Below are 101172 nucleotides of genomic sequence, written 5' to 3' on the forward strand. Positions count from 1 at the left end.
TATGTCAACTTTTTTTCCCCACATAAAAGTTGCATCATGCACCTTTAAAGTTTCTCTTTAAAGACCTTTTGACAAATATTATGTCACATAATCTATATACACTGTTAAATTGTGAATAGTTTTCTATTGGAACTACCCATCACAGCATTCACACAGCCGTTTCCTGTGTTTAGAAATGGTTTGTTGTTTTACTGCAATTTGTTCCTGAACAGGGGACCAATTACGACCAGTGAAAACAGAGGCCTCCCAAGAACACAGCAGGGGTTTTACTACAGAGAGATGAATCCACTAAGGGCCGCAGATAAACGGGCTAATTTGCCTAAACCTGTTCTTATTGTTCTCTTTATGCTCTATAAGCAGGGTACTTGAAGGGATAGATTAAAGGCAAACACAGCATAGTCCAGGAATAACACTGGCCGTGTCAGTTGTGCATTGATGTGACGATCAACAGTATTCACAGGCAGTAATAACTTGGACCAAACTTACATTGTTTATAAGTGATAAAAAGTAAAGTAGAGGTTATGAAAATATGAAATAACTGACATAAGCAATGTCGTGTAGCTTCAGTCTTTGCTTCGTGTCATCCTGGCCACTATTTTTTTTGCACGGACAGGTGCTCCTGGAATGCTATGTTCCTGACAGATAAAATATCTCACATAATTTAGTGAGAAAACCATTTGTTTCACTATACAGCCTTGCAATGCATCACCTGACAGAGTGTATCAGTTCTGAGGTTAACCTGATGATCAGTGACCATAGATCTGAGCGGATTAGGTAAACCAATATCCACATGTTTACCTTGTAAACTTATGCAACAGTTGTGCAGTTTATGCTCCCTGTCTGTATGAAACACGGCCCGTGTTTAATAAGTAGCCAGTATGTTGTTGCCCTGAACTCAAAACATTAACAGATTATTATCCCTGAGTAATTTCACACTTATGTTTATCTTTTAAGAAATGTCTGCTGACTTTTTTTTTTTTTTTACTGTTGAAAGAAGCCCATGTGACAAATAATTTGATTTAACGTCCTAGAGTTTTCTGTCTTCCTTCCATGTTTATTATATTGCACAAATAGGTGCTCAATTGGCTAAACCTTGACCTTCCTGGTTCAATCAAGCAAATCCTAATGATGCCACAGAGTTGGATTTTATCATTAACAATTTGTATGTCCCTGTTAGTCACTCTGTAACTACCTTTATCAACATCAAGGTAAACAGGACAGTCTTATCAACGCAGTGCATTCTGATAACGGAATAGAGGTCAGACTAAAATTTATGCTCATACAACTGCAATAATAATTCTATAACCAAATAAAAAAGGCAAGGCTTGTTTGAATGATAAAACCATAATAAAAATGTAGTAGAATTTCACTTTAGGAAACAATTGAGAACATGTAGATGCATCACTGTGGAGTTAAATATCTTATTAATGAGTGATTATTATTGACAATTAAAGAAGATTTTTTCTCATTCAAGTGAAAAAAAAATGTGTGTGACACGTGTAAGTTTATTTCTATTAGTCAGTGTACAATGCTTGTTCCATTGGCAATCTTATCTTTTTATCTTAAAATCAACACTCTTTTTTTCTTCATTAAAGCAATGTTAGGCCGTTTAAGATGCTCCTTTTTCGCAGTGCTGCAATCATTGCACGTTCAAATATTTCTAAAAGTTGTCTTTCTGTCATTATCAAAGTACACGCGTGACTTGGTGTTTTGAGAGTAGCAACAGATTTACAACTTTACCCACATTTAACTACGTGACCTACAGACACAGCTCATGTCGTGCGTGGATGACTCACCACACCATTACAACCCTATTGCAATGACTGGGGTGACTAAGACTGGTTTCTTCTGGCTCTGAGCAGAGTTACAACAAAGAATCTGGGAATGGGTGTGCTGCTGAGTAATGCTATAGTACGAGGCAAAAGTAAACTGAGTGAAGAACAAGCACTAGTTTTCTATTGCGCTTGGCCCGCGTGAGCTTTGACCTGCATGCCCGAACCTGCAGCTGGCTGTTTGCTGGAATTACATTACAGTGGACTTATTGATCACTGCAAACTGAATGAACCCATTCTATCTAGCACACTGAAGAGGAGGTCAAGATGTTGCGTAATAATGCGTAATGGTATGTCAAAAAATACTGCACGGTCAAGTATTGTGACACTGTGTAACCTGTCAATCTTCAAAAGCTCACAAAATTATAAACTTATTATCATGTTATGGGCGTTGTCAGTAAGGGGGGGGAAAACAAAACAAAAAATACATAGGGAATAGTTGCATTTCCTTCAAATGAGGCGATTGTCCAGCCGGATCCTATTGAAGGCCTCACATTACACGTCCACAGTGTGTCTATTGTTTCCTAACAAGGGCTTTACACACTTCAATACTAGCACTTCTGAAAGGCAGATTCACGCTGTTCGAGCCAGGCAGAAGCAGGTTGGAAAATTCCACTTTCAAGTGAACCTACATACTGTATGATCCGAGTCTGGTCATGGTGTGTGCGTTATGGTGCTAAAGCTGTAATGTGTTGAATCCTAAAGATAATTAAATTACGAGATAACAGAGCCCCTGGTCTGACTTTGATTGAAGCCTGTCTCTAAAAGTCCGATAAGATACTATTGTGTTACAAGGAGATTGTAGCGACACTAGGGAAGGGCTACCTTTTACACATACCACCCGGCCTAAAACAATGTTGCAAACTTGGCAACACACCAGTCCACCGCCATGTGCCATAATCAGCACATCCTCCACGCCACAGGAAAATGCCTAAAAATAGAAACAAGCACATTTTTATATATATATTAAAAACAATTAGTTTGCATTCACACACAGAGACGTAGATGACACTGTTGCGGAAAGGTTTAATAGTCCTCACAAACAGTAACAAATGTCAAACTTTCTCAAACTGTTAAAAGCTACATCCATTTTTTTTTTTGCAGTTAAAAGTTAAAATAGGAAGTTCCAAATGACCGCTTTCCTCGTGGCAACCGCTGGCTTCAGCTGCGCGTTCACACCAGCCCCACGTCCAGCTGCTGCCGCGGGCCAATGGAAAGCGCGATGGGGGGAGGGGGCGGGGTCGCACCCACAGAAGCTTTATAAAATTCCCTCATACATCCGCATTTCACGTTATAAACAAAGCAACGCGTTATCCGAGAGAGACAGTTGGTGCGATCAGAAAAGCTTTTTTTTTTGCTCGAAGGCTGCAGAGGACGTGTGTTATTCAGGACAATCAAAGTTGTACAGGTAGGTTCATTTACTTCTAAACTTAACTTGATACTTTGTCGCTTACATCATGTGCGACTTGTTGAACACCATAGTGTAGCTCATCGAAGTGGGGTACTGAGGTGACAGTTGACTTTCTTGGGAGTTGCTTTCAGGCTTTAAGTGCATGCAGAGTTAGGTAAAGCCTGCTGAAGCAAATGCAGGCAATTTCCAAACAAACCATAGCTCAAAAGCATGCGTAAAAACCTCACTTATCATTCCACATGTGGCAGAGGAGCAACTTCACTCAGACTGTGTTGCTGCGTAAACGTTATTCTTGGCATATAACGCACTGTAATTTCCAGCAAGTGCCAGTGTTCAGACATGCCCCTAAATCCTTTGAGACATGTGTAAAAGAAAAAAGTCAAACCTACAATAAAAAAACCTGACCAGACTAGAAGATCCAGATTGGCGGAGGAGCAAATGCAGCGCGGATGTTGTCTGAACACGTTTCCCTCTTGTGTTTATCCCACAGACCCCCCACTGACCAGGGTTGTGTTACAGAGCACTACAGCTTTACAAACCCTTTTTTTTTTTTTCAGTTTCCAAATGTAGGACAGCTTACTGAAGCAGACCGTGGATGCTGTTACACTGATTTTTCAGAACCAGGGATTTGACAGATTAAGTGAGTTCCCAAAGATTAGGGATGCAATCATTGTTTTTACAGATGGATGCAGGGGGATTGTGGATTTAAAACTATACGGAGACTATGAGCGGGAGAGTATGCCATGGCCTTCATGCTTCCACCCCCCTCCAAATAGTTGAGTTGCTTCACATCTAATCTCACAGTATGCTCCTCGTGTTAAGTTTTTTGTTCACTGTCCTGGCTTAAAACAGCGTGTCAGGATTTAGCTTTGGCTGCAGCAAAACAGCATCTGTGTTGTTGTTGTTGTTGTTGTCGTTGTCGCTGCTTAAGTAACATTCGGATGCAGTTGAGGAATTTCTTTTTGTATTTTCTATACATTTTTGTGTGTGTGTTTGTGTCATACTTACTACTAATTAATACCACTTAATATTATTTATGTGATGGGCTAATCCATTTTCCCCCTAGTTCATTCCAGGCCATTCTTTGTCGAAGATCCCCTATCCTCCCACCATTTCCTGTTGATTGCATAACTTAGTTTCATTTCTACCCAGGCCCTAATGTTTTGACTCCTTAACTGCAACCTGATAGTTTTATTCACCTTTTCTCATTTTATGTCTCTTTTAAAACAGAAGCATCAACACTCTTGTCCACATGCAAAGAACTGGTTAGCGTTTGTGAGCTGCCAATCCAGTTTGGAGTGGTTCCAGTTTAGAGGAAACTCCCCCAAAATATCTCGTCGAGACCCTACATACTGACACAAGCCTTTAGAACATAAAATATCTCTCCACCTGTGCACATAGCCACTCATGACCCAGCATAGCCTTGCAGCAGCAGAAACAGTTCATTAGGTTTTCATTGATTAAACTTAAAACTCAGCTTCACTGAACTTTGTCCGGGTCAAACATTAGCTCGGTAACACCTCAGGCTTATCATGCGGCCTCATTGAGCTTCTTGCAGAGATGTTTTGGCATCGTGCAAATCCGTTATAAGAGGCAAATGCACTGTTGCAGCCCTGAGATACAATAGAATAGAATTTATATTGTGTCCTTATGGAGAAATTTGTCTCGGATAACCAGGTACAAACAAAAGCACAGAACAGAAATATAAGTACATTAAAAAGCACAAACCATACACATTCCTGTATGGTTTAAGAGTTGATGTAAATCTAAAACATCAAATGACCACATATTTACTAGATTGCAGATTCAGTTCAGAACATTCTAAGACACCATAGTCACTCCCAGACCAAATAGCCTTAGGCAAAAAGTGAAAAAAAAAGAAGAAGAAAAATACCAAACAAACAAAAACATCTATTACACAGTACTGCAAAGTTAGTGCAGTTGAAGGGCCCTTTACACACTATACTACTACACAAATACAAACACAACTTTTGAGATTTACATTTTCACATTCATCAGCTAAAATCAATGTATGTTATAACTACAAAATGAATTAAAATTGTAGGTAGTTGGGTTCATTTTGATTCCAGTCTGCTCATCTTTTGCATATTTTCCACATTTGTCTTTATTAAATTAGAAGTGCATTTTCCTACAATCTGAGCTTCAGTTCTTTCATGTTTCTGTGATAAAGTGGTTCCATGTCTCTGGAATTTGTATGGGGGCTGATCTCTTGTTCCCTCAAACAAAGATACTGCAGTGCTGCTGAGACAGTCATGCTTTTGGAGCCTTCTGCAGAAAAATGAACTTGTTGTGTGATACTCCTCTTCCTTGTTGCTATTGTCAGAGCCAGCTTAATCTGGTCTGTGTTGTCTACAAGCATGTGCGCACAGGGCCAGTGTGTGTATCTAGGGCGTGTACTCCGACACAGTGGCCATATGTGCACACATTTGAACAGGTTACAAATCTTTGCCCCGTGAATACCTTGCAGTCCTGTGAGGTTTGGTTTGGCCCTTTACAAAGCGTGAATTAAAAGCTTGAAAAAGGAGCAAACATAGCAACACTGAAACTAAGCAGCAACTGGGACAAGCAAGGCTATAGATACAAAGCAAGAGAGGTGGGAAATAAGGCTTGGGTGTTTGGATGGGAAAGCTCACTTCCTATTTGTACTGGTCAGTCCAGGATCCAAACGGGCTCCTTGCTCTTTGGACGGTGCAGGGGCCGGGGCACAAAGACCTCTGTTGACAAGCTGATACAATTTGCATGCACAGCCACTGGTAGCTCACTTTCTTCCAACTTAGCATCATGATCAGCACAATAAACAAATGCTTGGCATCTCCACCCAAGCCCATTTTTTTCTTCTGCTCTTAGCCTTTTCCAGTCCCTTTGTCTTTGTGTACCCTATATATTTACCAGCCCACTCTCCCAGAAACTAAGTGAAATGCTTCGTTAGAATCTCTAAGTTACATTTATAAGCTCCTTTTTGTTGTATAAGATTTTTTCATCTTTTATCTCTTTTCATCTCTAGTTCTGCACTAGAACCCTAGGCTTTTTAATAGGAATGTTTTTTTTCATCTCAACAGTCACTTCATTTAAGGGCGGGGTCTTTCATGTCACTGCAGGTAACACGACCAGTTGCTGCTTGTACTTCTCCCTTACTTTGTTAGTTTGTTAGATGCGACACAAATGCCGGCTTGTCTTTTTACTCACCTTCTAATGTCGAAATCTACAGGGACCTAACCTTTTATCCTTGTTCCCACAGACTACACTCCAAAATGGATGATATCCAGACTGTTGAGTCCAAACCTTTGCTGGTCGACAGAGAGCTACCGGTTAGTATTGTCCATAAAATAAAATAAAGCAAATAGTGTTGGTATTCTCAAATCAAAACACCAAATCTTTGTAATGAATATTTCTATTCATTTTCTATAGTTAACTGTATTTTCATACGTATATAATGTATTACACAGTCCTTCTGCAGATGCAGACAGGATGAAGCCTGTAGGTTATTGGATTAGGGCACGTTACAATGTGATTGCATTAGTTTTGTGTTTTCATCACTGTTCTTTCTTCGCAGGGCCTGAGAGAAGCTGTAATGCAGCTAGTTGTTAAGGTGGGTCTCAGTGAAAAAAAAAAATACAACAAAAAAACCCACATCTGTGGTTGTGGCTTATAACACAAAGTAACATATTATTATCCTGTCAATACGAATTTGTTTTAGCACCATCTAGTGGTTGATTAAATGAAATGTCCTGATTAATGCTGAAGCAGTGGCTCATTTATCACACTGATTACTGTCTCACTATTATAAAAGCAATGATCTAATTTGGATCTAACTAATTCACTTAGCTTTAAAAGGGATGAAACACGTTGCCACTCAAACATTCATTTCTTGCCGTGACCTGTGCTTTTTTTGATTTGGAGCATTGTTACTAACTTGAGGGAAGAATTGGGTCAGAATATGCAGAGAATTGTAACCACCAGCAATCAGTGGCCTGGTAGGGGACCATTGATCGCATTGGTGTTCAGTTAGCCTCCCCTGAACTGCTATGGCAATTTTATGGACTACAATCAAAAGTATGCAGATTTTGTTGAGAAGTAATTTCTTGCTAAAGATTAGAAGACCAGGGTGTAACACAACAACAATCCTCTATAAAATCAAGGCAGATTTCATGTTTCAAACAATGTCCTTCCAGTGTAAAGCAAACACGGTTAGATGATGTTTTTGAAAGGCATCAGAATAGGTTCCCAAAAGGGATGTCACTAAACCTTCTGGCAGTTTGGAGTGACGCACCAGTTTGCTAAAAAAAACCACAATGCTTTTAGGTTGTACTGATGAGTCGTTGAATGGGAGGAGCGATCTGTTCATTTGAATTATAGAACTAATTCACCCCACGTGGCCTTAATTTGATCTGGTGCCACACTGACCAGAAACCCACATGAACTGTGTGATGGCTCTGCTGCTGCTAGAGCAAAGTATCTTGGAAATTAGCCAAAGGTTTTTTCCTAGTGACAATACCATTCAGTTCAAACTGGTTTAGCACGCACTCGTCATCCCCTTAACAGGTCATGTCACTCTTGACCCTTGACATGTCTTTGTTTACTGATATTATGACATGGTGCCTGTAACAAGTCCTACAGCTGCAACTGAAGTTGGGTTGCCTTAAAGGCAACTAACTTGTACCAGATTTTTTTAAATTGTTTTTTTTTTTACTATTTGTGAAACTACGGAATATTGAATAAGCAGTGGTTTGTGAAAATAGACCATGTAATATGAAACTTGTTTATTGAAAGTGAGCTTGTGACAATGATCCTGGAAAGTGACCTGAAAGCTGTGAATTGTGTTGGAATGTGAGTTTTGACCACAACCAACAGTTTAAACTTTTACTCCTTCATTTATTGTTGTAGATACATAACGTCTTGTTTTTGGCCTGGAGTAAATCAACATGACACCTAATACCATTGCAATATTGAGTTAGGATGGTCTATTGACAATGTAGCAACACATGTACTTATGTAATAATTAATAAGAAATGCTAGTACAAGCGGTAATGTTTGGCCAAATGTTAAATTTTTTAGGTGCCTGGCTGATTATTGCCAGTCAATCTGCACTTGTACTTCATTTCTCATGCCCATAGTGTCCACTTGTTTAGTCAGTGCCTCTCAATCTGACATTGGCTGATCCAATTTAGGGATCTCTTCATCCAGAATTAGCTTGTTTTGACCAGCCTGCAATGCACCATGGGAGGCCATGAGCTTAGGCCACCTGGTAAGCTACTGGGGTATAAAATCCAGCTCCAGAGTCTGGAGCTCCCTGACCATCTAAAAAGGGCATTTGTTGTTGGAATTGTTAGCCGCAAACATGGTTTTGGAGGATTCTGATGTGGAGATGATTGTGGCCGAATTGGAAGTCACTGTAAGTACTTCCATCGTTGAGTTTTTATAATTTGAGGAATCAGTTACTGAGTTTGTAGATTTGCTTGACAATGTCTTTGTACTGAAAGTGAAGTCTATAAGGATGCAATGTAAAGAATTAGACATAAATTGAACATTTGTCATCCCTGATATTCAGTTAATTTATTGTATTGTTAAAAACAAGCAAACAATGATACTGAATAGTGGGATGCATAGCATTAGGAACTGGAATAGTCTCCCATTATCAATAAGAGAGAGTCCAACACTGGCCACTTTAAAATCACACCTAAAGCATTGGCTACATGAAAAACAGGCCTGCAAACACTTAGTGCTTAGTTGTTGTCACCTGTGTTTTTTGTATTTGCGTTGCTGCTGTGTGTTTTATTTGTTTGTTTATTTGAGCAGTATATATTCTGCTCAAAAGGAGTGGGCTGAAGCAATAAGCTTATGAGCGCCAACCCCCAAACCCAATGCAATAAAAAAGTAAATTTCTTAATGGAACAAAAAGAACAACACTTCATCAAGTAAACAACAAGGAAACAACTGTTTAATCTCTGTCGCCTGCCCAGGGACGTCAGACGGAAACTAGCATCTTTGCAATAGTCGGGCTTATCAAACGTTGCACATGTTCATTCAAATTCCCTTTTTATAACAACATGTTGGTTTATCATTTCAGGGAAAAATAAATAAATGCATTATATATACATATATATATAATGCATTTATACATATAACTATAATAACTATATTGTTAGATGAAGTTATATATTGCTATGCCTGCCCACATTTTGTACGTATTATGGAAAATTATAATGATGAAATAATGCAAATGTATACTCCTACAGGAGCATGATGTAGAGACTCCTTATGGAAGAGTCCACTGTACGATGAAGGGAGTTCCCAAGGGCGATAGGCCGATTATCCTCACCTACCACGACATTGGACTCAATCGTAAGACTTCCTTTCTATTTCTGTTTTATTCTTCTATTTTTAGTCTGCATTAAATCACATTTACTTAACATTCACAATTGCATGTCGTTTTTCTGCTGTACAACCATAATAATAATAATAATAATATTTTTTTAAATGATCTGATTTTCTATATCCCATTTCAGTGATCAAAGTGATTATCAATATATTGGGTTATAAAGGCACGGGCAGGTTTAATAACTGCTTCAAAGTTTACTTTGCTACTGAAGGTTTGCAGTGTTTAACGACATGGACATATAGTCATGAATAATTCACTTTTTTTTTCTAGACAAAACCTGTTGGGACACACTTTTTAGCCACGAAGACATGGCGGAGATTATGCAGCATTTCGCGGTGTGTCACGTGGATGCTCCTGGGCAACATGAAGGGGCTAACACCTTTTCCACTGGGTGAGCCAGACACACATAGACTAATGTATGTCAGACTGTCTCTGGCCTTTGACTTAGCTGATAGAAGATCATTGTGGATGTACTTAAGGCGGCCTAATTTACAAAGGCCACTGGAGGTGTTTGTCCTGCTCACAGTAATCTACCCATTGCTTCATTTCACTGAACCAGAAAATGACACTTTTATTGATTGCAATGATGTCTGTTGTCAATGACTGATCACTGCGACTTGCTCCAACAGATATGAATATCCCTCCATGGACCAGCTGTCTGAGACCCTTCCCTTGGTGCTCAAGCATTTTGGGTAACTTGACTTTTCAGTGTGCACTTGCTCTTCTGTCATTTAAAGATATTTTCTAACCCGTTTTCTAACAGTTCCCTTGTATGCGTGTGCCCTCTAGGCTCAAGAGTGTCATTGGGATGGGCACTGGAGCAGGAGCCTATATTCTGACTCAATTTGCTGTAAGTTGCCCTCGACTTGACTTTTTTTTGCCAGACCTAATAATTCTTCTTTGGGTTTAATCAATTTAGGATTAGCACAGGGAGCTAATGTGTTGCTCTTATAGCTTATTTTGGCAAAGCTACTCTTATTGCATGAACCTGCTGAGCCATAAAAGCCAGAGGAATGTCCCACTGCAAGACTAACATTATGCTCAGTAGGAAGTCTGCCTTTGTTGATTAAGCTGATAGAGATACTGTTTAGTCTGAACCAAAAAATGGGCCTTAAAACATCATAATTTATAAACATTTTTAAGTTTGATTTAACTATTTGTTCAATCACTTATAATTGTTTTTTAGCTTGACTATCCAAACATGATCGAGGGCTTAATGCTCATCAACATCAACCCATGTGCTGAGGGCTGGATGGACTGGGCCGCCCACAAGGTTTGTCAACTAATTTAATGCAGTATAATTAATATATAATATGAAAAACAAAACCATGAACTCCTATTGTTTCTATTTTAGATTAGTGGCTGGACTCATGCTGAGCCTGACACGATCATTTCCCATCTCTTTGGAAAGGTAGGTTCACCAGTGCAACAGATGTCCGCAAACATATCGCAGAATTTAGGGCAAACGGTGCTGACCCTTTGTGTCTTTGCAGGAGGAGATCCATCACAACCAGGACCTGATTGCAACATACCGCCATCACATCTTAAATGACATGAACCAGTTTAACCTGCATCTTTTTGTCAAGTCCTATGAAAGGTAAGGCACTGACAGCATTTTTAAATTCAGTACAATATGAGCCCAGCTTGATACATATTTTTCTTTACAGTCGTAGAGATCTGGAAATTGAGAGGCCTCTCCCTGGAAGCAATGTTAGAACTCTTAAGTAAGTTGTCTCTGAAGAACAGCAGCATAGAGGCATTTGCTGTTGCTTGGTTTCCTCGATTAATAATGGTGAGTGTTTTCACAGGTGCCATTCTCTTCTGGTGGTCGGTGATAACTCTCCCGCTGTTGAGGCTGTTGTAAGTAAAAATATGTGCATTTTTATGTTTTAATTGTTTGTGGGGTTTAAAGGCCACAGATGTCAAGAAACAAACATGAAACCTGAAAAAAATAGTTTAAACATTTGAATGAAAATAATAACTTGTATTGTATTATTTACCTTTCATGCATATGTGTTACCTATAGGTTGAGTGCAACACCAAGCTGGACCCGACCAAGACTACCTTGCTTAAGGTGAGCCCCATCCTCACACATACTGTAGCCCTATGGCTGATGTCCTTATTCCGATCAAAGTGGCCCTGATGGAAAGACATGGACTGATAAGTTTCCAGTGTCTCAGCATTCACCTGGTAACTAATTAACCACAGAGAGGACAGCTGAATGTACCAGAGGCAGTGTGTATGCATGCGACTGCTCAGAGCACGATCTGTTGCAAGTGACCTACTTGTGTTGCCCTATGGCAAGCCTTTTATGATCCACATCCGAGACCAAATAGCCGTTTGTACTCGATGGGTGTGCTTTATTGGGGTTAACAGTCCATGTTGTAGATGAACACTGATTGTGGAAGTAAGTGGGACATGGTGTTTGGCATGTTGAGTGAGACCTGTTGAATGGGGTAATGAAGTGTGATTATTGCATAGCTCTGTTCTAATGACCACTGTTTTCTCTCGTCTGGCCCAGATGGCTGACTGTGGAGGCATGCCCCAACTTGACCAGGTGTGTATGAATAAAGTACTAGTAGTAAATATTGTTGAGAATGAGCACCGTTTAATCAGTGCAAGGGTGGAAGAAGGTTGCATGTAAGAGCATTAGCAAGAGGCAGACGTGTGCCACAGTTGTAATCCCCTGCCCTGCACTGCACCTGTTCATAGCAGCTGTCATTTTACAGATCTGAGCAAGAGGCTTTAGATTAGACACGGAAATCATCAATGATATGTAAACACAGGCAGCAATTAAGTGATGCCAAGAGGGCTAATTATTATCTGTATTTTATTGCAGCCTGCAAAACTAACTGAAGCATTCAAGTACTTCATCCAAGGCATGGGATACAGTAAGTATTGTTGCATTTACTGTGTATGAGTAGGCTGAATAGGATAAATAATGGAGGTGGGGCCCCTGGTGGTAAAATAAAGCACTCTCTGATTCTCTTTTGTTACTGAGTAAAGTCCATAATCACTAGACCAGTGGTTCAAACACATTAAAAGTTTGATATGCTGTTTTAATGTGCATTATAAATAAAGTCGGCATTATGTAGTTAAAAGTGACTTGTTTCCTGTTTTGTGAGACCTGACTTCATATTTTTCCCTCCCCACAGTGCCCGCTGCCAGCATGACTCGTCTGGTCCGGTCCCGCACTGCCTCTGGCTCAAGTGTCCACTCCATGGAAGGAAACCGCTCCCGGTCCCACACGCACGACGGAAACCGCTCGCGCTCCCACACCAATGAGGGCAACCGCAGTCGCAGTCAGACGGCAGAGAGGGGGCGCTCTCACACAGAAAGTGCCATGGATGGCGTGGACCAGTCTGTGCCCAAGTCCACCGAAGTGTCCTGCTAAATGATATGCTCTCCAGACAAGTCTCTCCAAAACCTCTCAGAGTTCCATCAAGTTGGTGCTTCGCTGCCCTTAACTGCACATCCCTATTCACAAATGACGCACAAGAGGCTACGATTTTAGTGTATAATCTGTACAGCCATTGTCATCTAAAGTGTTATTCTGTTTTGCCATTTTTTCAAAAAAGGGACTTTGTTGGCAACATGAGGTTCAAGCTCTTTGATTTTGAGATCCTGTGCAGTTAGAGGCAACATGGCACGTGTAGACACAGAACTGAAGCAGCGAATGTCAGAGAAAGCTGTAGCTGTGAGTTCTAATTTTATTTCATTTGACAAACCTGTTAATCTCAATATTCTTGTAATGTTTAAACTGCTATCTCAGCTATACCGGATTGTAAATGTCCTTTTCTATCATTGTTTTTGATCATCTATTCGTTTACTTTATGTTTGAGGTAAAATTGTTTGTATGTAGGAGTGGATTTGCAGATGTGGAGACTGAAATGGGGGGCACCTAGACATTAAAATGTATGTAATAAAATGTAACTAATACCTTGTACATACAACAAATAAGGTCTCATCCTATCGTGTCAATGAAACCACCCTTTATTTTAATGGGTTGTGTATCTCATAACGTTCAATAATTTCTGATACCTCCAGATTTTTCATGATCGAGTTTGGATTTTACAATGCTGTCTCAATTATGGTTCAGACATCCGTCAGAATTTGTGATTTTCTATGCAATTTAGCACAAAGGAACAAAGATGTGCCATGATATGTTGAATTTCTAGACAAGTTGCTCCAATCAGGTGGATTCTGGGTGAGTGAATTTATGTTAATATGAACATAGCCGTAGAACTTACCCAACATCTTGTACTCCCACATATTTCTTGCACTACAGCAACAATTGCTTTGTAGAAAACTTAAAACAGCTTTGTAAAGATGCAATATTCATCTGCCTAATGCTGTAGAAATGCATTACAATGATGTACGTTTGTATTTATGAAAAATACAATAAAAACATGTAACATTTTTCCTGACCTTGTCATTTATTGCATCAATTTCACCACTCGGTTAGTGAGTGATCTAAATGTACAACAATCCCAACATCATTTGTGCAAAAGCAATATAAATAAATAAAATGTTTTGCATATATCAGCTATACTGCAATTTAAATATTATACAATGGTGACCATGCTTATGAAATTAATTCAGAATATATATGAATAACTTAATTTCCAATAGGAAAAATGTTATTAGTCCATGACTTCTGGGTAGCCATAGTAGTTCTCTAAGTCTTGGAAGATGTCGTTTGGATTTTTGCAACTGAGGTTGCAAAAACAAGCCTGGACCCACATCATTTTCCAAATGAATCCAGCCCCATTGGGACACACAAACTCCACATCAATGGTCTTGGATTTATAAGGAATGCAGCAGCGTTCATCCGTACATACGCCACAGTACTTTGGCCTGTAGTGCTTCTTACTGGTGCATCCCGAAATCGTGAAGTTAAAGGGCTGCTCATCTCTGTAAATGTTCAGACACCTTTTACCTGGCTGAGGGGAAGAGCATCCAATATTACTAAATAACAGCTTTCATTTTAACACATGAAGTATTGTTTTAGTATATAGTTGGTTTCTACCTTGATGTGTTTGACGATGTCCACCTCACAGGGGCGCAAGGTGCACAGACGGGACTCTTTGACAAGCTCACACTGGTCGTTGTCATTAGAAATCCTCAGGGAAACGCCGCGGCCACACGTCTTAGAGCAGGGGCTCCAGGAGGTAGTTTGTGTGATGCAGTTCTTGTGCCAGCTTTGGGATTCGGCTGGAAAAACTGACAAGAGTTCATATGAAAATACACAGAATTATTTTGTATAAATGTATAAAATGAACAAAGTAATAGACAATCTATTATTCTATTACATTTAACTGTTCAATCTGTGGGAGTGTTGAGAGTGATCTGTCATTGAATTTGTAATTACTGTGGATCTGTCATTTGCACTCTCTGAATTGAGAAAACTAAAGCTATCATTGGAACTATGCTCAATTTCCAAACTTAATTCTCCTCTGTAATTTTGCATTTGCATGTGCATTGGATTGTAGCGCATACCATCTATTGCGTGTCGAGGGGCAGTCTTGCGCCCTCTTTTGGGTTCATCGCAGATCCACTGCTCGCAGCACTGTCCCCGGACCTTGACCCGTCTGGGGCTCTGGCACCACACACGTGGAGGCTGGGACTCTGTGCACAGGGACACGCAGCCAATAGCTCCATTCACACACACACACTGGTATTTACAGCTTGGTTTGAAGCTCTGTCCATTACGATATATCACTCCATCATGCTCACAGCCTGTTCCCACCATATCTAACAGAAAGAAGGGAGCAAAGTTCAGACATCAACATATTGAGCATTTTAGCAGCAGCACACACATTATACATGACTAATAAAATTCTTCCTGGCTTTCTTTCATTTAGAGAATAAAGGGAAAAACCAGATAACTTTTAATAAAAAGCACAACAGAAAGTGATTGAAGCAAAGCTCAATAGGACCTACAGAAAATATGATGCAATCTTCTCCTCCTCACCATATTAAAAACAGACATGACGAATAGCTGACTACTTTCTAGAGGCAGGAAAAATTTCAGAAGCACCATAACCTTATTAAAGGTCTTTCTATTTCTCACCCCTTGGAAAAAGAACATTTAAAAAAGTTTGTTGTTTGACTGTGAGAGACACTTACATGCACACACTCCCTTTTCGTACCTAGGCTTGTCTCCGCTGTAATCACAGTACAGTCCCTTGTGATAGTCGCAGGTGTCGGCCTCGTTGCACACTTCTCCCACCTGCCGGGCACAGGCCTTACAGCAGTCACAGCCGTCCATCAGCAGACTGACGCCAGGTGGGCAGCGAGGGGTCTGCTGGGGGCAATCGCACGGCCACTTACAGTACTGTGTGCGGTTAAAGGACTCTCCAACTGTTGTGGAGGGCGGCATGGCTGTGGAGTTCAGGGAAAACACCTGCAGGAAACAACAGGTCATCATTTTTGTATCAGCTTTGCCAAAAACATGACATAGAGTAAACGACAAAAGACAATTAGTTTAGAATCCCATATGCATTGCGTTCAATAATAGTAATAGTAATAATAATAATAATGAATTCCTAAGTTATGTGTTGTTACAATGTATGAGATTTGTTTATTTCGGTTGATTAACTCCAAACTACAAAAACAAATTTTCTAAAAATGGTCTTTTTCAGCATTTAACCCTGAACTTGAATATCTCTGCTTGTCATCTATCCCCCATATCTTTCCCATTGCAATGCCTTTGAGAAACTTTGTAACTGTTGCTTGACTTGGCAAAACCACAATTAAGAAAATTTGATTATAAGTTGATTTATTTACTATAGGAATTACCAAAGCGCCTTTTGCTCTCCCCAATCCCGTCAGATCTCAAAAGCTGAGCAGGGAAGGGCCTGGTCGGTACTTGGAGACTGTTTTGGAAACACCAGAAGGCTGGGGTGAATGTAGTGAGTGAGTGAGCGCTGGTGGTCATCAGTCTACCCAAGGGCAGCTGTGGCTACAACAGTCACCATCACTGAGTATGGAGTGAGTGAATGAATGATGCATGTAGCAAAGCGACTTTGAGCGTCTGGATATAAGAGTCTATATAAGACTAATGCTTTATTATTATTATTATTATTAATTATGCGTATCTAAGGAGAAGGTTAATGCAGATGAGCTCTGTAACTGAACCAACAAGCTCATAGCTCTGAGTTTAAGTGCACGGATACACAAGCTGTCCTCCATTCTCACCATATACAAAGGAAACTGTCACAACTGCCATGTCTTTGTTTCATTTCCACAGTGGTATCACATGTCAGTAATAAAGAAAATCAGTTCTTTTTTGACAGAAAGTCACCCCTTCAGATGCTTTTTTGTTGTGAGACTCTGCTGGGATCACATGACATTCTGAATCTCTGTAAATGAGCTGAATCTTTTACTGGGTGGTTTTTGGGTGAGAGTGATTTTTTAATTGCGGTAAAGATTGATCGAGGCAGATCTTCTTGACTCACAACTACAAGTTATTAAAAGTGAGATTTATTGGCTCAAAACCTCTAAATTGTGCATGAGGGTGTGAATTTCTCTGCATGCGCCTTAATATAGTGTTATGTGCAGAGGAACCACGCCGCGGCAGCATTGCATCGCAACAACTCGTTCCGATTTTTTGCACAAGCCGCAGCCCGGGTAATTGTGGATGATGATGATGATGATGATGATGATGATGATGACAGCAGTGATGACACACAACCAGTCCAATGATAAAAAATAAAAAAACATTGCAGTAAACATCACAGAAGTCTCCAGAAGTGGTCAAGAGCAGGTGACACCGAAAAACAACGCAATTATTAATTAATCCTAAGAGCATTGCGCATCAGTGACAAAGCATGGAAATGATAAATTCCTTCCAGGATAAACTTAATGAAATCCCACAGCCTATAATGGCGCGCACGTTATCTCACAACTAAAGTCTACACACCTGTTGAATCGAGGCAGCTGTTATGATCCACCACAGCGGCCAACTCATCACTGGTGAGGTGCAAAGGCATTGAGTCCAGAATAAGTATCCAGCCCGTTTGTCCCAATATCCACACGTCAGGTGCGCTACATCCTCGTCCTGTCTCCGTCCCGCTGCGTGTCCCCCTCCGAGTGAACCGACGGCCCGCTTTAGCCTGTGCCTGGGGCTGACGTCAAGTCTGAAAGGGACGCGCTTCGCATATTTCTCCTGACACTCAAGGGACGGCTTTATACGTTTTTTCCCCCCCCTTCTCTCTCTCTCTTTGCTGTACTGGTAGTTTGGAGCAGGGCGTGTCGAGTCCAAAAACTGCACACAAGCCACTTGGAGTTCACGTTATTAGACCTGCTTGGGAAGCTTCTAAATGCAAGATGATGCAAGTGCTGCTCATTTAGATACAAACTGACAGGGGAAGGTTTGAACGAAAAACAGGAACACATTGACTTTGTACGTTTTGCATTGAGTGAAAAGCCATTCATCAAGCCTGCATGTAAAATTGCTCACATCTACAAGCAATATACAATTAGCCTGCCTCATGATTATAGATCACAGTTGAGCCTTTACCACACACTTAAAGAGACTAGATTCAAGTTGGTCATTTTTATGCTCATTACTGCCACCTCAGGTCTTACGCGTAACTGCAGGTTCTATATTAAGCTCGTGCGTGACGGCACTTCGGACCAAATTAACACCTTTTAGAGTGACAGTGCAGGATTTTAGAGGCAGTTCTGGTGAATAGGTCTGGGCTCATTCAACACATAAGGACACACTGCTGGAGCAAGAAGAGGGAGGAAAATACATAGTCCCTTATAGTCCCTTTAATATCTCAATTTCTGCCTCTTTCTGCTGTCTCCTAATTTTTCCAGGAAGCCCAAACGTTTCTCTTTGGAATGGGACCAGCTCATTCCAGAACGATTCCACTCAATTCGGTACCATGGAAAATGGAAAAAAAGGGCCTAGCGTTGCTCTATTCTCACAGGTCCCCTTGAGCAAATATGACTGGAAAAAAAGGCAGAAGAGAAGGTCTGTGCCGTATTATTTACACTGGCCCTCTAATCCGTGTCAAAGGGCTGTCAACTACAATAGGAGATCTGAGCTGCTCTCCACTGCAGTGACACTGGGATGACCCAAACCAGTGTGTCCCTATACCTCCTATACCTATTTCATTCTACCAACTTGAAATAATAACACACAATCATTATTTGCTGTTTTTGCCAGTTTGTAACATTTCATTCTTTTCTGTTTTAGTTTTTCCACTTGGGGTGGAGAAAAGGGCAAATTATTGTACAGACCATGTGCTTGGGATCCACAGACCAGCTTATTTATAACTACCCTGTGTGACAATCTCTCAACTACAAACAATCTCTTAATATGGATGTAATATTCAGCTAAATTTAAGAACAAAAAAGTCAAAGTATTTTGTTTGGAGAAAAATGACGACGTTTGACTTTCAAAAGCCATAATTTCTCATTCCATTGTAATCTCTTATAATCCACTTTCAATCATTTTTGCCGAAAGAAACAGACCACACATGGAAATGCTCACGTTAAAGCTGTCTAGTCTAACATCTTTCTCCTGTGTTCCACTTTGATACGATAGCAGTAGTCAATGCTTTAGGCACGCAATGCAGACTTCGGTGTTTCTCATACATTCGGACTACTTTTGATGGACATGTTTGCGAATGGAAGCCAGGTCCGGAGCTCCGCTTGTGCACAGCTCACATGGAGTGGATATAGTTTGTCAGCTGACTCGAAGCCAGGGTGTTAAATGATTCAGATTGGAGTTAAAAGGAAAAGGGATTAGTCAGTCACTGGTTTCGAAAATCCCACACGCGGAAGTGTTATTGGACTAACAATTCAAAGGCTTCAAAGACAGATAATTTCACCAGTAAAAGCCAAGTGTAGTGTGTTGCTGAAGAAGGGCTACGCTGACTATAAAAGCTAACATCTGACAAAAATGTGACATTGTGTAGCCCAAGCCCAAGGAACCGAGGCTATTTATCTGCACCATTGCACCATCATCCTCTAATCACTCTCTCACAAGCAATATTCACTGGGGGTTGAAGTGCCTTGTCCGAGGATACGGTAACAGCATGAACTGACCTGAGCAGGATTCGTAAATCAAACTTTCCAATTATATAAAGTGGCCGCAAGTTATTTATATGGAGAATGAGTTACAAACAAACAAACAGCAGCAGCAGTAGTACTGGTATAACAAAGCAATGTATAATTCTGTGCATAGTTCTTTAATGCAGTTCAATAGGAAATAAGAGGAAAAGGGGAGGGGAAAAACTTTGCGTTTTGTGAGATCTGAATGTGTGTGTCGACATAGGGCATGGCAGGTTGTGCTCAGAGCAGCAATTATGCTCTTTATATAGCTGTGGTCTGAGTCTCGAGGACTGAAGAAAACATCTGCTGCAGACTGAAAACACCAGAACCATAGACTACACCAAAGTACATTTATGGCAGTCTGTCTATTGTGAGTCGTATAAAAATGTCACCAAATGTTTTCAGACCATGCTCAAAAGTGTGTTTACGCATAAGATTGCGCCATTTTGAAGACGAACTGAACAGATATGATAATGATTGTTTTGATTTAACATACGTCACTCTTTCTCAGTGGATCAAGCGGGCATGGCCACAAGTCAAGAACTATTACAACTAACAAAGACTTTGATCACTGACATAAATCATCCTTCATCATCCTTCATATCATAGATTAATCCTATACATCTTTCAAAATCCCAAAGCCAGTCTATAATCTGGGCCCTGAACTAAATTGTCAGGGAAATATTTGTGATGATAGATATGTTTTGTCAAATGTAGAAAAGGTTTTCAAAGTTTCATGTGTTGTTTTCATTGAACACACGTCACTCTTTCTCAGTGGATCAAGCGGGCAGGGTCAGGCGGTAAATCCCAACATGCTGTACAAACATTAAGAACTAACAGCATCATGCCAAAACTAACTTTCACTTTTCTTCCAGGTCAGTGAGAGCAGGCAAATGTCCACACAAATGTGAACTAATGGAAGAACAAAACGGTCCAGTTTCCGGAGTGTGAACACTTATTTTCTCTCGAAAACCTTCCATTAAACATTCTTTCATTTAAAAAAAATAAAAAATACTTGGAATCATTAAGCATTAATATTAATGTTGTAGAAGAACTAAAACCTTTCCCACATTACTTATTTTGGTAATCTATACAACAGAGTGGAAGCCCTGCAGTGTTTAGGATACACAGAACAAGGCGAGATTATTGTGTTTATTGCTTATAACTGATGATATCTAGTTTTGATGATGGAAAACAAAACTCTGATGTAATATCGGAGTGCTGAATCTTATATCTTTGCAAAAGTGTGACGCTGAAATTCCTCACCTCATGTCAACCTGCTCATGTCCGGGCCGGGGCTTGTACGAGCTGGTACTGTGCCAGTCTGCCACACTCTGTTGTATAAGCACATGCGGCTAAGTGTGATGTGATGGCTCAGACTAGGCTCGTTTGTTCTCGGAGTCGAGACATGGGACAGCAAGAGAATAAATGAATATGACAGATCTCCAGCTGTTTTGAAAACCAAACATCTGTGTTGCAACAATGTTTTCTATTGTTTAGAGCTGCATCCATTCTGGTCGCAAAACGCGTATTCCCAAACATCATTATGGGTTTGTTTGCTCAACTAAAATAGCATTCTTTTATATTTTGTAACTTTTTTGAGTGTGAATGAGTGACTTCTTGTTTGAATGTGGCACATAATAAAAATAGGAAACTACCATTATTAGATATCTATTGTAGACTTCTATAAGCATGTTACAGGCGACAATGGCTCAGATTGTAGAGTGGATTGTCCAATAATCGAGAGGTTGACAGTTCAAATCCCGGTTCTCGGTGTGTCCTTGAGCAAGGCACTTCACCCATCGTCTGTATGAATGCAGTGTGGTAAATGGACTCAACTTATATAGCGCTTTTCTACCTTTATCAGGCCCCCGCTGTACAGCAAGGAACCATTCACACTCTCACATTCATACACCAATGTATGCAGATACTGAAGGCAAGTAGGGTGAAGTGTTTTGCACAAGGACACAACGACAGTGTGGAGTTGGGATTAGAACCCACAACCTTCAGATCACGAGACGACTCGCTCTACCAATTGTGTCACCGTCGCCCAGCGTGCGAGTGAGTGGTGGTCAGTCTTGCCCAGGGCAGCTGTGGCTACAATAGTAGCATACCATGACCGATGGAGTGACTGTAGTGACTGTAGTGACTGTAGTGACTGTAGTGACTGTAGTGACTGTAGTGAATGAATGAATAATGACGACGACAGTGTAGTGCCTTGAGGGACTTGTGATACAGGCTTGTAACGCGCAATACAAGTGTAAGCCCTTATTATTATTAGTTCATATCAAAGTCTTCTCTCCAAAATGTCCTAATCAGATTAATGAATTAGCTATATGCCAAAGTCTTAATCTCTGAAAAAACAACCTAAACCTGATAACAATTTAATATTTTCCCCCAACGTCACTCAGCTCCTAAAGCAATAGTATTAGCAGGAGAGACTGTTCCAAGGAGCAGAACAAAGTGGAGGCATAGTAGGGTTTTGCGAAGCAGTTTATAGACCTGGTGAAAGCAGCATTGGAGTAGTATAGTAGTTAGTACTAGTTGATTGTACTTCAAAATACATCAAACTAACTTAATCGGCTTGAGTATGAATGAGGCCATTTCGTGTACACATGTTTTGGAGCTTCTCTGTGGATGAATGGGGGACTTGTTGAGGTCCATGCTGTTGAAGATTGCCTCCCAGCCCAGTGTAGGAATGCTTTGTCTGCGTGTTTATCCTGGCCGACCTGCTATCTCAAAACGTCCCAACCCGAGGATACAGTGTGTGCGTCCGCGTACAGCCAAGAATCAACATGAGGTGCTGTGTGACTTGGGGATCGGGAGGGACGCTCTTTCTAGACTTTGTTGTTTTGTTCCTCATAACTTTGTTATCCAACTCCATCTGCACTGTGGTTAGAAGCACAGAGAGCTTTAAGTCGGGCCTGTCACACAAGCATTAAAAAAAAGCTCATACACGTTTCAAGAAAAACTAAAGTGACACAGAGACCTTGATCACTGAAATAAAGTATCCCTTACATTCTTCATATCATAGATTCATAGATCTTTCAAAATCCCAAAGCCATTTAGTCCCTGAACTATAACTATGCTGTCAGGGAGATATTTCTGATGTGAATATGTTTTGTCAATTATAGAAGAGGTTTTCAAAGTTTCATACGTTCAATAAAGCTGGTTTAACCAATACTGAACTGCCTAGTTTCATAACAAACCCCTATTGGCCAAACAAAACTATTCACTTGCCCAAGTCATCATCACACTAATGATAACGTGTGATTTTTTATATGGGCAGCAAGATTGATGACTTGTACATTAATATGATCCAAGTAAATATGACAGAAAGTACGTAACACAAGTGCTCCAGTACAATTATAGTGTATTGCTAAAGATATGTTTCCTGTTTAGTCAGTACAAATGTTTCCAAACTGCAGCTGACTTCCACTTTCATCAGTGTGGCCTTTTTGAGTGTCTGACCAAGAGTGAACATAGGCAGGTCATTTCAGGTAAATAAGAAAGAAAAAAAGAAAAAAGGAATTTGGCCAGAAAAGAGCCATCATAGCGAGCTCTATGATGATGAAATGTGAGCGGCTCAAATGTGGCCCCATCCCAGACGCAGATGACAAGGTAAATTCCACAGTTGCAAACATGATAGGAATCGCATGTCTGGGCTGCGGCCGCCACAGAACTGCCCCTCATAAGGCAAGGACGCAAACTATGTGACAACAGAAGCCAAATGACTGTAATATTTTTCTGCCCAGAACATTTGTGAGAGGATATGGTCCAAGAGGGGATATTGTGTTTAGATTAGGAAGCCAAAAATTCTTTAGATGTTATTGGGATCAACAGTCCATGCTGTTATTGCAATAAATTACGTAGGACTTAAATTTAAGGAATGTTAATGTTTGATATGGTGAACACAGCGCTCTTAGTTCTATCCACTATTGAATTATATTTATTAAGATCCCACTAAACCCAACTGAAAGTAACTGAGAGTATCATGGCAAGTGGTCACTTTACTTGCAAGGTTCATCTGTTTTGCTATGTTTCGACATAGCGATGATATTTAAATGTGGCACATTGAACAAATTGTCAGAGCTGGGACTCGTGTCCCATGTGCGCCCCATGTGCAGCAGCCTGGTTAATAACCTCCAGCACTGGCTTGGTTCTGTAAAAAATGTTTTTAGCACAATGCTGAATCCTCAATATGCAGGACATTTGTTTTATTCTACATCCCAGCACAAACAAGGTCAGATATGTCAGTTCAGCACTTGTTCTATTACATACAACATGCACACACTATACTTGTCAGCAGCCAGAAAACATGTGCTTGCAAACCTATGGACTGTGGTAGAGTGGGTGGAGAAAGTGGTGGGGGTGTCACAGGAGCTAATAGGTCATTGATTTGTTATGAAAAGGTAATAACTGATGACGCACAAATAGAGACTGAAGACTTATCTGGATCTGAGGAGAGCCACTGGATCCACTGTCATTATGGGCTTGGGAGGGGAGGACTGCCTGGCCACACAACTGATAGTTACCCTCCATGAAACCTGACATTATATCCGCCAAGCGTAAGGGTGTGTGTATGGGCGTGCACGTGAAGGTGGGAAGGTTAACAAGGAGGTAGAGCAGAAAACAGACTTTCACTCTTGCTTTAGGGATTCTTATTACTGCAGGTGATGTGCTGGTTTGTGTAAGTGCAGGACTGTATGTAACTTTCTTTGTGGTGCCAATTAACCTATAGTTATAGCTGCTAAGCTTTGGTGAACTATGGCTCCCACAAATGCCACATACACCTAAAGGAAGATGGAAAGCACTTCAAATTTTACACATTTCCATGAATGTAATTAATAACTGCATACTGGTTAATTATTAACACATATATATATATGTACAATGAATTGGTCTTTTAATTTTGTGTACCACAAGTACATCTCATTGGTTAATCTGATTGTTAAAAATGTACCCGCCAATTGCTCTGCACGAAGCAGAAGAGACAGTCTTTAATTTTCAGTTTTATAACAGCTGAGAGGTTTAGTGTGTGATGTTGGAATGTAATTAGCATGAGTAAAACTTTCCTATGGACACTTAAGACCCGATGTTAAGCTGTTCTTATTTATTATAACAGGCTGGAGCAATTGAAACTGAAATAGTTTTCTGGTCTAATCATTGTTTGTCCTTGATTAATCAAGTGACCTCAGCCAAATACACAATAATGGCTCTTGTCAAAATATTTGTAGATAGATTACTGAATTGCAAAAGTTACTCCACTGGTCAAGGCTTGTTGAGTGAAACAGCACAATATATTGAAGAAACTCCAGAAGGAATTTGCACACAGCGTGCTGACCTTGACATCCTTGGTGATATGTTCAGTTCTTAAGCAGAAAACATCAGCTTATGAAATGAGAATGAGCTGTCCCTAAATAATCATTCACTGTGCTGTGGCTATTGCTTCTGCATATTTTGCAAATCAGAAAGGCATAAGACATCTTAGCTTCTGGATTTAGATACTTGTCATTATGGCAAAGACAACAACACAAAAACTGCCGTGGCCACAATGTTGCAGCATGAACTCCATCAACTGGGGTGCTGCTTACGGAAAAACATTCAATTATCCAACACAAGAAGCTGAGGCTATGGGAATACTACATAAAGACAGGAAAAGTATGATGTGAATTCCTTTCAGTCGGTAATTTAGTAATTTTAGATCGTGGGCGTGGAAGCCATTCATCCTTGAAATGTTCAAACACATCCTGACTCCAGCACAGAAGCCACAGGCAACTTGTGGCTGGGGTCAACCACAGACAGAAAGCATATGTTTTATGAGCAGCAGTATAACCCAAATGCTCCAGAGAAAATGTTAATTTAGCCATATTTGTCATTCTGTGCTGAGGAGATTTGGTTGTGTGTTTAAATCAGGACGGGGCCTTTCTGTGTGGAGTTTGCATGTCCCCCCCGTGTCTGCGTAGGTTAGTGGTAAAAACATGTGCAACAGGTTAATCCTCCAGCCAGGTGTTTCTGACCACCAGCCTGGCTCCACATCATGGAGATGGGTCCCTGAGCGCCAGCCCATGCTGGCAGCTCACTGCTCCTACAGGTCGCCCAGTGACATTGAGGATGGGTCAAATTCAGAGCCCATATGAGAAAGCTACAGTGCTATTTTAAAAACATGTAATAGTAGCTCAATAAGAAGAATTAATTCAGTACAGTGTTGTTATTCACTTATTTAACCTTTATTTTTTGACAGAGTGAAGAAAATATAAAGATGTTCAAATAAACTACTGACTTGATCATGAACAGTGCATGTGCATGTGAAAGTCTTCAAAAGTCAGCCACAGTGGCCCTCACCACGTTACAATCTGCAGACATAAGGTGATGTGGCCTCTACTGGCTGGATTATTTATCTTTCTGCACCAGAGCTCTTTTTACAAACACACCAGGAAGGAAGCTAAAGCTCGGTATATCTACAGTAGCAAGTGTTTTTGTGCCATCACTATGCACAGAAATAGTGCCAGTAAGCAAGGTCAACTCTTATGGCCCTGACGTAACAAGCACAATTTAAGTCAACCCACTGTTCCAATATCACAACGGTAAACATAAGCAACATAGCGGCATAGAAACAGTGAATCTTAACTTACAAAATAAATGCTGCAAGGATAACTTTTAATATAAAATAAGATAAGCCTTTATTGATCTCACAATGGAGAAATTCACTTGTTGCATCGGCTCTCAAGAACATGCAGGGCGCGCAAACAGTTAGGAAATGTGCAATTAAGGAACAGGGTGTGCAAACAAGTAATTGGGAGATCTTATATGCAATGAATAAAGAACTTAAAAAGGGCAAAACATCCCCACAACTTTTCACTTTATGATCCCTTCAGTTTAACTGGCATGTTTAGAATCAACAAAGCTCAATAACTGGTTATTTGTGGAAATGATTAGTTGACACATCTGCCACAGTACAAACAGTATTGAGATAGGAGCAAACAATGTGAGAGAGGAAACAACACTCTCTGTCAGAGGGGGCGATGACTCATAAACCCTCTATAATCAGGGGACCAGCCGCTGAACCTACTGTGCCCCGATTGTCTCAAACAAAAGTACAATAGCTAATAATAAATGTTCTTTATTGTTATCCACATTCACAGCTCAAAGTGAAAATAAAGCTCACAGATCTACAATAAGCTGGTTACTATGATGCACTTCTCTTTTATAAAGTACAAAACCTCCCCAAAGTCTCTGGACAACTCCCCTAATGTAAAATGTACACACACATCCCATATTTTGCACTACCGTATGCGTCACACCAAGTTACAAAATCAACTGTGTGTCACGAAAATAATTGGGTAAACCTCAAATGTACTCTGTTGTAAACCAGAAGCAGCAAGGTGCCAGCGTGTTCTGGGTTGGATGGTGTGTCTAAAGCCTCTTCCTCTTTTCAATCAGGAAGTAAGTACGCAGTCGGATGAAGCGCTGTCGCCACACTCTGACAGGTCATTTCTGTAAATACTTGAGAACATGGCACTTCTCTACTACCAACGGCACTATGATCGCAATCAGCCACTGTAGATTCGATCACACTTGATGTCATCTCAGCCTAGATTACAGGTAAATGTTCAACTTTCCCCCAAAAAATATTGTAATGTGGATATTGTTTTTCGGTGTTTGCATTTGTGATGATAGTGGTAGTTTACTATGGCGCAAGTTAGTGAGATGTAAGACACTGTAAGTAAATTAGATTATTGCCATTTCGCTGTCGCCTGCATTACAGCCAAAGTAGCTTGTTAAAAGTCGCTAATTTTCATGCACTTTCTGTAAATACTTTGCATAACAGTGGCACTGGAAAATTAACACCGATATTATCTAACCTCAGCTTCCCCATTCTGCACCCAGTGTCTTGTCAAAGATAGTGGTCAGCCTGTCGGAAGTCACATACAAATGTTTTGCAGCCGAGAGAAGGACTTACATTTTGGCGTAACATTTTCTTTTCTCATAATTTTCTCAGCTCTGGTCCAGTGCTGTGATGGGGAATATGATGCGCAGCGCAATCACTGGGGACAAGACACAAACAAACAATAGTGACAACGCTCCAAAAAGTGGGTAACTCCTTCAGTCAAAGATCAACTTTTTATATTTTTATCTTTAAATGCCTATTTAAGTCTATATTGAACTATTTATGCAATACTACATTGAAAAACTGTATTGAAATATTTATGCAAAAATACAATTTGCAGATTTGGAAGATGATACATTGGTTGTGATAGAGGATTACCCACCCTCTGCGATCACAGACCCCTTTTTCCGATTAGGAGAACAGCTACGCGTCATTAAACGGTATGATGATATCTGAACTAAAACAATATATTTATATAACTTTGTTTTTCTCTTCATCGAGTCTAACTTTTAATTTTTTTGGGCAGAGAAATGTGTTGGTGGAAGGTGTGCTCGATGAAGACGGGAAAAGTGAACTATATACCAGACAGCAATGTTGCCAGGATGTATCATGGGTGAGAAAAATGTCAAAGTTAAAATATATAAAAACTAAATGCTGAAGCTAAATGATGTTCTGACATACGCAACTTATAAACTCATGATAAACTAAACCAGGCAGATTTTCATTCAATATTTATCGACTGTAAAATAATGAAAACCCCTCCTGAGTTTGTAAACTGAGTGAGCTGAGTTGTTTGGATCATGATTTCAACTTTAAACTTATTTAATGTTTAAATCAATAATAATCTGAGAGAAAATACAGTATTTTTTTCATTATGTAAAACAGATTTTCAACTTATTTTGGTCACGGCTTGTCAACCTAGTATGATGTGGTCCTGACGCTTTGCCAGTTCAAAACCATTGAACTAAACAAATCTGAAATATTATACAATTTTCAAACAATATACCATGGAACTTGATCACATCTGAAAAAGTGAAGGTTAGCTTTACCCTTAGTCCTTCTGGTTTTGAAATGTGGCTTTGATCATATTAAATATTTTTTTTTTAATATAAATAGCTGGACATTTTTTAATGTGGTTACATAACTTTTGATATTATTATGGTTATGTAGAATCTTTCCATTTATTGCATTGTATTTATTGACATCTCATATTAACCCGTACCTGTGTGTGGTGCAGGTGGCTGTTCGAGGGTGTGGAGCGACACAGCGCTGAGCAGTTGCTGCTTTTGCCTGTGAACAACGTGGGGTCCTTTATGGTTCGCGAGAGCTCAAAGGAAAGAGGTGAGGCAACACCATACATGGGGAGTTCTTCATTTCTGTAAAAGATTTTGAAAAGTTGACAGAAGCAAAGATGTGAAATATGTCAGGGCGACAAAGAACTGTGCACACTATTGCAAGTTAAAATGTGCTCATATTATGTTGAGATCCAATAAATTTTAAATGATTTATTATATATTTACTTATTTTACATAGATTTTTGCATGGTCTAATTAGATATTATTGTAAAATATAATAAACTACAGTTGAGTAGAAATGAACTTACAAATAACTGTGTCACAAGTTTTCCAAATGGAAAATGCTGAATTGACCTTCCTCTTGACATCATAATAAAAATGCGTATTATTTTATTATTATTTTTTTATATATTTTTTTTTTTTTTTGAGCAGTTTACATTTCACATTTTTTACAACATTCACATCCACATTATTCTTTTACAGGAGCTCAAAAAAAAAAAAGGAGTCGGCTGAAGCTAGAAGCTTATATACACCGACCCCGTAATCAATGTAATAAACATGTACATTTCCCGGTGATCCTGCACAATCTGTCTGTATCCAAAATAATAATTCAGAAAATCTCGATTAGTACTCAATAAGTACTCAATTTCATTTACTCAAGTACATGAACTTGAGTAACTTTTTGAAGTAATTGTACTCCTTAGCGTATTTTATCCATACAGTACTTTTAACTTTTAACTGTACTTTTGCATGAATAAAAATAATAGTTACATATTCACCATGACATCAGTACATCATAATTTAAGCAGATGAATGTGCATGAGATCTACTAACTACTTTTATTTCAAATAAATGTGTTTATTTCTAGTTCGATAAAGTAAAAATAGAGTCGAATTGTTGCTCCAACTTGTGATACACAAAGTAAAAAAACAGCTCACTTCCGTGTCTTGCAGTTTGAATGTGGACTTGATAGCTTGACCTTTAATTTACTTCTGCTTCTAACTCAAATAACAACCTTTCTGAAAATTATCTGTTCCCTAAGTGTCTGGTATGTTGTGTGCATGTAGGTGTCTATTCGCTTTCGGTGAAGCACAGGGGCATAAAGCACTATCGTATATACAGATTGGACAACAGCTGGTACTACATCTCCCCTCGGCTGACGTTCCAGTGCCTCGAAGATTTGATCAACCACTACTCTGGTACGTACAAAAATAGCATGCGCTTATCATATTTGCTTACAATTTCTATCCAGCAACAATTTGAGAAAAAAACATAGAAAGCCACTAATGCGATAACAGCCACAGTTGATAAGAGTAAGAACAGAAATGTGCATGTGAACTTTCCAGACTCTGAAGACGGTTTGTGCTGCATGTTGACAACTCCATGTCTGTCCTCGACTGCTGCCCACACGGACGCGCCCACATCAGCCCCACCAGTCGTGATGCGCCGCAACTTTGACTGGCAGAAAGTCAACAGGTGACCTGAGATAAATTTAAATTATTTCAGTGGTGTGATTTCTGAGACAGGAATTGCTATTGCTTTTGTGAATTGAAATTTCAAAGTGAACATACATATACAGTGTTAGGAAAATGTATGTGAACAATTTGGAATTTCTCACATTTCTGCATAAATTGGTCATAAAATGTGGTCTGATCTTCATCAAAATCATAAGAATGATTAAACAGTGTCTCCTTAAACTAATACCACCCAAACAATTACATGTTATCATATTTCTATTGGCCATAACATGTAAACATTCACAGACAGGGAGGAAAAAATAAGTGAACCCAGGATTCTCGCTGAACTGCAGCAGTTTTGTAAAGAGTAATGGTCTAAGATTCATCCTGATCGTTGTGAGCGTCTCATCTGCAACGACAGAAAAGCAGTTATTGCAACAAAAGAACGGTCAGCCAGCTCTTTAATACAAGGGTTCACTTATTTATTCCACGCTATTGTGAATGTCTCAGTTTTTTCTGCAAAATACTTGTGAATTATTTTTTTCCATTGATGATAGCACGTTGTTCAGGCCCTGAGGCAACAAAACAGCCCCACACCATGATGCTCCTGCTCGATACTTCACAGTGAGGATAGGGTTTTGATGTTGGTGTGCTGTTCCATTTGTCCTCCACACATGACGTTGTGTGTTCCACCCAAACTATTCAATTTTGGTTTGCAAAAGAACTCTTGGATGCTCCACAGCTCTACTGGCAAAATATATTGTGGACTGATGAACCCAAAGTTGAATGGAGGGTTTGAGAAAAAGAGTTAAGGCAGACGCAGAAATTACTACTAGAGTCACATGCATTTCAGAGCATGTTTATAGAGGTCTAAGCTACATGGTTCTTACAGAACACGATACAGAATTTGACACATCGCGTTGGTAATTAATAGTCTTCAAAAGCAGAAGTGGGAAGAGTAGCTAAAATCATTTCTCGTCAGTCTCATCAGATTACTTTACTTTGGAAATGTTTTTTTAATAGAAAAAAGAAGTAACCAAAATAATTTCTCAAGTGGGGAAAAAGCTACTTGAGTACTGTACTGAGTAGCTGCTTTGGCATAAATGTCTGATTTATGATTCAGGAGTGACATAAATTATGAGACACAAAACAGGAAATGATGTCAGAATCCTATCATATGGTAACTCTAAGAAGTACAATCACTTCAAAAGGTTTCTCAAGGACACACACTTGAGTAAATGTAACTATTTGCTTCTGTTCAAAAGTAAAACACTGCAAGCCTTCCCTATTTCACGCACATTAAAGGAAACAGCATTTCTTTGTGGTAAATGCCACCTTCCTCTTGTTTGCAGGAGTCAGCTTGTGAGCACGGACAACTGCAACGAACACATGGTGAGCTACGGAGTCAGGAACAGCATCGCCGCACACCTCTTCTTCTCCCAAGAGACCCCCAAGAAAAAAGGGGACAGGAAGGGGAAGAGCAAATCTCTCTATATCCCGGAAAACACAGACTATATGGACAGCTTCTGAGGAAACGGCACTTTTATCATGAGAGAGCATTACTGTCTGCAGCTCTCAGAAAGACTGCAATATTTTCAATGCATTTTCTGTTGCGAGCACTATAAAGCATGAAGAACAGGAGAAAGCAAACGAACACTCAGCAGCACATGCTTTGATCTCTGCATTGTTGTAAAAATAGATTGTAAATTATGTAAACTAGTGTACTGTATTACAAATGTTTAACCATGAAAATGTCCGGACTAATCCAACCACAGTCTTGAGTCCCAATACAGTCCAGGTGTCTAAAGGTTCTTGTTGGCTCTAGTCTAGTTAGTACGTTTGGCTTTTGACATCAGACTGCGTAGTGTGCACATCTTACACACTGACTGTCGCAGAATTGTAAGTAAACAGACTTTAACGCAATTTCGTTGGTATGATGACAAATAAAGCACTTACTTCCTTTGGTTTCCCTCTCATGTTAAAACAAACTAGCTATTTGTGCACATGACCCGATAAAACAGCCATTTGTGGAAAATGCATGAAAACAAAACTGTTACATGTAGGTATTCTTATCTTAAGCTGCCTAAAACGCTTCACCACTAGCCCCGAACACGTGTCAATGCAAGTGCAGTATGTGATAACAAGCAAGCAGAGTTTAATATGATATCATGGCCTAGTTCACAACAGCCTCCTAATTCTATTCCGCTACTGCTGTGAACAACATCCCACAACATTTGCATGTACCCGTTATCCGTTTTTATATCTTATTTAGGAACTCTCCCTGCAGTGTGCCCTGACTATCTCAGCACTCTCTCTTTGGGACTGCCTGCGTGTAATGCCTTTAAAAGACCCATAAAATAGCTGCACGTAGCTGATTACCAAAGCATTGTGTACAGTTTGTGTAAGTGGAAAACTCACAGACATCTGGTAACCCATGGAGAGGGCTGTCCAGTCAGCATTAGTCACTGCATTAGTGTGGGAGCCTCTTTGGGACGTGGATGAGCTCGAGGAAAAACTGGAGATGAAAGTAACAAAGGTTAGGACATTACTGCCATGATTTACGATTGACATGTGTTTTTCCCTGTTGAAATATTTCGTTTCCAGGAACGTACAAGGCTAATATATCAAATGAAAGGATGATGGAAGGCTAACGACACAACAAAGAACTAAGCGATTACTTGTTTGTGACCCATTGTGCTGGGCTGGTGTATAAATGTTTGTCTCTCTCGCAAAAACCGATACAAAATCTTCTCCTTTGCTTTTAATATTTGTGACTATTTGTTCATTGATTACTGAGTTTACCTCGCAGACTAACAAAACCCTACACTCCAGTAGTAAACTCTTCACAACCTGAGATGACACTGTCAGGTCACAAGACATTAAAAAAGTCCTACCTCAAAGTAACAACCACTAGATTAGGTAATTCCATAGTTGCATTATGGCACCATAATAATCATTTTTATCATGCTCTTCTAATCTAATCGACCACAACCACCGTGATAACACACACAACAGCAGCACCAATGTTCTGCATTGAGACACACAAAAACATGTTAACTCAGCTCAGTCAAAAAACATCACCGCTCCCACCCCCTCCCAAATTAGAAAAAAAAGGTGTTGTTTATTTTTGCTTCAAAGCTTAGAACTAAATAAATAGTGTTAAAGAGATGTTGTTTAGGTGTGGAGACAGTTGTTTGTGGCCTTTCAGCATAAAGGCTTTTATTTTGGGCTAGGACTCAAATAAGTCTCTTAATTCTAAACATTACTGGTATTCGCCCACAGTGTACAAGTGAAGTGAAAGGAGTCAGTATGAGACAGACTGCTTGTGTACTTTTTGGTTGGTTTCTTTGTTTAGAGGAACCCACTCTACTATTATGTCAGGTTCTGGTATATGTTGTTTTGTCTCTCTGAAAAAAGCTTTATTCGTATTAATCTTCATACTGTGTGTGTGCGTGCGTGTGTGCTTGTGTATAGTTGGGTTGAAGCCTAGTTGAATTGTAAATTTCATAGCAATGCTTTTTTTCTGTACAATGAATATTCCTTACATGCCCTCTACATTTGACCTTACACAGTGTGTGATCAGAAATTCATGCAATAGCTTCCTTTTTTATCTTAATTTGAACATGTAAAAGGTTTTGGTGATGCAAGAAGCAATCAAAGGACCAATCGAATGTGTTCTTGAATGTTCAAAGTGAAACAATGAAGTTTAAACTTTCATTTCTTGTCATTAATAAGATGTCTTATTACGCTGAAAGATTAGGTTTTCTGAGAAGCTTTTGGACTGTATGTGTCTGGACAGATAAAAAAACGCCTGGCTCTTCCATTCAGCTGCAAACTTAAATCTCTAGGACTGAACTTCTGAGAAGCAGATGTTGACTATGTGGCTCCAAATGTAGATAATTAATACCAGCTTTGCGCCCACACTTATTAATTTCAAATTGATTCGCAAGTAGATATAAAGTTATTAGGCCTATTAATAACTGTAAAAAACCCATTTATAAATATTTTAGTGCTGTCTGAAAGGAGACAGTGTGTGGTGTGCTACAAGTCCAAAATGACATCCCTTAATTCCCACTGCAGTGATTTGAGAGTTACCTGGCAAAGTGTGCGCACTTTCCATTGCCCTCAGCTCCCGTTTGAACCCCATTTGTCTCCAGAAAATGACAAGCGGCATGACAGCAGTGAAGGCTAGGAATGAAGCTGAAGCTCTTCTTAATCACGAAAATGAAAGAGCAGTTTTGACAAATGGCCACTGGGTCAAAGCTGTCTAAATAGTGATGGATACTTTCTGGTTTATTAAAATGTAATCTTCCTGTCAGACACGTGCATATAGGCCCTTTTTGTCTAAAGATAGCACATAGAAAGAGCAGCAAAGTGACAAACAGAAAACCATGGCAGACCACTTCCTCTTGTTTTTATGAGGTCAAAGTGAAGTGACAATACTGCTGGGTAGATACATCAAGCTAAAAAGACCTTTACCTTTTTGTTACATTTGGTGCCAACACCTGATCTGTCTTCTTCACATAAAGTGACCCCATACCGAGCTTAAACTTGTGATCTGTCATTTTTCAACATATGTGTTAGACATAGTGTAGGTAGTTGAAAATGTGTTAGTAAAAGTGTGCATTCATATGTGCAACAGAATGTGTACAGTAGCAAAAATATAAAAGTGATATTACCTGATTGTTCAGAGCAGTCCTCCATGTGACGTCCTAGTTTCACTGTAAGTGTAAATTTGAATAACAGGATATTAATTATAGTATATGTGAGATGCAGAGATGGTTTTAGTAAAACACATTGACCAGACTCACTGGGTGATTTATTAATTTCATCAGATTTTGTCAAATTTAGCCATGTTTATTGCCTGTCAGTTGGAATGGGATTATTTTCAGAGCCTAATGCTTTGTTTTGGCACGAGTTCAGAAGTAACAGAGACACTGTGGATTAAACATTGAGAGCCTGATTATCACAGAGCGCCCTAATAATCCTTTGCTTTGACTACACCGTTAAAATTATATCTTTTCTGTTCAAGTTAGGCTCATCAACCTCGAAGAGCACAATTCTTGTGTGGCACTCTTCTTTGTGCGTAGCTTAAGTCAAATATGAAGGCAGATTCCTTCTCATAGCTCTTAATACACAAACATTTCTTTGCACTTTTAACCAATATTTAGTTAAATGGGACATACACACCTTTATTTCAAGCATCATACCTCTATTTCTGGTTATTGTATAGTTAGTACTTTCAGAGAAGGCAATACTTAAGTTTCTTGCACATTTAACAATACTGTAAGTGTATTAGGTAATAAAGAACAGCGTGGCACAGAACAGGAAATGGTTTCTGGACTGCTGAACCACCCACACACCACTGCTATAATCAGAGCTCTTCTCCAGAGGACACCCTTTTGGAGGCATCTTTAGGCATTTTATAAATCACTGGACGTCATCCACATGAAAAAAAAAGGACTTGGAGCGCTAAAGGGACAGACATCATGACTGAGAAGTGCTACTGGCTTCTGCTGCAGTAGCTGACGTGGACTTACACACAGTGGCCAATGCAGCTGCGAGATGAGTGTGTGACAGCTGTAGATGACCCACAGAGGTGTGAGTGGAGACAGACTGGATCCTTTAACATAGTACAGAACAAAGCTACATACAAGTGCAGATAAAAGTATTGCATTGGACAGTAAAATATATTTTTGAATGAGCATCTGTTTTTTAACCTAACCCGTAAAAACAACACCATGAAACTAAATGAATTTTATTATTGCTTGTTGTTGATGCACACTGGAATAAGTTATGACGTCACATATCAATGAAACTTATGGATAAAACTGTGTTGCATAATGGGCATCAAAGTGGCAACGTTCAATAAAAAAGCATTGGAAAAAATAACTCAGATTAGGCGGAAAAACTTTTCCAGACGTGGTAATGGTGATTAGACAAATGGAAAACTCATTGGGCCTTGGAGTAATCTGCTTTCACTGCCGTTCTAAAACAAACCAGATCATCTCAAGGACAGCATTGTATATTTAACAATCATAAAAAGCATTAGCTGACTTTTCATTATACTTTTCATTAAAACGTGATCAGTAAGTTAATAAAATAAAAGTAGGGCTAGATTGTTTTTAAGGGCTTCCTGATTGGTATTTGGTTCTGGAGTAGACAGTAGATAGGAAGAATAAGCTCCAGCTGACGTATGCTCCTGAATAGCTAAGGTAATTGGCCCATGATGTGATAGATATCTCTGGATGTGTTTAATGTTCAATACCAGAGCATTTGTGCATTAAACTCAAGACAGCTATTAACAGCATTATTGGGTAATGGCTGTCTGTTTCTCAGAAGAATTTGAAGTCACTAAGGCAAAAAAAAGCAATTTACATAATTTTCGAAAATGTCATATGGCACAGGCATGAAATGTAAGGACCAGGACTATATTTGTTGCTTGTAGGCCTAGTCTGACATCTAGTGGAGAGGGAGAGAGAGCGCGTACCTATGGAAAATGTAATAAATCTATATATCATATCGTCATGGCCAGATTGTTGTTATATTCACAATCATTTTATTAACATATTAGGTTGCTCTTACCTGTCAAAACTGAACCCTGTTTCGCTTGATTTTTTTGTTTTGTTTTGAGAAATGGATCGAGGCACATCTTCGGGTATTTGCTGTCTTTTGTAAACGCATACGAACAACTTAGCAACTTCACTCATGAAGAGCACGGAGACCAAAGAGACCAAAGTTTTATCCAAGATCTTCGACGGAGACATACTTCAATGCGGAGACACACTGCAAAGGCGGAACCAAAACACGACACATTCGACCTATTGTCGTTACCGGAATTATTTGAACGACGGACCAACGCTGTGCATCAGCAAATACTGACCCATTTAGAAAATAGCCGTTTTAAAGGAAAATAGTCAGATTTTTCGAGGTGTTTCATTTGATAATTTTGATGGACGAAGTGACACAAGTAGAACCAGAAATGAGAGCGCCCTCAGTCATTGACAGATATTACACGCGATGGTACAGAACAGGTAAATGCTTGGTGCTTAAGTTAGCATTCTGTGTTGCTCGAGCTAATTCATTGAATACATTCTGTGTAAAATGTTGCCACTGGATGAAAGTGTACACTAGTCTGTTGTGAAATGCATGCTTTGTCTTGTTGGTGTTTTATCAATAGACTTGAAAGGGAAACCATGTGAAGATCATTGTATCCTGCAGCATTCAAACAGGTAAAGCAGCTTGTCAATTATCCCAAGAAATGTATTTGTGAAAATAAATCACTAATGGTCACATTTCAACTGTGTTTTCTCTCTTTTAGAATTTGTGTTGTTACTTTGGCAGAAACCCATCCAGTTCTTCAAAATGGGCGTACAATCAAATCTATTACCTATCAAATTAGTGATGGATGTAGCAGACTCAAGAACAAAGTCTCTGGAAAATCTAAGCGGGTAAGTGCAGTAGAATTGCCAACGTTGCCGATTTTTTATTATTGTTTTGTTTTGGGAGTGATGCCATAATACTGTCTTTCAGGGAGGGCAGTTCTTGACAGACTTTGCCCCGCTCTGTAGAATAACTTGCACTGATGATACTGAATACACAATCTATAGGTGAGTTTTGTTTAATGAAGTTTGCAGTTTTTTTCTTTTAATCTGACATGTGTTGAACTTTGCAGTTGCATTCGAGGCCGACTTTTAGAGGTCAATGAGGAAATTCTAAAAACACCAGCTTTACTCCTGGAAAAGGTAAGATATACAGAGTGGCAAACTGCAAATGTGTTTATTTGTTGATATTCATTGTAGTTCTTTTTTTTTAAACAGCCATTCACTGAAGGATACATTGCTGTAATTCTGCCAAAGTTAGAAGAGAGCAAGACTATAACAGAAAATCTTCTGACAAGAGAAGACTTTGACAAAACTGTTGCGAAACGCAACATTTTGCCATCACAGCCATCTTGATGAACAATATTGGACCATCACTTAAACACATTGGGGCTTTTTGGTCTGGTTGATTTTAATTTGAACACACTGGGGTTGTTACTGGTTTTGGAACATTTGACATCACCACACTAGTTTTGATCACAACTTCCCCCTTTTTTTTAAATGTGGGGAAAGAAAGCATTTTATATATATATTTGTTAAAAAACAATAAAAAACACACGACATAAGAAAAAATATTGTTTTATTTTTAATTCATAACTTTTCAAATGCTCTTCAAAGAAAAGATGGTCCAAAACTATATCTCTCATCAGTTACCTTCTCATCACATACAATATGGCATAGCTCATACTATTAATAATTAGCTCGTACCTCTGTAGGATTCACTCCCTATAATAAACTATGCTTCATGTTTCATACTATACAATACAACTCTTAAATATATAGGCAGCTTCACATGAAAGTCTTCATAATGACCTAGAAGGGCACCGCTTTCATAATATTCATACTGACCAATCAGACAAAACAGTGGTTTACACAGAAAAACTACGCTTCATATTCAGAAATATTTGCAAGCTTAACAAAACAATCATATTTGGCTTTTAGATTTTGTGTTTGCATCATGATGCTAACATGGCACATATTTCATATCACAGCATATGAAACCTTTCCAATGGCATGATCATTTTTGTGTAGTATAACATTTCTACAGAGCAGGAATATAAATTACCACAACCACTGATATTACACATGTAAACATTACAAATGCAAGACTCACTAACCAAAGAGAGGCTCAAATACAGCAGATTGGTACTTGCAACATGCATTTAATGTTCTAGCCACAGATTTCGTTTGGCTTTATGTGCGACACTAAAGCTTCACCACTGAGGCACATGGTGAAGTTAATATATGGCTGCGCCTGAAGAACCCTCAAGTAACAGACAATATCAGAGTTAATGCTTCTATGTGAAAGCTTACTGCAAACATTTCTGTGGCTGATTGTCTTCATCTTGTAGCCTCTGATAGAATGCAACTTGAACCATGTGATATATGGGGTATTTAAGTGGATCAAGAAGAAAAAAAAAAGTCAATTCAGACTGGTGCCACTGAATCATTTACCCCCTCTTGGTATGTTCCCACTTCATTATGGGTGTAGGGGAATACTTTCCCGCCCTCCAAGTGGTGCAGACTGTGTTGCTTCCACAAAAATGTTGAGCTAAGGATTGACTATTGTGGATTGTGGATTATTTACTCTCCAGCAGGTTTATGTTTGCCATGTGCTGCTCCAGTGATTTGACACCAAAGCCATTCTTGCCATTGAGAGTGCCTTCGTCTTTGACAGGGGTCGATGCTCCCTGTCTTTCCCTCCAGTCCTGTGGAGAGCCCAGGCTGCTTCTCTCTGACTTGTACTGTGCAAACAAAAGCAATGTGTTTGTGTCTGAAATATTTTACTGCAGTTAAGAACTATTAAGAAAACTATAATATGTCACTTTGCATGTAATGAGTGTATATCATATATTAGTTTCACATTTTAAGTTGAATTACAGAAATAAATGAACGATATTCAAATTTTCCGAGTTTCACCTGTATAGTGGTGCAGTATGCATGAAACATATTGCAGCAAATTAATGCATTTCTCCAAAATGAATGACAATTTAGCATTACAGTTACTGTGTTTACCTTTCTGTGAAGCTTGTTGCAGTTTGGTAGCATGGCGAGAACCACAGTTAAGATTCCTCTGGTCGTCTGAATAGACGTGTCCACCTACAGATGGTCAGAAATTACTTCAAAAAGTCTATCCATGGCACTATATTTCTCTCAGTGTGTCCTATGTGAATACTGCTGCTACGTTCAATAGACTTTAAGATGAATGATGAAATGAAGATCAGAGTGGACTGATAGAGGCAATAGATACAAAGGGCACCATTAATCAGTCAAGGTGGCGCTATTCTTCATCCAGTGCTTTTGATTTCAGCCTCATGTTTATTACAAGGTGACCTACTGCACGACTCTGCTCGAAACGCTCATTAATTCCACATAGACATTCATTATTCCTGCTTCCTTTGTTCATTACTGGTGTTAGATGTAGATCAAGATTAGCTTTGGATGGCAACTATTAAACTCCCCAGTAGAATAATGATGGTAAGGGTCATTCTGGGTAAAATCGAAGTGGTGAATTTAGGGAAAATTATACAAAAAATATCTATGTAAGTATTGAACCAAGAAGAACTTTGCAGTGCAGTTATGACCACAGTGAGTAGGCTTGTCTGAAGAAGACTGGATACAGGAATCACAAGGGTATTTCACACATATATTACCTCCATGACTGACTTACATTTTCATCAAACAAATTGAATCATAGAGGAAAATGAAGCACTAACTTCTAAATATTTAAAAAATTCAGTACAAGATGTTTGTATGCAGTACACATTTGGTTCGGTGACACGGGTGCAATACAAATACCTTCTGGAAGGTGGCGGTCTTGCCCTGTGCAGGAGCCTTTGCCCCCATCTGTAACTGTTGGCACAATGCCACAAGTTTGTCCATCTCTGTCAACACTGTGGACTTCTCCTCATCAACCAACTGGAACGCATGAAAGATGGAAAAAAAATTCTTTTGGATTCTTTTATGTGATGAAGGGCACAACAGCCTGGCTCTTAATGAAATTACTATGTTTAATGAAATTAATCAGAAAGTGCACGGCTACTTGAGGAGCTACTAATTTGTAATTAGTCCTGGACCCGCCCACTGCCTCTTATACCAGTAAGAGATGTAAGAGGCAGAGACTCTTAAACACCAGTATTCAATGGCTGTTAAAAAGCTGTTTAATTAATATTAGAGAACCTGTGAGAAAACTTTGGAGTGGGCAGGAAGGAAGAAGAAAGATTCAGTGGCCGCGTTTGTTTTTAAATCAAAGCAAGAGAAGTAAAAGTGTCTGACAGCCTTAATTTCCTGCTCTGGCTGTGTGATTTATAAAGGCTGTCCCAAGGATCTTGACATGCAAGGAGGACGGGTGAAAAAGGGTGTGTGGCAGGGATTGTTTTTGTGAGCATTTGTAATAAGAAACAAATTATGTATGTCAAAAAACAATGTCTTCAAAAATTACTACTATTTTATCTAAGAGAAAAGGTTTACTGAGACCAACAACAACACACTCTTGAATTTCAAGTGTGCACTACAAAGGGAAGGGGCAGTGATTTCCTTTAAAAATTAAATAAATGGATTAATTAATGAAAAGTACAAACATTAGTATAATCTAAATGTGACAGTGTAATTTAATCCAGAGTATTTTGTAATTCTAAGATCTTGGTATGTACTGTATGTATGATCTAAGGTATGTACTGTATGTACTTACTTGAACAGCAAAGGTACGGAGGGATGAGCACAGTTGGAGTCCCTCTTCTGAGAGAATCTTCAAAGTGGAACATGAAAATAATCATAAAAGCATCACCCATAATCAAAAACAAAGCTTTTCAGCTGTAAATAAATAAAAAGTGGGTACTGGACATCCATAGTTTAAGTTTGCTAAACACAAGTGTGAAACATATCAGAGTGTTTTGAAAAGAAGCAATATATAAACTTGCCTCAGCCTGATGAAAAAAGTCTAGTGTTGTTTTGAGCAGCCCCTCTCCTCTGCAGGGATCAATATGGGAAACATGGCAAATGAGAAAGCGAAACACATTTGAGGGAGATGAATGAGGACAAAAATACATCCACAGCAATCTACAGAAACTATATGTTTGATGAAATGCAACGATTTTACTGTCAAAATGAGTCATAGCAATATCAAATTCGTTGCCTGCTAAATATTGATAGCTGCGGGCTTGAGAATGGTATTAAAAGTAAGCCCCTGAAATGACTCTTGTGTATGCTAGGAAACTTTGCAAAGTTAAGATGAATGTTAACAGGTAAGAAAGCTGTAGTATATGATGTGTGTTTGCTGGTGTACCTAGTGAAGAGGTACATGTTGTACGCCATGCTGGCGAGACTCTGGCTTTGTCTCACAATCTCATGCTCCTGATCGTCCCACTTCTCCACTTCAGTGTCCACGTCTGAGGACAGTAGTCTGAGCTCCAGCCCCAGCTTAGCCATACTCGTCTGCTCCTGACGACATAAAAATATTGACCATTTTTTAAACAAACAAAAATAAGAGTAAACTATGTATATGTTTTTTGTAGTTTTCAAGATAAACTCGGCACACCAAGGAAGTGTAAATGACCTTTTATATAAAAAGTTTTCTCTTTTTTACAAACAATATATAAAAAAACTAAATAAATCCCTATGACTCACTCAGTATAACCCTGAAAAAATAACGCAATCGCTCTTATGCAGACATGACTACTGAAGGATCCGTATCGAATGTGTGTCATGTGACGCAGATCTAAGCCAATCGACTCACACGATTGATTGATATAGTGTGGCGTGGTTGCGTCCCGTTGCGATCATCCAGCGTGACATCACATTTTTTAAGACTGATTACGTTCACAAGTTCTGCTCTTCAAAGCCAGTGTAAATAATAGCTTTTTCCAAAAATGTATTAAGAACGGAATGGTGGTGCAACGGTTAATGCTATATAATCTGGTGTTGCATCCCATGTGTGTTCATTAACCCCTGCCAGCTTGAGCAATATGGTTCTCTTCTCCTCTCCTCTCTTCTCCTTTCCTCTCTTCTCCTCTCCTCTCCTCTCCTCTCATCTCTTCTCTCTCCTCTTCTCCTCCCCTCTCTTCTTCTTTCCTCTCTTCTCCTCTCCTCTCTTCCCCTCTCCTCTCTTCTCTCTCCTCTTCTCCTCCCCTCTCTTCTCCTCTCTTTTCTTTTCTCTTCTCACATCTCCATATACAAAGGCATTTTAAAGCCTCAGTGACAGTGAGTGACAGCTGCCTCACTAAAATTCCTTGACCTTAGTACAACAAATTCATATCTGGTAAATGCTTTTGCTGCTATGTTTAATTCTTCCTGACTTTACTTGTATCCAGATCCGCACTTGTTTATCAACAGCGCAGCCTCACTGATCTTGTACGCTACAAAGCTACACTTTAATCTAAAGCCAATTATAAAGTTTTCCCCACAGTTCTTCTGCTGATGCACACTTATATAAATCAAAAAGGCCTGGGCTTCAGCGACACCTTTGCAACTCGTCACACAGATAGATCTCCTTTAAATATTAGCAAACATTTTTTATAATTTGCTTACATACCCAAAACCTTTACAATCAGCATAATAATCCATTTTTTTTACCGAGGCAAAGCAGCACATACAGAAGTGCAAGCCAGCAACATTTCACTCTATTACCATATGAACACCATCAATTTTTCAAGCGAGTGACATCAGGTTTTCAGGGAGATGAATGTACCGCTGTCACACCGGAGCACAAGACATGAGCTGATGTATTATACTGCAAGCCACAGTTTATGGGGTGTGTAGTACCTCTGCGTCTAACTTGACAGATTTGGAAGTCTTGAGGTTTGTCGAATGCTTCTGTGGAAAGGAGAATAGTGCTAATCAGTGGATCACAAGGCACTGTAGGGTGTAGGTGGAGAATATTTATGAGATTGAATGTGTGATACCCACCCCGGGCCTGGGAAGTGATAAATAAGGTCTTTTGTCTCCTGAAAAAACAGAATACAAAAGAATTGTGACAACGGACATTTCAACAGCTCTATTACAAAAAGGAATGGGACAACCTGTCAAACCTAATGTACTAACTACAATTATAGTAGTATGAAAGAATACTGTGTTGTCTAGATCAAACTGGTGGTGCTCATTTTAATAAGAAATCATTACAGATATTCTTTAGTAGAGCTTTTAAGTTAGATGTTTTTGTGTCTTAGACATGGTTTAGACATAATTTTGTCTGATTTAGGTCTGTTAAGACCTAGTTTAGTCCTGATGAGTTATCGATCTGGGCCCGGTGATACTTAAAGGCACACTGCGTAACATTTTTGACTATACTGTTGCCATCAGTATAAAATATGCTCCTAATCACCAGCTCGACATAGAAAATGCTATTACAAAGAATGGATTTGGATGACAACTAACACTTAAATATCAAATTATCAAATCTTTAGTCACATCTCCATGGCGACGAGCTGGAGACGTACCCACTCCTGGTAAAGTTACAGTCATGTAGGAGACTTGAGCCGCTCACAGCAACGGCACATGTTTGTTATGAGGTTTTTTTCAATGATGAAAACATCTGTCATAAAATTAATGCTTGTATTTTAATTTTATTCATTGGGCAAAATTCTACACGGTGTGGCTTTACAGGGTGAAATATTTGTGAGGTGTGGAAAGTTTGAGAACCACTGGAACTTAATATAAAAGAAAAACATCAGGAAGGCAGGGGTAAGTATTGTTTTTTTCTATATTGGATGTTCAGAACTTACAAGTCCTAAAGCAACACCACATTTACAGATTTGAAATGCACAATTACCAACTCCCATCAGAGCAAACTGTCATAGTGTCATTGGACAACACACTTCACTCGTCTTTCCTCCGTGTCTGTGTACGTGGCTGGATGAGCGGTTCATGTAAAAGCATTTTGAGAGCCCATGGAGGTGGTGAAGTGCCGATATATCCAGTGAATTTAGACAAATTACAACAAAAAATAATTTGGGCAATTTCACCCATAGAAGAATTGATGGTTTTCCTCCATTCCCATTATGACTTGGTGAAGTCAGACAAAGTTATTCAGTTATCATGATAGCGTGCCTTCTTTGTTTTATGATTCTTTTACAGAGGAGAACATCATAGATCATTTCAGCTATCGAGGAAATAAACCCTAATACCGTTTTAATGCAGTCTGAAGGAAATCCACTTGACACCGCCTTTAAAACTATTTAGTGAGTGGCTCAGTTTTATAGAAATCCAATACAGTGATGTATGTGGTCCTTCACTCTCACTTCACCCCTACTTAGAAAGTATTTATAATCACTGCCATATTACATTTCTCCAGTATTTTCTTTGTCTTTTCATCTAGTATAAACATCATGCATGCTGTGAGTAAAAAGTGTTGCTGTGGTTTGTCCATGACCCAAGAGCTAAGATCCAAAACAGCTTTCGGGGGCGTCTTCTTTTATTCCATCATCTCCCAGTTAATAGCATCATATCTCTACCCTTCCTTTAAAAGAAAATTGTCATAAGAGTCAAGATTATCTGAAGAAATCCTGTACCTGACTGTCTGTGCTTTGTTTGCCGAACAGACCGTTCAGTTTTGTAAAGTAAAGTAAAACGCACCTCGCTTGCCTTCAAAAACATCATTGATCTCCCTGACGAGCAGAGCCATGTCGCAGAGCTGTGACTCCCAGGCCTCGCAGAACACGTCCAGATTCTCCTTCGCAATCTTACTGGACGGGTGAAGGGCGAGAGTCTGGGCAGCTGAAATGATCTACATAACGAGAATATGAATAAGATCATTAAAAAGTTAATACAAGGTAAGAGTAAGCTGTACATACAACAGTGGCTCTCAAATTGTGGAACTTGAGCTTCTTCAGGTGGTACTTACTTACTTTGGTAACATTTTACAGGCACAGATATAGTTTGCATCCAGTTTAGACATACCCTAATTTAGCTTTAGTCCTGATTTGATCTTGATCTAGGCCTGGAGGTACTTGGAAGGTGAATTGATTTATGATTTAATTATGATAGTTTTAATTAATGAATTATAGTAATAACAAATCATCACAATTTTATTTATTGGTTTATTTGGTCAGGACAGTGCATGTTAATGAACACACATGGGTCTCATTCATGTAAACACGCCACACCAGATTGTAGCCTCCGTCGTCCCTCACTCGCACTCTCCAACACACTCTCATTCATCCTGGCCTATTGTACATGTTTTTAGTGGTGGGCGAACTTGAGGAAACCTACGCAGACACAGGAGAACATGCAAACTCCACACAGGAAGGCCCGGTCCCTGTTGGGAATTGAACCCGGACTTTCTAGCTGTGAAGCATGAACTGCTGCACTAACCGCTGTACTACCGTGCCGCCCGGTCACTCTCCCAGTTTGTCTGTAAAACAATTTAAGTTATACAAACAAACAAACCAAGTTTGAAAAAAAATATATGAATTAGTTGTTATAAACAAACTAAAAGTAATTTATAGTTATACTTATACTATTCGAGCATGTATGGCGAACCAGACTTTAAAACCTTGAATTGAACCTGTTATCTGCCAGTTTAGAATCATGGTTAGGTTTAGAGCTAGCAATTATGCAAATCTAAATCTAAAAGCGTGTTGTCTGGAGAGCTTACAGCCGTGTGAGACCGCATTTGAAAGCCAAGACCTTCTAGTTTCTAAAACTATATGCAAGATCTGTTTGAGTGGAATACAATTTACATCAAATTTGCCATTCCTAATACTAAACCTAATCCTAACTCCCTAATCGGGGGGACGGCGAGTAACAGGTTAACAAGTTCAATTTCAGAGACGTACTTCAGCTCATCAATGGAAACGTATGCATTCCAAAAATAAGGACAACCAACACAACACCAAACTTCTACCTACAGTACTAAATAGCCAATTACCCCCGGGGTGAACCTCCATTACTTTGGCCAGATCACACTGACATCTCCAGCATTAGCCTCATACTGGGGGTTTATTGATCGGGTGACCTTTGAACCCTGGGCAGAGTCATTACTGCAGAGTCACGCGGGGCCTGACATCGCCTCTGCCAGACAGGAACATTCTACAGTCGGATAATTACTGGGATGGACCGTTTCCAAGAGCAAACATTATTAGATGTGGGATAGCGGGGACGAGGTGGACAGTGTGTTCTCAGAGCTCTTAAACGGACAGCAGGTGCAGGAAGACTCATCATTAATTTGTTTTCTATTTTTCTTGTCACTGCTTATAACCAGAGCTAGATTTACAGAACTAATTCTTGTTGTTCTTGATTAGGGAATTTAAGATTGAAAACAGGAGTTAATGGTTACCTGTGGACCAATCACGTGGAAGGTCTCCTCTGCATGTATACAAGTGATCTCCAGTGGCTCAGTCCCTGATACATGGCACAGTAACCGACACGTCTACAAAGACAAAAAGAAGAAAATGTACAAGCTCATGTCAACCTTTATACAGTAAAAATATCACGTCATGTTATATTATGTTATGAAGGTTGAAGCGCAGTTGAATAGTGTCCATGTTACAAACACCAAAAAGGATTTATAAAGGTTTGTGGGTCGTGTTGAACTGTTTACCTCGACTAGCTGCTCTTTCTGCTCAGTGAGAGTGCGGGAGTACTCAGCCACTGCCTCCAGGTTTCCTTCAGCACCTGCTGCTTTCAGAGCTCTCAGAGGCAACTGCTCACCATGAACCTTGAGGAGGTCTGAGGCCCGGCTCACTGATTCCTTATGGAGCTGAAAGGGAACAGCGAGGGTAAAAGAGACGGCTTATTGTCTTGCAGTGTAGTAAAGGTATGTTGCATCAGAAAGGCTTGATAATGAGTAAGCAAGGGAACATAGAATATTATATATGAAACAAGGAAGACAGTCTGTGAGAGGCAGTTCTTCAGTAAGAGCGTTTCTGTATTGAGGCAGACAGTAGCTCACCTCACGTCTGAGATCACTGACACCCTGGCACGTCTTCAGAATGGCCACCTCCATATTCTCTGGGGGCTGTTTGGCATGAGCAGACTGCTGCTTGTGACAGAAGATGAGAGAAGAAATAATAATATTAACTCAATGAGGGTTATGGTACAAGGGCACTGGTGTTTGAAACACAGAAATAAGTAGGTTATGTGCATGAGAATCATAAAAAAACATAAATTCAAATAGGTCTAGGGCAGGCTCTCCAAACCAAAGCAGCTTCCATTTGCCCTAATCTATGCACTTTTAATACGATTCAAAATTCCAAACACTACACACAACAATTTCCTTGTGTCCTTGAGAAAGACAGTTAACTCACTTCGCCTATGAGCAAATGTCTTTGTGTCATGTGTGACTGGCATTAGCACTGTGAAAGTGCAAAGTCAAAAGCATCATTAGTGTATTTTTATCAGGACTAAATGCAAACTCAGTGCTTCTTTTTTCATAAAATCCCCAAGTAACCTGGTGAGAATTGAATGTTTACACTTTCCAACTGCAGCAGAATGGCTTGTGTTATGTAAGCCAATCAATTATAAAAAGCGAGGAGACTCTGCTCAATAGCACAGAAAAAAATGACAGCTATTCACAGAGTCCACAAGTCATTTCTGTACTGCACATTATTGTAAAAGCATTGTCTGGTTTTCTAGTACAGCAGTCATAGCTACAACAACTCATTCTCGGACTTCTGATGCTAGCATATGTGTTTGTGAATATTCCTAGAGGTGTATGTGCATCTGCTCATATGTCGACTTGTGCCAACGCACCGCCTCGATCCAGCACTGCAGCAGCTGCTGGGCCTCCTGCCGCGCCAGCTGGCACAAGCCGAGGATGGCCTGCCGCTGCTCGTGGCTAGTGTAAGGGGAGTCGGTGAAGTCCTCAGTGCGCTCCACCAGGACATCCAACTGACTGCCCATGTCCTGTGGTGACCAGGAGTACAGGTTCTCCCTCAGGCACTCCACACTCGACTGGACACGGGTTACAAAGGAACCAGTTATAAGAATGAAACTCAAAACTGTGTTAATTTTGGCTTAGAATAAAGTGTTAACCCGGTCTGTGCCAATACAAAACACAACACTGCATTTGGAATAAATACAAATCAACAATCATGTTTTCTCAGAAGACAATTCATGTAGGGACAGGGCACTGGACTCATGAGCATCATATAGATTGGTGCTCATTATGGCAGTGTCCTGTTAACACCAATGAAGAACATACTTTTATTCAGATTTGTTTTCCCCAGATTTACTTTTGTATGGTCACTTGCATTTACTTAAGATGGTAATTAGGACAGGGATGATTCATGCCACATCATCAGGCCAAATTGACAGAGGTGATTTGTTTTGAATAAAAAAACAACAACCTGAAAACTCCATCTCAACCACCCATGGACAAATCCACAAAAGAACACTGGGTGATCAATAAGTACAAAATCATCGTAATGCACTCTCTGGCAGTACCTTGAAATCTCTGATCCCGTTGTAGATGCTCATGGGCAGGACCTTGCTGTCTCCACAGCTGCGGGCTTCAGTAACGATCTCAATGACTTGCTCCAGGGCACAGCGCATTCGGTGAAAAACGGCATCCTTGTTGATCCGAGCGGACTCACAGTCCGGGTGCCTCAGGCAGGTCTTTGAAAGAAAATTCACATAAAATGTCAAAGCGCGTGGCCTCTGTTTGCTTTCAACTTCTGTCCTTTTGATGTATTTCTGCTATAATTTCTTGCTAAATATTTCCGATTTTCTGGTTATAATAAAATGCTATGCTCACTGCAATCCTTCAGAGCCTTGAATATGACTTGATAAGACTTGCAATGTGTTGTAGCTCTAGCTCTGTGTTGATTGTTTACCTTTGAGGCAGTGAGGAGCATCATGGTGCATTTTTCCAACACGGCTCGAGCAGCAGCCATCCGTGCTTTCTTCTTCTCATCCTTTAGGTCCTACAACATTAACACACACAAGAGAAGCAAAGCATGCTTCTTTACTACAGAGAACTAATAGAGAAAGAGCAATGCAGTAATTTCATCTTATTAATGACATTTTGGGAATAGCACGACCATCATCTTCCTCTTAACAAATATAAAAATAGATTTAGATTATCTACATAATAGGAGCAGGCAGCTGAACCTACTCCAGTCCCAGCATTTTCGCATGATTCACAAAGACAGCCTGATTATCTGCCATTATTTTAGTGGCTTACACCGATGAAGCAGATAGGATTTCTGAGGGGCCGTGTGTAGACGAGAGCGAGTTATGACAAAAAGATGAGAAATAAAATGGGTGGGAAAATGCAAAGCGGGAGCATTAGCCGTTGCGTTGAGTAGCGTTGGAGGGCGATATGACGTGTGTGTCAAAACAACGACCCTGATGAAACTCCCTCCCTGCTGGAGATATCGCAGCCCCTGCACTTTACATCCGCTTCTGTAGGCAAAGCTCTTTAGCTGCACCGTGCACACATCAAACGAGAATTAGGGCTTTCTGACAGTACAAAGTTGGAAACCCATAGATGGGAAGAGTAAAGCAAGGAGAGGAAGTTTGGCCTAAATACCAGTACGTTTAAAGTAGTGCTTCTCAAGCTTTCCCACCGACTTCCACCTAAAAATAATTTGGATGTTTTAGTTTCTTTTCTCGCCATGCATACTTAACAATTAAATCTCCCACTTCCTGCTACAACATCATTGTCATCTCCTTTGATTGTTCAATTATATCTACATAAAATCGACAGTGAAAATACTGAACAAATGAAAACCAGTTTATAACAAAACCGTTTTAACCACAGGCACCTCTTATGCGACTCAAGAGTAGCAGAGTAACGCATCATAAACACCAAACCGCACAATGCACCCGAGACTAATCGGGATCCGCTGCTTTTAATTCGACTCACGTTCTGCCTGTCTCCGGTCAGATGGGCAAACTCTACCATCTCGTTTCCAAACTGGCTGAAAATCTGAACAAACTCCTGGAAGGTGCTGACTCTCTCCAGATGGTCCAGAGTTACCAGAACCTAAGAGGAGACAAAGAGCGAGGAAAAACATTAATAGTTAAACTGAACATGTGCCATAGAGTCTTGCAAACCGAAATTCTAAACACTGAAATTAATGTCTGGGTTAGAAAAAAAGGTATGTCTTCAGTGCTAATTAATCCATTGCAACAAGGCTTAACTATGTGTATTATATTTTCATTGTAAACCGAACGCAGGCTGAGAGGTAATTGTGTTGTGTCATTAATGGAGGGCACTAGACTGTCGACTGCCGACCCAAACGAGGATAACCAGCTTCTGTTTCTAACTTGATCCATCTCTCTGTGTCTGGCTAAAGGCACATCCAGGTGCACTGGGAAAGCACGGTCTTCATCCTGCTCCCTCTGCAGCATTGTGCCTCTAAGTGATGGTTAAATGCACTGCTTTGCTTTAATTACCTCAAGAGTAGCTTACTCCCTCAGAGTGCTTGTGCTTATCTACCAGAAAAACAGGACTTGAAAGAGTGTGCTTTTTTGTGAATATTGCTATGGCAGAAGCACAGAATAAAACTATTATGTCGTCATTGGAGCAGCACAATTTTGGAAAAGTTGCAGTTTACAAATCAAGATTACATTTAGTTAGAGGGCACAGTTTTAAACATTTCAGGGGGATCACAATTTAAAGGTCAGAAAAAAAGTTGATATTTCTGTGTATTTGACCTTTTAGTGACTGTATGAATGGTCAGCATGGCGCCTTTACTTTTGATCACGGAGGCCTCGACAATACAAAGGAAATTGTAATGCTTAATAATCAAACTCTGATTAATTGTGCAGCCCTACTCTTAACTGTGAAAAGTATTCCTGATGTGATGTGTTTTCAGAAAGTATAGTGTTCAGGGCCAGGGGTTATTCAGTATAGGGTAATTCTTGAAATGAAGGCCAGTCCATGTGGGGGAAAAAAGTCCAGTGGTGACTGTACTGTATATTTTAGACATTACTTCACCTTATTGCGCGACGTGATGATCTGTTTGATGACTATGCGATCAGCCAGGACCAGCACCTTAGTGACGGAGGAGAGCAGTAGACGAGCAGCTTTGACCATGGCTGCCCTGTCACTGAACACAGTCACACGCCCATCGCTTGGGGTTGGGGCGACTGACCCCACATCTGTCAACTGGGCTATGGCATCGCCTGTAATGACACACATCACAACATCCATGGAGACAGTTTTTAAAGCAGAACTAAGTAACTCATGCCCCTAGAGGCCATAAGCACCATTGCAGGTGTCGTTGCGGTTTTTGACTCATTAATTGTCCATGAGAGTAAATACTACGCTGACAGAAAAGACAAAGGGAGAGAGGGATATTGTACATCCAATAACACAATGGAGATCTTTTTTTTTCACTCAAACTTGGATGTTATACTGTTTAACTGGCGCTAGCCCGCAGTTAGCTTTGCTCGTTAGCCTGTTAGCTTCTTCTTCGTGATTCTATTAGTGTGTATTGCGCCTCAGACCATCATCCATTAACACTTGTATTACCCCCAGAGGGACTACGTAAAGGATTTATTAAGTCTAACAAGTTACTTAGTTCTTCTTTAATGCTTTCTCTGGAGTTTCTCCACACAAAAACAAACCTGAATACCGCCTTACGAAGGAGTTTAGGAAGTTATTCAGTAGCGCCAATCCAATGAGGAGTGGAGAGATGAAGAATGAAGGCAACCTAATGGTGGCTAATGCAAGCAGTCGGCAGTTTCTGGATATACACGGGCACAACCACGTTATGCTGTGAAATCTTAATCACATTTGCTGTACCTGTTCCAGAGAGCTGTCTTGTCTCTGGTAAATCAATGACCAACAGTCTATTTACGTTACATGTCGTAGCTTCCCCCTCGACTCGCTTTGGCCCAGGAGAGAAGACTGTTCTACAATTCTGGCCCCAGGTGCCAACAGGTATGTCCAGGAAAAGGCCTACTAAGTGTAATGTCTTGGTCAGGCTTTATCTTTATCTATTGTGTAATTGTGTTTATCTATTGTCTGCAAAGTAAAATTATGAATAAAAAGTTGCAAAAGTTGTTCACAACAAAATAGCAGGGTAAAAGATCAATCAAATGCTAACAACATTTGGACAAGCTAAATGGACGACATATCCCATCTGGCCTAGGAGTGCTCGGGGTTCTCCCAGGAACCGGAGACATGTCAGTGAGCACAAAAGGCTGCAGGGTGCTCAGCTTTGTGTCTGCTGCCACGGAAATCTGCAGCCAGATACAAGGCAGAAAATAGAAGATGCATCGCGGCTAATTGCTCATTTCTGAAATCTCCTCAAAGCACATTCTAAACTCATTATGACTCATCTTTTTTCTTACAATCTGTCACCTTGGAAAAACAGTTTGCCCAGACCGGAAAGGATAGAAAACAACAAACAAACACTAGTATTACAGACGTGCCAGCTGGACAACCCAAATATGCATCTCTTTGGAGACACAGTGAAAGGAAAGTCTGGCCATCACTTGGTTTTACTGTCGTGTGCTTTATTGAGTTTTTTGTATATCTTACCACTGACATTTAACATGTTGCAACTCATGTGTAGGGAAACAGGGAAAAGCACCTTATTCCTAATTTATGAGCATGCAGCTCACCTTCTGCTGGCACACAGACAAAGAAAGCAGTTAAAGTAAAGCTAAAAATAACACTTTTTTCACAAAACCTTTTTTTCAGTTTGAGCACTGAAATGATCTGAAGCATCTTTAACTCTAGAGAAAGAGATGGACTGAATATGTAGGATTACTCAAACTTGCAAGAATGAAGAGGACATCATTATAAAATTGTTTACTTTAGAGCTCAGAAGTAAAAGTAATTCCTTTCACTGTGTCACTCCAGTGCCTCTATCCTCGATTACCTAAAGACATCGGCAGGAACAAGCCGGGTCTTCAGGTCTTTATTGCGTTATGTAGCCTGCTACTTTATTAGGTTTGGCTGGACCTTTAGGCTACATTAACTGATTGTAACTGACAGGACAGACAGCCTTTCAACGTCTGTGACACAAAACGGTTCAAACATATCATAATTTATTTCCTCAACATCCAGGTTACTATCTCGATGGAAAGTGGAAGCTTACTGTGATTTAAATTCGATTGATTATAAAATATCCACAGTGAGTATTACATCACAGTTGTAGCAGTCTGAGTAGAAATTATAACAAAAAAAAACATGGGTCCAAACAGTTATCCAGTTTTAAGTTCAGTTAAGAGTTAAGAGTTACGTGAACATGCGGATAACCCTTTGAGCCTAAACGAAACAGACAAAGACAGAGATCTAACACAGATTGGCTGTACCGAGCTGCCTCATTGGATCTCCTGTGCTCTGCTGATGGGCAGCATCTAATTAAACCCCTGCCTTTATTTCATTATAGCGCACAAGTTTAAGGCCCACGTCATTAAACTCTGCAGCTGCGTATTAAGAGAATTGGCCCTTTCACATAATAAATGCAAATGTGAACTGCTGTACTGCACACAACATGTACAATAGGCCAAGATGAATGATGGGGGAGGTCAGAGGCTCTATTGGCGCAGATGTGTGCAGCCGCGCTTCTGTCAGTCTACCTAAAGGGGCAGCTGTGGGTACATACATAGCTTACCACAGTGTGTGTTTGGAGTGGATGTAAAGTGCTTTGTGAAAGGAGCCGAACAAATAATAAAGGCCATCCCTCCTTCCTACTTTGTGCTGTGCTGTTCTATGGCAATAAAAACACTTCTGATTCTGACGTTTAATAGAATTGAAGCAAAGGAAACAAGAAATTCCTTAATTGCAGTAAAATATATAACACCTAAATTGCTGCCATGAATTATTTTTTCATCCAGAAAAAAATGTGCTTTTTAGGGAAGAGTATAGTTACATAATTTAAATTTAAAACAACAGTTCTTGTGATCTCCCCACAAAAGAAGATTTTTTTCTTCTTTTGTGGGGAATAGTTGTACTTTGTCAGGAGGGCTGTGAAAGCAAACTGTTCAGACACCTCCCCGGGAAGAAATGTGAGAATAAATTAACTCAGTGGGCATCGCACATTCAAAACTGCCAGTGTATGCTTACACAAAAGTACACAATTACTCCTCATCTCTCACAGACACTTTTCTTTACACATTTCTTTACAGATCTCAGATGCTTAGGGATTAAACGCTTTGCTGCTCATGCTGGTTCCCTAAACATAAACCTATTATCACGGCGACGTGTCCAAATTCTTTGCCAATGTGAAATTGGTTCTCGTCTGCTTCACTGGAGTCTAAATGAGGCACTTGTCTAGCCTGATAAAATCTATGTCAGCAAAAATACGGCGGATTTATCTGAGCACAGCAAGAAAGTTTGGACAGTCGAGAAGGATACAGGGTCTTATCCCAAACAATGGGCTTTGTGATCATAAAAGAAAAATGTTGTTTTGTTTTCCCTCAGGTTTGAAGTTGATAGTCACACATGAGTGATATGAACCTTCGACATTGTTTTCGCAAAATGAAAAGTGAAAAGTCAACCTTTCAACATCGCCCTGTGCGCGGCACCGTCTGCCTGCTTACAGCTTGATAATTCAAACGTCCATCACTCACACAGTTCAGCTCAGGAGCCAGACAAGAGGCAACTGTGGAAACCAAGGGGAAACACTTGATACGCATTGTCTTCCATTTGTCATGAAAAGGGTAAATTCTACTATAAAATGAACGTATTCACAGATATCTAATAATTAAAATAAAACATAAGAAGACGAACCTGCTCACAGGCATAATCAATCAAGAAACAGTCTGCATAAGTAGGTAATATGGATTTGTATGAAGACATCTGGCATAAAACTTAAAACAATTTCCCACTTTGTTATCAATGTAAGCATCCTGGATTTATCTCAACAGACCACAGTGTCAGTGTCTTGTCAAGATGCTGTGTGTATGTTTTGTTCTTATGTTGCAGACATTGAGTGCGTATATATTTACACTAGTGATGGACGTATAAGCTGCATATTTACAGAGGTAATGAGGACATAGAACACAATACAAAGAACATTACATAAGAGAAGGAACAAGAAGAGAGGAGGAGGATTGTGCGCATCAGCAGTTGGCTGTATAATGGCAAAAACATAAAGACACAGAAAAGAAACAAGGCAGTGGTGAACAATAACAAGTTCAGTTTGTTATGTTTGAAAATAGTACATTATGTTGTAGACAGGCAAACTAGAGGTCGACCAAGTTTTTCTCAGGCCGATGCCGATTTTGGGGGATTTTCATTGGCTGATCCCAATATCCACGGCCGATATTTTTTTCAAATGTCTTGTCTATAATCCTGTGTATGATGCTTCTAAACTGTAAAATGTGTCAGTGTTGAACTGTGACAGCAGGGGGCGCTTTATTAGAGGAATTTATTCAAGACATTCCTTTTAGGGAGCTTGTTTTAAAGACAAAAATCAGCAGATCCCAAAACAAAAAAGCGGGAAGTCTCCATCTCTTACGGTTCTGAAAATCAAAAGTCTGCAACATAAACATATAAAATACAGTCCGAGGTGACTGATTTTCATTGCTATGTTTCGAGGATGCTTCGAGGAAGCCTTAAAGCTCTGACTTGGCCGATATATCGGTCGATCTCTAAGGCAAACGATGACAGAGTAAATTGAGGCTGGCACTAACATTGGAAAGATATTGGGCAAACGAGAGATACATGCGGTAGGGGGTGAACTTAATAAAAAGAGACTTTAATAAATTAATATGATTATATGATTATATATTGTCAATGACATAACTTTTAAGAGGTGGAGCTTATTTGCAACTCACCTCCAGGCGCGCACGGTCTGCTGCAAACTGAACCCCCCAACCCCCTCCCTATTGTTAATATGTCATAGTTCACACACATTGCTCTTTACAAGATACTGCAGGGTGAACCAGCACTTAAACCTTTCCTTCAATCCTAATAGCAGCAGAGCACTCTGGATGTCCGCTGGTGTAATTTTGCCTGACAGCCGCGCTGCACAGATAAATGGAAATTTGCTTAAATCTGATAACGCTGGGAAGCCTGGAGGTGCTACTCGCTCGCGCTTTATCAAAGTGTCACATTTGTCTTAACAAGTAACTGCTGATGAAGAGGCAATAACCTGAGCCTTATATTGAACGACCTAGAGCTCTTAAGGACACCCTCAAAAGGCCGGGAGGTAAAATCATGCTTCAAATAAAACGTTATCTCACATACAACCAAATTTCAAACAGCCTTACCAACAAAAGTATCATAGACTTAGAGCAGCAATTTGGTCACATTTAAAGTGCATCATTAGATTACCTGCTCGACGCGCCTCAAAGCAAGCCTGACTCATCTCATCTTTTAGTTCCTGGTTCTCAGCAGCAATGGCCTCCCCAACAGCCACAAACCGGCCCACTGCCACGCCCACTGCCTGGCCCACCCGGTGTATGGCTGCGAGGGTCCGCTCCGACTTCTTTGGCTTGTCTTTGTGGTTGATCAAAGTGGTAATCTGCAAAAAATAAAGACACAAAATACTCAAAAACAAAGGTTAAAACATAGTAACTAATGATCCGACTGTTTGGATACCAATAATTTGTATTGCCTAAAATAACAACAACAACAAAGACACAGTTAAGTTACACTCACACGCGTACTACTAAAAATATATATTTGTTAAAAATGGTAAATCTATTTACATGTTTTTAACCATTTCTGAACATATTTGTAGAGGTCTCAAACACAGGATTAGTTTAGGTAAAAATAATAAACAACAACAACAAAGAAAAACAAACAAACAAAAAAACAGTGGGACCAGGGGGACAACTACCCAAAAATAATTGAAAAAATTAATAGAGATTAAATAGTTAAGTTTTTGGTACCCCAAAACCTGAGCTTCTCTGCATTCCTCTCTCTTCTTTCACTCGCTGCTATGAGCACCAGATCCAGAGAACACTACAGGCTGCTAACTTTCTGTCGTGGCATCTGAGCTTATGTTTGCTGATGTATTTATTGTGAGCTGTCTGTTGAATGAACGGGGAGGCTTCACGCGCAAAGCAGCACAAATATTGTACAATTCCATTCAATCACAACAGCCTTAATATGAAGCTGAAAAAGTCCTCTATAATAAGATTATCTTGAGCCTGGGTCACTCTCTATATCAAAACAAAGCTTTTCCTCCTTTCATCTCAAAATATCTAACATTTTAAGCGATGACTTGTTTGTAAGAAAGTGTGTGCTGTGGGAACACAAAGCCTGAAAAGCCAGTGGAAGACAGACGCTTAGAAGACAATATTTCATAATTAAACGGATGTCTGCATATATTAGTGAGCTATTGAGTTATTGAGCACAGTCTATCACTGGGAACAAAGTCACTCTCCATCCAGTGGGATGACTTTACTGTAAGTATCAATTATGAATTATGAATAGCTAATTATTTATTGATCGCTTCCACCGTCTCCAGCTGTTTCCATTGTCGATGTGAGCCTGGATCTGTGTCTAACCACTTGGGTCAGAAAATAGTGGGTGGTGTTTTTAATTGGTCCAAAGCTGCAGGTGGTCCAAGACAGAGATAATTTACTGTAAATCCTTTATTGGTCACAGAAGGCTGGCTATGTTTTGATGGGGCCAACTGGTGCTCGGAAATGCAGCATCCAATAGTCTTTTACACAACTCATCTATGGGTGCTGCAGATGGCTATTCTCCTGCTCTGAGGAGTACATATAATTATAATAGTACATTGGCGCGATGGAGGACGGGAGGATTGCCGTGGGATGAAGATTTATTAGCTCAGAGGCCAACAACTCGAAATTGTCAGAGAATTGAGCAGAGTTCTTGTGTATATATATAAATGCTGACTATTTGGGACATCATAAGCACACAGGAGAGACACATGGTCAGCGCATCACCAGCCCTTCGAGCCGCACAAAGGCCCAGCCAGAAAGTGACACATGAGTATGTGTTCAAAAGGGTTCTTCCATATTACAAAACAGAAAATATAAAACAAGTCATGCAACACACAAACCAGGGAGACTCTTATCCAGTAACACTGTATAAACTAGGCTACATCTTTAATTTAACAAATGGCACACTGAGTCTGCAAACCGCCAGAGCTGCTTTGTGATGCTGAAGCCAGATTAAACTGTACTTCTTTCAGCTTAAGTTGCTTAAAGCGTCTGTGCTGATTGTAATGATTAGGGGAGTGCTTATAGAAACTATGGGATGCTGCATATTATCAATCAGAAGTAGCCAGACATGTTCAACCACACACAAGACTGAATAGATTTGTTTTTGGGTAGACAGTCCCATAACACCATTGTACTGTGTAATATAGTAAAAAGTAATAAAAATTCAATGGATTTTTGACAAAACTGTGAGAGGCAGAACAGATAATGACTGTAGGAGCCTGCTGTGTTGAGATATGCTTTGTCACTAATGTTTAAAAAAAAAAAAAGACAGGAGGTAATTACCAAAACTTCATAAATGTTTTTATATCGCTGACTTCATTTAAACATAATTGTTTCACAGTTTATTGATTTGCATTCTAATTTTCTTATCAACCATTTTTACACTGTAACAGCATGCTTAATTTAAATGGAAAAACCCAAGAGCGCAGAGAAAGCAGCAGAGGCGGCCACAGCCTGGGATTTCCTCTGTTAAGGCCCAGTAAGTGACCACATTCACCGAGCTGTGCAAACAGGAACAAGGCAGACCGGACAGGGCGTTCTGTAATATTGATTCAGTGCAGTCTTCAGACCCAGAGTCCTTTGTGTAGCGGCTGAAACTTCAGTTCATTGAAGAGTTGAGAATTGAAAAGTTTGAGAGCTGGGAATTCTATTTTCTGCTGAAGACTGAATGCTTGAACATATTCTCTTCAAATGTAAGTTTTAACGGCCAAACCATGACATCCTCCAGACAAATAAAATGTGCCATAGCCATTTGCACCCACAGAAGTTCAATGTGACACAGGGTTTTGAAGTTTTGAGGTGAAGAGTTTACCCCTCGCTGCAGTCACCTCATTAGGAGTTTCCTCTTTTTTTTTTTTTTTTTTTTTTTTTTTTTTTATCTTGCACTATAGCAGGCGGCTGTGCTCTGGTGCACCCCAGCTGAGCATGCATGCCAATGAGCTGCCAATGAAACACCGCGCCAAGCAGCATTCTCACACAATGATTGACACCATTCAACTGTTTTGCAAAAAGACACTTATTTTGATTTGAACTCGGGCCGACCAAACCGAAGACATGTAAAACTTTTATCACAATCAAGCACTTTTTTTTTTTTTAAATGAGTGACCTTCAAAATCTAACATGTGCAACAATTCAAAACCTAAACCCTACATTGAAAAAGCAGCTTGAAAATCTTGAAAAGCGCTATACAAATAAGCTTCCCTTCCATTCCATTGAACCAACTGCGTTTTCAGTTTTTACAACGAGCCTGTCATGTCTCACGTGGTCCAAGTACTTTCACTTGTTGACAGCCAGTCGATTCCTATCCAGGCAACATCCCCTCTCCCCTCACTCTGTCCATAATTAAGACAACAATTACACGGCCATAAAGCAAGAGGAAGAAGCAACAATACGGAGCTGTACCCTCCCGCTGGTAAAGCAGGAAACTTCCACTAACACCTCAAGGACGCAGCGACCCACTATAATTCAGACCAAACAAAAGCTGGAAACATTTGTGGCTGCCTCCCAAGGCTACTGACTGAAAAGCAAGGCGAGGAGAAAGTTTGCCATTTTCATTGTCATTCTTTGTTTTCCAAGGCTTGTTCAGGGATTATGCATGTTATATAAATACTCGGTTTGAGTATAAATAGCATACATTGTTGTGGATGAAAAATGCAGTCCACTTATTCAAACGTAGAATCAATTCAAAGGCCTCCAAACAATGGCGCTGAGATAAAAGTGAGTGTGAACAAGCTTGTCCTAGAGGCCTTTTTCAACATAACTTTGGGGGCTATTTATCACAATAATTGCTTGCGTGATACTTTTGCACTTTTACTCTTTTTTTTTTTTTTTTTACCAAATTCAAAACAGAGATTATCTTCTACCCTTTGCTGCAATGCTTCAGGGTACATTATCAGGAGCTTCTTTTAGTCAAACAATGGTAAAGAGACACAGTAGCAGCAGCAGCAGCAGGATCCGTTCATTTGTATATTCCACCGCCATAAATCATTATTACAATATTTTTGGTCCTTGTATTGGGCTGAAGTTTTTGAAGTTTGAGATGAGATTTCTGAATTAGTTTAAAAATCCACATTCAGTATTCAATATTTAATGCGTCCAGGAGCACTAACACTAAAATATGAAGAGCCTAAACACAAGAACTGCACACATTTCAGAACATGTTTGTGAAGGTCGACAGCTCGTTTTACGCATAAACAGAATGCAGAGACGGGACACTGTTGTTGCACAGTAAAATAGTTGAATAATTGCAGCCATTGTGATATGCTACCATTCAAACTGACAGTTCGATTCAAGTGTGCAGACCTATTGCCTGACCAGATTTGGACTTTTTCTTCGCACAGCTGCTCAACAAACCAATTAAAGTAGCAGCCGAGACACTTTTTATTTTCCTTTTTTTCCCCTATGTGGGAGGTTGAATCAGTGTTGGTTTAGTTCTGGTGATGGTTTTAAGAATGATTTTCTTACACTGATCATCGCACGTTTGCTAAAATAACAGCATTTGGTTTAGAAATAATTGGACTCAACCTTTGTACGAGGAGGGGAAGACGAATAGAGGCAACAAAAGAGATTTAACATCCAACGTCGCATGGAGTCCTGGCTGTGTTTATGTCTGATGAAACCGGGCTGTCAGCATGATTTTTGTCTTTGAGGATTTTTTCCCTTTCACCCTTGTTAATATAAAGAGAATATCCCCATGAGCCGTGTGAGGCTTGCCTTGAGAATACATAAACGAACAGCATACGGATCACTTTGTTAAAACAAGCAGCAGAAAAGGACACTTCCAGTTCTCATTATGTTCTATCATGTCCAGGCGCCGGTGCAAGAGTTCACTGCTTTCATCCTGTACCTAATTTTTGTGCTGCTTGTGTTCTGCCGAGCTGGAAGAGGCACTTAATTAAAACTAAACTAACATCACAATAATAACTTAAAATGGGGACTTATATGAATAATAGTTAAAGGTAGTAAAAGGCTGCTACTCGATGATGAACAGTGGAACTACGGTGAGGCTACTACTACTACTTCCACTACTACTACTTCTACTACTACTACTACTAGGGCTGGGTGCTGTTACATTTTTTTAGATACTGGTACTTTAACAATACTTGGTTTTCCATACTGATGCCTGAATTATACTTTTTTTTCGATACCTGTATGCTAACTGAATGGGTGCTGAATGGGTAACACTGAATGGGTGCTGCTGCCGGATGCTCTCTCATCGAATGCAATTTCTCCATCTGTGAGATCAATAAAGTACCATCTTATCTTAAATTATTTATCATAAAACAGATTAATAATGTTAATATATTCCATTTCCTTCCATTTCATTACTTTTGCATTTGCATCATTTGTTTGAGGTGAAACAACCACGAAACTCCCCCCCCCATTTTTTACAATTTACTACCCCAAATTTTTCATATTATTTCCAATTTTTTCCCTCCTACATTTTCCCCAATTTTTCCACTTTATTTTCCCAATTTTCCTACGTGTTTTTGCCCAAATCCCCCCCCCCCCCCACACACACACACAAAAAAACAAAAAAAAACAAATATATTGTTCAAATTTTTTCCCCACATTTTATTTATTTATTTTTGTTCCACTTTTTTACATTTCATTTTGTCTTTCACTTGCTCTCTGCTTTTAATCTTGATGACCTTGATTCAAAACGTGAACATTTTTTATTACTTTTTAGTACCTGCTTTTATTCTTTCTATATCAGTAGTTCCTAAACTTTTTTTTCGACGCCAGACTGGTATTGTTTAACGGTACCTAACCCTAACTACTACTACTACTTTTAGCTAATTATTCAACTGACATGGCAATGGCCATTAGAGGTAACTGTATTGCATTTCAGGTGCAGGAACCAGGTTGCCCTTGAAAAATACAGAGTTTTAGACTTCACTGATGCAAAGTGATATGTGGAAAAGCAATTGCTGAGAAAGAGAGAAGAGTGTCGTGAGCGCTGTTGAACATTCACTTAAATGGGACAGCAAATTCCTCTCAAACTGGCTGTGAACAAACCCGAGCTGGCTGCGTTCTGTCTGCCAGACAGAGGGACTGAAATATGAATAAGAACGTGTAATTTGTCCTACACTTTGGCTTTTGGAGACATTATAGTCTTACATCCTCAAGGCAAGCTACTCCTGTAAAAAGAGAGATCAATTATTGTGCAACTTATAGGATAAATAATAGACAATCTGGTCCTTATGGTGCTCTTTAATGAAAACTAAAATCAAAATCAAACAGTGAGATTGATCAAAAAGATTTTTTTTGTTGTAGTCCTTTATCTCTAGTCCACAGGCTTCTGTGTACGGTACAGTAAGTGATTCAAATTGTGTCTCTAGAGCTGACCCGCTGCAGCACAGCACCACGGAGAAGTTAGGTTCACTGCTAAAGTGGCCTCTTTTGGGGATTACTGCATAACCAAGAACACAGACAAGCAGAAACGAGAACAAGTCACAGCTGCTGCATCCAACTCTTTCACTGCAAAAATGTTATACCCCACACAACAACATTGTATCAAATTGAGAAAATCTGAATGCTCCTTGAGGGTTTAAAAGCATCGACAGGAATATGAAAAATGCCTCAAATAATTCAGCCTCGTCCTGGGAACGAACAGTACAGCGGTGAACCAATTAAAGCTGGATTCCAATATAATGACCGTTCCCCAAAGTGAAAGTTAGTGTATACACTACTGGGCCATAACATAATGGTGCAAGAGGCAAGTTGCAGCTTGTTTAATGAGAACCATTGGGCAGCCAGCTCAGGGCAAAAAAAACAGCAAAACACCTCCATCTGTAAACCTAGCAGAAATAGGATTCTTTAGGAATTAAAAATACGTGTCAAAGAACATTGTTGGGCTGTCAGTGATAGAGGCCACCGTTTTTTACCTTTATTTTACTGCTTTTGTATATGTTCTTGACCATTGACATACCCTGGCAGCACGGTAGCACAGCGGTTAGCACTCATGCTTCACAGCTAGAAGGTCCGGGAGGGGGGCCTTTCTGTGTGGAGTTTGCATGCTCTCCCTGTGCAGGTTTCCTCCACCACTAAAAACATGTGCAATAGGCCGGAAGGAATGTGCCCATTAGACCAATTTTCCAGCAGTGGAGCGGACTGGGTTCCCTCAGAAGGCCTCTCCAGAGTCTCAATCCATGCCATGCACAATTGACTGAAGGACAATCAGGATGATGAACTCTCCTATTCCTTCTCTCTGCCGCTCACTATTGTCTACATGTTTGATATTGCTTCGTATAAAACACTTTTGATTAATGGTCTACGTACAAAAGCAATAAAAGCATGATTTATTCTATATATCTAAAATATAAATAGCTTCTTCAAACTTCAGAAGTCAGTTGAAACCAAGTCTCATTTCACTGTAGGTTTGAATTATAGTCTGCCACTTTCATATCAAGGCTATTTATTTAAGCATTCAGGCTGCCTCCATATTGCTCATATTCAGTAGCAGCTCAGAATGCAGATAAATAAAGGCACGTGTGATTTGGCACTTGGAGAGGAAGTTCTTTAGGGTGATTGATCACAGATGGTTGCATCCAGAGACACAGATCATTTCAGAGATAGGACAGTCGAATCACTGTGTGCCTATACAACCCAAAGCACTAGTGGGATAATACCAGCTGATTGCCAAAGAGAGCAGGCGAGGAGCCAGGGGGAAGTGCACACGGAGCCGCTGATGGATGTGGGAAGACTGTAGGGGCCACAGATAGGCAGCTATACAGCCATGTACTGTGGCCAACAAGCAGATTAGCATTCCACTGTAATATGCCTGGGGAGCAAACTCAGAGTATGACTGTCCTTACTGGACCTCAAAGGACTTTTTTCCAAAGTTTAAAGAGGGTTTAAAAAGAAAAAAAGTCCAGATAGCATGCCAGGGATTAAAATACTTTTCTCATGCGCATACCAAGAACTTAATAATGGAGGTTTTGTGATTGATTAAATATGCAATAACAAAATGACAGGCTAAATATTATACATCAACAAGAGAGCAAACAGGAATATAAGCAACTTGGAAGTGCCGATCATCAAGGCAGCTGCACAAATAAGCAATGCAAATGATATGGTGACCAGAAATAAGATTTGTCCTCAGAGCTATGTCTTAAATAACTAAAACTATCATGGCTAAAAGACCCTTTATTGATGAAACAGGGAGGGACTAATCACAAACGCTTGAAGCGAGAGTCTTGACATGGGGTGTCCTCTGTGTTAGCCCAGAGACACTGGGCAGAGGAGACAGACAGATGCTGATGTGGAGGGACAGCTTGATGCGTGGGTGCAGAACAAGAAAAGTCTCACAAAACTAAGGGAACAGGAGAGGCATCGAGTGGATCAAAAGCCATACATTTTGTATCAGATTGTGCCTCCTTCTACAACCCGGACAGACATTACTAGCTAATACAGCACAATTTATAAACAGGACATTATTAGGTATTTTCTCCTATCAGCAAATTGAAGTATTTGGGGGTTTATGTCTGATGTGACACATTTTTATTTAAAATTATATTATAAAACCTGGATAGCGTACAGCCCACTGTCACCTGTCGCTGTTTTGTTTAGTGTCTGCTCTGTGGTATTGCAGCACAGCCAAGACAAAATTCTCTCCATAGAAAATAATGAATGAGGAATCTTGGCACAACACACAGCCTGTGTTCTGCAGACAGCAGACTGGGCACCTACACCTTTCCAAATGGTCGGATTTTGGATCAAATAGAATTTATTTTCACAAACCCATACTTTTTTCTCCAAACCTACAAAAGACTTTGTAAGAATTTCTTACAGCACTAGAATTAGGGCCACAGTGTGCATGTTTCCTTGGTTGCAATTAAAGAAGTAAGAATTGGTGACATTCACCGTTGAGCTAACCTGGCAATACAAATACCGCAGGAATTCAGCTTGCAGGCAAGGAAACCAGAACAATACAGAAACTGTAGACACTGATCTGCAATACAATCAGAGTGCATGTGTTCAGAGGAGTAGGGTAGTAACATGTTATTGAATATAATATTTTTGTAAATCGATTAGCATAATAATCATAGGAATTATAATTTTTATGTCTACATGATGATTGTTTTTATCCTTTGTAGTCTTTTTTTGCATTATTTGGCTGAACCTACCCTCAACGTTCAGCATTATCAGATTTCACAAAGTTCTTTGTATACAATCCAATCTTATGTGTGCCTTTGGCTTCAGCAAAGGAGTGGAGCTCAAGATCAGGTGGGCTGACATCAATGTCAGAGCTCAATGCTTTCTGGAGGATGCCTTGTAAAGGAGTTGTAGACACTGTCAGTAGAAAGGCTCTTACCTGAGACAACAAGCACATCAAATGGTTTGTTAAGTTAACATGGGATAATGCAGTCATTTATTTCTCAAACTTTATCTTAATAATAATAATAATAATAATGCCTTACACTTGTATTGCGCTTTACAAGCCTGTATGACAAGTTTCTCAAAGTGCTACACTGCCGTCATTATTCATTCACTCCATACTTGGTGGTGGTAAGCTACTGTTGTAGCCACAGCTGCCCTAGGGTTGGGGTAGACTGACGGAAGCAAGGCAACCAGTCTGTGCCATCGGCCCCTCAGACCACCACCAACCACTCATTACATTCGCCCAAGCTTCCTGGTGTTCCAAAACGGTCTCCCATCCAAGTACCAACCAGGCCCTTCCCTGCTTAGCTTCCGAGATCAGACAGGATCCGGCAGAGCAAATGGCCCTTATTATTAAGTGAAATCCTTGAATGAAAACTGTCATTGTCTGATTTTGAGCAATTCACCTTCATTCCAGATCCTATTTTGTTATTATCAGTGGTTTTCAAACATTTCCCACCAAATACCACCCCAGAAAAGATAGTTTATAGCCAGAGCCCAGAATTTGGTGCTATGTCACTGGTTAACCATAGATTAATAATGGACAGCTTCTGCTCACTCCTCTCCGTTTACCATAATGACAATGCTCGAGGGGGAAATCATTTCGGATTTATAGACTCCCCCTCCCCAGCTCTGACGAAGTGTGTTCCTAAAAAGGGCATAAGGGCAGGATCTTCACTGTAGACTCGGCCCTTGCCTCATGTGTAGCTCTCGCAGCTCCAATGCTAACAGTCCGACCCTCATTAAGTACGAGATTTCTAAAATTCTTCGTACGAAAACCAGCCTGGTCCCCTTAATTGAAACTAACCCAGCGTTATCACAGGAGGAATATCTAGCTCTAGATAGTTCCAAAAAAACTGGGACCAGGTTTTAAAGTTGTTTTTAACGTGTCTAAAGTCCAATGCATTTCAATGGGGGACCAGCGGTGATATGAGGTACTACAGCAATGTCGGCCCCTAGTGTTGTGGCCAAAAAGCATTGGTTAAGACCATGACGTACGGCTAGCTGGTTCCTCCCTCCGTTAAATATGTTTAAAATCTTAAAATTTGCACTAAATCTTAATTTTAGAACCAATTTCAAATGTTATCACAATACCTTTTATTTGTTTTTCAAATTGTGAAGCCCTTAAAAAATATATATATATATATATGCAAAAGAGGCCAATGAGACAATCCAGCACATAACTGCAGGGTGTAAGATGCTGGCAGGGAAAGCTTACATGGAGCGCCATAACCAAGTGGCTGGTATAGTGTACAGGAACATCTGTGCAGAATATGGGCTGGAAATCCCAAGGTCAAAGTGGGAAACACCTCCAAAGGTGGTCGAGAATGACCGAGCCAAGATCCTGTGGGACTTCCAGATACAGACGGACAAAATGGTAATGGCGAACCAACCGGACATTGTGGTGTTGGACAAAGAGCAGAGGAAAGCCATTGTGGTCGACATAGCAATACCAAGCGACTTCAACATCAGGAAAAAGGAACACGAGAAACTAGAGAAATACCAGGGGCTCAGAGAAGAGCTGGAGAAAACCTGGAGGATGAAGGCATCAGTGGTGCCCGTGGTCGTTGGGGCACTCGGGGCAGTGACCCCCAAACTGGAGGAGTGGCTCCAGCAGATCCCAGGAAATACATCAGACATCTCGGTCCAGAAAAGTGCAGTTCTAGGAACAGCAAAGATACTGCGCAGAACCCTCAAGCTCCCAGGCCTCTGGTAGAGGACCTGAGCAGGAGGAAAAAGAGAGACCGCCCGCGGAGGGTGAGGAAGAGTTTTTATATATATATATATATATGTATATGTATATGTATATATATATATATATATATATATAGCTGTTGTCATGGTAACACTAAACAAATGTTTAACTGTTTTGGGAAATATCAAATAAACCTTATTTTATCATCTCAAATGTCATTCCTCTTGGTCTGGCACCTTAACCACACACCACATTAGTTAGTGTAGTTTTACACTTACAATCGCTAGTTTTAGTTTAATCTTATTTCTCTTGATCACTTCCTGCCTCCAGATGATGTCACTGATGATGTCAGCAGTTAAAGGATCTATTGTTGGGTTGGCATAGCAACCCTTCAACTTCCGTATAATTCTATGTCATACATTCTATTGGTGACCTCAGAGCATTCCACTTCACTGTCTCCTAACTCCAGGCACAGAGTAATCTCATTTCACACTGAACCTTGATCAAGAAGCACACACACTTCAGAAACTTGCCAAAAAATGTCGCGAGATTGGGCAGATTACTCGTCCTATGAGGATGAGTTGGTCTACTCTAGATACTTTAACCTAGAGGAGGAAATGCAGAGAGCTGAAGCTGAGAGGGCTTCACTAGGTGTTTCCAACGAGGCTCCACCTTCTGACGAGATGACAGGCCTTCAAAGGTCTGAGGTTCTCAAAACTCAAATAAGAGCTGAAGATGAGAGAGACATGTCCTCAGTTTGGGACCAGCATGAGAGGGCTTCACCAGCTGTCTCCAAGAAGGCTTCACCTTCTGACGAAATGATGGGACTTCAAAAGACAGAGGCTCTCCAAACTCAAATGAGAGCTGAAGATGAGAGAGACATGTCCTCAGTTTGTGACCAGCATGAGAGGGCTTCACCAGCTGTCTCCAAGAAGGCTTCACCTTCTGACGAAATGAAGGGACTTCAAAAGACAGAGGCTCTCCAAACTCAAATGAGAGCTGACGATGAGAGAGACATGTCCTCAGTTTGGGACCAGCATGAGAGGGGTTCACAAGCTGTTTCCAAGAAGGCTTTACCTTCATACGAAATGAAGGGACTTCAAAAGACAGAGGCTCTCCAAACTCAAATGAGGTTAAACGCTGCACTACCAGGTGAGTTTCAGAAGGAAAAAGGCTCCCATGATGCTGCGTCACAAGCGAGGGAAGAGACTCTGCAAAAAGAAATGCAATATGAAAAGACACAGAAACAGATGTACAACAACTCCTCCATTTCCGAATATAGACTGAAAGAAGACCTCCTTAATGAATCACAGCAAAGGGAAAAGCTTTTACTTGAGGAGATAGCTTGTCTTAAAGAAGAGGTCGCTGCAGAAGCCAATTTACGGCAGAAATCCGATGATGAGCGGGGTATGACACTGGTAAACCTGAAACTTGAGATGGTTTTCCAGGCTGAGGCAGCAAAAACAAGGGAAGAGGCTCTGCAAAAACAATTTGACGACCACAAGAAACTGACGGAAGCTGAGAGAGACAACTTCATGAAGTCTCAAATCAGTCTCACTGCTAATCTCAAAGAAAGGTTTGAGAAGGAGAGCAAGACAATGGAAGAAGAGGTTTGTCGTCTAAAAGAAGAAGTCGCCAGTGAAGCCAGGTTAAGACAGAGAGCGGAGGAAGACAGGGGCATGACTTTGGTGAAGCTGAAGCTTGAAATGGCATCCCAGGCCTCTGTGGCAAAAGCAAGAGAAGATGCTCTGCTAAAAGACATGGAGGACCATAAGAGTTGTCAGGAGCTTCAATCCAAATTGTTCAATGAACAACTAAACCAGCTTCTCCAGGAGCATGGCATGGTGAAAAGTGGTCTCCAGGCTGAAATTGCAACTTTAAAAGAAGTGCACACCAATGAAATGGACCAACAGAGAAGAAAAATTAAAGCGCTACAAGAAGAGATGGAGGAAACAAAGGGTGAGCTCAAAAGCTCTGAAAAGTTGACAGCGTCATTCACGAAAGAGACTTTTGAGCTTAAAACCCAGATTATGGACAAGGTTGCAGAAATAGGTGCCTTGAAAAATGAGGTTTCTCAAAGGACGGACAGCTTAGAAAAGGTGACGGTAGCTGCACGTCAAAAATCACAGGAGTGGGACATGGAAAAACAGAAACTTTTGAGGCAAACAGATGAGCTCAAAAGTACGCTGCAGAAGAACGAGGCAGAGTTTAAGTCAGAGAAACAGAAACTCTTGAGGCAAATAAATGAGCTCAAGAGTACGCTGCAAACGAATGAGGCAGACAATCAAGCCTTGGCTGAGAAATCTGCAAAACTAGAGCTGGAATTGGCCGAGGTAAGAAACAAAACCGTTGTGCTTGGCTGCCACTTGAAAAAAGAGGCTGAGCAGAAAGCCCAAATGGTCAAGCAGATTCAGCTGCTGAAGAAACTGATAAATGAAATGAAAGAGAAGGCCGTCCAAGCGTCCGCAAACTGGGACATGGAGAAAACCTCTCTCTTGAAAAAGACTGTCAACAAACTTTGTGAAAAAGAATGTGAAAAACAAACATTGATGAATAAAATCGAACAAGTGGAGCAGGAAACAGTGCAGCAAAAGGCCTCCCACAAACAAGCCATATCTGAACTTCAGGAAGAGAAGGCGTGTATGCTGAAGGAGACACAGGATCTTAAAACAGCGTTGAAAAGGACGGGTGATGAGACCAAGCTTCTGCACGAGATGGTCAGAGCTCTGGACCAAGAACTGGAGAAGAAACGGAGGAGGTGGTTCAAAAGACTGTTTCACCATTGACTCCCTTAAACATGTATTACTTCTACATATTATTACTTCTGAAAATAAATGAACTGAATTTAACCACGCTTTTGCTTTTATTTACGTAATAAGGTAAACAGCTACAGTTATTGTCCATTTGCAGATGACTGATAGATTAGAAAGACATATTTGCACCTGGATCGCAATACCAAGTATCGATACTTTATCAAGTATCGCAATACTTTAAATACTTGTGTTTAGAGGCATTTCTTATCATACACTCTTTCTTTTTCCAGTAACAGGTACAGCACTTTGTTACATTTTGCGCTAATGCACTTTTCAATCTTAACACTTCAGTAAAAGTCAAATGACATTTGGTTTATAAACTTTGGACACATGACTTTTTACACATTTTAACATATCACTTGTTATAATTACTCATTGTATCGCAATACATATTGGATCGGCCCCTGGGTATCGTGATATGTATCGGATCGTGACAAAAGTGGATTGTCCCAGCCCTATTTGCAATAAACAAAAATAAGTCACATTTACATTTTAGATGGGTCTTTGGTGAATGGTTAATGGTGGTTTAAAATTACAATATTTAAAATTAAGCTGGTGAAGTGGATAAGAAGAGCAGCTCATTCACCTTTCTCTAACATAGAATTTGCTATTTATTTAGACTAGTAGGGACAAATGACAAATAATGATGACAGTTTGACAGATCGGTGCTGAAACTGCCTCACAAATGCCCCTGCAGTACTAGGCCTGTCACGATAATTAGTCTATCGACTTATTGTTCAATAAATAACAGATAAACAATACATTTTTTTAGATACCTTCAAAGTACTTTTATACTTTGAAAGTCTCTAGAATCTTTACAGTCAATATTATCGTTTATCGCAATATTTTCCTGCCTCAATATATTGAACTTCAAAATGTGCTATCGTGGCAGGCCTCTGGAGTACACTGATGGATTGAACAAGCCAAATCCATGCCCTGGTCAAAAAAAGTTCTTTCCCTCTTCATCCTCCGTGTGAGTAAAAGCGAAAATGAAACTACCACTTAACATGGCCTGCACTGCGTATTTTTTTTCTTTTTTTTTTTACTTTGCTGCTGTACCATTTGTTTTCTATTTTGCTTTCACGTATTGTGAGCCCAGAGGTACATTTTATTCTAAAGCAGCTTTGAAAGCATTGACAATTTTATTGTAAGGTTATAAATACTGTCTAACAACGATCATTAGGCTATTTCATTTAAAAAACAACGTATTCTTTTTTTGATTGTACACGACCGTGATGCACCAAACCACGGGTCCTGCACCGTGACCCAAACCGTTAGAGCTGAACCCCTAATATTTATCCATAATTATTCCACTGTTTCTTGAATTCTATTCCCTGAGTTTATCGAACATACTGTGGTTGTAGTTTATGAGAAAGGAGTGCGGGTACATCAAACACTCCAATTGCAGTTTGTTTATAATTATTTTTAGCATTCATTATTTTAAACATTTGTAGTGGCCATAGTTTTTGGAATGGGTTGGGAACCACTGGTCTACAGCTGAACTGTATGACGGGTTGGACATTTCTTTGTAATCACTCCTAATCTCAGAATGTCACATGTGGAGACTAGCGACATGTGGAGACTATATATATATATATATATTAAAAAAAAAAAAAAAAAACTCTTCCTCACCCTCCGCGGGCGGTCTCTCTTTTTCCTCCTGCTCGGGTCCTCTACCAGAGGCCTGGGAGCTTGAGGGTTCTGCGCAGTATCTTTGCTGTTCCTAGAACTGCACTTTTCTGGACCGAGATGTCTGATGTATTTCCTGGGATCTGCTGGAGCCACTCCTCCAGTTTGGGGGTCACTGCCCCGAGTGCCCCAACGACCACGGGCACCACAGATGCCTTCACCCTCCAGGTTTTCTCCAGCTCTTCTCTGAGCCCCTGGTATTTCTCTAGTTTCTCATGTTCCTTTTTCCTGATGTTGAAGTCGCTTGGTATTGCTATGTCGATCACAACGGCTTTCCTCTGCTCTTTGTCCACCACCACAATGTCCGGTTGGTTCGCCATTACCATTTTGTCCGTCTGTATCTGGAAGTCCCACAGGATCTTGGCTACATCAACCATATATATATATATATATATATATATATATATATATATATATATATATATATATACACACACTGCTCACAAAAACTTAGGGCACACTCAAAAAACACATCCTAGATGTCAATCAATTCGATTTTTCGGATGAAAATCTTTATTCATAGTGTAGGGCAATGTGTTGAGAACAAAATAACATAAGAATGATAAATGGAAATCAAATTCTCAGCCCCTGGAGGTCTGGATCCAAAATTATAGTCAAAATCAAAGTGACAAATCAGGTCACTGGTTGATCCAAATTCTGTAGAAATTCCTCAAAAGGAGTCTGTATCATCCTCAGTCGTGTGTGTGGCCTCCACGTGCCTGAATGCGCTCCCTACAACGCCTGGGCATGCTCCTGATGAGACCACGGATGTCCTCCTGAGGGATCTCCTCCCAGACCTGGATTAGAGCATCAGTCAGCTCCTGGACAGTCTGTGGTGCCACGTGGCGCTGATGGATGGACCGAGACATGATGTCCCAGATGTGCTCTATTGGATTTAAGTCTGGGGAACGGGCAGGCCAGTCCATAACATCAATACCTTCATCATGCAGGACCTGCTGACACACTCTTGCCACATGTGGCCTGCCATTATCATGCATCAGAAGGAACCCAGGGCCCACAGCACCAGCATATGGTCTTACAATAGGTCTAAGGATCTCATCCCAGTACCCAGTGCCAGTCAGGGAACCTCTTGCTCGCACATGGAGGGCTGTGCGGCCCTCCAATGAAATGCCTCCCCAGACCATCACTGACCCACCACCAAACCGGTCATGCTGGATGATGTTGCAGCAGCAGAACGTTCTCCAGGGCGTCTCCAGACTCTGTCACGTCTGTCACATGTGCTCAGGGTGAACCTGCTCTCATCCGTGAAGAGCACAGGGCACCACTGGCCAATCTGCCAATCGCTGTGTTCTCGGGCAAATGCCAATCGGGCTGCACGGTGTTGGGCAGTAAGCACCGGCCCAACTTGTGGACGTCGGGCCCTCATACCACCCTCATGGAGTCGGTTTCTGACCGTTTGAGGACCAACATGCACATTGGTGGCCCTCTGGAGGTCATTTTGTAGGGCTCGGGCAGTGCTTCTCCTGTTTTCCGTGCACAAATGAGCAGATAGCGGTCCTGCTGCTGGGTTGTTGACCTCGGTCGGCCCCCCCCCAGGTCTCCTGGTGTACTGGCCTGTCTCCTGGTATCTCCTCCATGCTCTGGACACTGAGCTGGGAGACACAGCAAACCTTCTTGCCAGAGCACGAATGGACGTGCCATTTTGGATGAGCATCACTCCCTGAGCAGCTTCTGTGGGTTGTAGATGCTCCTCATGATACCTCTAGTAGTGAGAACACTGGACAAATGCAAAAGTGTTCCAAAAATACGGTACAAAGGATGAAGACAGGGAAATGGTCTGTGGTCACCACCTGCAAAACCATTCCTATTTTGGAGTGATCTTGCTAATTGCCTCTCATTTCCACCTGTTGTCTGTTTAATTTCCACAACACCAAGTGAAACTGATTCACAATAAGCGTGGCTTCCTAACTGGACAGTCTGATATCCCAGAAATTGGATTGAATTGGAGTTACATTGTGTTTTTTGAGTGTGCCCTAAGTTTTTGTGAGCAGTGTATATATAGCTGTTGTCATGGTAACACTAAACAAATGTTTAACTGTTTTTGGAAATATCAAATAAACCTTATTTTATCATCTCAAATGTCATTCCTCTTGGTCTGGCACCTTAACCACACACCACATTATTTAGTTGTAGTTTTACACTTACAATCGCTAGTTTTAGTTTAATCAACAAGCTGGTCAGGAGGGCCAGCTCCGTCCTGGGCTGCCCCCTGGACTCTGTGGAGGAGGTGAGGGACAGGAGGGTGTTAGCCAAGCTCACCTCCATCATGGACAATACCTCCCACCCACTGCACGGGACTGTAGAAGAGCTGTGCAGCTCTCTCAGTGGCAGACTGAGACACCCTCAGTGCAGGACGGAGCGCTACCGCAAAGCCTTCATCCCCACTGCTGTCAGACTGTACAATAAGACTGTGAAGTAACGCCGACTGTAACAAGTGAATTTCTCCTTTGTGAGATCAATAAAGGTTTATCTTATCTTATCTCATCTTAATCTTATTTCTCTTGATCACTTCCTGCCTCCAGATGATGTCACTGATGATGTCAGCAGTTAAAGGATCTATTGTTGGGTTGGCATAGCAACCCTTCAACTTCCGTATAATTCTATGTCATACATTCTATGTCATACATTCTATTGGTGACCTCAGAGCATTCCACTTCACTGTCTCCTAACTCCAGGCACAGAGTAATCTCATTTCACACTGAACCTTGATCAAGAAGCACACACACTTCAGAAACTTGTCAAAAAATGTCACGAGATTGGGCAGATTACTCGTCCTATGAGGATGAGTTGGTCTACTCTAGATACTTTAACCTAGAGGAGGAAATGCAGAGAGCTGAAGCTGAGAGGGCTTCACTAGGTGTTTCCAACGAGGCTCCATCTTCTGACGAGATGACAGGCCTTCAAAGGTCTGAGGTTCTCAAAACTCAAATAAGAGCTGAAGATGAGAGAGACATGTCCTCAGTTTGGGACCAGCATGAGAGGGCTTCACCAGCTGTCTCCAAGAAGGCTTCACCTTCTGACGAAATGAAGGGACTTCAAAAGACAGAGGCTCTCCAAACTCAAATGAGAGCTGAAGATGAGAGGGACATGTCCTCAGTTTGGGACCAGCATGAGAGGGGTTCACCAGCTGTTTCCAAGAAGGCTTCACCTTCTGACGAAATGAAGGGACTTCAAAAGACAGAGGCTCTCCAAACTCAAATGAGGTTAAACGCTGCACTACCAGGTGAGTTTCAGAAGGAAAAAGGCTCCCATGATGCTGCGTTGCAAGCGAGGGAAGAGACTCTGCAAAAAGAAATGCAATATGAAAAGACACAGAAACAGATGTACAACAACTCCTCCATTTCTGAAGATAGACTGAAAGAAGACCTCCCTAATGAATCACAGCAAAGGGAAAAGCTTTTACTTGAGGAGATAGCTTGTCTTAAAGAAGAGGTCGCTGCAGAAGCCAACTTACGGCAGAAATCCGATGATGAGCGGGGCATGACACTGGTAAACCTGAAACTTGAGATGGTTTTCCAGGCTGAGGCAGCAAAAACAAGGGAAGAGGCTCTGCAAAAACAATTTGACGACTACAAGAAACTGACGGAAGCTGAGAGAGACAACTTCATGAAGTCTCAAATCAGTCTCACTGCTAATCTCAAAGAAAGGTTTGAGAAGGAGAGCAAGACAATGGAAGAAGAGGTTTGTCGTCTAAAAGAAGAAGTCGCCAGTGAAGCCAGGTTAAGACAGAGAGCGGAGGAAGACAGGGGCATGACTTTGGTGAAGCTGAAGCTTGAAATGGCATCCCAGGCCTCTGTGGCAAAAGCAAGAGAAGATGCTCTGCTAAAAGACATGGAGGACCTTAAGAGTTGTCAGGAGCTTCAATCCAAATTGTTCAATGAACAACTAAACCAGCTTCTCCAGGAGCATGGCATGGTGAAAAGTGGTCTCCAGGCTGAAATTGCAACTTTAAAAGAAGTGCACACCAATGAAATGGACCAACAGAGAAGAAAAATTAAAGCGCTACAAGAAGAGATGGAGGAAACAAAGGGTGAGCTCAAAAGCTCTGAAAAGTTGACAGCGTCATTCACGAAAGAGACTTTTGAGCTTAAAACCCAGATTATGGACAAGGTTGCAGAAATAGGTGCCTTGAAAAATGAGGTTTCTCAAAGGACGGACAGCTTAGAAAAGGTGACGGTAGCTGCACGTCAAAAATCACAGGAGTGGGACATGGAAAAACAGAAACTTTTGAGGCAAACAGATGAGCTCAAAAGTACGCTGCAGAAGAACGAGGCAGAGTTTAAGTCAGAGAAACAGAAACTCTTGAGGCAAACAGATGAGCTCAAGAGTACGCTGCAAACGAATGAGGCAGACAATCAAGCCTTGGCTGAGAAACTAGAGCTGGAATTGGCCGAGGTAAGAAACAAAACCGTTGTGCTTGGCTGCCACTTGAAAAAAGAGGCTGAGCAGAAAGCCCAAATGGTCAAGCAGATTCAGCTGCTGAAGAAACTGATAAACGAAATGAAAGAGAAGGCCGTCCAAGCGTCCGCAAACTGGGACATGGAGAAAACCTCTCTCTTGAAAAAGACTGTCAACAAACTTCGTGAAAAAGAATGTGAAAAACAAACATTGATGAATAAAATCGAACAAGTGGAGCAGGAAACAGTGCAGCAAATGGCCTCCCACAAACAAGCCATATCTGAACTTCAGGAAGAGAAGGCGTGTATGCTGAAGGAGACACAGGATCTTAAAACAGCGTTGAAAAGGACTGGCGATGAGACCAAGCTTCTGCACGAGATGGTCAGAGCTCTGGACCAAGAACTGGAGAAGAAACGGAGGAGGTGGTTCAAAAGACTGTTTCACCATTGACTCCCTTAAACATGTAGTACTTCTACATATTATTACTTCTGAAAATAAATGAACTGAATTTAACCACGCTTTTGCTTTTATTTACGTAATAAGGTAAACAGCTACAGTTATTGTCCATTTGCAGATGACTGATAGATTAGAAAGACATATTTGCACCTGGATCGCAATACCAAGTATTGATACTTTATCAAGTATCGCAATACTTTAAATACTTGTGTTTAGAGGCATTTCTTATCATACACTCTTTCTTTTTCCAGTAACAGGTACAGCACTTTGTTACATTTTGTGCTAATGCACTTTTCAATCTTAACACTTCAGTAAAAGTCAAATGACATTTGGTTTATAAACTTTGGACACATGACTTTTTACACATTTTAAGGTAAACATATCACTTGTTATAATTACTCATTGTATCGCAATACATATTGGATCGGCCCCTGGGTATCGTGATATGTATCGGATCGTGACAAAAGTGGATTGTCCCAGTCCTATTTGCAATAAAACAAAAATAAGTCACATTTACATTTTAGATGGGTCTTTGGTGAATGGTTAATGGTGGTTTAAAATTACAATATTTAAAATTAAGCTTGTGAAGTGGATAAGAATAGCAGCTCATTCACCTTTCTCTAACATAGAATTTGCTATTTATTTAGACTAGTAGGGACAAATGACAAATAATGATGACAGTTTGACAGATCGGTGCTGAAACTGCCTCACAAATGCCCCTGCAGTACTAGGCCTGTCACGATAATTAGTCTATCGACTTATTGTTCAATAAATAACAGATAAACAAAACATTTTTTTTAGATACCTTCAAAGTACTTTTATACTTTGAAAGTATCTAGAATCTTTACAGTCAATATTATCGTTTATCGCAATATTTTCCTGCCTCAATATATTGAACTTCAAAATGTGCTATCGTGGCAGGCCTCTGGAGTACACTGATGGATTGAACAAGCCAAATCCATGCCCTGGTCAAAAAAAGTTCTTTCCCTCTTTGAACAGTGTTGCATGCCAGAGCCACAATGGTGGCATGGTTGTACGGTAGCAGCAGAAAAACACAGACACACTCTCACACCGCTCACATTCAGCCCGGCACAATGGCTCTTTTCATTCGTGGGTGCTGGTGTAATTCTCTGGACAGTAGGTAGGAGGGACATACAGAGAAAGAGTAGCAGCAGGGGTAAAGAAAAAAGAGGAGCGGTGTGTGCCCGGAACATGGCGTGACTGTGGGGTCAGAGGACAAATTGCCTCGGGCTGCTCCCAGTGTTCACCTGCTCCCCCTGCTGCCTCTGTCTGGGCATGTCTTCAGGAGGGTCAGCGCAGGAACATGCTGGCCTTGGGCTGTGTATCGACAGACCCTGCACTGAGGACTTAAGCTGACTGGACTGAGCTGGTACGCAGCCTCCTTTGTGCTCAAGTCGGAAGTAATGTGTTAACTGTTTGGTGTTATCAGACATATATAGGCCCATTTAATTACAATAGTTGTTTTTCAGGTTATCTTTGCTAACAAATGTTTTATGCAGAGTAGGGTTGTCAGACTAACTGTTTTATAATTATCGCGGTTATAAAAGCTCACAGTAGGTTAATCGTAAGAATTTCAGCCCCCACGGAAACCCACTGCCGTGTCTCATGTGCCTATTTATGTGCTCCCGCCGGTAAAGGCTGAAGAAACGGCATCCAGTGTTAAATCCACCCCAAAACAAACAAAGTCAGAGGCAGGTTGAATAATCCAATGTGCAGACAGTAAATCTTATCCATTTTTGCCAAAGGAAGAGTCCCAAAAGAACCATGTGCAGCTGCGTTGTTGCTATGTCACGTCGTTGCTATGTCGCGGTAAAAGTGAGAGTGAAACTGTTTGAGCGCATGGAAATCAGCTGAAAGGTTCATTTGTTTACTCACTCTTTTGTAATTATAGTTAATGACGATAATAATATGAAGATAAAAGTTAACATAGGCTAAGTGCTCAATAGGTTTTCAGTTAAAACAACCCTTAAATAAATATCAAAATGTACATATAATATCTGATTTCTTTTTTGTGACCATTATTTTCTCCCTTCATTTCGATCATCGTGAATAATCGTAAAATCGCAATATTTTTCCTCACAATAATCGTGACTCAGCCATTTAGAATCGTGACACCCCCCCTTGCGGAGTGCTCTCTCTGGTAAAGTGCATGCAGTATATTTAAGCTTCGACCTCTTTAAAAACTAGGGGAATCAATCACATCTTAGAGTCAATATCGTACATATTTTACGTCTATTATATTATACGTCTTTTGAAAGGTCTTGAAATTGCAATTGTGTTTGTGACGATGCATGTTTCATAACAGGAACATTACCTTCAAGTATGACTGAAATATGAAAGGCTAAGCTCATACAAGAATCACATGAATTCCAGAATATATTTGTAGAGGTCTATATTAAACTAAACCAAGTTCATTACATATTTAGACTCCATGGAAACTGGATATTTTGTTGTTTGCAAAGGACACTGTAATGATAAAATAATGACTTTTAGATTTGCTAATTGCGCAATCATTGTCCAGTGTTAGACAGTTTCGCACAAATAAGTCAACACTTGTCATGTTATGAGCAAGAAACTACATTACATCTTCTCCGTGCAATAATGAGGACAACTACAACGAATTGTTCCAACTTTCTTTGGAAGAACTAGTAAGAACAGCACAGTCTTTGCGGATGCCGATGCGGTGAATATATTCATGCCATAAACACGTTGAGACTGGCACACGACTGTGCACAAAGCAAACAAATCAAACTTGTGCCTCTCAAATCGCTGTGGAAGGGGACAGATGATTCAGCGGCTTTCACCATGCATATTCATAGTGTGGAATAACATGAATAGCAAACTGAACCGTCGTATCTGTTCTCTCTTTCACAGCTTTAGGAAGCAGCGGGTGACTGTGACTGTCCCATTTAAGCCGAGGTGGCATCTAACTCTTGAGAAGTCAACTAAAGTGTTTGCTCAAGGGCTGCTTGTATGAATCATAGCAGGGCGCATGTCAAAAATGCTAAAGTCTTTTTCCCCCCTCCCTCTCTTCAACTTCCCACTTTTGTCAGACCAGTTTTAGCAGCACACAGTAGGCAGCATCATATTTATGAAAGGAATTCAAATTGGAATGGACTGAGCCAAGCAATCCTTTGAATAGCGGGTATGCACATTTTAATCTAAACAGAAATAGGACCTTCAACTGCAGCAAATGAAGTTGACTTTCCGCTTAATTTTCTGCACTTTTCCATAATGGAAAGCTAACCGAAATGCTGTGGCTACGTTATGACATCACACGCCTAACCTCAATTAATAATAAATAAATGAAGAAAATTAACACAACAAAACTGCAACAGTTCACAAATCATCACAATCCAAACATTCACAATAAAATTGCACCGCGCTCTGAATCCTAATATACATAATGTAGTGTGTAATATCACATATTTCATGCAGATCTGTGCTCAAACACAGAACACAGCCTCCAACTAGTCCACCTGGATTGAGCTTTGAGAGAATTGCAGACAGATTTAACCAATCACAGTGAAGTGTGAACTTTCAGAGGTCACGTTGCCAGCAATATAATAATAATATACTATCTGAGAAAATAGTTTTTTTGTTTGGTTGTTGTTTTTTTGCAATGTCACCACCACAACTATTATTTTGAAAACTGGCAACACAATATTGGCTCAGCTTGTGGTCAGCAGTGAACGTTGCATGGCAAAACAAACAGCATTAAAATATGCAGAATCAAATATGGCAGCGGTTCTTAAACTTTTCACACCAAGCACCACATCATTGAATATTTGAGCTTCCTCTTCAGTTCCACTAATGTAGATTAGGATCAAATCAGGTCTAAACTAGCCTTAAATTAGGCCTATGCTGCATGTAAACCAGACATATAATCCAAATCTAAATGCATTACCAAAGTGTACGCAAAATACTACAAATTATTCCCTAATTGTTATGTGCACAGGTATGCACTGATGGTCTGGAGTATTGCTATTTTACCTCTTACTTTCTATATCAAAACAGTTTAAATTTCTCATCAAGTGCACTGATTGTCAAGGGTAGCCCGTTGTGTTGCCGTGGTAATGAGACAGTCAGTCCAGCCTGTTGTTGCCGTCTACAAGAGACCAGCGGAGAATAACACAATAGATGGGAAAGTTGGCAAGCGGCGGGAAAACCAATAAAGTCTGCTTATATTTTCCTAGGGAGCATTTACTGTCAAATATAATCCCACTTATTGCCACGTATAATGATTTGGGATTGATTCTTGGTGCTCTGCCATGCTGCGAGTGTTCAAGGCCTCTCAAACATGACATCCAAATTACGTTAAGCCACATTTTATATGCATATGATTTATTTTTTGGTACTGAGACTTAGGGCTTCACAATTACGGTAGTCAATATGGAGTCCACATTGCAATTTTAATTACTTTTTTCTCTTTTTTCCCTGCGTCTCTGCTATTTGAGTGATAGACGTGTTCACCAATTAGCTGCTGGCCAATCAAAAGCAACCAGCAAGTTTGTACGATGTAAACAAACTCTGTGCGTGTCTCGCTGATGGTCTATTATTATAAGAAATTATTAAATCTGTCCTTGTATGTCATTCCTATATATATAACAGGAAGACTGTTTTTAAACAAACGAGGAGAGGACTTAGAAGCAGAAAAGTCTGTGAGTTGCCTGGTGCTCCATCATGGCTGTCTAAAAATAATGGGAAATCTATCAAGTCTTAAGTGGACCTACTGAGTGTGCAGAGCAGATAGCCCCTGGGGAGTCTTTGTGACCTGCGTCTGTAGTTTACCAATTGACAATTCTGACTGGTTTTCATTCAGCCTTCATTCTTAATTCAAGGTTTTTACAATTGGCAAAGGTGTTGTTGGATGGTTTAGAATAGATAACGGACTACAGTATCACTCTTGAAAGCAGAACATGACTGCATTGTAATCAGTGCAACGGATATAGGGTGCAGGAAGTGCAGAGGAAGCAGGCACAGTTGATAAGGGACTGATAAAGCTGGGACAGACACAGATGGACAGCTGTGATGGAAAAGATAGACGCTACATAGTAAATAAAGTACAAGAGAAGCGACAAAATGGAGCACATCATAACAGTTAAAAGCCACATAAAAGTTTCACTCTTGGGGAGATAGTCTTAGAGGTCGAGTGAGAGTGACCTATGAATCACAGTGCCAGGCTGAAGGATTGGACAAACAAGTGGAGGCTGGAAATCAATTTGTTTCCCGTTAACCAGAATCTGAGGTTAACTAACACGAAGAGGGGAACAGGAGCAATCAAAGTAGACTGTTTACAGAGTGCCACCTCAGCACACAGACTAGCCTTTGTGGTTCAAGATGTCCTTTTCCTGAAAAAAAAAAAGCTCTAATTGTTAAAAAAATTTGATTTTCTCAAATTGGTTTTATGAGCAAGACTTCTCAGTTTTAATAGTGTTATTTTTGTGATCTTTTCCCCCACTAACCAAAAAAGAAAAATCCCCTTACTGTAATCTACAATGAGTTTGCAAAAACATGTTTATCATTGTGTCTTGTCATGAACGAATCACCACACAATTCACAAAAACAAACTCTGCTATATCGAATGGATGAATTCTTTAATTGAACTTGTGCTTTGTGGTCTTGAGGATTTTTAAAATTGGCCTTTAAAGAAGAATGAGTAACCTTTCCGTAGTCCCTCTGGGGGCAATACAAGTGTTAATGGGATGATTGGGGGGGCATTTCATCTCCCCCTGGTGTCTCTGACCAGAAAACCACTCTTGCAACTTCCCTGTCTCCGGGTTTGAGGCGCAAGACATAAAATCACGAAGAAGCAGCTAACAGGCTAACAGGTAAAGCTAACTGCGAGCTAGCGCCACTTTAGCAGTGTATACTATACAGCCAAGTTTGAGTTAAATAAATATCTCCGTTGTGTAATTGAGTTGTGGCACAATTTACAATATCCCTCTCTCCCTTTGTCTTTTCTGTCAGTGTAGTATTTACTCTCAACACGCTACGACACATGCAGTGGTGCTTGTGGCCTCTAGGGGCACGAGTTACTAACTTCTGCTTTAAGATCAGATATGATCATGTCATAGACGGTGAATGTCGACCACAAATGTGGGCCACGACACTTACAAATCTTTGGAAAGACACTTAAAACTATATGTATAAGTGTCAAAACACTGCATTCATGTTTAAATCTTTTTTTTTTTTTTTATTGTTTTATTAACAAATTATAATTGTTGTTCTAACTAAAGTGAAGAAAATTAAGTATTCATTTTGGTAAATCCTAGACATAACTTCACGTTTTCAGACATTTCAGAAGGCATCTTAATTAGGTGCAAAACTTTCTCTAACTTAAATAAGTGGAAAAATAGCCAGTGGGTACTTTTATCAGCATCATGAAAAAATGTCTGCATGCAAGATATTAGTGAGGTCAACAACTCACTCCGTTTACTTGAAACTCTTTCAAATAAAGCTAGCCCAGCCACCAAGTAACTTTGATCGAAAGCCTTCACAAACAACTGTATAAGCATTTCATCAAAGGTTCCTCCGTCCCAGTCAGCAGGGCGAGGGAGATGAGTTTGAAAATGCACACCGTATGAAGTGTCTGTGGGCTACACTGGGCCCTTTGTTTCAAACCAGACCACTTTATTTCATGAAGACGTCTTCTGCCTCTTCTCTCTTGCAAGTCGTGGCAGTTGTGTGAGTTGGCAAGGAAACTCTTCTAAGTCGAAAACCTTCCCCCTGCGGGACGGGGCATATTGGATCTAAATCCAAGGTCTTCAACTTATCAAGCTGCTGGCATGGTGCAACGAAGAGAGATGCGCTGTTCTCCGAAAACAAGGCTTAAGTTTTGCATCGGCATTTGGCGACTTATTAATTAATTTAACAAAATTGTATTTAGCCCATGGCAACATTTAGCTGATTTTTTATCTGTTTTATGCACCACCGATATTCCTTCACAAAAGTAGATTTGTACTACAGGAAGAAGTACTGCTTTTGTATATAAAAAAAAATATAGAAATGCCAAGAAAGTCGAGCATAAAACCAATTTTCTTTAACAAGCTGAGAAATGTATTTTGGTCACACTTTTAGTTATGAAGTACCTTCAAAGAGAGCAATGTGGCCTTGAGCACAGAGGATCCATATATCAATCTAGAGACTGTGATTGGGCTCTCGCTCCTGTTTCTTTGTGTGGGTGAAATGTGATCTATGGCCAGTTGAAAAGGGCACATTCTGATGAGCTTCTTTTGTACTCTGAATTATCTCAGAAGGATGTCCTTGTCCACAGGTTAAGATGGATGAGGGCAAAGAGCAAAAACCAGGAATCTGCCGGGCTTGTCCGAATGTGCGCAATAATAAACTCACCAAGCTAAAATGTTGTGGGATTCACTCATTTGGATAAAAAGGACACACCTGCATGCACCCGTCACACAGTTCGGAGAGCAGAGTCTCCAGGCCAGGTCCAGCTGACTGAAAGACATTCATCCACTGGGCTATCAGAAAGCTGTAGTCTCTCTACCCCATGACCTTGCTTTCTTATTGTTGTTGTACCGAGGTTTAGAGAACAACACAACACAGAGCCAAATCTCTGTGGAACTAACAATAAAACTGACATTGACAGTAATGAATGACAAAGATACAAGTGCTAATACTTTTTACGATTGTCTTATGCATTGTGTTTAATGTCTGCTACCTAGAAATGTTGATCTGATATTTTGAATTGCTTAATGGTTGGATCAAAAAAGGAGAACTGTGGTGTGAGTGTAGGTATGAATGAGTTTACTGTGATTGTTATTGTTTATTGCTGATCCTATTATGTTTAGGACCCCCTTGTAAACGAGATGCTACATCACAAGGGGCTTTTCCTACTAATAAATAAATACAAATACAATACTGTACATTCTTTCTAACATTTCCGTCTCTTTTTCCACTGTTGTCAGGAGCCAATATGATTGACTAAGTATGGAGTATCTTTGGCAATAAATTAGGGCTGTGCAAAAAATCGGTGTGGTAAGTCAAAACTATTGGTATTTTCAGAAAATAAATTATTTTCTTTCATTTTTTTCTTTTTAGTATTAATCATTTGGATGTTTAAAAATCTTGCAAATTGTTACAAACTGCACAGTGACTTTTCAGTTTTTTTAGTGATTGCCTTTGCTATTTTTCAAGGTGTGTTAACTAAAAACAATGTAAGGATAAGGTGCTTTATTTGTCATTATACAACCGTACAACAAAATTTGTCCTCTGCATTTGACCAATCCTTCAACGCCGCTGGGACGACCCGTAAGGAGCAATGGCAGTACACGCGCCCTGGGAGCCATCTCCAGATGTGGAGCCAGGCTGATGGTCAGAATCACCTGGCTGGAGGATTCACCTATTGGACATGTTTTTAGTGGCAGGGGAAACCGGAGAACCCGGAGGAAACCGACACAGGCACGGGGAGAACATGCAAACTCCACACAGAAAAGCCCCGTCCAGATGGGAATCCAACCCGAGACCTTCTAGCTGTGAACTTCACCAGCACTGACCGCTGCACTATCGCCCTATACAATTTAAAAATGAAATATATCACAACAACCCTATCAAACACCCACTCCCACATTTAATCACTGATTACCATTTCTGTGTACACATTCTGTAACCTAAGCATCATCCCTACAAACTCTTACTTTGTGGCAGCGCCAACCATTCATTCGCATGATCAGGTGACGTTTTAGACCTGGTGCTGCTCAAGTTGATCTTGCATCGAGTTTTTTGCATGCACTTTGCCGTAATGATTTCAAACCGGAGCTGCCAACAAAAAGAGCCGTGGAGACCTTGGCAAGTGCCCCCTTCAGGTCTCACACCGAGCGTCTTATAATGACTGAGTAATTATGTGAGGTCCTGAACAGGATAATCCTCACCGTTTGCCAAACCCAGCCTTGAAGACATCAGTCACCATGATAGGTAATTACAAGTAATGGACAGATAATAGTGCAGGGTGAACGATGTGTGAAAGTGGCTTAAACTAGTGATGGGCAAACAAACCAGTGCCCTGGAGCTAAAAAGATGATAGTGCATATACCGATGTTGTGATGTATTGGGATATTTTGTGGTACAATACGATGCCGATACTTTTTATTCTGATATCAGTATTGATGATATCATGCATATTAATGAGGCTGCAGTGTTTTATAAAGTTATAAAGTTGATAAAGTAACAATGTTTAAAAAGAAAATGTTAAAAATGGCAAATGTTCCTAGTTCTAGTTATCGATTATCGCAGTATTGACATATCATGAGGTTATTCTTATCTTGAGCCATGTATCAAAGAACTCAGAGTTTCCCACCCTTAGCACTGTCATTACCATAAGGCAAAAAAAAAATTCCAAACTAATAAACGTAACTTACTTACTATTATAATTCGTAAAACCTAAGCGAAATGAAGGATTTCACACTAACACACAAATCCATTTTATGCTTCTAAACCTTTAACCAGGTGCTGTCACTACAGTAGCTGTTAAAGCCTCACAAGAATACTTGAGATTATTCAATTAGATTATTCGATTAAATTTCTATTACTTTCACAGCCCTTCAAAGAAGACCACCATTTAAGAAAGGTACATCAAGAAGACAACTGTTAGTCCCATCTGAATTCTAGCCTCCCAGTTTTGAAGCAATAAAAAAATATTTTGAGATGAAGGAGAAGTAAAATGTCAGACGTCAAAGAAAATGTCAAGTATCCCCGGGACAAAAGATTTTTCTAAAGATGTGCTCCTAAAGGTTTGACACTTCAATGAAACAGTAATGACATATTACCTTGAGGTTTTGAAGACTAACATGGGATGGGAGACAGTGCTGAAAATGACTCATATGAGGTTGTAACAAGTGGAACACCAGGAGGTAACTAACTTATGCATACCAGACTGTGAGGGGAAGGTCATGCCCCCTGATAACTCAACCTTTGCCCCTAAACCGTGATTCCCCATTAAGGATATAGGCATATTTCCTGACACACTGCTCAGCATTGTAGTTGGCTGAAACACGAGCTGTGTGGAGGAATGCTACCCCCATCGACTACATAATGGTCCATGTTCTGACACACTTTTGCTCACGGTGCACACTCAGATATTCATATGGGGGATTAGGAGACATGCTTTAGTACTGTGTAACAACATACCCGACTCACTGCATGTGGCGGGATTATATCATGCTAAATCTCAAAAACTGTTGACTCTCACAGCTGGTTTTAGCGTGCACATTTAGAGGTCAGAGGAAAACACCTTGTCATTGCTCGATCAAAAGTGAGTAAACATTTTGGCAGTGTTTTAGGAACAAAACTGCCATTTGATGCACCATGGAAGCCTAAGAGCAAGGCTACTACAACTACACATGAATGCTGGACACTGTGCAAGTGTCGTGACGTCAGCTTTAAAGCCTTGTACAAACAGTGCACACAGTTTATCTTTAGCTTTTGTAAACTGCTGTTCTCTTGCTTATGTTGTAAACACATGGCAAAAAAAAAGTCCACGGTACTTTTGTATATTGCATACGAACAAACTAATCTGCTTGCTCCCGGGAGCGGGGGTGAGTGAGGAGCGGAAGATGATGCTTTAATTGCGCAACGGCACCAACTCAAGACTAACCGAAATGAGCAAAGTTCTCCTGCCAGTATAAATGCTGATATTTTCACCACACATTCACAATCTAGCTTGCACCATAACCACATATAGACCACCAGCTGTGCCACAGACCATCGCCTTTTCTGGATAAACAGTCGACTGCGCCACATTCAGCACTAGGGCCAGGGTAGTAATCTCCTCTGGTTTGGAAAAGCTGTCAGGACTGTATACAAATAAAACCTAAAACATATAACACATAACTTAGATAAATAATAAACTATAAAACTTTAAAACTATAAGACTATAAGGGCATGCATAAGAAGATTAAAAAATCTGATAAAGACAACAACAATTTGTGAAGAAGCTTCTGTCAAAAAAAAAGCTAAATAAGATACACAGAATTTGATCCAACTCCCCACTTCTAATCATATTCACTTTATTTTTATACACTTTTGTACGTTCCCAAAAAAGCACAGTTGTATTTATAGCAGGTGAGTGACTTTTACTTATTTATGGGGGATGGCATAGTGTCCAGTTCACACACTGGGCAGCGGTTCCGGCTGGCTGGCTCCCAGCTGTCACCCACTGGCTCCATTCACCCAGAAACACAGACTGGAGCAAGGCCATTACCATCCACTGAGAGCGCACTTCTGACTGATGCTTCTGATTCACCAGTTTAGGAAATTGAATTGTGTGGTTCATCTTTTAGAACTTGGCAAGTGACTGTAGTGAGTCCACACATTTGTCACTGGGGTTGCTTGATAAGGTTGCTGAGTAATGCAACAGAGGCACCAGGGCTGTCTCATCTTCATGTACGTTTTTGTGTGGTGACAGTATTTAAAGTAAAATGGAATCACTTGCTGTTCGGGAACTGGACGAGACATTGTGGTCCAAAGTGGTAATTTTTAGTTATCATTGAAAAGCATTAAACAATAAATAAGGTGTGATTTAGAACAAAATATACCCTCATGATACGGTTGTCATCAGCATCAAGCTGATATTATATCTTTGTATTGTTCTGCAAAAACATTTTCCCAGGAGATATGAGGCCCAGACAAAGGACTGTAAGAATATCGCTCTTTTGTCACTGGGCGTTTGCTGTCAGTGAACTGGACTGGCCGTTACATGATGTTCTTGCTTCAGAAGGGAGCAGTGTGAGTTCTCAGGCTCAGTTTACACTTAAACAGAAAAGCCCCAAATCCTGTGACGAGCCATGGCAAGGCTGAGCAGCATGCTACCTTTCGCCTGTGGCTACGTTTTCAGCACCGTGCATAATTAATAGGGTGATTCGGGGACATTGGACTCTCCGGAGGGATAGAGATTAAAAGTGAGGAAAGCATAGGGCGAAGAGACGCGATCCTAAGCTGAGGCCGAAGAAAGCAGAGAGCAGGGGAGGGTAAGGTGTGTGACAAGAAAACAAAATCAGGAAATTGGACAGAGAAACAGCGAGACGGCAGAAGGCATACAAACAAGGCGCCAAAGCATCTCACATACTTGCAGCCAACACCTTCAACACACATCATAAAGTAGGGGATGGAGTGTGACCAGGTCTTGAAAGTATGTTTATGATCTTTGTAAGAGTCTACTATAATCTTTACATGCTGACGAGCTTGGTATAAGCTGCAGTCACTGACGAAGATCATTCAAACATGCGCAAGTGGCTCAAAAAGTGGCTTTTTGATGAAGGAACAGCATTGTAACACGCTTAAAAGCTCTAAAAAATTGATTTTACACAATACTCCCCCTTATAACTAAAAACTGGACTTACATTTAGAAAAGTTCACTCCCGATCTTCCTCATGGCAGGTTTTTGGTCACTGCCCAGAAGTTAACTTTCTAATACGATGGGAAGTGATACGATTTTTATCCGTATCAAATGCCCTTGGACAATTCCGATTATTGGTTCTGGAATCTTTTGTTGATTCCTAATAAAATAGGTTTTGAACATGGATGATCAATTGGGCTCTATGACAAAAAATATATTAGAAAATGATTATTGAATCAACAGGATTTAAAGCATAAATATAAGTTTCACAGGAGCAGAACTGCACAGATTTTTTAAATAGCTCTTTTGACTTATTTAACTTACTTAACAAATGTCTGTGTGGCCAGATTATGACATGCAGAGGAGAGGCAACATTAAACACTGTTTGTGAACATTTTTACGAACGAGCGAACTTATTCTTGTCCGCACCTCCACTCACCGTGATCACTTCCCTGAAGCCTGTGCGGGGCATGAGTAGAAGCATTATGCGTTGTAGGGGCATAACGTAAAATAGAGGACAGATCCGCACAAACTCACCGCAATGTACAGCACTTTTGTTTATAATAAAAGAATCTGAATCTGCAGCGGCTTCTATTGGTTTAAGAGGTTGTGGAACTAAGCAGCATCGATAAGAAGAATCTATAATAAATCGCAATCATACGCCTCGTATATGACTCCGATGGATTTCTCAAATAGAACTGATCGCACAAGTAGAACCGGCCCCCTAGCGACTAATAACATACTAGAAAATAAGAGGGGGGATGCAAATTGAAATGAGTGATTATTAGAATTCCAAACGATAAGGAAACGTTTAGTAATATGCGTCCCTCGTGTCCTTTGCTGTTTCTTTGTTCTGTCATGTCAACTTCATCTCCTTAAAAGAACTCATTATCGACAAGGCAAGAAGTTCAAAGACACTCCAGCAAAGCAATTAACACGTACAAGGCAGACTGGAGTGTTCCTCAGTGCTGCAGGCAGGACAGAACTGTGGATTTGGAAAGCTCTGGGATGCAACAGTGTGCTTTAAAGTCTCTCTATAAGGGGGGAAGATGAACTAATGAAAACATAATGCTGAGATATGATCACAGGAGGAAGAGGAAACATAATACAGTTTATAACAAGCTTTTCTATCAAGCAGAAAAATGAGATATAAGAATAAAACATTGTTGCTAAATTGTTTTGTTTTTGTGAAGTAATAAATAAATACATTCAATATAATTACGATATCGTCAGAATTCTTTAGGAGTGAAAATATTACTGTGCGGACGCCAAAGTGCTCCTATGGTGTTATTACGCCGTACAATATAGAACCCTTTCTATCCGCTTACAAAAATCGGCATGTTTCATTTTGTGTAACTATACTTGGATCGTGTAACTTTTCACGTAACCGTATTTAAATCGGGAAAACGTGGAAAAGCTTGGTCACTTCTAACTTCACCCAATAGAGGAGAGGAGGAGAGGCTAAATGCTAACAACATCTTTGGTCTTTTTGCGTGACTGAGCACACGCACAAAGATCAGACAGGTACACATCAACTCGTCTGAGCTCAGGTAAGAACATTATCTCAGTATGAAAAAACGGTGGCCTGTTCCTTTAAGCAAATCAAGTGCTTGCAATATTCCCCTATTTGTGGGTTAGAGCAACTAAACAGTTTCCACAATGTGCACCGTCTGCAGGGCTGCAAGGTCGTCCGAAAGTCTCTCAAAAACCTCCCAAACCTACGAACATATGGAACGTCTGTAATTTCTAATGTATTTCACTAGATTTTAGTTTTGAAGTTTTGTCATTCAGGATTTTTATTAAGATTTAAGCTACATGGAAAAAAGCCCAGCCATTACAGAGTTTGTTTTTTTTATCCGTAGAAACGATCAAAAGCCATAGGCCTTGTAACCCTGACTGTCTGGTGCACATGTATTGATAACAAATAATAAATAATAATAAATCAACAGTGTGAATCACATTGACATTTACCCTGCTCAATCACAGCTGAAAGTATTTTTTTTTACACGTTTGTGTTAACGCTTCTGTATCTCATCTATATTTTAGAAAGCTATTGTGGAAGCTAAATAGTGCAGTCTTTTCCGCAGACAGGCGCTCCGTGCTGAGAACAACTGTCCTCGTCAATGTCAGGTGCTCAGGGCTGGACAGATCGCTTCACTTTGAGCCAAGAAACACACAACACCCCCTGCCAGTGGGACCCTAATAGCTGCCTGTCATCTGTTTACCTGCAATCGTCCAAGCACACAACAACATAGATGTATTGTATGATGTATCTCAGCCAATAGATAACAGAGAAAAATATGGAATATTACAGGAAATGGACTGTGCTGTCACGGTCATCTGTCTCCCACCGTCATTCATTGTGGGAGGACTCTAATACTGACATGGAACTGGTGTTCTATGAAGACACAGAGATGCAAGATAAGAGGGGCAATATCATTTCATTTTGTTTTACAAATCACTGTTTGTCCCAGCGTTTTTAATAACACAAAGTTTAGCTTTAGTCCTAAAATAACTTCTTTATTCTATACTTCTTACAGCAAGGATTACTATTTCACCACAAAAACAAAAAGTATTCATTTTAGCCTAGTGTTTAGTGAACCATTTGTGATACATACCATCCTCCCATGACTTCAAGTACCATTTACATTGACATGCTTTGGTCCTATTGCTGACACACATGTTCATCACATCACAATCTCTTGAGTACAGTGAATATACTGTAAATACATGCTGGCAACGGGCCACGCAGCCACCTGATACTTAAGGCCTGTATTTAAAGCCCGTAATGCTCCTGTGTGTGATTCATGCAGGAGCAGCTCAAAGACAGACTGCTACTGTTTACAGCCACATTTCCCCCAAAGCACGAATATAAAAGGACGATTATGCCCTAAAATTACAGGTTAAAAAAAAAAAATTATATGCCTTTCACAGTTACGAGATGAGATTGAGTGAAATCCGGAACGAGCCAACCAGCCCTTTAATAAACTGATTACTTTGTGTTGAGGCCCTGAAGCCCCGAAAATTGCTCCCCCTCTCCGTTTGACACCAAATGAGGACTTTTGAGAAATGTAGCCACTGGTAATACCACTTTTGGACAGCGTGATAACGGACGCAAAGTAAAATCAATACTTTTACGCCAAGCTATTCCAACGCATCTTTCAGTCTAGGAGAAAATTAAATGCTGTGGCTATTAGCAACACATACATCTAAAAGCTAAACGGTGGAAGTTGAGATAGCTTTTATCGCCTCTACACTTGGACTCCTCATAGACACATGTTGGTTTTTCATCTGGAAGTATATAAGCCAAGGAAGAGGTCAATGGACTGACATGTGAGACAGACCCTTTTATCGGCACTTAAAGGGAACAGCAATTCGTAATGGCTCCCTTGATAGCAATAGTGAGAAGAGAGCAAGAGGCACAGGATTAGGGCCAAGCAGTGGTCATGCAGTCCCGGGCGGAGGTGTTTATGTTGTATGCGTGAAAGAGTGAGGGAGAGCGGGAGAGATCGGAGCTGGCGGAAACACGAGGGAGCGATCATCAAAGCGAGATCTGTAGCCTCTAATTTGACAAAGTTAAGCCGACTAATGCAACCACTTAAAGACAGAATGCGTTGAGTTAAGTGGTATTACGTCTGCTTTATTTGATAATATGTCCTTGTTCACTGTTGTACCTTCTACTGTGGACTGACATTCTAATTCATTCAAAACAACTCTTTCTCATTATGAGTCATGCTGAATGAAAAACTCCCCATATTAGGGAGACACTTGTTGGAGACACTTCAAGGACTGAGCTGGTAGGCAGCTGAGAAGCATTGAAAGAAGTTGCTTACTTTCGTCTCAATGTCATCACCTTTTCTTCAACATGTACCTCCCATTCACTTGCTGCCCATGGGCCTGTTATGTCATTCTGGGTAAGAAAGCGAAGATGACATCCAAATTAGGTGCCAACACAACGAATTCAGGGAATAATGTCTTTGTCACATTGATTTTAATTCATCAGAGGAGATACATTAGGATGGCGCAATATGAGAAGAGACAGTTCGTTACATGAAATTTAAATTGCAAGCAGTTTGTCTTTTATTAAAATTGTGTCAAAACAGGACAAGCCAACGCCCCAAAGAAATAAAAGAAGAGCTAGGAAATCTCAGTCTGATGGAAGATCTCAGCGATAGTGTGAGAAATTGGCTTCTTGCGATGTGGATATTGTGCCACCTAATATTAACAACAATTTGCTGATACTGCATTCAGTTTTGCCTCGGGTCGGTACTTCCGTTGTATTGACACTTCCGGTCGAGTGCAAAGTCCATTCACTAAGTGGAGAACGAGGGCAAATGTTTGCCGCTAAATATATACACAGTGGATTGATTTGTGTAAAATGTCCATTCATATATGCACCAAGTCAACACTGCACTGTTTCTCTGGGCGGCCTAAAAACAGCTTTGTGTCCGTGTAGTAACTGATTTTCTCTAGACATTTGCAGTCCTATGTAAACTAGTACGAGTGAAGGCACTAGTACGGCAGGCACAATTCATGGCTGCACCCACAGGAACTTACGGAATAAGGTGAATATTGCACAGCCTTTGAAGACCGGGAGTATCACAGCAGCACGAAATGTTAAGATTGCTTTTTTGTATCATTTGCCTTCTACAGATTTTGCCCATAAATCTTTATTTTGATGTATGGTCTCAGTCCTTATACAAGTAGTAAAAGTGGCTTTACTTACCAACATCTGATTTGCAAGAAAGATATGTGTTCTGCATAAGGTAAAGATTGTATTCTGCTTCTTGTTCCTGTACGTCAGTCTCACTACATGATCTGATGCGATCCTCGTGTGACTTCACCTTGGTGCCAGGTGGCCATTTGTCTTCATTATCATCATACTCCTGGAGGAAGCAGATCTGTGCGAGCTGGTAGCAACAGTAATGCCTCTCTGTCTAGTCTAAAAAACAGCTGCACTACAAGACGTTCGTCATGTCACTGCAGAAGAAGATAGAGGTGGTCGTGACATAGCGAGGCTCGGAGCTAGTACAATACAATCAAAAGCTGTACTTACTTTAAAATATGTTATTGCTACAGTACAGATTAGGCATATTAATTACCACCACATAAACAGCTGCTGAACCGAAGAACTACTTCAATTAATACCGTCACCGTATCAAAGACAATAAGTATGGTCAATTTGCCCAACTTTAGGTAAAATATGTGTGCTTCTCTTGATTGATATACTTTACTCTATTATTTGATTAAAATTGAAGGTTAATATATCACTTACTTTTCTTACTTACTCTTTCGTTTTTCCTTGTTTTGCTCTAAACATTGCAAAAATGGACTAACTTTTGTTGTTCTGTTGTTTTGCTTTATAAATAACAAACGCTCATAATCAAATCCTCAATTCCGCAATGGGCTTTTGCTTAAGTAGCCCATCTTGATCCAGTATTTGGATAGAATTAACACCAAAAATCTTTTCAGTTCATTTCAACACAATGGGACTCAGAAACTACAAACTCGACAGAAGGCCTGGAAGCCTGACAAAGTCCGTCATCGTTAACAAAGACGGACAGTGGATTGATTTTTGCGCCAATTACAGTCTGATCTAAAGAAACTCCAGACTCAGCCGTGCTAGGAAATGATGAAGGCGTGGAGCTCTTATTTCCCTCCCAAGATTTGGTGAGCGGTGATGTGATTAAAAGATGAAAAACCAGAATATATTCTCAGTGCAGGACCACCATGTCCGCCTCACCAAGACACTCTTACCCCAGCAGGCTTTCTAATGTCACTAATCACTGCCTCAAACCAAAATCTTCTTAATAGTTCTCAGTCTGGCCACGAACCACATCACAAGGTGCTTAAAGGCTAAACAACACTTCAGCATTAGTAGTTTCCCCTTTCTCCATGTGAAATCTAATGCATTTGTGACCACCCATAGTAATTCATTACCCTGGCCATTCCCTCCACACTGCCATGCTATTGGTATGGAAATGGAGCTTCATGCAGAGACAGCGCCTCTGTTGAAACTTCATGTGGTTTTCAAACTTCAAGCCACATGAATAAAGTTACAGGCATTAAGGCAACGCAGTGGGCCCAAGAAACTCACCCAAACGTGACAGAATTGCCTAAACGCAAGAATCAGACAGGTGAAGCTCGGAAAAACTAGCATGGAGTGCAAAGTGGACTGTCTTGCTTGATGGTGTGTGTGGCTAAAGACAGGGAGACTCCAAAGCCTATAATTACCAGGCTGGTGGTGGGAGTGCGGCTGATAACAAAAGCCCAAAGATACCAACGTCATACGGTAGCCACAAATACACAGGGAGAGGAGAGAGGACAAGATACTTTAACCAACACTGTTTGGCTGGACACTGACCAAATGACTTCCCAATGCACTCAAATGAAAGCAATGTATTAGAAATGTGGAAATGTCGCAAAAATCCTTAATATCATAATAGATTGTAACAAATTAGGTGATAAATGGGGAGGGAAGCTTTGTATTGCGTTTAGCATGTGCTTTGACACTTCTTTTGAAAGCATGCAGGGGCATAACCACAATTGCATGTTTTCTTTCTTTCTGCCTCACCTCCTCCACCAAATCAAATAACTTGAAACTCTATTTAAGTAAGTTAGTGAAATGATCCAAAAACAAAATAAAAAGGATAATATACACACTTTGCAGTATTTGTGAGTGTTTCTTTCAGCATTGCAGAGCTCTGTTGCTATGGGGACTTGTCTCACCATGAGAGAATAAAAGTTAGGATAGACTGTCCTTGAGGCCCACTATTCAGCACAGGGTGTATTATAGTGAATGCAGTAACTGTATACAGCGCATTCTTCTTTCACAGCTTTGACAGCAATAGTATAAGAGACTCTCTCAGAGGACGTATGAACTCAAAAGCTCTTTTTCAAAAAAGTCAGAATAATATAATAATGTAGCAGTTTGTGGCTTTACATTTCCACCACTTTTACTACATTTATGGAGGGAATAGCACACCTTTGAGGTCTGAATTAATCTGTTACTCCCCATCACTGCATGTTCACACTAAGGACCATCAACTCGAGTGGGTTTGTTGAAAGAGTCCAGTCAGTTTAAGAGGTTCTTTTTCATTCCCTACTGTTTATTGGAAAACAAAACACGTGCCACGAAGTGCCCATTTAAGTGAAGTGGGAGTCAGAGTGTATGACTGCAACTTCTGGGAAACTTTCAAAGGTCAATGTGTTTCCAGTCTAAAAACTAAAATAAGTTAAAAGTTATGTGGGGGCATCATTTGCTCAAGAATAGATCATTTGCTTTTCTAGGACCTATTTGGCTGCAATGGCAAGTCTTCAAATGAAGTGCTGCAGTGCTTGCATGTCTTAGGTTTGTTTGTAAATGCCTGGTTCAGTGTCGTTGTAGCATTTAGCAGGTCCTATTTGCAGTAAACACGGGCATTACGATTGTGTTAAACAGTAACAGCACAAACGCAGGACGTGCTTCACTTCACTGAGCCCCTATCGAGAGCACTCACTCTGCACACACTCTGCAAACAGGTAGCCTAGACAAAAAAAAAGTTGGCCCCGGGCTGTTGTTAAGCTGCCTAAAAGTTGTGGTCAAAAAGTGCATCAAGACACGCTACTTGAAAATGTATTGTTTTGTTTGATTGCCGCTTACCTGAGACACGAGAGGAATAAGCGTCTGCTCCACCGAGCGAGTTTTGATTTCCAGTCCGGAATCAAAGTTCGTGTTGCTGCACGGAGATGAAGCCATTCCCGCCGAGCTATCCCTGACTCTGAGCCTCAAACAATGCACAGCAGCCTCCTCTCACGGTGAGCTGTTCCTCTGCTGTTTCCGTGCGGCTCTCAGACCTGCTAAAACATGCCTTGGGTTTCTCACTTGGTTACGCAGTCGTTTGTGAAGTGGCTCGTTACGCACACGCACGTTGTTAGAATCCAGCGACTGGAAGGCAGCGCCCGCTAATGTTCGTGTAGTTTACTCAACTCCAGCGGGGAGCGGACTGCAGCACAGCACTGTGGGCAACCGCACACACTCACCACAAACACACCTCTGTCCTGGCTGCGCGTGTGCGCCTCCGGCTTCCCAAGATGTCCACACGTGAGAAGCAAAACATACATTTTTTATCTTTTTCTTGTGTTAGGTTTTATTTGGAAGATCATGGTTTAAGCTAAGCCAGGACCAGCCACTTAAACGCGTTCGCTTTTCTTACCTATAATTAATGAGTGAATTGTAATCAAGTGAGTTATGGCCTTGGCCTTTGGCCTCTGCATTGCCAAGAGGTGCTGCACGAATCAGACAGCCTACCACTATGTTTTCAATTCAACAGCTCTTTTTTGCCCATTTGTTTATTAAAGTTAAATAGACCCAACAGTTTGGGAGTGAATGATAGCACAGTTTAACATGGTGAACAACACAGTCAAGTATGTTAAGACTTTAAGAAACACGAAGAGTTGAAGTGAGAAAGGAAGTTCCAAAGGAGAGGTTAAAACTCTGTTTAAGAAAAACACATAAGGCGAAGATTTGTGGACTTGGAAATCTAACTGGGAACTGTTGTCAAATGTAGATACTGGATTTTGAAGTAGCTACTTTATTCTTTCAATCTGTACATTTTGCCTATGCATATTTCATTGGCCGTATAACGTTTTCCCCTGATCACATTGCAGTTTGTTCTTGTGTTCGTGAAGAGGGACTCTGTACTGTCATCTGGACTCAGGCCTACCCAATCACTGCCAAGTCCTCTGTAACCTCCAGTGGCTTCAGTAGCTATTTCCCCACTTTTAAAAGAGCAGCCACCGGACAATGAGGTGTGAGTAGTACTTCATATTACACACACCATGGCTGAGAACAGACATGGCTTATAAGCCACGGCTACATGGGTTTTGCTTTTGCTGCCTGCTTTATCACAGAGACAGACTATTGTGGTTAGCAGTGTCAGCATTCAACACAATAGCACAGTGTGAATGCCGTCCTTAGCCCTGACCAGTATTTATTTAAAACCCAGAGCCAAGCTTTAGCACAGCCCTGCTTGTTTACATAGGTCCCCGCTTACTGACATAGCCTGCATCATTATAAAGGGATGCAGCTCTTTCGTTGCAATGAGCATCCAGTTGTGTCTTACTTTAATAAATGGCTCTATATTGCACGCTAAACAGAGCAGCAAAAAAAAAAAAAGTGGATTTGTAACTTAGATTACAGCAATAGAAGAATTCTACTCTAGTACCAGTGTAAAGTAGCCCAGCTGCCTTCTCATTAAAGGACAATCTGTTAAATGTATGAACATTCACTACCAATGCTGATTCATACATTTAGCACTTTTTTTACACTTAATAAAAACCACCAACTGTGTGTCTAATCAGCAGCATATTTTTTCTTTCTTCAATCAACATTTACCTCAGTGTCTCTAATCTCAGTTATACTGTACAATACATTGACAGTTCAAACCCTCAATTCCACTCAAGAACCCTTTGTGTGTCCTCATCTGCACATCTACAGAAGCAATTCTCATTAAGTAAAAGATGCTTATGCACAGCGCTAACATCTGCAGCTCTCTCTCTCTCTCTCTCTCTCTCTCTCTCTCTCTCTCTCTCTCTCTCTCTCTCCCTCTCTCTCCCTCTCTCTCTCTCTGCCTGTTTGCGTCTTTGCTATAGAAGTGCTGACTTTCTCCTCTCCCTCTCTGTTCATCTCTGCTCCTGGCTCCACGGCTTTTGGGACGGGAACTGCTGAGCTTAAAAAGATAGTGATTTTGTACACTGCGAGATGTCAAATGAGCACACTCACTCATGAGGATAAGTGGGTTGAATGTTTTAACTCAAAGGAAGAATCAATTGATTTTTTGGGGGGCAAAATACGAATCACATTATAGGCCACAAATTTGAATTTTATTTTATTTGGTGGTGTAAGGGACCAGGTTAGTGAGGTGCAAAGATAGGTAAGTTATAACTATCAGCTGCATTTCAACCGACAGATGAGACTGTCTTTAACGCAAAGTGAAGAGAAATGTCTGTTTACACTCTGCTGCTATGAACAAACAGCGGATCATCTGTCTGTAATTTACTGCCAAGTGGCACCCTCAGGGACAAGGCTAATTTGATTCCTTGTAAACAAAAGCAAGCAGGAGTAAAGTAGTACAGGGAAACTTGCCTTTTCTTTTCTCCATCTTCTGCTGTTATATAGGTCACAGCTTAGTTTTATTCAATACTGGCAATGTTTGAGGATCATGCCCAGATGCTGTTAGGACAATCTTTAGGAAGTGTGCCTTGTATGTTTCGTTAGGTTGCATTTTCACCCACCAAATGAATGCCAAAATGCATGACATGTTTTATGGGGGGAAAAAATGAAAAAATGGTGTCTTTTAAAAACATATCAGGACCAAAATGCAGTCACACTGCAGGTTTTTATTTATAAAATCTTTTCTTCCTGATGTCACACAACAGAATCAAATAAATGACCGTCTATGTGAACACTCTCATCACGATGCATGTGATAAATAATATCTCTCAGGGAGCAGGGAAACCTCTGCAATTTCATTTCATTTTATTTATTTAATATGGACATAGCATTGGACGAACCAGATGCATTGTTTAAAGTGTTTCAACACCTGCCCAAAGGGGGCTTTTAGATCGCAAAGATAAAACACATTGTTAAACAAGGTTACAATAAAACACATTATTAAACAAGATAAGGCACATTTTACACATGTGAACAACTTGGCCCGATTTGAGCCCATGTTTGAGCTTTCTGGTAGAGACGTTAATATTGGTCTGCGGTTTCACTGCAGTCGGGAGAGAGTTCCACAGTGTAGCCGCTCTGAAGGAGAAACTAGACTGTGCAAAAGATTTTATAAAGCTTTGGGAGCACACAATCCTTGCTAACTGAGGCTCTGGTGGAATGTCTGAGAGCCCTAACGCCTCACCATGAGGCCAGAGAACAGTGGTGACACACAATTGTTGCATGTTCGGTTCTGCCCTGTGAGGCAACTCTTGTGATATTGGGCTATACAAAACCATTGATTGATTGATTGTTCAGACATTTAAAAGTCAATCTTATTATACTAAAATTTACCAAGTTTTCAAAAGTAAAAAGCTTGTGCATTTGTATGATATCACAATGATGCCATCTCAATGGCCTACTACATTTGATCAAATTAATCTGGTGTTATGTAAGCAGGTAGACAAGTACAACGAAACATAATAGACGGTGATGAATGCAGAATCCAGGCTAAAGGATAATGAATGTGTGTTTTTGTTTTGTTTTTTTACTATTACAGCTGTTGGCAACATCCCAGACTCATCTGCCACTTCTTAGCAGAGCTGTAGATGCATAGGCATCCTCTGCGGAGAGGTCATCTCACCCTGCCAAGTCTG

At 40.3% G+C, this 101172-nt stretch overlaps 5 protein-coding genes across 6 annotated transcripts; 3 read left to right on the plus strand and 2 right to left on the minus strand.

The window, feature by feature from the left end:
• The first annotated feature begins 3077 nt into the window (after positions 1-3077).
• Positions 3078-14027, plus strand: ndrg1a (N-myc downstream regulated 1a). The gene is made up of 16 exons (XM_079571463.1): positions 3078-3240; positions 6503-6572; positions 6818-6853; positions 9501-9606; positions 9914-10034; positions 10273-10335; positions 10433-10493; positions 10830-10916; positions 10998-11054; positions 11137-11240; positions 11311-11367; positions 11452-11503; positions 11670-11717; positions 12165-12200; positions 12483-12534; positions 12799-14027. The coding sequence occupies exons 2-16, from the start codon at positions 6516-6518 to the stop codon at positions 13035-13037; spliced, it is 1176 nt and encodes a 391-aa protein (XP_079427589.1). The 5' UTR covers positions 3078-3240; positions 6503-6515; the 3' UTR covers positions 13038-14027.
• Positions 14028-14112: 85 nt separating this feature from the next.
• Positions 14113-17865, minus strand: ccn4a (cellular communication network factor 4a). Its single transcript, XM_079570792.1, has 5 exons — positions 17568-17865; positions 15773-16049; positions 15143-15397; positions 14673-14866; positions 14113-14586 (listed from the first exon to the last, which is right to left on the minus strand). Exons 1-5 carry the CDS (start codon positions 17613-17615, stop codon positions 14287-14289), a joined length of 1074 nt encoding a protein of 357 aa, XP_079426918.1. The 5' UTR covers positions 17616-17865; the 3' UTR covers positions 14113-14286.
• A 10070-nt stretch (positions 17866-27935) lies between these two features.
• On the plus strand, positions 27936-32323 carry sla1a (Src like adaptor 1a; the record flags this gene model as incomplete). The annotated part of the gene is made up of 6 exons (XM_079570386.1): positions 27936-28042; positions 28129-28215; positions 28840-28943; positions 29965-30096; positions 30244-30373; positions 31707-32323. Coding segments are annotated over 6 exons (738 nt in total), but the record flags the coding sequence as incomplete, so codon positions are not given.
• Positions 32324-37211: 4888 nt separating this feature from the next.
• Positions 37212-38440, plus strand: abitram (actin binding transcription modulator). Its single transcript, XM_079570687.1, has 6 exons — positions 37212-37388; positions 37535-37586; positions 37676-37805; positions 37888-37964; positions 38030-38099; positions 38175-38440. The coding sequence occupies exons 1-6, from the start codon at positions 37307-37309 to the stop codon at positions 38310-38312; spliced, it is 549 nt and encodes a 182-aa protein (XP_079426813.1). The 5' UTR covers positions 37212-37306; the 3' UTR covers positions 38313-38440.
• Positions 38441-38631: 191 nt separating this feature from the next.
• ctnnal1 (catenin (cadherin-associated protein), alpha-like 1) lies at positions 38632-97818 on the minus strand. Of its 2 annotated transcripts, XM_079570679.1 has the most exons (19): positions 97466-97818; positions 57133-57322; positions 51835-52022; positions 50758-50877; positions 49724-49813; positions 49335-49505; positions 48642-48842; positions 47842-47928; positions 47491-47649; positions 47227-47319; positions 45525-45675; positions 43860-43897; positions 43716-43766; positions 42241-42395; positions 41876-41924; positions 41647-41703; positions 40755-40874; positions 39972-40055; positions 38632-39700 (listed from the first exon to the last, which is right to left on the minus strand). In XM_079570679.1, exons 1-19 carry the CDS (start codon positions 97559-97561, stop codon positions 39536-39538), a joined length of 2265 nt encoding a protein of 754 aa, XP_079426805.1. In that variant the 5' UTR covers positions 97562-97818; the 3' UTR covers positions 38632-39535. The 2 variants fall into 2 exon arrangements, with proteins under 2 accessions (XP_079426805.1, XP_079426804.1); XM_079570678.1 differs by lacking the exons at positions 38632-39700; positions 39972-40055; positions 40755-40874; positions 41647-41703 and having other exon boundaries at positions 41750-41924; positions 45534-45675.
• Positions 97819-101172: the final 3354 nt, after the last annotated feature.

This window comes from Gobius niger, assembly GCF_951799975.1.
Source record: "Gobius niger genome assembly, chromosome: 14".
NCBI classification, from domain to species: Eukaryota; Metazoa; Chordata; class Actinopteri; order Gobiiformes; family Gobiidae; genus Gobius; species Gobius niger.

Bases quoted from the DNA above. Each gene is read 5' to 3' on its own strand.
- ndrg1a (XM_079571463.1), top strand. From the start codon at position 6,516: ATGGATGATATCCAGACTGTTGAGTCCAAACCTTTGCTGGTCGACAGA. The intron at 6,854-9,500 runs GTGGGTCTCAGT...ATACTCCTACAG, and splicing joins TAATGCAGCTAGTTGTTAAG to GAGCATGATGTAGAGACTCC. The intron at 11,241-11,310 runs GTAAGGCACTGA...TTTTCTTTACAG, and splicing joins TTTGTCAAGTCCTATGAAAG to TCGTAGAGATCTGGAAATTG.
- ccn4a (XM_079570792.1), bottom strand. From the start codon at position 17,615: ATGAGTTGGCCGCTGTGGTGGATCATAACAGCTGCCTCGATTCAACAG. The intron at 16,050-17,567 runs GTGTGTAGACTT...TGTTTCCTGCAG, and splicing joins CAGCTGCCTCGATTCAACAG to GTGTTTTCCCTGAACTCCAC. The intron at 14,587-14,672 runs GTAGAAACCAAC...TCTTCCCCTCAG, and splicing joins ACATCGTCAAACACATCAAG to CCAGGTAAAAGGTGTCTGAA.
- abitram (XM_079570687.1), top strand. From the start codon at position 37,307: ATGGACGAAGTGACACAAGTAGAACCAGAAATGAGAGCGCCCTCAGTC. The intron at 37,806-37,887 runs GTAAGTGCAGTA...ACTGTCTTTCAG, and splicing joins TCTCTGGAAAATCTAAGCGG to GGAGGGCAGTTCTTGACAGA. The intron at 38,100-38,174 runs GTAAGATATACA...TTTTTTAAACAG, and splicing joins CAGCTTTACTCCTGGAAAAG to CCATTCACTGAAGGATACAT.
- ctnnal1 (XM_079570679.1), bottom strand. From the start codon at position 97,561: ATGGCTTCATCTCCGTGCAGCAACACGAACTTTGATTCCGGACTGGAA. The intron at 47,650-47,841 runs GTGAGCTACTGT...GTTCCCTTTCAG, and splicing joins TCAGTGATCTCAGACGTGAG to CTCCATAAGGAATCAGTGAG. The intron at 43,767-43,859 runs GTGGGTATCACA...TCCTTTCCACAG, and splicing joins TATCACTTCCCAGGCCCGGG to AAGCATTCGACAAACCTCAA.